Source organism: Mus musculus, chromosome 5, assembly GCF_000001635.26.
Source record: "Mus musculus strain C57BL/6J chromosome 5, GRCm38.p6 C57BL/6J".
NCBI classification, from domain to species: Eukaryota; Metazoa; Chordata; class Mammalia; order Rodentia; family Muridae; genus Mus; species Mus musculus.
The window spans coordinates 73,468,091-73,606,146 of NC_000071.6; the positions used below are offsets into that span (position 1 = coordinate 73,468,091).

A 138,056-nucleotide genomic window follows, 5' to 3' on the forward strand; every position below is an offset into this window, starting at 1 on the left:
GAAAAGACCAGGACAGACATACAGAAGAGCTGGGGCGAAGTGAACTGGGCTCTCTGTTGGAGATGCCACAGAACCCCAGGAACTCAGTGTGTTTATTATATACAGTGGAGCAGAAACGAGGAGTTACCGTATACAGCTGAACAGGGACTCGGTCTTATTACGTACCAATAAACAAGAGGCAGAGTCACAGAGTACAGCTACATCAAGATTTAGGAGTTGTCTCTAGAGGGGATCGATCGTCAGGTCATAAGCAGGGAGAAAGTTATGGTGGACGTTTTCTCTATATAGTATCAACATCTGCACTTGGGCCCACAGAAGGCTTTGCCATGCCTCTGAGCCTCCCGCACAGGGCAAAGGCTTTGGTGTCTTTTCTTGGGTCTGGAGCTAGAGTTCTTGATATGCCCACGAGACAGCACACATTCACCCAGGACTTCCTTCCCTCTGGGCTTCCTCCACTCCCTACAGTGAGAGATTACCCTGCTTATGCCTGTCCTGAGAACTAAGTGAGCTGGTGTACACTCCAAGCACGCAGGGAGCCTGAACAGGTGCTCAGCTTTTCTCTTCCCATGTAGCTGCAGACGCCATAGCAGGAGTAGTTTATAGTCCCCAGCTGTCCCCAAGCTCATTGGAATATTCCATGTGTGGAAACCAAAACCTGATATATTTATTATTTGTTCAGAAGCCTTGACAACCAAAGGTGGATGGGGAGAGCCGTGAGCAAGGTTGTTCAACACGTATTTGAAAGTCACACGTAATTTCCCTCTGAGATTGCAAGCTGCACGAAACGTCAGTCAATCCAGCTGCTGCCGTTCAACATCACGTTGTTTCGAGGAACAGCCAATGAAGCTGCAGGGATGTTTACCCTATAGGACAAATTCCAACTCCTGCCAGGAATGCTTGGTCTCCACAGCTGGACACAGCTGGGCCAGCTCCTGGATGGCAATGACAAGTTTGACCAAAGTTTTTCCACTAAAGACCCCCGGCCACACAAGAGAATTGTCTGGGAGGAGGGTTGTGGTGGGGGTGGGGGGAGGTGGCTTCTGCTTCAGCCCCAGAGGTTTTGATTCTCTGGGTAGAAAGTGGGCCTCCAGCTCCTCATTGTTATCTACCTTTCCAAGTAAGTTGCACACACTGCAAGTGGTCTCGCACAGAAAGAGTTTATCTGCCCTGATCTGTGGCCATTTTAGAACTGATAAACTGTTTAGAGCTCATCCCATGTAGGATATCTTTACATTTTTCCCTCTCTTAAGAGTCAAGATGATTGTCATTAAGATAATCGCGTGACACTTTCTCACGAAACATGCTCAGGTTTGACAAAACTGCCAGAGTCAGACAGCACTGTAAATAAGCGTCCCTAGGAGCAGTGGTTCTCCACAGACTGGAGCATAGATGTCTTTAACTTAATACCATCTCTCTTGAAAACTTAACCAGAATGCAAGGACGAGAGAGAAAATGAGGGTGAACCTGGACGGCCTTGAATTTATGTCTGTTTCTAAAATAGTTTGTTAGTATGCTTGAAGACTTTATCAGTGACAGATTTCCAGAGGATAATTGTTCTATGGTTCTTTTGTTCCTCTTTGTCTTGTGTAAGAACCTTATGGTTTTAACTGGAAATAGGGTCTGATGGCTCTTCTTGGTTGCCAACTTGACTACATCTAGAATGAACAAAACCCCCAAAATGGAGGGCACACTTATGGGGGACTTTTGCTTAACGTGAGGTAGGAAGATCCACGTCTAATCCAGATGTTTGAGACAGGAAGATACATCTGAGCTGGAGATATTTAATCTTGACCACACCTTCTGCTGGAAACCTATCTAAGGACATGGAAAATGGAAGCCTTTGCTCTTTGTCTGTTTGTCCTCGCCTTGCTAGCGAGTCTATTTCTTCACTGGCATTAGAGCCTACTTCTTCAGATTCCAGTAGATACTGGAAGCCAGCTGAAACATCCAGCCTCGTGGACTGAGCAACTATTGAATTCTTGACCTTTCTGTTCATAAGACAGCATTATTGGATTAGCTAGATCATAGCTTGTAAGTCATTCTAACAATTCCCCTTTCTATATGTGGAGAGGTTTATTCTATAAGTTCTGTTACTCTAGAGAACCCCGACTAATACCCATGGACACACATAGAAAAGACTACAACAGACTACATTTCCCATCATCTCTTACATCTGGGCATGGCCATGAGCTGAGTTCTTGCTAACAAGATATAAAAAGCAACAATGTGCGACTTCCAGACAATGTCCTCTCAGAAAGCTCGGAAGGATTATTTTGGTAAAGTACTTGTTGGGCAATAATGAAGACTGAGTTCAGATCTCCAGTAACTATGAAAAATCCAGGGCTAGTAGCATGCCTAAAATTCCCAACACTGTGTAGGTGGAGACATGGAGATCCCTGGAGCTCATTGTCCAACCAGCCTGTATTCAGTGAGAGAATCTGTCTCAAAAGATAAGCTTGGGGGTCAAATGAAGAAGACACCCAAGTCAATCTCTGGCTTCTCCAAGCATGCATATACATGCACCTACATACATATGTACATGTTCACACACATACAGAGAGGGATTCTTGGTTTTCAATAATCCTGTCATCCTTTGTTTGCACCTCTCTCCATCCCTCAAACATTGAGGTGCATTACCCTCAGAAGAAGAAAATAATATCTGTGCCACAGGAGGAGACAGGGAAAGAGATCCCACAGGAGTGAGAGGGGCACAAGAGATGGCACCTGCATCATTGGGAGCCCACTATGGGGACAACCATGGCAGACAGGGCTCCTTGAAGAGATGATCTCTTTGGTCTCTGGGTTGCAGAAGATGTATAATAAAAGAGATCTCCCAAACACTGGACCATCAAACAGACAGCATACACAAGCTGAAATGAGGCCCCTAACACATATACAGTAGCGGACTTCCAGGTCTGTATTCATTCAGAGATGATGCACCTAACCCTCCAGAGACTGGAGGCCCCAGGGAATTTAAGGTCAGGTGGGGTTGGGGGTGTGGAAATCCACGTGGAGACAGGGTTGGGTAGGGAGGAGGTATGGGATGTGGAACAGTAGGAGGGCGGATTGGGGTGGGGGAATAAAATATAGAGTGTAAAAAAAAATCTTAGAGGGCACTGGAAAGATGGCTCAGTAGTTAAGAAGATTCACTGCTCTTGCAGAAAACCTGGGTTCAGATCCTAGCATGAACAAAATGGCTCATGACCATTCATCAACTCTAGTTCCAAGGGATCCAATGTCCAATTCTGGCCTCTGGGGATACCAGGCAGGTGCTCATATGGTACACTTCCATATATGTAGGGGAAAAGCCATGCACAGAAAGTAAAAAAAAAAAAATCTTTTAAAAAAGAATCACAGGAGTATGGTAGGTCTTGCTATACACATGACAAGAATGGAATGGGCAAAGAATTCAAGATGATAGCTGTGAGGAGGATGAGGAAGGCAGAAGCAGAGGATTTGCCTATCTATGTGATTTCCAGTTTTGTTGCTTTTCATGCCAAGTTACACAGTCACTGGTCTGGAGAACCACCTCCAAGTGTGAGGCTGAAGAAAGGGGTAGGTAGGTCCAGTCCTGGTGAACATGGCAATGGCCTGCAGTACTACACATTTGAGAATGACTCCAGAGGAATACAGTAATGCCTTAGGGTTCTATTGCGGTGGAGAGATATCACGACCATGGCAACTCATATAAAGAACAACACTTAATTGGGGCTGGCTTACAGTTTCAGAAGCTGAGTCTGTTGTCATCATTGTGGGATGCATGGTATCACACAGGCAGACACGGCGCTGGAGAACCTGAGAGCTCTACACCTTGATCTACAAGCAGGAGCAGAATTGTGTCACTGGGCATAGCTTGAACATATATGACACTCCACAGTCTGTCTCCACAGTGACACACTTTCTCCAACAAGTCCACATTTCCTAATAGTGCTACTTCCTATGGGCCAACCATTCAAACTCACAAGTCTAGGAGGGCTATACCTATTCAAACTACCACAGTGTCTTTAACTCCCATGCTACAGCAGGGAACTTCAGGCTGGGTGGCTTAAAGAACAGACATATATTTCTATAGCACTGCAGAAAGACCTTCAAGATATCGGCCTATTTCTGGCTCCTTTTAAGTAAGCATCCTGCTTTCTGGCTTGCAACTGGCTGGCTTCTCGTTATATCCCTGTTTGAGAGAGCCATGTAGTCTCTCTTCTTATAGGGATATAATTCCCATTCAAAGGCCCTATCACTAAACACCATTACATTGGGGGTGAGGTATTGTGTTAGTTTGCTTGGACTGCCACAGCAAAGCACCATAGACTGGTGGGCTACAAGCAACTAAAATTGATTTCTTACTGTTCTAGAGGCCAGAAGTCCAAGTCCATCAGTATACTTAGAATCTGGTGAGGGCTGACTTCCTGGTTCATGGGTGTTGCCCACTGGCTGTGCCTTCATGTGGTAGAATGAGCAAGGCGCTCTTGAGAGATCACTTTTTACAAAGTCATTCATTTCACTCATAATCTGCTTCTTGAGACCATCATATTCAACATGGGAACTGGGGAAGCATCATGACAGGGTGGGAAGTGTTATTAAACATCTAGTATAAGCCATCATGGTAGACCCTGACTTAGGAAACCCGAGAAGACAGTATACTCATTAAACAAAGTAGAAATGTTTCAAAAATGTGTTGTTCTGGATATTGCTCGTAGCTGACGATTTCATTGATGTGTTTGAAGAGCAAACCAAGATGCTTCCTAGACGTTAGTAACAGTGAAACAAAACCAGTGCAGGAAAAAAGCTCAGATTAACAGTGGACGGCTGAGAAGTTTTCCCCTTTGGGTAGAAGCAAATAATGAGATCAAAGAGGAACCGAGAGCAGAGAAAATGAGCCTGGAGAGGTGGCTCCGTGTAAAAGCTCTGGTTGTCCCTCCAGAAGATCCCATCTGGGTTCCAAGTAGCCACATCTGCCAACTCACAAGTGTCTGTAGCTCCAGTCTCCAGGGATCTGATACCCTTTTCTGGCCTCCCTGGGCACCTGTACACATGTACCATATACTCACCCTGACACACATATATTAACAATAATAACAGGGGAAAGATACTTTCTGATCCTGGACAGGATTGAAGGAGACAACATCTCCACTGAGGGACGGATGCCCTGGAGACTTCCCACAAGTCCTAGCTTTTCCTGTCACAGGATGCACACAGACATCAGGTGGCTTAGGATTATAGGTTGGTGAGCTATTGCTTCGGCACCTTTAATGCCTGAAATAGCTATTTCTGTACTCAAGTAGCCCATGATTGCATCCTGACTGATGTGTCTCAAGAGGAAAATATTCACAAAAATAACACATTTAGATTCTCGGCATAGCATCAGGCATAACAGAATACAAAATAGTAGCAAGTTGGGTAAATAATAACTCCTGGAGGAAATAACTGTTTTATGTTGGTGCCCCACAGAAAGGAGACCAGGGAAGCCTGCCGTTTGTGTGAACTGACTTGATAAAAATCTTCCTAAAGAGATCTCTGACCTTGACAGAATAGCTTCCCTGTAATAACTCCACCAGGGAGGAAGCTGGGGAAGGGACACTTGTGGGTTTTGGACTTTTAGAGAATGAGGCTAGTTTGAGGGCAAAGACTGACTAAATTTGTGTGTGTGTGTGTGTGTGTGTGTGTGTATGTATGTATGTATGTGTGTGTGTGTGTGTGTATATATATATATATATATGTATATATATATATATATATATATATATATATATATATATATATCTCCCAAATATAGACTTAATGTTAGGAACATTTTTTGTTTCTTTGTTTTGATTTTGTATACAGTCTCTATCTGGACTGGACTGGAACTTCTCCATGTAGCTTCCCCATGACTTTATATTTCTGTCCTTCAAAGTGTGTGCCACCATGTCTGGTTTATGGGGCCCTGGGAATCAAACTCAGGGCCTCATGCGTTCTAGGCAAACACTCTTGGTCACGCTACCAAATGAGCTACATTCCCCAGTTCAAGAAGATTTTATTTTTAGGATAGATGGGCTCAAATGAGCTGCTATTAAAATTATTTAAGTTTAAGCAGTCTATGCTGTACACGGAAGCCTGGTGGGAATTTGTCTGTTTTGCAAACCTCATTTACAAATTACAGTTTCTACTATGTTCTCATCGAAGCATGTAGCACGGTGTTTGTACTCGACAGACATGTGACTGAATTAGTAAGTTAGTTACTAAAGAGAAAAAGAACAAAGTTAATGCTCTCAGGAGCCTATACAGGCAAGCATAGGGCAGTGGGTTCCTAGGCCATCCCTATAGAGTTTGACTTAGTAGGTGTTGCAGACAGGCGGGCTAGAGACTTTGCTGTTAAGGAATGCCAGCATAGTTGTATGGCGGCTCACAACCATCTGTAATGGAATCCGATGCCCTCTTCTGGTGTGTCTGAAGACAGCAAGACCAGCTGATAGAGGAGAAAGCAGAATGAATTGCATATCTCAGTGTGCATGACCCCTTGGCCATCCATGTACCTGCACGTGGAGCACACACGTGAGCGGGTGAGGGAAAAGGTGAGAGTTGAGGCAAAGAGAAACTGAAGCAATGTGGTTATGTGAAGGCACTTTGGATTGCAGCGTCTGGTCACAGCGAATGTTGTCAGTGCGTTATTTTTATCCATAATAGCATGCCTAAATTGGACTGCTTTATTAAGTATCTTTATTGAGGTGAAATTCACGTAACACTAAACTGCCTTAGAAACAAGCATTAGGTTTTCCCTGAGATTACACAATTACCACCAACTTCTAGCTCAAAAATATTTCAACATCGTGATTAAAAATCCTTCCCGCTGAGTAGCTCCTCCCTAGTATTTACTCTCTGGAGTTCCTGCCAGTCAGCACGGACTCTCTCTCTCTCTCTCTCTCTCTCTCTCTCCTTTCAATTTTGAGCTTACTAAGTTATCAAGGCTGGCCATGAACCTGTGTTCGTTCTGCCTCGGCCTCCCCAATAGCCTGATTACAGGCCCTGGTGCACCAGGAATGGTATGTGAGTGAGTCTCCTGTTCTGAATGTCTTTTGAATGTCCTGTGTGTGTGACCTGCCTGGCTTCTTTCACTTATCAGACTGTTTCAGAGGTCACCGCCTCCGTCCCAGCACGGACCTACACACGGTTCATTCCCCTTTATGGATAGTGACATCCTGCTATGGATAATTTATTATATTCACCCATATGAAAACCTTTGCGACTTTTTGGCTCCTTTGAACTGTACATTGTTTAGAATCACTAGGTCATTCTATTCACAGGTGATTCTATGTATACAAATTTTTAAAGGAACTGCCAAATTATTTTTCAGACTGGCAGAAACATTTTATGCTGAATCAGAAATAGATAGAGGTTTAAATTTGCCCACGCCATCATTGACAACTGCTATTTATTAGCTTTTAGTTACAGTCATACTCAAGGGAGTGTGGAGCTCCCTGTGGTCTGGTCTTGCTTTTACCTAACAGTGAGTGGCCAGTGTTTCCCTTGCTCGTTGATGATGTGTGTTTATTGTCTGGGGAAATGTTTATTTGAAGCTCCTGTCCATTTAAAAATTTGTGGGTGTTTTTGTAGTTGCTGTTATGTTGTAAAAGCTCTCTGTCTCTCTCTGTGTCTCTCTCTTTCTGTGTCTCTCTCTGTCTGTGTCTCTCTCTGTCTCTCTCTGTGTGTCTCTGTCTCTCTCCTTTTAATATTGAGCTTACTTGGTTGTCAAAGCTGGCCTTGGACTTGTGTTCCACCCCAGGAACCTGATTACAGGCCTGGTATGAGAATTCTTTACATACTCTAGATGTTAGGCCTTTGTCCAACTACGGACACTATGGTTTAAAAATATTTTATAGCTATACTTACTTCATTCTTATTAGTGGTCAGTACCTTTTCTCTCTTTCCTCATAAGAATAAAGTAATTGTTCTACCTGTCTAGAGTGCCTATTCTGAACGATTCATCAAAACTGGAATTGTGCAAGGTGTAGCCTCTTTGAGTTAGCATAGGCTTTTCAAGGTTCATGTTTCAATATACATGAATACTTCCTTCTTATCACTAAATAATGCTGAATTGGGCTGGCAAGATGACTCAGTGGTTAAAAGCGCCGATTGTTCTTCCGAAGTTCCTGAGTTCAAATCCCAGCACCCACATGGTGGCTCACAACCACCCGTAATGAAATCTGATGCCCTCTTCTGGAGTGTCTGAAGACAGCTACAGTGTAATTACATATAATAAATAAATCTAAAAAAATAAAATAATGCTCCATTGTGTTTGTGTGTTACATTTTATTCATCCATTAATTAGTTTTTTTTTATCAGACTTAATTCATTTATTTTTCTTGTATAAAAACCCTTATGTGGTAGCCACAGCTGGAGCCTGGGTCCTCTGAACAGAGACTCTGGTGTGGGTTTTCACAAGATGATCAGTGAATTCCTGATAAAGAGACTTGGTAGACACAGTGTCTTTCCAGAGGTCAGGGGTCAGGTAGCTGTAGGTCTTGGAGATGGCCTAGGCAAAATTGTAGGTCTTGGAGGTAGCCTTGGCAAAATTGCCTAGGGTGGCAGTGTAGCCTCTGTCTGAAATGTAGCAGTCATCTATACTGGCTATCATCAGTAGCTTCTTGGGCACAGAAGCAGAGACAATGCCAGTGCCTCTGGGGACAGGGATGAGACCCACTAGCACAGAGTCATAGCGGCCTGTCACCTTGCATGGAACAGTGTGGGGCTTGCCAATCTTGTTCCCCAAGTAGCCTCTCCACACAGGGATGATGGAAAGCTTGGCCAAAATGAACGGCCCCTCGGATGGCAGTGGTAACCTCCTTGGAGCACTTAAGGCCTAGACCAATGTGACCATTGTAGTCCCCAATAGTGACGAATGCCTTGAACCTGGTCCGCTGGCCAGCGCGAGTCTGCTTCTGCACTGGTGTGATTTTCAGAAACTCATCCTTTAGGGATGCACCCAGGAAAACGTCAATGATCTCAGACTCCTTAATGGGCATGGAGAACAGGTAGATCTCCTCCAGGGACTTGATCTTCATGTCCTTAACCAGGCGGCCCAGCTTGGTGACAGGGATCTACTCCTTGTCTTCAGCTTTACCTCCACGAGCCCCGCAGCCTCGACCACGGCCACCACCTTGACCACGACCACAGCCCCTAAGACTGCTGCTGGATCCTCTGTGGAAGCGGTAGAAGCCATTGTGGCCTCCTAATCCTGGGTCCCCGGGTCCTCCGGGCCCTCCTGCTGCACCGGTGTCATCCGCCATTTAGTGTTTTCTGGAAGAAGAAGCCATCCATTAATTAGTTAATAGATAAACAATGTTGCCAGGAACATTTCTATGTTCTTAAGTGAACCTGTGTTTTTGTCATTCTTGGTTATGTACCAAGGATAATAGGTGGGTTATATGGGGAGTCTCCATGATCAACCCTTTGAGAAATTACAAACTGTTCTGCAAGTCTGCAATAGTCCTTACATTTCCACCAGTCAGACATGAAGGTTCTAGTTTTCCAAACATTTGCCATCCTCCTGCCTTTAGACGACAAGATATTCAATATTGGCAAGCATAGCAGGCATGAAATAGCATCTCATTATGGTTTGCAATCACACTTTCCTAAAAAATGGGATGTTGAATACCTTTTCCTTGTATGAGCATGGAGGTGTGCATATGTATTCAGATATGTGTATGTGTGTATACTGTTATGTGCATAGAGTCCAGGAGTGGAGTTCTAGTATCATTCTTTAGGAGCTTTCCATCTTGTTATTTTTTTAAACAGGGTCTCTCAAACTTGTGCAGCAAACTCTTTACCAATCCCTGTTCCCTTGGGAACATTTTCATGTACCGATAGATATCTATCTTATTTATTGATGAGGATGTGGGGTGCCAGACATCAAGTGTGTGTTATCTATTTCTGTCTTCAAGGTGAGGTGAGTGTCCTTATTTAAACAGATATGGATTCAAGGTATCTGTCCTGACCAAGGTCACACATGGAAGCCCTCTCCTTTATGACAATACTGAGAGGTAGGGCCTTAAAGGGACAGCCACATCATGAGCGGTAGAGTCCATATGTGTAAATTATGACTTGTGAAAGGCTTGCAGGAACTTGCCATGTTTTCTTTGTCCTTCCGCTTTCCATCAGAGGACGTGGTGTTTGTTCTTTTTTGTGCTTTTCATCCTTTTCTGCCATTGGAAGCCATGGCAAGAAGGCCTTTAATCCCAGCAGATAGAGGCAAGCCAATCTCTGAGTTCAAGGCCAGCCTGAGACAGAGCAAATTCCAAGAAAAGAATAGTTTTGTTCCAGACCTTTAATCTGGGCCATACCTTCTGCTGGAGGCCTTCAGGGGGACAATGGAAGAAGGAAGGCTCGCTCTTCTTTGCCTGCTTGCACTTACTTGCCAGCACATCTGTTGGAACCTGCTTCTTCAGGATTCTAGCTGATACAGAAGACCAGGTAAAACACCTAGCCTCATGGGACTGAGCAACTGTTAGATTCTTGGACTTACTATTCACAGCTGCTCATTGTTGGGTTAATTTGACTATAGAATGTAAGTCCTTCCAATAATTTCCCTTAATATATAGAGACATTCCATAAGTTCTGTGTCTCTAGAGAACTCTGACTAATACTCTCATCTTAAGATTCTTTTCTGTTTCCAAGTCAGGAAACCAGCCTTACTCGAATTCCTAACAATTATGGGCTCGTGCTTTAGGTTCCTGCAGGTGAAGAGAGTGTAGCTGTGCCTCTGTCCTTGGTACCAAGACAAAAAATGCCCACAAGTGAATCCTTCTTATGGTTCAGAAAATGTTGGTTGAGTTTCTGCTCTCTGCTAGAAATGGTGTTAAGTCATCAAAGATCCAGGTTTTGCGCTAAGGTTCAGGTGGCCACATGGAGGAGATGTTTCCATGGAAACCTCTTGAGAAGGTAAGCCTGGCAAAGAGCATGAGGGCGGGCTGGATCAGAGGGCCAGGCCAGACAAGCTTTGCCTCTTGAGATCCTGGTTGTGACAGAGACCTAATTTGAACCAACGAGAAGCATTTCGGAAGGTCAGGGGCCAGGATAAGGGTGAATGGGTCCAGAGACTAGAGAACTCTCCAGGCAAAGCTGCTGTGTAGTTTGTTCTCTGTGCTTGGAATGCTCTTCTTTCTAATTAGCCTCATCTATTGGTCCTGATGCATGTGACTCCAGTCATCTCCTTGAGGGGAGGGGGGTATTATTTGCTTTCTTGCTGCTGTGACAAACATACCTTGAAAGGGGGCTGGAGAGATGGCTCAGTGGTTAAGAGCACTGATTGCTCTTCCAGAGGTCCTGAGTTCAATTCCTAGCAACCACATGGTGGCTCACAACCATCGATATTGGGATCCAATGTCCTCTTCTGGTTTATCTGAAGAAAGTGACAGTGTACTCATATATATAAAATAAATAAACCTTTTAAAAAAGAAACTATTAAAAAATACCTTGAAGAGAACATCCTAAGAAAAGAAGGGTTTATTATTCAGATTTGAGGGTACTTCATGGTAGAGAGTCAGGATGGCAGGAGACTGAGGTAGCTGGTCACAGTGTGCCCACAGTCAGGGAGAACAGAACTACTGAAGTGTGTGCTTAGCTAAGGGTCTCCTTTAAAAAAAATTTTTTTTAAACTTATTTTTATTGTATGAATGTGTTGTCTCTGTATATGTATGTGTACCACGATCATGCCAGGTGCCCGAGGATGCAGAGGAAGGTGCTGTGTCCCTTTCTTTGTATAGTCTTGGCTGTTCTGTAACTCACTCTGTCCTCGAACTCAGAGAGAGGCTTTGCCTCTGCCTCCTGAGTGCTGGTGCCACCACCACCTTAACCACTGGGCCATTTCTGCAGGCCCTTTATTCTTTTCAAGTAGTCTAGGATCTGAGAGTCCAGGGAATGGTACCACCCACAGTGGGTGGGTCTTCCCCCTTCAATTCCGGTCATCAACATAATCCTCCAAAGGTATGTCCAGAGGCGTAGCTTCCGGATGATTCTCAAGGTGTTGACTCCTGAGTTAGCCATCATGGGATATCCCCTCCTAACACTCTTCTTCCTGACTGGATAACATCTGGAACCTCAGCTGGCCTACTCATGACTTTAGACCAAATTAGAAAAGGGTGATGTGTTTGCCACGATAGAACCAACGTTTGAAAAAGCGGCTGATCTTCCCTAGAGATGAACGTGGCTTCAGAGCGGGGCTCATGGCTTGGTGAGCACAGTCAACGTGGGTTTCGCTTTGCACAGTGCCCAAACTGTACAACTGTTCACAGGAGCTGAACCGCAATTTTGGCTGCACACGCTCTGAAAAACTGCCCCTTCCAGTGCCTAAGACGGCGGCTTTATTTTGCTAGTTAAGGGATGTCTAGTTAAGGATGGTCTCCTCATAAACTCAGAAGCCTCGTAAAAGGAGCCGCTGGGCTGTTCGTCGTTTCTAGAGCGGAGTGCGCTGACACATCAGAAACCCTTGATAAACCATGCTTGTTTCGAGAATGAATGACTGAAGGAGTAAAGAATGTTTCTGTCACCTGCTTTCCCACGACTGCCTTTTCCCTGAGGTGGGAGCTGTAGTCTCTGGCTGCTGTGAACCCAAAGGCAGGGCCTCTATTTTGCCTTTACTATTTTAAAAACTCCAGGGAAGGGAGTTAGTTGATTGGCCCAGCTGAGGTCACATGCTCCTTGGAGTTGGGAGTGGGGCTTCCTGACTGACAAGCTTCATCAAGAGTTTGGTAAATATTGGGGTGCAAAAAGAGGGTGTCCTTCCGAGAAAAAGATGAGATATGCTAAACAGGGACTGTCGTTGTCCCCTGTTTATGCCTCTGCAGGCATTGCTGTAAGCTCCTGGGGTTGCCGTGGGGGTAGTTTTCTGAGCTCACCTCTAACGTGCCACAGCTCCATCGTTCCATCCCCTTTGTCTTGGTTCTGAGGCAAAATTCGGTTTCAGTGTCAGAGAAGACCTGTGGATAAAGCCATGACGCTGGGCAGCCTTGGTCAAGCAAGACCTCATGGAGGTGAGTGAGCGAGGAGGAGACGGACAAAAGGCGTGGGCTGGGGGCTGAAGGAAGTAGGTTGGCTTGTTCCTCCGTCAATTTCTTACCTGATCTCTCTTTTTCCCCCAACTCAGTTTACCCAAGAGCAGCAAGCCTGTCGTCCACAACGGTCTGAGGAAATGAGACATTGGAAAGGCAAGTTTTGACAGGAGCAAATGTATCACAACACCCATCCTTAGTGCGCAGTCTGATTGGTCCGGTCTTTGCTGGGGGGGGGGGGGGGGGCGGAGTCTGATTGGCCCTAAAGTAGATGGATCCCAAGGTCTATGTGGGGAAACCTTCAGATCTAAAGCAAACTACCAGAGATAATGAAGAGTAAAGGTTTACTCGGCCCCTGGCCCCACGGTTCAGATCGGTGACTGGGTAATTTGTTTTGGACCTGTGTTAAGGCTGCACATCATGGCAGGAGCCCACGGCTGTCAGGGAAAGACGCACACTGGAGGGAACTCAAGAGGCAAAGGAGAGGTCGGAGTACCACAGCCCTTGGTACTCTAGGCCATGCCAAGTGGGTCATTGTTCTCCCTCCCCCTTTCTCTGTGACCTAAGCTTTGTGCCTAACTGAGGGCGGCTTATCTTTTAAATCATGGGTTCTGGGGGTAGGGAGCCATTCCAGATCCAAAGGATGGCAGGGAGACTAGGGCAGCAGAAAGAAGTGTCTCCATCTTGTGCTGTTAAGTTACAAGATGCTCTCTTCTGGTGCAGTCCGCCCCAACAGCTTCCTAGGATCATGAAGATCCTATAGCCTTGGATCTTGTTGGCTCCTGCTTCGAGTCTCTAGGCTCCTCCTCTGTGGCTTTCTTTTTGGCTTTTGTTCAAGTCCAGTGTAACTAACTCTCTTCAACCTATAACACAGGTAAGGAACACTGAGGCTTGCCTTCATGAACTAAGGATAGGTCAGCAGTACGGATCATTTTGGGCAAGCCGTTCAACCAGGTCCCTTGGGTATCTGGAAAGGAAGCCAGGAAAGGCAGACGTCTCCCAAGGGGGAAAAGAGGGAGAAGGGAGCACAGCTCTGCCCATGCGCTTCCCCAGACGACAGTGCTGCTTTGGGTCCTGTTCTTCTATTCCCCAAAATGAGATCCTGCTTTAGATTTGTTCCTCTGCTTAACAAGGACAGGAGGAAAGGGATGAAATATCCACACATTGATCTTCCTTCTTCTTGATTTTCTTGTGTTTTGCAAATTGTATCTTGGGTATTCTAAGTTTCTGGGCTAATATCCACTAATCAGTGAGTGCATATCAAGTGACTTCTTTTGTGATTGGGTTACCTCACTCAGGATGATAGCCTCCAGATCCATCCATTTACCCAAGAATTTCATAAATTCATTGTTTTTAATAGCTGAGACCAACTTTCTCCTAATATGCAATGTAGGCTGCCATACCTGACTGTAATGAAGATTCTAAGTATACTTTGCTAAGCTTGCCCTGAGATTTCTAACTCTATGTAGTAGAAGTAATGCCAGATTTCTTTCACAATCTCTCTTACAACACTAGAGGCAATTCTGAATGTCACTGAATAGGAAACATTCTTACTGAATTCCAAGCCCAGGGTTGGCTCAAGGACTACCTAGGGCATTGGTGAAGGCCAGGAAGCAAAGTTCGATTTTGCTTAGGTATTTGGCAAGTCATTGCTTGGAGGCACCTATAATAAAACAATACTGAAAGGAAGCACACAGATCCGCTCACCAACTAAAGCAAGGACATTGGAGCATTCGTTATACAGGATGCCCTGGTTCCAGGAGACTAAGTTTCCATGAACTTTTTGCCTTGCGACTGCGTCCAGGTTTCTAGGCCTGTCACATGAGTCACTACTGGAGTGGATGTAGCATCTGGGCAAGTTACCTTATATCTGTGTGCTTTGGTCTCCTCATTTGTAAAACGGGTTATGCAAAAGAACCTACTAGGATGCTTTAGAGGAGTGCATTAACATGGGGGGTTCAGGACAGTACCTGGCCCAAAGGGAGCGGCAAGTTCAGTAAGATTTCGGTGCTGAAATCTGTTACGTGCAGTATCTCGGGAAGTTTTGCAAAGCTGAAGTTATGGAATGTAAATGGAGGTTCTGGTGTTAGAGCTTCAGAACCAGAAAAGGTGGTAGAGATGGAAGGATAGAAAATACACGGGCCAGTGTGGAGTTCATTACTCAGGGTAAATGACCAGAACTGCAGGCTGGGAGACAGGCAAGCTGGGAGCCCTTGTGGTCCCTTTGGGGGAGGAGCAAGAAGTTGACTTGGGGTCCTGGAGCCAGGGGAGTGAGGAGAGGACATCATCCGATGACCGCGAAGGCATACAGAAGGACCGTGGACAGGGCGCAGAGCCTGGGAGGACAGGGTGGCCTCAGAAGAAGCAGCGCTGGCTTGAGTCCAAGTTGGAGTTGGAAGACAAATCTAGAACTCGATAAAGTCTATTCTTGGCATTTCTGCCCCCCCCCCCCCAAGAAGACGACTGCTCTTGCCCAGTGACCAGGATCATCAGTGAAGGCGCCAGCAGGTGCCCATCAGCCTGAAGCTGCTGTGCTCACTTACCTACCATCTCCTCAGCAAAACTCATATTTGAGCACAGGTGCAGTTTGCAGCCAAGCTTAGAGGAAAACTAAGAGAAAGAAATTAATCCCACCCTGTCAGAATTACAGGTCACCACTAGCTGTGGCCTGAAGCCGTGGGACTTCAAGAAGGCAAAACCTGTCGGCCGGAATGAACGTCTGAACCAGGCATTCTTAGTGGAGGAGGGTGATGGGGATGCCTATGGCTGCGTTTCAGACCTTTGATAGAAAATTATCAATGACTCCCCAGAATGCTAAGGACTGCCCTAAGGAAAATAAAGTAACAAGGAAATATCTGGGTTAGTTGAAGGAAATAAATACGAACTCTGTTGTTCATGATCAGGGCAGCATTTGAGTGTTTGAATGTTCTATACCAGGCTTAGAACCATTGAACTTTCTTGAGTGTGTAAGATACCTTGCTTTTGTCCCATCAGTGTGACACTTGTGGTAGGTTGTGGGTAGCATCCATTAGGGGAGAGTATGTGGTTGGAGGTGTGAAGAGGCTAGGGTAGCTTCAACTCTGTAGGTGAGGCTGGAATCTGCTGAGTCATGGAATTTGGATATTCAGCATGCTAGTCCTTTATAGAGCAGGAAGTTCTTACCCCATAGTGTAGTATCACCAATCAACTGAACATATAGTTCCTGTAGCTCCTGCTCTCCTCTCTCCCCTCCCCCACTTCTCTACTGCAGTCTGCCTTCTCCATCCACTCTCCCAGAATGCTTCACTCTTCCATAATGAGATGCTTGGCTGCCTTGCAGCCACTGAGCACTGGAGATGGATGGGGTCTCCTGTACCGCCCTGAGAGGGATGTTAAAAGACATTGTATTCATGAAAGCAGGAGAAAGGAGGCAGAAGAAACGGAGAGCACGACAACACACAGAAGCCATTGTGCAAGAAGAATGGTTATTCTTTCTGTCCATCTCCGGCTAGCTGCGGTAATTGAAGAAATGCTATGTTCATGAGCGTCAGCACCAAGGTCAGGCATTGTTGAGAATTGGGAAGTTATTCCTTCTGAGATTGAATCACATGCAGCATCATTAGGACTTGATTAGCTCGATGTGGGGCAAAGAGAGAAAATCCAATTCAGAGACGACGTGGTAAGGAATGAATACGTTTTTATTCAAACTCTGTTAATTCCCTAGGCAGGTGTAATTTCCACAAAGTGAAAGGAAGGAAAGGAAAGAAAGGAACAACCCAGCTGAAGCATCTACCAGATCTGCTCTAGAAAAAAATGATTAGTTTTTTCTACCTGATAAGAATTCTTGGAAGTTAGGAATATTAAAAAAAATTCCTTTATTGCTGCTATAGGCAAAGCAAATAAATTCATTGCTAAATGAGACCAAAATGGAAACATGTTGTTAAATCTAATTGGAAAATTCTAAGCTCTGTTTTAAGGGATCCTCCAGATGACTGCTTCATCAAGAAAGAGTCATTTTTGGTTGAAATTATCCCTGAGTTGGGAAGAAGCCAACTCTAAGACAGCAAGCATTAGGCTCATCAGGAAATAGGAAGAGAACCTGGGCAGAGGGAGGTCACATGCTCCTCCTTGCTGCATTCTCCTAGTCCTAGAAGAGGTTCTGTATACTTGACCCTGTTATCCCGAATTATACCCTGGCAAAATTAGTCCTGTTTTTGTAGATAAAGAAACTGAAGCTCAGACAAGTTGGCGCTTTTTTTTTTTCTTTTGTCTGTCTTTTAGACAAACTCTTGCTATGTAGCCTTGACCTTGTCATCCTCCTGCATCAGTCTCCCCGGTACCATTGTACTTGGCTCTCAGATAAGCTTAATGTCTTCATTTGATGATTAGAAATGGTAGGGTCTTTCTTAATCCAGCTTACTTCATACGTGGTACTCAAAATCATTCACTTTCACGTTCAGTCTACCAGATTCAAAGTGTCCTAAGCAGAGCCGGGAAGGTGCCTTGGTGGAAAAGTGTTTGCTGTGGATGCATGAGGCCAGTGAAAAGCTAGGGGCCTTAGTTTAGGCATGAAATCTTAGCACTGGGAAGGTAGAGTCAGGCAGATCCCTGTGGCTTGCTAGTTAGCCGTTCTAGGTGAGCAACAGGTTTAATGGGAGATCCTGTCTCGGACAAAATATTGTGGGGGAACAATTGAGGAAGGCACTTGATAGCACTGTGATCATTGCATATGTGCACCCAAGTATATCTCCCCCATCCCCACATACAGAGTGTTTGACATCAGCAACTGTGACTCTCAGAGAAGAATAATTGTTTCAAAAAAGAGAAACTGTTCATTATGGGGATACAGTATGAGCCTCCATTCATAGAAAATCTAGGATATACTTCAGTTGGCTTAATTTTTTTTTTTTTTTGGATATTAGCTTTCTGTACTCACAGAACTTCTCTGTGTGAATTCCAAATATGAACATGACTTTTTCTTTTGTTATACAAATGTTTGCATGTTCTGTCGGAGTAGGCTGCACTGGTGACTTGTCCTGGCGAGTTTGTTCTTGCATCTCTGTCTCTGCCTTCACTGTTCATTTTAGAAACTAGAAGAGAATGACTCCAAGTGTCCGGGTTAACTTGCTGTTGCTCTTGGAAAGCACTGACCAAAAGCAGCTTGGGGGAGAAAAAGGGTGTCTTTGGTTTCCAGGTTTCAGGCCATTGCCTAGAAAAGCTAAGGTAAGAGTCCAAGGCAGGAACCTTGAGTAGGGATCTGAAGCAGATGACTTAGAGCTCTTGCTGTCCTTTACAACCCAAGAACAGAACATGTGTCAAGGGATAGCTCCGCCCACGGTGGGCTGGGCTCAGCCTCAGCGATCTCGTGGACTGTGCACACAGGCCGATCTGATGGAGGCAAGAACTTAATTACATTGCCCCCTTTCCCAAGTCACTCTAGTATGCATCAAGTTGAGCAAAACCCAACTAGCACAGCGAGTAATTATCAGTGAGGAACTAGTATAGGTAAAAGAAAGAGGTGGTGTGAGAATTAGCATGCAGTGGAATGTGATTGTATTGACAGGGTGGTTGCCATAGCAACAGTCTCACCATTGCTTAGGGGATGGTCACTGAACCTGTGTTCCAGGACTTAGTTAGTCTAAAGGGCTAACCATCATTACGAGATTGAACTACACTGTGCCAAGTATTATAAGCAATTATAGAACCTATTGTTTTCATTATTTTGAAAAAAAAAAAAAAGATGACAGAAGTGTTCCTTAAGCCAAAATGTCCAGTGAGGATTCAACTCAAGAAGGGTCTTAAAATTCTACGTGTTATTAAAAAAAAAATCTTTGGAGGACATGATATAAAGATTTATCATTTACTTTTATTGTGTGTTTGTGTGTGCCTATGTGTATGTGGATGCAGGTGCCCGGGAGGGGCTGAGAATCCCCCGAGCTGAGATAAAAGGCTGGTGTATGCTGTTTGACATGGATGCTAGGAACTGAACGTCAGTTCTCTGCCAAAGGAATGCTCTCTCTTAACCACTGAGACTCTTCTTCAGATTCCCGTTTTGAGGTTATATTACAGATACAGGGGTGGCTAATAAGAAAACAGAAGCACCATTAAAGTGCCCACCCCTCACGACAGCGTTTGGGTTTGTGGGTGCATTAAATGCATTTTAGACTCACAGTCTACTAACATCAACTCCACAAAGTTTGAGGAAATTAACTATTCTTCCTCTATGAATACATTTAAATTTCTATTCATTTTTCATTTCCATATCCCGAATACCTCTTTAACCCGTCTTTTGATAAATTGAGGAGTTTCACATGCTCTCTCTGGAATCAAAGGTTACATGAATTCCAACACGCTATGTTTTCCTTTCTTACTTCAAGCCTTACCAGGGACATATTTATCTACTAATCTAAGCAGGTTCAAGCCTATGTAAGTCTCCAGGGCTATGCTGTTTTCAATTCTGTATCCCAAGCCTAGTGTACATGGGACAAGCAGACATACTGTGATTTGTGATATTGGGAGGAAATGTTTAAACCCCCAAACCTGTGCTATTGTCTCTCTCTCACTAGACTTCCATCAAATTCTCAACTAACAAAATAGGTAAGTCAGGCTCCACTGAACACTCCAAGTGATGGCTGGTCCTGATTGTCAGCTTGCCTATATCTGGAATGAACTATATCCAGAAATGGAGGGCACGCCTGTGATCCAGATCTTGAGGCAGGAAGACACAGGCTTTTGGTCTGGATCTTGAGACATAGTGGCCGAGAAAAGCTTAGGCCCAGACAAGGGAGTACATGCTTTTAATCCCAGGAGACAGATGCAAACAGATCTGTGAGTTCAAGATCAGCCCGAGACAGAGCAAGTTCCAACTAAAGAAAACCTTAGGTTCAGGCATGGTGGTAGAGACCTTTAATCTGGAGGCCTACATAAAGACAATGGAAGAAGGAAGCCTTTTTTATTCTCTCTGCCTGCGTGCACTTACTTGCTAGCACATCAGTTGGAACCAACTTCTTCAGGATTCCAGCTTATACAGAAGACCAGCTGAAACACCTAGCCTTGTGGGACTGAACAACTATTAGATTCTTGGACTTTCCATTAAGAGCTGCCCATTGTTAGCTTAGTTGGGCTGCAGACTGCAAGTCATACCAATAATTCTCACTAAAATATAGACATTCCTGTTCTGTGACTCTAGAGAACCCCAATACACTTTGTGACTTGTTCGTATTGTTAATGTTTTAACCATAACCAAGTGCAATGCTATCCCTTCAAATCTGCCCACCCCTGAGTCTCAAGACATTCACTACCCGCTGCCCCCAGATTTAAATATAAAAGATGGTATTTCAGTAAACATCTCTACAGGGGGACCTTGCTATTTGGGAAAGTTATCGAATGAGAAAAAAAATGGAAATAACATTATTTATTGAATGATTCCTTGAAAAGGCCATATTCCAAATATGAAGAATAGAATTTGTATTAGTGTGGTAGAACTTTTAAGGAGTTGGAGAGAGCACTGTCTCAGGAATCTTGGATTTTCTCATTAGACCAGCGTGGTGATGGAGAGTTGTAGACAAGGAGCCAGAAACTCGAGTTTTTAAATACTGCTTTGTCCTTGGGTAGTTCGATAACTTGGATTAGATGCTTAATTCCTTTGAACTCCCGGTCTCATATTCTTATAATGAGGAAGTTGGATTTGGAATCTCTGAGGTTCCTTTCAGATATAAAATTCCCCAATAGTCGTCACCCACTTCACTCTTAGGAACAGTGAATCAGTGTCCACTGTTGGAAGCCACTGCACTGCACTAAGTGCCGGGGGACTGAAAACAGTCATAACAAGTTCCCTGACCATGAAGATTTATACTCTTATGGATGGTTGAAATGTCTGGATGATATTCACAGAGCATCGTTTAGTTGTTTTATTATTCATGAGACTTGTGCAGTAGTGAGGCTCAGCCGACTAAGAAAGAGTACTTCCTCTCAGTTCTCTAGCTCTAGCGGACTGTGATTGGCCCTGACACCTTGCCTCTGACTGTCCTTGGTGGAGGCCACTATTTGGAACCTACACACTATCCCCCTACCCCGATCTGGGTAAATCTGTATTTTACTTGAAACTGGTCAGACTGAACCTAGTGGAAACAGCTGAGAACCAGCATAGGTTAGAATTCTGTTTATTTATTTATTTATTTTTCCTGGATACTATGTGTCAAGGAAGTGCTGAGAGCAGGGAGAAAGCGAACTGGCAGCAGGTCCTTTAGGTTTAATAGTCTCACAACCATAAAGTTTGCTGCAGATAAATCAATATAGCAGATTAATAACTAATATAAATCACGGGCTTATTTTAATTTACAAGTACCAAGAAGTAAACCTCTTTTCTGTGCAAAATAATATGGGAAACAAAACTCAAACACAACAAATATTATACATAAGAAAGTCTCAGAAACACGAATAAACTGTAGTTCTTACTATATTAGGCTGAAATCAGGAACAGAATAATGAACACAAAAAGACTTTGCCCAGAATAAGCACTTAAAAAAATATAGAAGCTCCCAACCCAGGAGCCTACAAGTACCTTCCTTTGTTTATGAGACTTGGCTAAGACTCTGTCCTGTTAAGGAGACCCAAAAGAATGCTCTATGAAGAGTTCTTGTCTTCAGATGCAATTCTGATATTTTGCAATTTGATGAAGTGAATCATATGCATTTGAATGACAAATATGAAAGATTGCGTTATTGGGATTCAATTTAATTACAGAGAAATAGAGGGCGATGAGATGGAACATATCACAGTAACAAACACAGTGATGTAGATAACAAGGACTGTAAGCTGTTTTGCGCTTGTAACATTTGTCCGGATTTCAGAACTCTACAACTCAAGAGCCTGGGCTGTAGAATTCAGAATCCTAACGCAGGACCCCTTTGTTATCTTTGGTCATATCATCCAGTGCGTGTGGCGGAATCTACAGGCTGTCCAGGCTGTGGTTGGGGCAAGCGAGGTTTGGACATGGAGTGTGTGTTTGCGGTGGGGGCGGGGCGCCCACCCTCGCACATCTCAGCGTTATTGCATTACCTGTGATTGTGGAGAACTGGTTTTCAAGTACTGAAAAACTCCAAGAAACAACAAAAGCAGTATTTAGGACACTTAACAATCACAACCCCATTAACGCTTCCCTCTGCTAAACAGCGGTTTGGCCAGGTTCGACTTATGTTTCTTAGACTTTTATAGTCAGGGGACCTGGCTTATCTTGGTGTCAGGCTGACCCCAGAGCCTAATGTGGCACTAGGTTTTTCTCTCGCTGTCTGGGGACCGCAGAGGTGTCTGACGTTCAATGCCTGAAGCATTCGAAACCTTTGGCGCAAGTAACGCATGACTCTGAATAATTGACTCTGAAAAAGAGGCGCATTTCCAAAGTTGAGGACAGAAAGGTTGTGGCATAAAGGGGAGGAAAGCGGAGATATTTTTCTTCTTCTAATTTTCCGCAATGGGAAACGATTGAGGAGAACCGGCGGGACCCGGGCGCGGGCAGTAGCGGGATCTGGCCGATGGCCTCCCAGGGAACACCAGTCCCTGTGGGCTGGAGCTTGGCTCTAGGTCCCTCAGGCTGCTTTGTTTCGGATGCTTAACCCAGGTTCTCGGCTGGGCTCTCGGTTGGTCTCCCGCTCCAGGATCCGCCCGCCACAGGGCGGGGCTTCAGGGTCAAGGTGGACCAATTCCCCAGTCTCGCCCCTCCACGCGCTTTCGGACCCCTGAATGACTGACAGCCGTTGGGTCCAACCTGCGGCTCCGAACAGTGGCCTCCACCAGGGGCGGTCGGAGGCGAGACGCCGGGGCCAATCACGTTGCAGTCTAGGGGGCGGGGCCTCCTTGCCAGCTGCAGGCGGCGCAACCAGCACTTCTTCGGTCAAATGAGAGCCGAAGAGGGGCGGTCCCCCGGCTGGGGTCTAGCCAATGAGAAGGGCGGGATGGGCGGGCCGGAGAAGAAGCCGGCGGTCCTCTGTTGCGAGCTAAGGTTTGGGGAGTCGGTAGGGGGACCGCGAGTGGAGCGCGGGAGCCCGGGCGGCAGGCGGGTGTGAGCTGCCCGAAAATGCACTCGGATGCTGCAGCTGTCAGTGAGTAGCACAGAGCCAGCGGGCCCGCACACCGCGTCCGCTCCTGCGCTCCCTTCTCCACTTCTCCGGTTCCGATCGCGCTGGAGTCCCTGGCCCGGGAGCGGGTTGAACCCCTCCTGGAGTCCGAGGGCCGTGACGCTGCGGGCGGCTGGGGCGGGGGCAGGGGCGGCGGGGAGGGGGTGGGGACTGGCTGGCTTTCCGCGGTTGGGGGAGGGGGGACATTCTGGAAGGCCGGGGGCCGAGAGTCGGTGGTGCACGGAGGTGGAGACGGCGGCGGGCGCTGGCAGCTGGGGTCGGGGGTGGTACGAGCGGGCAGGGAGAGGGCCTGCGGTCCGAGTACAGGGTGAGGCTTGCGGGGCCCGAGCCGTACGGTCTACCGGGGAAGGCGGGGGAGTGCGAGGGGAGAGGGGGCGGGGACAATGGGAAGGAGGGCTGGGGGCGGGGGCGGGAACAATGGGTGGGGAGCTGGGGCAGCGGCCGGGCCGGTGAGGGGATGGGGGGTGATGTAACGGGGGCCATGGAGTGGGAGACGCCGCGGTGGGATGGGAGAGTTGTGGAGTCCGGTGTGCGGGACGGCGGTCGGGAGTGGGGAGAGGGCTTGGGGGGCAGGTGTTGGGACAGGCGGTCCCCGGAGGAGTGGATGGCGGATAGGACTGCTGTGCAGTTTGGGGGCTGGGACAGGGGTCGGGGAGGGTGTGCGGAGTGAGTTAGGAGGAAGAGTAGGTGGGGAGAAGCGGGGACTGGGAGGGCTGTCATCTTCGGGTACGGTGCTCTTGGGGCGGGGTGGGGAGCGTTGGACTGTCCATTGGGGGAGGCGCCTCCTCCCTGGAGAGGCCCGGTTCCAGCCTAGGAGGGGACCACCATTGAGCCTCGGGGTGCACTGAGGAGAGGGGGCGGGGCCGGGTACCCGGGAGGTGTCCCGAGGCTGGCAGTAGCCTCCGCGTTCGGCGAGCAACGGGGAGCGAGGTCAGCGCGGGCTGGGGTTACAGGACCGGGAGGCCGCTGTCTGCGAGCTGACTCGACCCGCAGGGGTCCTGGAAGCGGGGTGGAGGAATTGGCGTAAGAGGTTGTCGGGGTCCCCGGCGGTCCGTAGGTTTGGCAGTGTGTGACGCAGTTCTCTAATTTCTGGCCATCAGGTGTAGAGGCTGATGCGTCAAGACCTGTTACCTTGTACGGAGGGCCGCTTTGGAGGCATAGCAACGCGCGTGCGAGAAGCTACCTCCGCCCGAAGCACCGGGAGGGTGCTTTAGGGGTTTCCTTTAGGGTCTGGCTCCCCGAGCCGGTGTAAAGGGAAAGGCAGTCTCGTGGAATTCTGGGTCTTGTAGTCCCAGCCGCCCTGGGCCGCGGTTGGATTGGGTGCACGTGGGTAACTGTGGAAACGAGTCCCAGAATTCAGCGCGCCCCTTGGACCCTCCTTGCTTGACTAACTCGTGCTTTATGCCGCGGAGACTCAATGCATTCTCTCCCGGGAGATGCCTGGGTTCCTTGGGACAGTGTCCACCGCAGAGGGAAAGCCCAGGCCAAGCCCTGGCCTTTCTCCAAGATAATTTACCCCTGCATCTGCCTTGGGGAGCGAAAGCTTAGTCTCAAATCATCCTGCACACGTTCGTTTTAAAGCAACGTTTACCATGGAACATTTAGAGCGTGTTCATTGTATGGACGTCTAGAGTGAAGTATATAGCCTTACATAAGTATGGAAACTAAGTAGAGATTCGTAATATCCCTTGTGAAGAAAATACAGATAACTGCACTGGGTATTTCTTGGGCTACTTGGTTTGTCCAAGAGTTAGGGGATTTTTCTTTTGGAAGCGAATCAAGAATGGCAGCTTAGTGGAATTTGGGGTTGAAGTAGTCTCATGCCAGAACCTGCAATGAAATCCTAAAGGTGAGCAAAGGGGAACTGTGATGTCTTAACTTTTATGTAAGTGAAGCGAATGAGGCTGTAAAGTCCTTCCCTTTGGACTATTACAGGTCTTCCTAGTTTGTGGGCATCCTTTGCCAGTTCTCCTTGGTGATCACCCTAAATCAAATGTAGGGACTATAAGATTATTTTTGTGTGGTGTAATGGATACTATGAAACATCCATAATCGCAATGGTTATTGGAGGGGTGTTTTAATAACCCAGCGGTAAACATATTGAGGGCGAGTTTTAATATTTGGAAACGACTTGACACAGTTAAGACAGTACTAAACTTGTCTATGTGTTTGATAATGTTTTTTTAAATTTATTTTTACTATTTTAAGTATATATATATATATATATATATATGTGTGTGTGTGTGTGTGTGTGTGTGTGTATGTGTACATGCATATAGATGCAATGGAGAGCAGATGTGTGTGTGTGTGTGTGTGTATGTGTACATGCATATAGATGCAATGGAGAGCAGATGAAGGGTCCCCTAGAACTGGTGCTTGTGAGCTACTCAACTGAGAGCTAGGAATGGAACTCAGATCCTCTGCAAGAGCAATAAGCACTCCTAATTCTCCAGACCTTACAGGATGGCTTTTGAAATAAGGTCTGAGAAACTTGTGAGAATATGTTTTAGGGAAACAATTTATATCTATCCTGTTTTGACTTACACCTGCAGTAAAATCTCTAAGAACTGTCTTGTATAGAGTATGGACATTTTCCAACAAAGTATTTAATCCAGGATTTGCTGTTGCCGAGTGATTGTGGTGGGGTGGGGTGGGGGGGAGCATGTGCTCTTTAGATCTTCAAGATCTAAAGAAAACATCAGTCTGCATTTCTTCTCCTTTCATTTGTTCTCATCACATCCCGAAGAACAAGTGCCCTTCCTCACACAGTCCTCCAGCTAGTCCATAAGCCCCAAAGCCCTAGGCACTGTCAGCCTGTACTACTCGTCTTTCGACCTTTGCATTTTGGCCCTTGGCTAGGTCTTATATTTTCTTGTGGATTTAGCTATGCATTTAAATAGTTCAGAAAGTTTTATTGAAGATTTTTGACTCTGTATTGGAAGGATTTGGTAGGGGTAGTTGTATAAAGGTCCTCTCAGTATCAACTTATAGAATGAATCTGTCTCTATATGTATGTATATATGTATAGATACATATAAATCTTACATATGTATGTGTATATATGTGTATACACACATACATACATACATACATGGGACTTATACATACACACATATATACATAAGCTGTAGTCTAGCTAATACAACAATGGCTGTCTTATGTATGGAAGGTCCAAGAATCCAGTAATTGTTCAGGCTAGATGCTTCAGCTGGTATGTACTGGAATCCTGAAGAAGTAGGCTCTAATGCCAGTGAAGGAATGGACTTGGTATTGAGGCAAGAGCAAGCAGGCAAAGAACAAAAGCTTCCTTCTTCCATGTCCTTATATTAGGATTCCAGCAGAAGGCTTGGCCTAAATTAGAGGTGTGTCTTCCCACCTCAAAGGTCCAGAATAGAAGTGGATCTTCCCACTTAAAATTAAGCAAAAATCACTCCCCAGTGTGCCACTCAGTTTGGGGGTTTTAGTTAATTCCAGATGTAGTCAAGTTGACAACCGTATAGTCATCACAGTCTTGTCTGTAACTGCCAAAGACGAAAGCTCTCTCCTCTTCTTATTGGGGATTTGTATACAGTGACTTTTTTTTATTCTCCACATTGGCTTAGAGAAGGCCCCTACTTAATGCTTGATGGTATCCCTCCTCCCCGTAACTTCCTTCCTTCTTCCTGTTTTGATGTTTGCATTGCTCTCATCTTAATTATCATCATGGTCATCCTTATAAGTGTAGCTATTAATTAATAGCTAGTAATTCTGCTGACATAGGAGCAAAGTGCAGTCTGTCGGTTGAGGACCTGGTACTTAATAGCCTGGTGACTTTGGTAAGTGTTTATTCCCAGGGACATTTAGACTTGAGGTTGTACCAGGGTACTTCCATGTGTTGGAAATAGGCTGTGTATATGGCCCTAGCTTTGTAGTTAGTCAAGGCAATAGAAAACCCAAGCTAGTTAGTTGATTTAGTTCCTTTGGTTAATGAAGCTGCAGTAATTTTAATCACCTTGGTTGGAACCTTACATACTTCCCATCTTTTTCTGTTTGGAAGTGGAAGGGAGAGTCTGTGTATGCAATACTTATCTTGTTGCTGTGATCAAGTAGCTGACCACAGCAACTTAAAGAAGAAAGGGTTTATTCTGGCTTACAGTTCGAGGATACACTCTGGCAGAGCAGAGAGGATACGCTTTGAGAGTGAGGTGCAGGATTGGGAGGCAGCTGGTTTCACTGTGTCAGTAGGAAGGAAAGAAGCTACTGGCGGCTGGTTACATTGTATCAGTAGGAAGGAAAGAAGCTACTGGAGGCTGGTTACATTGTATCAGTAGGAAGGAGAAATGCTACTGGAGGCTGGTTACATTGTATCAGTAGGAAGGAGAAATGCTACTGGTGGCTGGTTACATTGTGTCAGTAGGAAGGAGAAATGCTACTGGAGGCTGGTTACATTGTGTCAGTAGGAAGGAGAAATGCTACTGGAGGCTGGTTACATTGTGTCAGTAGGAAGGAGAAATGCTACTGGTGGCTGGTTACATTGTGTCAGTAGGAAGGAGAGAGGCTACTGACCCTCTCCCACTTTCTATTTTATAGTTCAGCCAGTGGGAAGGTGCTGCCCACACTTATGGCAGGTGTCCCGTGTGGTCGTCGTCCCCCCCCCCCCCCCCCCGCTGTTAAATCCCCCTGAAAAGTGCTCTCACAGACCCACAGTGTGTCTTTTTCAAGATTGCAAATTCAGGCAAATTGACAAGATAAATGACCACAGGCTGCATCTCTTCCTGTCCCTACAGCTGCCCCCTCTTCCCAACTCATCATTACTATCTTGGGTCTGAGGCAGTGTTTTGTGATAACCAGTGATCCTGTGTGAGGCCTAGCTTGTGCTCCACTGGTCTCTCAGTAGTTGAATCATCTTTGCTTTCAGTATTCCTTCCCTATTTAAAAACCTTGAGGGCTTCCAGGCCTCCTGGTGATATAGGACAGCTTCTGTCATTGAGGCCTGGCTTCTGTCCTTGGAAGGCTCCCTTCTCCCTACCTGTCCTCAGAGCATAAGACAATATCATACTCCCCAAGACCTATCACCAGTGACCTCCAGAGGTTCCATAGTTTTTGCAACCTCCAAGTAACAGTACTAGCTGGGCAGCAAGCATTCAAGATGTCAACCTTTTGGGAACATTTCCTATTCCAGCCATAACATAGCATTATGTAAACATTATGTTTGATATGTTTGATATGGAGAGATTAAATACTACAAGGTATGAGCAAGGTACGCACAAGGGACTAGGAAAAGTCTGTTTGGGACAGAAAGTTAGAGATGGTTGATACTATTTTAATTTTTCTCTTTCTGACTATGGCCATATCCTGGTCCTAAGGTTTTATTTCTTCAGTTAACAATACAGTGAGATAGGAGCTGGTGAGAGGGCCTGGTGGTTAAGAGCACTAGCTGCTCTGGCAGAGAACCTGGGTTTGGTTCCCAGCACCCACACAATGGCGAACCACAGTCTGTAATTCCAGTTTCAGGAGTCTGATACCCTCTCTGGCCTCTGAGGGCATCAATCACACACATGCGCAGACATCCATGCAGGTAAAAATACCAAATGCACATAAACCCAGACAACAGGCCAGTGAGAATGTTGGTACGTTTTCACTTACTATGTTAAACAATGTGTAAGTTAAATCTAACACGGACAGAGGAAAATATGCTGGTTGGGAGCCTGAATTGGTGTTGATTGCTTCCTACAGCTTATTCTTACTGTGAAATTCAGGTCAAAAGTACCTCTTGAGAATTATTATTTTAAGACCATACTTTAGAGAGTGTATCTTAGGAAGAAAAAACACTGAAATGCATTTTAAATAGAATTTCATGCTTTAGTGTCACATGACAGTTTTAGAGCCAGAAACACTCCCTCCCTCCCTTTTTTTTTTCCCTTCTGGAGTTTCAGTGGTCCTGGAGGAAGTGCCTGCTTGTTGAAGTTTGAGTTGCCTTTCTTTTAATTAGAAAATGTTAAACAAGTTATTGTCACCTAGGAAGGCAGGCTGTTGTTTTTGAAACTCCTGAATGTATGGAATAAAATCACCAAATGATAGGAAAAAGACCCCTTCCTCCAGGTAGCATCATCCCTCTGTGTGGGATGGGTTTTGTTCTGTTTTCTGTTTTTGGTAGTCCTTCAGAAATTTCCTTTCCTGATGAGAGTTTAGCAAACCTTTGTCTACTGCTGCCTGTATCAGTAGGGCTTGCCGAGTGTCATCCCAACTGTGCTATCTGGCCTAGGGGATCTCTTCCTTAGCTCAGAAGCACTCCTCCCACCTCCCATCTCTCCTGAAGGTGGAAGCCAGCTAAGGGAAGAAGGCTGTAGCCTGAGGAGAATCACTGTGGTGGGGGCAGCAGCTCTGTTGGTTTTGGAGTTGGAGTTGGTCCAGTCCTGGTTCTGTCTGTGGGGAATCTCGCCATGTGCCTATGGGGAATTTTTTTCTGTTGTGTGGTCGACAGGCCTGGCTTTCTCATCTTCCTAGTGAGTCTAGTGCTATATTTAAAAGAAAAATCAAAACAAAACCAACATGCCACAGTTGGTTTCCAGTGCTGGCAACTAAGAACTCAGACCTAGCCCCTCACTGTCCGTTTACCTGGCAGAGGCTGTTGTGGAGAAGAGCTGCCTTTTTCCTTTTCAGTGTAGCTGTCTGTAGGCTCCACTCAGAGGTGACCAAAAGCCTGACTGAAGGATTCCTGTAATGTCCCTTGTAGGTGGCAGGAGCCAGCCAGCATTGCAGGTACTCCATGCTGGCATCCCTTCTAGGCTCCTCCTAACAGTTACCTGGCAACAGCCAGGTAGGCCTGGCTTGCTATAAAAGAGGCTGTTTGGCCTCGATCTCTCTGCCTCTTCTCTCTTCTCTCTCTGACTCTCTTCCCTCCCTGACTGACCCTTTCTTGCCCCCCTCCCCCACCTCCAAGGGTTCCTGGCCAACCTCTCTCTCCTCTCCCTACCTCTCTGTCTCTGTCTATGCCTCTACTCCCTTCTCAACTCCCCTTCCCATGCCCTTAATAAACTCTATTCTGCACTATACCCATCCTATAGCTGGTTCTTAAGGGGGAAGGGATGTCTCAGTATGGGCCCACAGAGGCCCCCCTCCCACCTCATCATACTGTGCTCTACAAAACATACGGTGGTCTTTTTGTAAAGCACACCACTCAGTCACAGGTAGGCCAGTCAGCTAGCTCTCTGCTGGAGTTGTGTACTCACGTCTCCACAGATAGATAGCCTCTTTTGTCTCTTAAGAAATGCAGTCCAGAGGTGGGATGCTCAGAAGCTAGCCCCTAGCCCCTTGTAGGTTTTTCTTGGGTAGAGCATTTTGTTTAGCCAGAAATAATGTCTGATAGTTCTAAAGCCTTCCAGGCCAACTTTACTGAGGTTATAATTTACATGTTAAAAAATTATAGCCACTTAAATGAATAGACTGGTAAACAAATACCCTGGCAGAGCAACTGCTAAACCAAGATACAACGCATACCCATCATTCTTTAGAGCCTCTCTGTGCCCCGCCCACGAGGCAGCGCTTCCTGAGGATCCCCTCCCCCACATACTTGGCTCTTAAGATGTGTTTATGGCCTTCTTCATGTTAATGGTTAGCTGCTTTTCTTTTCATGAAGATACTACAGCATCACACACTGACCTAAAGGAAACTGTCGATGCTGTGTGGACCCCGTATCTCTTGACTGGTGCTTTTGCCACAGAGAATGATGACGCTAAACGTTTTCTGGTGCAGTGTTTCTGTGGCCCAAAGACATGCCCACCCCAGCGTCTGCTCCATGGATGTGATGGGATGGTGTCTCCCCATGGCTCTGTGACAGTTTGAGAAGTAGGAATGTGCTTGGTCGGGAAAGACCCTTGAGTCAGAATGACTGGATTCACAACCACCCTATGCCATTTATTAGTTGTGAGATTTTCGATGAGTTCCTCAACTATCTTGTGCTCAGAGATTTCATGTTTAAAAGCTACCCTCTCAGGGGCACGGGGCTGCCAGTCACCAGGTGTGAATGGTGAGTACCTAGCATATGCAAGGCCGAGTTCTTCACTGGTCTGGAAATCTTCATTCTGCTGTAGGTGAGAGGCAGATGATAGATAGATAAGTTCCATAGTGATCAGTTCTGTAGAGACAAACAAAGCAGAGGAAGTGTGTGTGTGTGTGTGTGTGTGTGTGTGTGTGCATGCATGTGTGTGTGTGTGTATGTATGTGTGTGTGTGCATGCATGTGTGTGTGTGTGTGGAGGGCAGTTGGATGCTGGTGTGGTCAGGGAAGGCCTGATGGGAGAGACACCAGTGCACAGTCTCTGTGTGCAGGGCAGGCCTGATCTGAGGAACAGCAAGGAGATGGGGATGCAGGGAAGAGAGTTGAGGGGAGACACGGTCCCATGGAACCCGTGGTTGCTGTTGATTTGTAATAGTGGCTCCTTGGTAGGTGTGGCAGCATAGGAGCCATGGAGGGGACGGGCCATTCTGTTATTTGGGCACTCTCACTCACTCAGCTGTTGCCAGACACTGCTATAACAAGCAGGATCGTGGAGGAAAGAGGGGAGGGGCAGGTGAAGGATGAATGATGGCTGCTGCATTCATGAATGTTGGGGTGCTTGGAACCAGGGGAAGGCACACAGCTAGACTTCCTAGAAGAGTTGGTAGTTAACGTTGTTGGCCTAGCCTTTGGTGTTTCACTGGGAAAAGAAAGAACTGAGTTCAGGAGCAGGTTTGAGAGGCCAGGACATACCGACCAGGCAGACCTGTGACAGTTAGATGTGTGTGTGTGTGTGGTGGGAAGCGGAGGGCAGGAGGAGGTAAGGTACAGAGAGTAGCGACTTGTGGGATGTATGGGTAGAGAGGAAGCAGGAGGGGAGGGGGGATGGGTAGAAAGGGACGAGGGGAGGGGGAAAAGTCCCTTTATTACTATGGTCTTCACCCCTCCCCAAGGCAAGGAAGCTGGGATATAGGAAGGGGGACCTCAAGGCCACTGGGATTGGGGCTCTTTACACAGCGCCCTGGTGGTCCAGCTCCAGAGTCGAGTGCTTTCCACTGCAAGTGAATGGGCCTCAGTTGTACTCTGCTTTTCCCTTGCGTTGTCCTGGCCTGTGAGTGGCTAGGTCAGAGCCCACTGGGACCCCTCCTTTGCTTTGGTCTCTTCCTCTTGGGACAGAGTACCTGGTAAGGGTCTTGCAGCTTGCTCCTCTGCATACCTCCTAGCGAGGAGATTTGAGGTGACAACAGGAATTTAACCCTGCTGGAGAATTGCGGCCCAGAAAAGTACTCTGTACTTTCTTATTTGCTGCCGAAGCAGTTTAAGTTATCGAACATATGGAAATACTCTTACAAGTTTGAAAATACAGGTGATAACTAACACCATTGCAGAAAAGCCAGAGAAAGGGACTTGGCTTAGAGCCACTCAGTAGTGAAGTTAATCCCACCCCTAGTTTTACATCTTAGAGCATGGTTAAGTATTTATTTTAACGTCTCTTTTTACAGATGCCATTCCCCAGACTATCCCAAAGATTCCTAGTTCTGATCAATTAAATAGGCGATGTTATGAGTGAGTCCAGGGTATATATTGTAGTAATGGCCTTAAAGATACATCTCTTTGCTATCCCTTCTTCCGTGTCTTTCTGTGTAGCTGTTCCAGGTCCAGGCCAAGTAGAGCTGGTGTGGGGTGTGGGGTATGTATGGGGTGTGGGTGTGGGGTGTGGGCAGCACTCTGTCAGTGTGCTCTGTGCACCTGATCACTGCTGCCCCAGGAGCTTGTGGAGAGGGTTCTGTCATCCTGGCTCTAGACGGGGCACTGAGGCACCATGAGTTAGATTGCTGACATATGAGGTGACTCAGCTGGGGCACAGCAGAGTTAGGACTCTGGACTAGAGCGTACTAGGCCTGACAGTCTCTGCTCTAAACCTGGGCCCTGCAACATTATCTAGATTGAATGGAATTTTGTCTCTGAGTGACCCCGTGAAGCTCCTTTCTCAGTGGTAGGCAAGGTGCGAAGAAGGAATCTGGAGTCCTTTGTACCTTGTCACATTGGGAACAGAGCCAGCCCCTGCGTCCTGGAGTGACCAGATCCTTTGAGATGGCAATGGCAGGCACAGAACAGGGCTCTGGATGGCATGCCTCTTCTTGGGTTTCTTCTACCAGCTTCTTCCCTGGGTTCTGTGAGAGCGAGGGGCAGCTGCCCGCACCCAGGTGCTTCTCTACATGTAATGTTGCATCTTGTGCTCCATGCAAATGCATTACACAGTGACCTGTTTATCAGTGTCCCTTCTGTAGCTTCCCTCTGCTCTTTGTCCCAGTAGCAAATACTCATTGGCCAGGCAGAAGAAGTTAACACTTTCCTCCCTGCTGCCTGCCTCCCCTTTGCTTGGTATGCCTGCCCTGCCTTGACCCTGGTTCTCACACTGCAGTGTACTGGATTAGTCTTGTTGGCGCCCAGGGTGTTGGAGTGGCCGGTGATGGCTGAGATGAGGTGCTGTGTGTTAGAATCCATACTCCCATTTTCATAAACTGATTGGGTCATACCCTGGCTTCTGTGGGTATATAAGCCTCTTTTGTGTTGCTTAAGCAGGTAGCAAGCTGGGATTGGTTTGGCTGTGTTGGGAGAAGGCTTAAAAGATGCCACCCTCTGACCTAGGTGTTACCTCTCATGCCCTAGGCTGATCTCAGCATTTCATTCTTGCAGCATCCTTGGGAGGTAGGTACCATTAGCCATTTAGTAGAGATGCCTACTTCTGGCAGAGAAGGCCATGCTGTATGGAACTGACTGTAGATGGGATCTCCTACCTAGACTTAGAGTGTAAAAAGACATCACAGTGTTCTGACAATTTTGCCTTAAAAGTAAAAATGTTCGCTTACACAGATGAAAGACCTGTGCCATTTCATACAGCCAGTGACTATTTTGTCAAATTGTAAGTTGGGATTAGAGATTCCTTAAAACATTTTTGTTTTTAGTTTTCACAAAGTGTAGCTTTAATTTTATGGAAGATTGTGTCCCAAGTCATTTTTAAGTGAATTTATTTTACTGTAGTTAAAAAAAAATTACATACTGTACTTTTCAAATCTCGCATACTGAGAATCTCTGAGCTCAAATTCCAGTCTGTAATGACTTGTGATCTGTGATCTGACCCACCTTTTGTTCAGTCTACTAGCAGTGTTTTGTTTTTTGTTTTTTGTTTTGTTTTTTTGTTTTTTTTGGTGCGGGGCTTGGGATCCTCCTGCCTCAGCCTCCTGAGGTCTGGAAAGTAGCAGCATTTTAAACATGTTCAAGTCTCACCCTCAGCCACGTACACTGCTCTGTGAGTACGTGGTGCATGCACGTGCGCATGCACACACACACACACACCACTACCTGCCCTCCCCTCACGACTTCTTGAACACTTTGCTCCTCCCCTTACCCCCCCACCCCCCAGCCCAGCCTACCTTGAGCTCTGGCTTCCGCACGCACTGTCTTCCTGAAGGTCTAGTGAGCGACCTCCACGTGGCTGAGGCTGTTGGCTGTTTTTGGAGCTTGCAACTCTCTTGCATATCCACACCTGCCATGTCCCAGGTTTGTGCCCTTGGAAGTTTGGGGTTGGGTGAGAAGTCCCTGCCCTGAAGCTCGGACTCTGGGGGTGGGGGTGGGGTGGGGACAGAGATGGGAGTGTGGATAATACACACAGTACTCTGCTTATGAAAGTGCTGTCCTGGGCCTTTCTGTGTTCTCAAATGTTCAGAAGAAGCAGATCTGTAGAGACAGGAGGAAGAGTCACGGTGGCCTCTAGGTGAAGGGGGAGGGGACAAGTGAGGACTGGCAGCGAATGTGATAAAAATGGCCCGGAATTTGATTGTGGTGATGGCTAGATAGCTCCCTGAACACACTGAAGCCACTGCATTGTATACTTCAAGCGGTGAATGATGTGGAATGTGAAACGTGTATCAGCAAAGCTGTTGAGAATACCAGCAGGGGGAAGGCCTGGGAGGTACTGAGTCTCTGGAGGGTGGGGAAGCCAGACTGATGAGGGCCTGTGCCAATAGATACTTGGTGAAGACTGCTGTTGAACCTTGTGCACTCCAGGCATCAAGGCAGAGGGCAGAGTAAATTCCAAGGCTCCCGACATCGCTTGAGCACTCAAGGAATGGAATGAGCCCCGAGGACATGGGACAGTCGGATGGGGCCTTGCATGGGCTTGTGTTTCTAGAGGGAAGGAAGCCAGGCAGTCTTAACAGTGGCTATCACTCTAGCACACTCCTGCCCTCACCATGGGTTTTCTCTTTCCATAACACTTAGGAAAATGGAGGTCCCAGAGTCACAGCCCTGCACTGTTTGGTCCCTGCGATAAAGTGCTTTTTGATAACCTTTCATTTTGTCTTGGATTTCTGGCAGTAGCATGACTATTATCTTGCCCTTACCATTGAGCGCCTCCCTACTGCCCCTGCAGGTTATTTCATGCTTTTTATCGTCACAGAGAAGGCATTTATTGTGAGCACAGTGGCACCTCGACTAGGTAGTTTGAAATCTGCAGGCAGTTGTTGTCAAGTGTGCTGAGCCTTCTGTCCTGTGCAACAGGAGAACTGATCCCTTTACACCAGACTCAGCCGCCCCCCTTCACTCCTCCTGCAGACCCTTGCTAGGCACTGCTGACTAATATTCTGTTCCTTTTAGGACAGGATCTTCCTCTATAGTGCAGGCTGGCTGGAGCTCACACTGTAGGGTAGGCTGGCTTTGGATTCCCACCATTCCTCCTACCCCTGCCTCCTAAGTGCCTGACCTGTACTTTGAGAAGAACTTGCTAGCTTTTACATTGATTATGCATATTCTCATGGAAATGACATACGTCTAAGGTAACTGACATGCCAGTCATCCTGATTTGTTCACCACACATTATATCTGTGTTTTGTGGTGTCACAGTGTACCTCCAAAACATGTACAGTTACCACGTTTCAACTAAAACCAAGTGAAAATATGCAGTGTTTGTCTTCTCTGCCTTATTTCTCTTTCATTGGCCTCCATTTCCCTCTGTCGCTGCAGGCGACAGATTCTATCCTGTAACTGCTGTCTAGTGTTCCACTGTGTGCATGTACTGTGGCTTTTGCATTTGTCTGTTGGTGTGTGCTGAGGCTGACTGCATGCCTTAGTGAGCTGTGTCCCAGTAGATATGCCGAGCCTCCCGTGCCCTTCTCAAGTCCCTCTCTGTGCACACCCAGCAGGGAGGTGTCACATTGTGAGGGCTCCTTCTAGTTTTTGAGAGTCCCACACTGTTTGTTAATGGCTAATTATTGGTGGCTGATTAATTAAAGTATTAATATAACTAAGTCCTAATTTGTGTCCACCAGCCACATCGCCTGCAAGAGTTCTCACACCAGTGCATCAGGTTCTAGCTGTCTTGTTGCTAATTCTAGTATAACCTGCGTGAGGCGATGCCTCGTTATTCATTCATGTGTCACTCATTTATCTAATCTTTTAAGAACTCTCTTAAGCCAATGTCCACACAGGTCACTTGTTCATTTCTAAATGGAACTTTTTTCTTGCTTGTTTCTTTTTTGCTGTTGACATGTTTAAGACCGTTCATGACTTAATAAACTCCCAACCAGTAAAGAGACTCTCAGGTATTCTCTTCTGTTTTGTGGGCTGTGTCTGTCTGTCTGTCTGTCTGCCTGTCTCTCTCTCCCTTGTTTCCTTTGCTGTACAGAATACCATTTGTCAAATTTTGCTTTTGCAGCTTATTTTTTGGGGAGTCCTATCCAAAACATAATCTTTCTCCAGACCTGTGCCCTGAAGCACTTCCTGTGTTTTCACAGTGGTTGTGTAGTTTTGGGTTTGTGTTTAAGTCTTTGACCTATTTTGAATCGATTTTTAATTCATTCTATTTCTATCTATATCTATATCTATCTATCTATCTATCTATCTATCTATCTATCTATCTATCAACAGTCTGTCTGTCTGTCTGTATGTCTATTTTGTGTTTGTTTTTGAGGCATGGTCTCACTCTATAGCCCTAGAATCCTGGGACTCAGGTTGGACTCCAACTCACAGAGATTCACCTGCCCAGTCTCCTGAGTGCTGGGATTGGATCCGTAGGCGTTGACTTTTCTTTTAAGTGTGTGTGTGTGTGGGGGGGGGGTGGTGGTGGTGAAGGAAGAGAGAGAGGGAGGAGAGATTGATTTTTCTTGTTTTGTCTGATGTTCCGAAATTCATTTAGTGATGAGACTTTATGTAATGTATGTTCTTGTTGCACTTATTGACAGTCTGGTTGTAGATAGACTGATTCTTAGATTCCTTAGTCTGTGTCATTGCTCTGTGTGTCTTGTTTTTAATTCCAGTATCATGCTGGATTTGTTTGGTTTTTTTGAATTTTGATTTTTTTTTTGTAGTATTATTACTGTTGCTTTGTAGTGGTTTTTGTTTGTTTGTTTGTTTGTTTGTTTGTTTTTTAAGACAGGGTTTCTCTGTGTAGCCCTGGCTGCCTTGAAACCTACTCTTTAGACCAGGCTGGCCTTGAACTCAGAGATCTACCTGCCTCTGCCTCCAAGTGCTGATGATATTAAAGGCCCATGCCACCATCTCCAGGCTTTGTAGTATGTTTTTAAAGCCAGGTATTAGAGCCTCAAGATTCTTTTCTTTTTACTCAGGAGATTTTTTTCATTGTTAGCATGCGGCAGCTGCAGCAGCTGGCCTGCCCTCTTATTACAGTTGATGTGTAGGGGTCTGGCAGAGTGCTGAGGGCAATACCAGAGTGTATGAAACCAGTGAGATACAGGGCTCTGGGCCCAGTGACAAGTGCATGGCTGTCTCTTGCCTTGAGTACTCTCCCCTTCTACTGTGGCTGAGGTGGGAGCCAATTTCAGTGGGTTTCCCTGATTGTGCTTTCTTCTCTTTCTGAGAAGTAGAAATGCTTTCTTAGTTAGTGGGACATAGTGGTACACTTCTTCAGTCACAGCACTTGAGAGGCAGAGGCAGGAGGATCTCTGTGAGTTCAAGGCAGAAGTCTGATTTACATAGTCAGCACCAGGCCAGCCAGGATTATTTAGAAACCCTGTCTAAAACAAATAGGCCCTTTTATCGTGTTAGTTATATGCATCAGTTTAGACACAGGCACCTAGGCTTTTCCTTTCCCTTCGGTTTACCTGTAGTCCTGCACAGTCCACTGTTGTAGTACAGTTTACCTGTAGTCCTGCACAGTCCACTGTTGTAGTACAGTTTACCTGTAGTCCTGCACAGTCCACTGTTGTAGTACAGTTTACCTGTAGTCCTGCACAGTCCACTGTTGCAGCTGTTGCACATTCCCACCAGGTGTTGGCTGACAGTGACCCAGGGGCCAAAAACTACCCGCCACCTAGTTTTTACAAATGAATTTTTTTTTCTTTTTTTGGCAAACACCCTCACTCCTTGTTTATGTGTTAGCTCTTTGCATTCGGGCTGTAGTGGCCAAGCACTTGTGGACACAGAGTCTGCCCCCTAGAGTTTCTCTGCCTCTGCACCATGCTTCATGTTGATAACTGAGGAGGAAGTGCTTGACAGGGCCAGCATCTTCCTTCTCAGATTGGTTCCAAGCCTTCCCTTCCTCTCTCCTCCTATGTTTTCCCCAGGGGTAGGAAATGGCTGTGGGGGATGGGTGGGCATAAAAGGGTGGGGTGTGTGAAAACTGCAGGGCAGTCAGAATAGGAATTTGATTGCCTTTAATTTGTAGTTTTCTGAAGACAGAAGCCATTGCTTCATAATGTTGGCACTTTCCCCTTCCAGAAATAACCATCTCTACGATGACATCTGTCACCAGACTTGATTGTTTCTGCATTCCTGTCTCACATTTTGAAGTTTATTCCTGTATGTCTTATTGCTTTTTGATGCTATTATAATTGAGATCTCTCGATTATATTTTATAATTGGCATTATGGTAGGAAGGAAGGGTTTTGCTTAGTGTGCATTTAAATTGCTTCTGACTCTTTTTTTTTTTTTTTAAAGATTTATTTATTTATTTATTATATGTAAGTACTGTAGCTGACTTCAGACACCAGAAGAGGGCATCAGATCGCATTACGGGTGGTTGTGAGCCACCATGTGGTTGCTGGGATTTGAACTTTGGACCTTCGGAAGAGCAGTCGGGTGCTCTTACCCACTGAGCCATCTCACCAGCCCCTGCTTCTGACTCTTACGGGTATATAAACTATTAGAACTTAAATTGTTGTTATTTGACGTTCGTGTCTGAATTTACTACCCCAGAGCGTCTGATTCCTAGTTCTCCTGTGTCACGTTGTAGAGTAGAGTTCTATATCTATGGTGGTTAGTAGAGTGGTCTGTGTCCTCCCTTCCCTTTCATCTTGCACAGATCACGGCAAATAGTAATTAAACCAAAAAACATTTTCATACCCAGTCAGCATTTATTGGTGGTTTTGAAAACACCCAGAAGATAATGTTGGTGAGCTCTTTATTAGACAGACTGTGTTTTGCAGAGCTGATGGTTGCCTTAATGCAGACTGTAGAGGGGTGCCTGTCACCTGCAGAGTCGGACCCCCTCTGCTCGCTGTGGAAAGCTGCGGATCATGGAGGACGCTTGACTTAGCCTCGTGTTTATCCTTTGGAATTGAAAGATGAGCAGGTTTTTATGAATCAGTTAGTGCTTTCCTGACTGTGTTCTCTGTAAAGCGTTTGATCTTTACCCTGACATCTCTGCCTTAAGGATGTGAAATCTATTTTAGATTTCAAGGTCTATTCCTTGCTCTGAGCACAGAACAGGTGAACCATAAATCCAATCTCTGTTAACCTTTGTGAAGTTATCTTTTATTGCTATTTTCTCCCTTTTTTTCCTTCTAAATTCATGTCTTCTTACACTGGGACGAAAGGGCCATTCATGTTAGTGGTTTCATCTGCTTTTCCCTTTTCAGTCGCTGCCTTTTGAGTGCAGTGACAGCCTGTGGCTGTGGTAGGAATGGGTATGGAAGTGGATAATTGACATAGTATGTTGACTTGTGAAATGAACCCTCTTATTGCCTTTAGTGAAGTGCAGCTCCATATAGAGAGCTCAACTGTAAGCACTCTTGTCTGTTCCAGTGCATGGAGATTCGCTGGCGCCATCGTTGTGTATATACACACACTTTGGGTAGAGCAGCGCTCTCCTAGGTTGTAGAGACATCTCAGGCCGCTCACCTCAGTCACAGTGGAGCTCTGACTTTCGGGTCTTTGATACAGGGCTGGTGTTAGATGGATGCTTTCTCTGATTACTTGGTGGGGAGTTGATAGTTTTTATTGAGTCCTTACTGTATTCTAGGTGTTATGGTTGGGGCCCGACATATGTAGGCATTGTGGTCGGCAGCCAGTTACACAGTTTCATCTTTACCACACTATACAGGAAGGACACCATTTCATTTTATAGATGAAATTGAAAGCTGGGTTGAATTAACTAAACCAGAGGGTTGGAGTTGAACCAACTTCTAGGCCCACAGGCCAGAATGCAAAACCCAGTGGTACTTTTGGTATGTGCCCTGTGGACTAAGCTGTAGTGGGAAGACAGGTGTGGAGGGGATGGGGAGGGGTTTGTGGGCTGGTGTGAAAGACGCTCAGAGGCCAGGGCAGGCTGCAGTAGCTCATGAAAGTCTGCGAATTCAGTGTAAGGAGAGTTGCTTTCTTATCTTGTGTGTCTTCCATCTTTACTATGGAAGAGGAAGGTTTAACAACCTCAGTTTGTTTTGACACTTACCCAAGGTCTGTCATGGCCTGAACCACAGGCTTGAGAAGTGACATATGGTGGCCGCAGGGATGCATGTTAGATGTTCCTAAACCTTTGACACATCCTTTCTGGCTTCTCTTCTGTTGTCCTCTGTGGCAAGACAGGCCATCGTCTCAGCTTTAGTTTAGGGTGGATCTGTGGAGCAAAGTGATAGTGGAATGTGTTCACCCATTTTCCTGTTCCTAAACAAATAAATACTAAGATGGTTTTTGTGTTCCTTAGCAGCTGCAGAAGGGTATGGACGCTGTGTATTTCAGTTCCTCACAGCCTCTGCTGGTCTGTGTAAGCACCATTGTTTCTGGCTTGGAGAACCCCGTCCACTTTTCTCAAGTATAAACATGAGGCGTTATGGACACTGCACACGCAGGCACATATGCACCTGGGTGCTTGTGCTAAGTGGGTCATTTGGATAGATCCTGTGCTGTGTACCTTAAGCCTGGCTGGATTATTCAGATGCAAACAATTATCAGGGGGCTTAGCTTTTGTTTCTGTTTTTCTTTGTGTGTGTGTGTGTGTGTGTGTGTGTGTGTGTGTGTGTGTGTGTGTGAGTGTCTTTCTAAGACTGGGTCTTGAGCATACCCTTACCTGCTCCGTGCTGCAGCATACCTGGACGGGAGTCCATCTTTAGGGCCCATGTAGAGGTGAGGCCCTGCTCTGGCTGTCACTCAGCCCACACTGGTTCTGGAAGACAGTGAGAGTGACTTGAGAGCAGTGCATGTGCACACAGGTGTCATCTGTTCCTGTGCCCCCTTGTGAATGTCAGGATATCTCGTTGCTTGGCTCCCATCCTGGCAGGGCTGCTCAGGGATGGATTCCTAGTGCAAGTGAGCCTTTTTGCCAGAGAATCCAGCCCAGCAGATAGCTCACCGGGTGGCACTGACCGCTGGCTGTGTTCTCCATGTCTGGTGCACGTCCCAAGTGATAACTCAGTGAAGTGACTTACTTCTTTCTCCCTAGAATGGTGTGATTCTAGAATAGAGAGTCTCTTTTCTAGGCCACTTTCAGTCTAACATTTGTGATAGGAAAGCAACAGAATTAATGCAAATCCTGGTATTTATAAAAATACTTAATGCTTTTCCAGATATGAAATTATCAATAACCATTTAGCGCCTCTGTATAGCCTGCATATATGTATGTGGACATACTTTGTAAAAACGTGTCTGCATGTGTGTGGTGCTAGGGATTGACCTCGGGCCTCACTCACTCTGAGTTAGGACTCTACCACTGAGCTGCATTCTCAGCTGTGGAAACCTTTGTGGCGGGAGATTGCAAAGCCTGGCCTTGTACTGTAGTCGTGCTATGCAAGATTCTAGGACTGAGCAGCCGGTAGGGTCTCTCGTGCCCGACTTAGCACGCAGTCCTGAGGTGCTTAGAGGTGGGGGATATGGGGATGGGTGCTCCTCTGTGCCGGGCTGCTTCTTTATCTGCTTGCTTCAGGAGAGGTGGAGGGTGGTAGATTCCTGTGATAGAACCATATAACCTGAAGAAATACATTGTTAGCTTATAAAGTGCTGGACACTGGGACACCATTCTGTCATTTTTCTGCCCTGGAGCGTGCTTATTATACCAAGATTCTGGGAAAGGATGGGAAAGCAAGCCTGTTTCCTCTGAGATCTGAGCCATCTTCTATTTGCGTGATCGTTTGAGTTCCTAACATTATTTATATCCTCCTAAGGAATGCAGGTTGGCTGCTGGCAGGGTTTCCCGGCCACTGCGGTGTTTTCTTTTTACTGTAGAGCTGACATGAACTCGCATGGCTTTTAGCATTTGGTTGGAGACTTGACTGTACTGTTGGAGCGTATTCCTGGGGCTGGTTCAGTAGTTACGTGTCGCTGTTTCCTTGTAAGTGTCCTGCTAGTCGAGCTACTAGGACAACTATACGTGTTTACTTTTGAGCTTTTGTAGTTTCCTGCTGAATGAGAACTAGCTAACCCTGATTTCTTTTCTCCCTTCTCTTTTACAGACTTTCAGCTGAACTCTCATCTCTCAACACTGGCAAGCATTCATAAGATCTACCATACCCTTAACAAGCTGGTAAGTCAGTCTTTAAAGATACAGTCTCCAGCCGGGAAGCAGTCCTTCTGTGCAGGCCTGTTTGATAAAAGACTTACACTGTGGTTATCACGCGCTTATGACAATACTGAGTTTTCGTGCTTACCGTAGGATGTGCGATTTCTTGGTGTTAACGATCATATTTCTTACAGAATCTGACAGAAGACGTTGGCCAAGACGATCACCAAACAGGTAAATGCAAATAACACTACTGACATTTAAGTGACCGTGCTGAGATGTGATTGTGCAAGGGACGCGGTGGCCGCGGCCGCGGATGCTCTACCAGCCCCTCCCGCTCCCCCAGTGCCCTCAGTTAACAAGTTGCCACTCTTGAGGACTGGGGTAAGAAGGCTCCTCCTTCCCAGCAGGGGCTCTATTCCTGAGGTGCAGGATTATGATAGCTAGCTGTCTGATTTCTTCAAAGGGCCTGCAGATTTTTCCAGTAGCTTTCAAGGAGCAGTCCTTTTCCTTAAGTAAGCATCTCGGCTCTGGCTGAAAGGCCCTGGAAAGGTGTGTGTCACTTACAGGCCAGAGTGGTTTGAAACTTGGGAAGGTGTTTGTGTTTTTGTCCTGAGCAGTCCTGAGTGAATTGAAAGACGTAAGTGGAGTACCTGACTGCTCCTAGGTGTGGTAGTGAAGGTTTGTTGTAGCTATGAGGAAGAGCATACCCAGAAGCATCCAGAAGGGTCCAGACTGAACATGACCTGCTAACTGAACTGGGCCATGAGAGGAGAGGGGTTGGGGGAGAGAGCTCAAGAGGGGGGAACCAGAAGCACTGGCAAAGAGGGCAAGAGGCCAAAAGACAGATAGCAGCCAGAATGGCTGGGTTATATAGGGAAGCGCAGCAGAGGGAGGGGCAGCCTAGCCTAGTCCCTGGGTAAGGAAGTTTAGGGTAGGGTTGGGGTATACCAGTCAGGAGGACCCTGTAACCTGCTGGGAGAATCTGGTAGACTGTGTCAGCTTTTATAAGGCATCTCAGTTAGCCCTTTGTCCTAGGTTTGAGACCTAATGGGGTGGGAAAGTGGAGATCTTAAAGCTGTGCTTTGGCCCTGAGGTCCTCAGGGTTTAAGCAGCGCAGTGATTGCCTTAGTTCAGCCCCCAGCTGTAAATTCAGGGTGTGGTCTCGGTGTTTGCCCATCTGACCAGCACCTAGGTCATGATGCAGCCAACTAGGGGACCAGACTTGGAGAACCACTTCTCTAAGCCAGTTAGGTTACAAAACTTGTGTCAAAAATCTTTTAAATGTACTGTAAAATAGAAAATCACTACAGCTCCATGCTAGCTGATTCAGGCTGCTGTTACAACACCCTAGAGCAAGTATCTTATAAATAGTCCTGTCTGACTCTCAGTTCTGGAGGCTGGAGAGGCAGGTGACAGATTGCTGTCTGGTGAGGGGCCCTGGAGGAGTGGGGGCTCCCTGCAGGGTTCTTTTATAAAGGTTCATTCTCAGTCCTTGGGGTTTCAGCCCATTACCCAGTCAGCCCCACAGATTTCAGTTCTCCATTCCAACACTTTGGGGATTTGATGTCAGGGATGAGTTTTGAAGTGACACATTCAGGCCACAGCTTGGTGAAGACATTTGAGCAGTGCCAAAGTGAAGGGAGTGAAACTTGGTGGTCTTCGCTCTCCCAGTCTATCACTCTGCTCAGCACTACTCTCTATATTCTTTTTTTCTCCCAGATTAACTTTCACACATGTTGTGTCTTCTGACGCATCCATGGTTTTTACATTTTTATTTAATGGTAGATTGTTATTGCGTGGTCTCATCCTCATCTTCTCCCCAGACTGACTCAGAGTTAGTTGAACTTCAACCATGAGGTGGAGGTTGAAGAAGTAGTCGGCTGGAAAGTACTGGCTCTCAGTCAGCTCTCACAGGGTCCAGGCTGGTACACCTGCTGTGTGCTTTCTACTGGCCCTGTAATGGAGAACAACTTCCCGCTCCGCTGGAATGGCTGCATCTCAGAGCAGCTTGGCTCTCTGCTCAGCATCCTTTCTCTGGCTCTCAGACCAGACAGGACGTCTGTTCGTGGGAATATGAGACAGGGGCACAGACTGAGGCGGGCGTGCTGAGGAGGTCCAGGGCAAGCAGTCCGTTTTGAGTAGCACATTAAATAAGAAAGGCTCTGTTCTCTTTTTTAAATCGCTGCTTAGTTGTCCAGTTCACGCACATGTCACACATTCTAGCCCAGCCTCCTGATGTACATTTGCTTGAGTCTAACTCTCAGCTATTTCAGTAATTCTGGAATAAAATGTCTAGGGTCAAGTTAATAATTAAGGAGAAAGCCACAGTTCTCTGCTTGAAGCTGCCAGTGGTTGTGAAGATTTTCTTTTTAAACTTAAGAGTTGGGGTAGTTTTAGTTTTTAAAATAGAATTTTGTATTAGTAAAACTCTTAAGATTATCTTAGCTATGGTAACAACACCTCTGGCTTGTAAATATTATATAGTTAATTTTGGAGTTTAGATTTAAATCAGTAATTGTTACTAAGTAATTTCATATCTAAGTGTTAAACTTGAAAATGGCAATATTAGCTGGGCAGTGGTGGTGCACACCTTTAATCCCAGCACTTGGGAGGCAGAGGCAGGCAGATTTCTGAGTTCGAGGCCAGCCTGGTCTACAGAGTGAGTTCCAGGACAGCCAGGGCTATACAGAGAAACCCTGTCTTGAAAAACAAAAACAACAAACAAACAATCAAAGAAAATGGCAACATGATAACTAAGTTTCAGTTAAGAACAGTAATGGAGGAAAGGGTGTTTGGCCCTTGTTCTGTTTGCCTTTTGGTCCACAGCTGTGTCTGAAGTGTGGTCACTGCCATACCACAGTGCCTGGACTGTGTTGATTAGTGCTCATGATGTGTGTGTGCTCATGGCTTATGTGTGCTCACCTGTATGTGTGCTCATGGTGTGTGTGTATATGTGTGTGTGTATATACATATATATGTGTGTGTGTATGTGTGTGAGTATATATATATATATATGTATATATATATATATATATATATAATATGTTTGTATATGGTATATATATATATATATGTGTGTGTGTGTGTGTGTGTGTGTGTATTGTATACATATACCATATATATTTTGGTGAGTCTGTTGTCTTGTGCATGTGTATTGTATGTGTGTGTGTGAGTGTATATATATATGTATATGCATGCATGTATGGTATATATGTATATATATATATATATATATATAGAGAGAGAGAGAGAGAGAGAGAGAGTATGTGTGTATGGTGTGTGTATGTATGTATATATGTGTGTATGTATATATGTGTGTGTGTGTGTGTACTGATGTATAAATGTGTGTGTAAGTACACTGGGTGATCGTGTAGGGGCCAGAGGTTGACATTAAGATGTCTTCACTTGCTTCTCCACCCTATTTTTTAAAACAGTCTCAATGAACCTTGAGCTCACTGGTTTTGGCTAGACTCCCTTGGCCAGCAAGCACTCAGATCTGCCTGTCTTTGTCTATTCCTCTGGGGCACATGCAACCATGCTTACCTTTGTATGTGGATTGGGGATCTAAACTCATGCCCTTATGTTTGTAGGACCCCCTGAGCAGGGCTTGTTTACCAGTCCGTCACCACAGTTCCACACCTGGCTAAGGCACCTGCTGTGTTTCCTGCTCTCCAGTGTACACTGTAGACGTTAGGCAGAGAGCCGGAGGCTTGGAGATATGAGCAGGTGTTTCCTTGGACTGTCTTGGTCCAGCACTTGGGAATCTGAGCGCTAAGCATTATGTGCAGTAGAGCCAAGGCCATTTCAGAGGCGGAACATCTCATGTGCTGCCTTGTGCTCCTGATCTTCCATGGGACAGATAGGGAGATGAGTCTGAGCAAAAGTAGCTCGAAAATAGAGAAATGGTGAACAAGAGAAAAGCACAGAGGAAAGAAGAAAACGTCAGGAAAAATAACAGTACGTGCCGGAGTCCCTCTTACTTAGAGATAAAGGGCATTTCTTTTGTCTTAAATAAAGTAGGAACATTTGGTTCATTTAAAGGTTACTAGTTTTGGGCTGGAGAGATGGCTCAGTGGTTAAGAGTGCTGACTGCTCTTGCAAAGGTCTTGAGTTCAAATCCCAGCAACCACATGGTGGCTCACAACCATCTGTAATGAGATCTGACACCCTCTTCTGGAGTGTCTGAAGACAGCTACAGTGTACTTACATATAATAAATCTTAAAAAAAAGTTACTAGTTTTATATGAATGGGTAATTCACTGATGTGTTCAAGATAATGCAATAAAATCCTATGTACTGGTGAGATGTCTAAGACTGCTATGTATTTATCAGGCAAAACTGTGAAATCTCTGACATTGAGTGAGTTCACTCAGTGGAGTGAAGACTCTTGACAGGGCAGAATGAGCCGCACTCAGTGTCATGAACTGAGACAGCAGGCTAACCAAAATGAGGCTAATCAGAAATAGCCTTGTCCTCTTGCTTGGGAATGAATAGAGACTGGGCATACAAGTTGCCAAGTCTTATGGGAAATCCTCTCTACTGGGATTCTTGCTGAAGCTTATAATGTCCGGTGGTTACAGGGAGCCAGAAGACCCGACTCAGGTACCCACTGGTGAATTCATGTCCCAAGGTAAACTGCCAGTAGGATGGGTAAACTAAATCAAAGGCCTTTGGCTTATCCAGGTGACCTCAAGTTGTCTTTAAAACTTGATTTTCTGAGACAATACTAAAATACTAAAATAGACCTACTAAAAAATGCCAGCAGTATTTTAAACTGTTGAACGTGGGAAGAAAGGCTACAGTAATTGGCTTAATTAAAAAGATAGAAGTTTTCTCTTGAAATACTAAATAAAACGAATTCGAACTTTCAGGCAAAAAACAATTGGGTTTTAAAATTGTGCTTGTGTGAGTGTATGTGTGTGTCCTCAGAGAACTATCTGGAATAGGTTCTTTCTTTCCATCTTCATGTGAATTCCTTGAAATCAAGGTCAGGTTGCCAAGGTTTTGTGACAAATTTGTTTATTGCATGTGCTGTCTTGCTGGCCCTAAATTTTATTGTTATTGTCTCTTTAGTGATTATTTAAATGCCACACTATTTAGAAGAAACCTGTGTCTGCAGTCCCAGCATTCTAGAGGCTGAGGCTGACGGGATGAGGGTTCAAGGGCAGCCTGACCCAGCCTGAGACGTAGCAAGACATTGTCTCAGAAAGCTCAAGGGCTGGGATGCTGGTCAGCAATAGAGCATTTGCCTGTCCTTACTGAGGTCCTAACCCCATGCTGTAAGAAGAAGTGCTGTGTTTGTACCCTCAGGCTGTGGCTTTGTACCCCCTCCACCTAGAATGTCATGTGGGTAGTAGCCTGTTTTCTGAAGTAAGTAAATTCATAGGAATTCTTGCTTGTATTATCTACTTTCGGATTTTATTTTCTGTTAAGGTATAATTAAATGGGGGTAAAGTACGTATCTAAGCTTGGAGGGCTAAATTTATTGATAGAAATACATAAGAATTTGTAGAACATTCATTTAGATGTAAACATTTTTAAATTGTAAACAGAGTTCTCTCAGTCGTTTTAAGGAGCATGTTCTCTTCCTGCCAGTGAACATGAAGTCAGTCTTGCTGATGACTGGTGAGGTAGACTGGGAGCTTTGGCGCAGTAACTACTCAGGTGTTTCAGTATCTGGAAATGCTCTGACTTTAAGCACCTCAATTTATGCGCGTTGTATGAACACATTTGTTCAGTGAATCCTTGTGTATGGAATTGAGTAAAGTGTATTTCACTATTATAAATTATTACATCTGCTGTATATATTATGAGCGAACCAACAGGAAACCACAAACAAGGATGTGCTTTTTCTTTCCCTTTCCTGTATTGTTGTTGTTGTTGTGTTGAGACTCTGTCTTAATCTTTAACTTCCTTCGGTAGCCCATGTTGAACTTGTCTCCTTTCTGCCTCAGCCTCCTGAGTGAGTGAGCACAGGCTAACAATAGGCCTTGAGTACTCCTGTCCACGATGCACTTTAGGAAGTCCTAGTGGTTGGATTTGCCAGCAAAGGGAAGAGCGGAGGAGGCAGCAGGTGGATGTTCGGCAGAACTTCTGTATGCGGCTGACCCCAAGCCGCAGGTCTTGTTGGTAAATTGTAAACATGCAGAACAGCTTTCTCCATAGCCTGAGAAATTCTCTGTGAGTCTGTATCTTCCCCATCTGTCTTGTGAGGCAGCTGTGCAGGGGCAGGGCAGAGTACTTGAATAGTGGTCATCAGAGAGTAGTCATGGCATATTTGTGGAAAATGGCCAGTAACAGTTATTCACTTATGAAAATACTTAGAGCAGAAAGATCTAAAACAAAGTCATGTCTCCTAGCTAGGAAATAAAAGTTTTGAATAAAGTAAGGTGCCAAACTTGAGGATATGAGCAAGGTCTACACAGATATGAGAAAAGAAATGGTTTGTAAAACTTAGAGATGAAAGCTTCGGTGTAATGGATTGACTAGGTATGACTCCGTAGACTCACGTGTTTAAATGCTTGGCCCAGAGGGAATGGCGCTGTTAGGAGGTGTGGCCTTGGAGGAGGTGTGTCATTGTGGGGATGGACTTTGAGGTCAAGCTATGCTCAGTGTGGTACACATTCTCCTCCTGCTGCTGCCTATGGTTCAAGGCGTAGAACTCTCAGCTCCTTTTCCAGCACCATATCTGCCTGTTTGCTGCTCTGTTGCCCACCATGATGATAATGGACTAAAACTCTGAAACTGTAAGACAGCCCCAGTTATATGTTTTCTTTTGTAAGGGTTGCCGTGGTCATGGTGTCTCTTCACAGCAATGAAACACAAACTAAGACACTCAGTAAGAAAACCATGTAAGGAGATTGGTTGATGTTTGTGTGCTTTCAAAGATGTGCTACTGTGGTGAGTAGGGTCGGTGAAAGCAGACATGGTGTTGCTGTGTCTGAGAAGCAGGTGCTAAAGGAGCAAATGAATTATGGTTTATTGGAGGGAGGAGACATTATTTTCAAGTGCTCCTTCCTCATGGACTGAGGAGACAAGTGTGTTTTCCTGTGTTCTGTAAATACCATGTGAGGGAAAGGCTGCTGATAGACCAGATTCTCTGGGAAGGAACTGCCTTTCCCTCATGTATGTGTCTCTCCAGGCCAGTGGAAGCCCACTGCAACAGTAGGCATACCCCCAGTTCTGGACTCTGCCTCAGGCTATACAGTTAGGGCGCCAAGCATCGGTAAGCAAGGTTAGCCTCATCTTCGAGGCTCATAGTCCTTGGAAGCTTAGGTCAATGCAGTGGTTGAACCTTGGCACACGGTGGGATGTGGTTTGAGAACTGGAGACTTCTCTGTAAGGAAGGTGAATTGAGTGTGTCGGGTGGTAGGCAGCACCCTCTCTGGCTCTTTTCCTGTTCTCAGCTGCTGTTGTGAGAGGTAGGGCAAGCTTTGTATCTCTGAGGAACTTTTCACTCTAGGACAGATGTAGTTAGGCTCCAGGTAAGGTAGCTGGGATCTGCCTAAACCTGCTGGAAATCAGGTCTGGGCTAAGGGAGCAGCCAGGCTCTGTCCAGGGACTGTCCAGGATGGGCTGAGGACTTGAGTCCATATGGGAGACCCTGAAATGTAGTAGAGCGGTATAAGCCTGAGAGTGAGCCAGGTTTGGCTCCAGCTCATCATTGCTCTCAGTAGGTCGTGGCTCTGACTGCTGACCACTCTTGCCTGGCTTGTCACACCTCCCAGCTGACTGTGATCTGGCCCCCATCCTAGCTCTTGACTACTAAATGTAGCTTGAGCCATCTCACACAGCGGCCAGCCTTCATGTGGCCATAGAGCCACTGCTCCCACCCTAGGCTCTCCTATGACTTCTGAGACATCATAGAAGTTGGTAACTTCCTTTTCCTGTGTTCTTCCAGGTTGTTAACCTTCCTTTTTGGCCTCTGGAATAGCTGTACTTTCTAGGGTTAGGGGTTACAGAGCTTATAGCTGATGGTGGGCGAGAGCTGGCTTTGCACTGACCACTCGAGTTCCCTTACCATTAGGCTGCACACACCTACACACAGTGTGTCTTCAAATGTTTGCCGAATGGTTGCTTGTCTTCATGATAATTGTGAGAGAATCAACAAGAGAGATACCTTTACCATTCTTCAAATGGTGACAGAATAAGATGCCTAAAGTAGGCGAGCAGTTGCCCATGCTACAGTGTTAGCTGGAAAGCTGACTTTGACCGTGGGTTGCTGTAGCCTTGGATGCTTGCAGCATGGGCTATCCACAGCCTTTTAACCATTTTAGAGATCTTAGAAAGTTGCCAGATGCCTGAGCTGTGGCTTCTCCAAGCTGTTATGTAGAGAATTACCATTGCCTATCGTGTGTGGGGCTCTTGTGAGAATTGAGCACTGTGTCCAGTGGTACTCGTACAGGGTATCTAATATCTTCTAATCACGGTCTCAGTGTCTTCAGTGAGACGGCCACTCTCCTGGGTCCGGCCTTCTCTTCTCAGTTGTGCCTCTTTCTTCACAGTCCTTTACATTAGGAGCGTGACTGAGTGTGTCCATGCAAGGGTTGAAAACAGAGTCTGGAACCCTATGGATATGTCGGTGATACTATCGCCAGATTTTCATACCCTTTCTAAGTTACAGTTACACTTCCTCACATGAGCCCTAGTTGAAGGAGGCAGTCATTTGCAAGTGGCAGAAACAGGGAACAGTTGACATGAGACTTCTGTTTTAAAGTCAGATTTCTGCCCACCTCCCAGCCCCCCCGCCCTCCCCACCCAATATCCCTTGAAACCTGTGTTCAGACAAGTGTGCTTGTGTGTGTTCTAGGTAGGGTTGCTGTTTAGTCTGCTTTGCCTCATGAAGTGCGTGTCTGTGACGGGAAGACTGTCTTGAAGGACATTGCCGTGTAAGAAGTGATTTTCCTGAGTGCCACCTTGACAGTGAAGCTCACCTCTGCTTCTGCTGGGGGAGGGTGGTGGGGATTATTTATTTGTGTAATGGAAGGTTTATTTCTTGACTAGACTATTTTCCTAAAGGAGAAACTAAAACTTGCTTCTCTGTGTAATGGTACTGACTGATGATGTCTAACCACTTCACGGGGCAGGTAGGCCTTGGGGTTAGTTATTTAGTGGTGACTCTGTTTGGAAGTATTGCGTGTGCCATGTCTCAATTTTGTGTGCTCCAAATTTGTTCCGTAGGAAGCCTGCGCTCTTGCAGTTCTTCGGACTGCTTTAGCAAAGTGATGCCACCCAGGAAAAAGAGAAGACCTGCCTCTGGAGACGACTTATCTGCAAAAAAAAGCAGGCATGACAGGTAGGGTGCAAAGGCCACTGACCCAGAGCGTGCAGGTGGGCCGGAATCCTCTGATTCTATAGGTGATTCTTCAAAGTATAATTATTTTATGATGCTTATTTTATGTCTCGGTTTGTATTTAAGAAAGAAAATAGGCAATCTGAGTCATTAGAAATTAGTTTCATCTAATCGATTGATTTTCTGGAACTTGGGTGGAACATCAGTTTATTTCTACTGAAGCCTGGCTGGCATAGCCTGTCATATAGAGTACTGGGTGTCTGTCCTTCAGAGAGGGTCTCACTAGCTGTAGCCACATCGCCAGAGCGAGGCAGCTTCTTTGAGTGTCCTCCCAGATTGTCAGCCAGTCAAAGTTTCTTCTCATAGGGCCGAGAATTTAATGAAAACTGAAAAACAAGGCTATTTACTACTCAGACAGGTTACATGTTAACCATGGTGATGCCAAGAACGCCATGCTTTTCATGTTTTTCTTAGGTATCTTTATTGTTTTTGCCTTTGACCTTAACTTTTTCTTTTTTCACATGTCAAATTTTATGTCGTGCCTTTTCTTCATGTTTCTTTCTTTCTCCATTTCTGTTTGCTGTGTGGGTCGTTTCATCCTTGGACTGCAGTGTTCCTCTTTAAGTGGAGGGAGTTAGATGAGTTTGGTTTCTTTCTTGCTGTCATGCTTCATTTGTTTCAACCCAGTTGGAGGAGCAGAGATGGCAGCAAAATTGAATATAATCTCAGCAGCAAATGTTATCCAGGAGACGAGAGTGGCTTCTGAGATAATCACCAGCTGTCTTCTGGCCAGTGGTTTTCAATTTTACAAAGCTAAGTACGTTGCATCGGGGAACTGATAAATTCTCACATTCATGTAGGTATCTGTGTTGTATTTTTTTTTCTTCAGCATAATTTGGTATGATACTGTGCTATGGAAAAGCCAGTTTAAGCATTGGCAGTTAGGTGAAGTTTTTGAGTCTGATTCTTGGCCTTTTAATGACTTTATTTAGATCCATCAAGTCGATACATTCTAAGTGTCTAATTCAGTGTGCTTTTAAGTTACTGAGTTGTACAGACTGTCCTTACAAGCCAGTGTTGGAACATTTCCACCATCCCAGCCAGTTGCTCTTGTACTTTGGGGCAGCCTAGGCTCGCTGTCACAGTGTTTTGTCTAAGCGGTCTTCTGTGTTTCCTGTCTTTTTAGTTAGTGAGATGTTTTTTGAGGCTCATCTGTATGATAATGTGCACCAATATTTTGTTTCTTTTAGCTGCTGCATTATTGTTCCATTGTATGGTTTTGGGCAAATTTTATTTATAGAGAATTCTTAATTTAATGCTGCCATACCAGAGAACTTCAAGTTTATTGATGAGTAACAGGCTCTGAGCTAAGAGAGGAGTGCTTTTATCCCTTTCTCTTTGAGCCCTTAGCTTGTGTAGGAGAACGAGAACTTGGGGTTTGTAGTTTTGATAACTTGATATTTTCCACCAGCAGCATCTAGAGGTAGTAGATGTCAGCATTTCTGTCAGAGGTCTGCGCAGGTCACTCTCAAGTAAATGTTCAGGTAAATTCCTAAGAGAATTATTTAAGATCTTACGTTGTTATACAAATGAAAATTATACCTGTAGATATTAATATACCTGGGTATATGTGATAGGTTAAACTGTGTACATGTTTTGTACCTAACTCACAGTTGGAAACCCCTGCCCCTGTCTCCCTATGTGGGAAGCTCTCCTCGGGCATCACAGGATGGGGGACTCCAGCGTTGCAGTACTGCTCTGTCACTCAGTGTCCCCAACCCTGCTGCCTAGCAGGCTTACAGTGGAGAACTAGGAGCCAGGGATCTGCTCTCTCTCCTGAGGCGAAAGGGTTGTGGTAATACAGGAGTCACCAGAGAGATGGTTTTTTTTTCAGCCTTGCACCTGGATTAATTTTGTTCTAGAATATTGGGCATGAGTCGATGTTTCTCTTCATTTGTGTAAGGTTTTCTGGCATCATTACTGGCAAATTCCTCCTTAGCCTGTGCCTGTGCTTAACTCATGACACAGAAATCAGAACTTGATAGAGAGATAGGAATAATTAATGTTTTTAAAGGATCATTTTTAATGCCTAATTTCTTGCCATATTTTACTTAAAATCTTTCTATACTGAATTCTAGGTTGTGAGGCAGAGGAAAGTTTATTAAATAACTAATCTATTTAATTCTAATTGATTATTGATAAGATAGTTGTATTAGGTACTTACTGTTTAATTCTTTATTAAAGTATTGGGTGTATTTCAGTACTAGTTATGAAACTGCTAATGCTTAAAAATGCAGGAAGTAGAATGTTTAAAGTATACTTATGCCTTGGTGGAATGGACAGCTGATTTAGGCCAAAGTGAAAATTACCTGCTACTTGAACCCAGTGTCTTTAAATAACATAAAGATGCTTTTTCAATTTGTAGCATGTATAGGAAATACGAGTCAACTAGAATAAAGACTGAAGAAGAGGCTTTCTCCAGTAAGCGGTGCCTGGAGTGGTTTTATGAATATGCAGGTAGGTAATGACCTGTGTCATATAAAACCGATCCTTAGGGAAATAAGGGTCTTATTAATCTCATCTTAGAAGAGATTACAGAATTTTAAAGCATGTACTTTTAGATTTTGTGTGTGTGTGTGTGCACACGTGAGCTGGATAGGGTCAGAGCTGGTGACAGAGTTAGAACAAAAGAAGGATGTAGTTGGAGCCCATCACTAATACCCTATTTATAGCCAGCAGCTAAACCCAAGAATTGAGAACTCTAGACTGGAACTGAAAAGATGAAATGCCCTTGGGAGCAACCTCTCACTGGCTACAAAACCTAGTTAGAGTACTGATAATGGGTAATTACTTGGTTAAGCCTCTAAGTTAAAATAAGCATTGCTGTTTTGAACCTCATCATGGTGCAGTGGGGTTTCCTTGTACCCAGAGTCTCTATTTTGGAAGATCATCTGGCAGAAATGGTTACTTTGTCCTTTAAAATGTCTTAAGGTGGAGTTACGTTTTTGCAGTTTTCTGTGACTGGTGATGGTGCGTTGCAGCCTGGGCCTTGTGGTCTGTGCCTGGTGCTAAGAGACTGAGAGAGAATCTCGTCTAGCCGGAGGTTTTCTGACCTTCCGTCTTCCTCACCATATCTTAGGCCTTTTCAACCTGACCGTTGAACTTTATCTTGACTGTTTGAACAGCCTTCACACCCACGTTTGTATCACCAGTCTTAGTTCTAGACCGAGTCCCACATGTCTCTGGTTGTCTTACTTAGAAATGAATGGAGCAGCTCATTCATGCTCTTCTCTCTGACATCCCTTGCCTGCTGCTTGATAATCTCTGCTGTCCCCTGCGTTCTTCACTTCCCTTCTGTTTACTCCCTATCGACTGTTGCTGACCAGTGAGATCCAGGCTGGGGCTCCTGAATGACAGCAGCTTTTTGGCCTTCTCTGCACTTCTGCAGGAAGTTGTCATAACTTGTCCCACTTCGAGTATAAAGGTTGATTTTCTGTTTCCCTTGCTCTCACTGGACTCTTTATTCTGTTGAGAGACTGACCACGGGGACCAGGTGCTGGGCTTTGTAGACATATGCTGGGAGAATTTTTTGTGTGCATATGGGGGTGGGGGCCAGTGTTGTTGAAAGGACACAGCCCCAACTTCCTTAGTTTTCACTTAGCGTTTCATGTTTGTGAAGAGCTTCTGTACACCTGGTAAAGTCCCAGCTGGATTTTGTGTGCAGGGCATGAGCATGGAGAGGCTTCCTGGTATTGGAGTGTATCTCTTTTCATGCTTCATTAGAACATGTATCTTTGAAGGCATTCCTAGTTGGATGTACAAGTGATTGACAGTTTCCACGGGTGTAGAAAAGGCTGAGTGAATGAAGAGCTGTTCCACATTCTTACTGAGTTAGGAGGATATTTGGTGGCCTATATTGGGTCACATTTATCTCCATGAAAATACGTTATAAAATGGAAAATTTAAACAAAGCCTGGTATAGTAATTTTTTGAGTGTATGTTTTTCTTTAAATGCAGATGAAAAAAAGGTTTTTTTTGTTTGTTTTTTTTTAAGAGGGCAGGATGGAATTGCCATCTTGCTTGCTTTTCTTTGACTTCAGAAGCTGACATTTTGGAATTAAAAGTACAGCCACATTCTTTAGCTTCCTTGGGGTCCCTGCTGGGCAACTATAGACACTCATCCCTGCAGAGTGTGTGTGGGTGAGTTTGTCTGTGTGTTCTTAGTCCCTTACACCCTCCCCCACTTTATCCTTTTCTTCTTTTGTGCCTTATCAGTAGGAAAAGTGCCTTCAGATTGGGTTGACTAAAAGCCTTCTTTGGCACCACATTCCCTCTCTCTAGGAAACATGTCCTAGAAGAGCAGTTGGTCATAGGCTGTGAGAGGCACCACGGTGGACTTGGGTGTGCACTGTCATGAGTCTGTAGGTGAAGGCTGTGAGGCCCTGGAGCAAGTGTGCTGGTTTGGGCTGAGGGTAAAAGCACTCTCCCTGCCTTTTAACCTGAAGTGAGGGTGGGCAGAGTAGGGCCTTGGGTAGAAGGGTTCCTATGAGTGATCTCTAGTCCAGAGACTCCAGTTCTATTGTTGCTCCGTGGAGCCCGTAGCCCAAGGCCAGCATGGTTTAACACGTGCTAAGTTGGAGTTTCTCAGCTTTCCAGACCAGTGTAAACTCAGTCACTGATTCCAGACATTCAGTAAATAAACCCTTTCCTCTGGGACTCCCTCCTCCTAGTGTCTGTGGTTGGACATTTATTCCTTATTCTAATTTGGACATAGGATTGGCTCAGGGAAAAGGCAGAGTTTAGTTTCAAGTCCTTCTGAAAAATGGAAATACTCAATTTTATATTAACAGTTTATCAGATACCTTCTAATTTCTGAAGTCAACTTAACAATAAGAAGTCAGGGTAGTTTTTTACAGGTTTTAAAATTTTTTTATTTATTGTTTAAACAGTGCTCCAATATAGCTCACATGCGTAGGCCATGTTATTTATGTAAACTGTGACTATAAGTTCTTAGGCTATTTTGAGTTAAGTTCTGTATTTGTCTTTTGGTCCATGAAAGGAAAAAAAGGAAAAAACAAAACAAAACAAAACAAAACAAAACAAAATGGGATTAGAGACCAGGAGGAAACAGTATAAAATGTATTTTAAAATTTTTTATAGACTATATAAAATATTTTATATTTATGAAAATTTGTAAAATACTAAAGTGGGCATTCATAAAAATATGAAAGCGTCTTTTGGGAAGATATGTTAAAAACCACGAAAGAGACCCAAGGAAAGCCTCTTACTGCAGTGAGATGTCCTGGTACTATTATGAGAACTTCAGCTTGAGGGCCTTGGGCTGTCAGGAAAAGTTAGATGTGTTTAGTTAGACCCCTGTTTAAGGGGCAGGGAAGTGGGGGCCACCACTTAGCTTCTTGACTTTTCTCAGAATCTGCATTTCCCAGTTTCCCTCCAATGCCGAGTAAGCCAGGGCATCGCACAACTCATTATTTAAATACAGATGCTTTTGTCGCCATACGTCTTCCTCCCGCTCTACCTTCAGACCACCCTGCTTGATCAATGGTGTGTTTGTGTGAGGCACATCCTTGCTTGAAAAAAGCTATTCTCTTAATTCTAGAGAGGAACTGACGGGTTTACTCTAAAATATATCCATAATCCCTCTCTGTTTATTTGCATCATACACTCCGTGACTGAAAGCAACTTGTGGAGAAACTTAGGACTTTCAGGTTCAATCCATCGCGGAGGGAAGGCAGGGCAGGAATTTATTCAGAGGCTTTGGAGCAGAGCACCCGGGACCACCTTACAGAGGCAGTACCACCCACAGTGAACTAGGTCTTCCCGTAAGGAAACATGGGGGAGACAGCTAAAAATTAAGGACTATTTGAGGGATAATATGGAGTCCTAACACAGTGGAAGCTTCCTAAAGCATATTCACATATGAAAGTGATCTAGATAAAGTTGCCAATGATGGAGGAAATAGAACCCTAACTGGCTATCTCTTGTCACCAAATGAAGCTCTAGGCCAGGGATTGAATTACATGTAACTGATGTTGGCTGAAGGGTCCATGGGAATCCTCAGACAACCCAGGCCATTGCTAAGACTGTAATTTGCTCTCCTCAGTCTGATAGTAAGGTCCCAGTGCTGAAGACAACAAACGCACAACTCATTGAACATGCAGACGCTGAGCTGGTGCCCACATAGAACCTTCACCCCTACATTCTGGTGTCTTTGCTACAGAAAGGTACTCAGCATGCTACCAAAAGAGAAAGCTAACCACCTAGCCACACACCCTCTGACTGTGGTGTGCTACTTCCAAGATATTTCAGTGCAAGAGCGGCACAGAGCTTATGGGAGTAATCAACCAATATCTGATGTGACCTAAGGCTCACTCCACAAGATGGAACCCATACCTGTCACTGCTTGGTGTCAACAAGAACTTAAAACTAAATAGCCCAGAGACCAAAGTTAAAACCACATAGTCCTGTTCTAAAGCGAAATCATAGCAGTAAAATGACTCCTATTGACAATCTGCTGTACTCACACGTCAGTTGCCTGGCTCAGCCACCATCAGCAAAGCTTCTTCCTGCAGCAGACGGGGACAAATGCAGAGACCACAGCCAGACAAAATGCAGAGAGTGCGAGACATGGGAACCCTCATCTGTAAAGAGAGAATAGGGTGAATTCATCAGATCTTCCCTCAGGCCTCAGGGAACCTTGCAGAAGAAGAGGCAGAAAAAATGTAAGAGCCAGGGGATTGGAGACCATAAAGAAAGCAAGGCTCTTTAAACCAACACAGTCAGAGTTCCTGTGAATTCAGATACAGGGGCAGCATGTCCAGGGTCTGCCTGGGCCTGCACCACATCCTCTGTGTGTCTCCTAGGACTTCCGTTTAGTGTTTTTATGGGATTCCTGAGCAGGCAGATGAGTGGTCTCTCATTCCTGTGCCTTCTCTAGAGCTCTTTTCCTTTTGTTTTATGCGATTCTGATGTCAGTTTCTTCTGATCGTCCAATTCTGATATTAGCTTTTGTTTTATCTTACTGTACTCTATTCTTATATATTTTATTATTATATATATTTTATTAAGACAATTTTAATTTATTTTGATCATATTCTTCCCCTCTCCTAAGTCTTTCCAGATCCTCTCCCCTCCATACCCATCCAACTTAGTTTTTTGTTTTCCCTCCCCCTCCCCCTTCCATGAGAATGCCCTATAGACTTGCCTATAGGCCAGTCCTCTGGGGACAGTTTCTTGGTTAAGAGTCTTTATTCTCAGCTGCATATGTATCAAAAGATGGCCTAGGCGGCCATCACTGGAAAGAGAGGCCCATTGGACACGCAAACTTTATATGCCCCAGTACAGGGGAACGCCAGGGCCAAAAAAGGGGAGTGGGTGGGTAGGGGAGTGGGGGTGGGTGGCTATGGGGGACTTTTGGTATAGCATTGGAAATGTAAATGAGCTAAATACCTAATAAAAAATGGAAAAAAAAAGTCTTTATTCTCAGATGACCCTAGCTTGTGTCAGGTTGACACATACAGTAGCCAGCACAATCCCAGTGAGCAGTCTGCTGACAACGAGATTGAAAGCAGTGTTAAATGACTGGGTGGTGAGCAAATTTTAAATGATATTTATTAACAAGCTATATTTTGCTATTTTTAGAATATACTTTTGACAGTAAAGTATTATAAACTATATAGTGAAGTCATGTCCTTTTATAATAGAGACAATTCTCTCTGTTAGCTCTGGATGTCCTAGGACTGACTATCTAGACCAGGCTGGCCTTGAACTCACAGAGATCTACTTGCCTTTGTGTCTTGTGACCCAGTATGTGCTGCCACAGCAGATGCTAACTCTTGCTGGAGGCTTTCTGTACGGCATTTCTAGTTTCTAGTGTGGCTTTCAAGCTTGTGCCTTCTCATTGCTCTTATTTGCCATTGCTTGGAGGTCACTAGCCAGTGCTGTTTCATAAGAAAAAGAGGTGGATATAAATAGTGGAAAGGATAGGCGAGTGGTTATTCACCTAGGGTGAAGTGCTGCGAAGTTATGGATGGCCAAAGAGAATTTCCCGAATACATCAGTATGTATATATTCTATACATTGACATTTTTGTGAAGGATTTTTTTTTTTTTGGCAAGGATACTTAGAGAGTAAATCTGCTTTTTAATATTTTTATCTTCACTGTTAAATGATATTTGTATTATATATTAATATAGGGTCATATTGCCTCCCTTAAGTTAAACTTGATTTCTCTAATGGTCAAGTTAAAATTAAGGAATATAGAAAAATAACAGATAAGAAGGGAAGTTTCGATAGAGATGGCAGTTGACAGTGGAAGACAGAGCAAATAAAGGGAAGATGGCAGCACAGAGAAAAAATTTTCTTTCCTTTGTTGAGACTGTGAGGAAGGGGCCTGATTCAGGGCAGGAAGTGATGCAGGCCTTTGTCGCAGGTGCTCCTGGAGAGAGAGCACTGTGTGCTTTCACTGTATTGAAACTGCTCTGATGTTCTGCTCCCTTAATGGGGTGGGAGACTGAGGTCCCACTGGCCCCTGCTGTATCCCAAGCAGTGCCACAGTGCAGTCTGTGACTTCTCCAATAAACGTTATTGATGAAACAGCAACATAGGACTCAGTAGCTCACTGGATCTGGATACAAAAAGATTCTGGGGAATTCCCTTATTATGGCGTCACTCGTTGAATAAACTCTAAGTAAAGCCAGGCTAATGCTGCTGTTGTAGGAGAGTAAATAGGTCTCTCTCCCGAGCTTTCAGGGAAGGGAAGATGGCTGGTACTCTTGAATGCAGTGTGCTGAATGGGGACACTGTCCTCAGCATTGAATGGAGTCACAATGAGCATGGTTAGTGTGGCTTGAGGTAGGAGTTGGGGGAGATTGCTTGGCTTCCTTCTCAGTGGTTGAATGAGTTATCCAGGGAAGAAGGGGAAGGAGAGGACAGGCCGAGGCACAAAGCACATTATGGCGTCTGGCATATGTCCTATATCATGAAACCACATGTAGGTCAGTAGGTGTTTCTGGAGCCTCATTCCATCCATCCATCCATCCATCCATCCATCCATCCATCCATCCATCCATTTTGTTTTTTGAGAAAAGGTCTCCGAGAACCCATGCTGGCCTCATCTTGCTTGTATAGCTGACCTTGAGCGCCTGATCATCTTGACTCCACTTCCTGAGTGCTTGGACCATTATTGTTGGCCTAATATATGGGACCGCTGTGTGCCTGCGTGTGTGTGTGTGTGTGTGTGTGTGTGTGTGTGTGTGTGTGTGTGTGTGTGTTTGTGTGTTGCTGAATCATAGAGAACCTTAGCTGATGTGCTAAAAACTTGGGCTTAGACTTTAAGTAGTGAAGAGCCATTGGGGGATTTAAGCCAGCATGGGATTTTCCTTGGGGAGGACCTCATAGTGGCCACGTGCAGCATGAGTCAGTGGTCTCAGAGAATGGAGCCTGAGCCAGGGCTGGACAGGAGGGGCACCAGTAAGTAACACAGAGGGGTGGGGCATTTGCTATCAGTTGGCTAGTGAGGGAGAAAGGAGAGTGACTCCCAGGCTTGTTTCTAGGTATGCAGGCTTGACACAGGGAGGACAGGTGTCACCTTGAGGTGCTGCTGGAGAGTGAAGTGAGGTAGCAGTGGGCTTGGAGAGAAGGTTGATGTAGTTTCAGATGTGGAATCAGAGTGGTCAAGTGGATGCTGTCGATTGGTCAGGATGAGATTGGAGCAGTTAAACTGCCAGTGGTTGGGAATTTTGGATGGGAGTCTACAGCAGTGGTTCTTGCCCTTCCTAACGCTGCGACCCTTTAATACACTTCCTCATGTTGTGGTGATGATCCCTAACCATAAAACTATCTTGGTCACTGCTTTATAACTAATTTTGCTACTGTTATGAATATAATGTAAAATGTCTTGGCGATAGAAGCTGGTCTAAAGACTAGCAGTTAATGTTGACCTCTACACATCCATTTTAATGAGCAAAAGAACCTACAAAGAATCCAAAAGAGGAGGGAAACCAGATGAGAAGACATTTCTGGAGGCTGTGGGAGTTTCTTGAATAAAGAGCTACATCAAACCTCCAGAGATCAAATACAATACAGATGGAAGTTGTCCATTGGATTGGAGAGTTATGGAGTTATTGGTGACTTTGGCAAGAATTTCAGGGGAAAGATAGGTGCAGGAAAGAAAAATTTCATGAAAGAACAAGCATGAGCTGAAGTGGAGATATAGTCAGTCTCTGGGATGGAACACGTAGGACCGGGGTGGCGGGGAGACGGTGTAGATCAGTGGTAAAATCTGGCTGGACAAAGCTTCCTGGGGACTGAGCTTGGCTCCTGGCACTCATTCATGCCACTCATAACATCTACAACACCAGCTCAAGTGGATCCTACACCCTCTTTGAGCCTCAGAAAGCAGGTAGGCAGACATAGATAGACATATACACACAGAGCGCGCGCGCGCACACACACACACACACACACACACACACACAGAGAGAGAGAGAGAGAGAGAGAGAGAGAGAGAGAGAGAGAGAGAGAGAGAGAGAGAGAGAATAAAAAGGGAACAAAATGATAGATATTCCATGATACATTCTGGGCGTTGGTTCTAGGACTGGGAGGACCAAACTCCACAGTACTCAGGTCTCTAGTGTCAATGAGCTAGCATTTGGATCATATGACCTATAAAGATCTGCCTACTCTAAATCACTTCTAGACTTTATTTCTAATACTAAATATATAGTATAATTTATATACCATGCCAGTATATATTATGTTCTACTTAGGAAATAATGGCAAGGAAAAAAGTCAGTATGGATTTAGTATAGAAATAATTTTTTTCAAAAACTTTAATTTTTTGAATTTAGAGATGTGGGATTGGATTGGATTTTTTTTCTACATAAAAACATGTTATATTTCCTATTTTATACAGACTAGTATGGGGCTCTTTGTGATGATCCTATGTGTCTCTTATAGGTATCATTACCAAATCAGATGTAGAGTTTTTAGGTACTTTAAAAAGCAGTGGTCTGAAATAGCCTTGTCCTTCAAAGTGCCTGCCTTCTTTCTCCAAAGGTCGAAGGGCACACTGATGAGTCCAGAGAGAGTCCAAAGTAGACTCCTTAAAGGTTTAATCCTGAAGGGCTCAATCCAATATTTTCTAATTTGTACTTGATTTTTCCCCTGAGTATTTAGTTGGGGCCTTTCCTTCTTCTTAGGTGTATTTGATAGTGTGCCAAATTTAATTCACGGGACACTGCATTTCATTCCAGGAACTGAGGATGCCGTAGGTCCCGAAGGCATGGAGAAGTTCTGTGAAGACATTGGTGTTGAACCAGAAAACGTAAGTCTGCCTTTAGGACAGTGTGCAGCGGCCTTTCTTTCTTGCCTCTGTTTGTCTTTTGCCAAACAAAGCCATAAAACAAGATGTAATTGTGTGTTGGCTTGTGTGAGGCCATCTGAGAAATATGTCCTAATTCTAGTTTGATTTATAAGTAGAATGTTTTCTCTCCCTCTCCCCCCCTCCTCCCCTTCTTTGTTAGAGACAGGATTTGTCTATGTAGCCCTGGCTGTCCTGAAACTTGCTGTGTAGACCAAGCTGGCTTTAAACTTAGAGATCCACTTGCCTCTGCTTCCCGAGTGCTGGGATTGAAGGCGTGCGCCACCACTGCCTGGCCTGGTCATTTACTGGGTTGGTTTCTTGTACATTAAGTGATTAATTCTGATGTATAAGAAGGGTGTGGGCATGCGTACCCACAGTGCCAGATGAATAGTGGGTACTAGTCACCCTGTGCTGTACCTTTATCCCCCTCAGTAGCTGTTCCCGCTTAATAAAGAGCTCCAGATTTTAAATACTTATTCATAAAGGGCTGAGTAGGTGGTAATTACCATAAATTTCCCACAGGTCTTTCACTTCTAATTGAACTTAACTCAAAAACTGACTGATTTTTAGTGTAAATGCACTAAATATTTCCCTCAGAATTTAGAATTATTTTATATATGCTTAATTATTTTTGCCTAGTTCTCTGCATCACAACTGTTAAATAGTCTATCTTGTTCTCATATAATAAATATGTTACACTAAAATGAAAAATGACACATGTGCCCTGGTTCATAAATGATGCAAGTTGGTTTTCCTCTAGCTGCCAGTACAGCAAACCTGGCAGGTCCTAAGGGAGGTGACAGTCTGGAGGAGGTCTCAAGGGACTGTCCCTTTTAAAGGCATCTGGTGCCCATGGTGTACACTGTGCTTCTAACGAAAACTGGGAGTGGGTTTATACCTTTTGGTCTTCATTTCCCCTTTGCCTTTCCTGCCTTGGGGCTGCTCCCTCCCCACAGTGTCTCCAAGAGAAGAGTTACATTTTCTAAAGGACCTTTAGAATGTTTTCATCATATGGATTTTTGTTTTGAAATTTTTAAAAATTATTTTAAGGTGTTCTAGTTCCAGTATTTTGGTAAATTATTCACCTTGGTCTAAACGCTGCAGGGAGCAGGTCATCGGTGTTTCACACGGTGGCTCTGCTGTGCAGGAAAGATGACTGGTGCTCAAGGCTGGGAGGGAGTTGGCCTGGCAGGGGTTAGAGAAAGGAAGGGGACAAAGAGGAGATGGGAGGGGGCAGGCGGCCGCAGTTGAGAGAGAGTGGAGTTCAGGGTTAGGGTGCCGGACCTGAGGGATGAGCTGAACGGTTCACTGAGGCAAAAAGCCTGCCTCCATGTGAGATGATCCGGCTTTGATTCTGACTGGAAAAGGAAAGTGCTCGAAGCTCCTCACCAATAACAGCTCTCGAGAAAAGGCAGCTATTCCTGGCATCTTTGCTGGCAGTTAGGAACCCTTAGACTCTGTTTCTGTAGGAAGAGACAGTCTTGATATGTAAAATTATGTGGGGGACTAAAAGACTAAATTCAGATTTGGGTTGTTTCCAAGTATGTGCTGCATGCTTCAGTTCTGTCGACACAGAGGGAGCGGTGGTATTTCATAGCCTGAGGTGACAAGTGCTGTTTAATAAACCCCAACGTACTGTGTCCTCAGGCTGCGGCCTGCAAAGCAAGCAGAGCAACAGTCAGGGCAGTGGTTGGTTGTAAAGCCTTTTTCACCTCTGCTAATAGCACTTTAAAGATATTTTCACTCCCTGCTTCCTGATTGTATCAGGCCCATAAAAGTCAATATCCTTTCATTTACTAAGGGGTGGGAGTCCTTAAAAACACATAGCTTTCTCACTGATTTAACCCCAGGATGATGAGTGTCCACTGTAGCTGTTTAACTGTGTGTGTGTGTGCGTGTGTGTGCGTGCACGAGCATTCATGTGTGTAAATTCATGTTCCTTCACTTTTAGCTGCTTATTAACCATGTTTTTATGCAAAACTTTAAAAACACTAGTACATCTGTTACAAACTAGATACAAATTAGTAGAAAAACTAAAACAGGATTCCCTTCCCTTTTCTTCCTCAAAACCCATCCTCTTTGCTTTGTAAAATTCATGACCTTTTTTCATTAATTGGTGTGTATGTGTCTGTGTGTTTGTGTGTGTATGTGTGTTTGTGTGTGTCTGTGTATTTGTGTGGTTTTGTGTGTATATGTGTTTGTGTGTGTGTGTATATGTGTTTGTGTATATGTGTGTTTGTGTGTTTTTGTGTGTGTGTGTGTTTGTGTGAATGTGTGTTTGTGTGTGTATGTGTGTTTGTGTGTTTTTGTATGTGTGTATGTGTGTGTGTGTGTTTGTGTGTGTGTGTGCACGTGCATGCGCATACACTTTTGCCCAGAGAAGACTATTTCTCCTGCTCTTGGCAGTCCTGACTGGCAGTCCTTACTGGCCTGCAGTTGTTAGTGTAGGCCTGAGGCGCCTGGGCTCTCCCTATCCGGGCTACCATCCGTGTGGATCTCACATTTACTTTTGGCCTTTGTGACAGAACTGAATAGAGACCAAGCTTGATAATACGCAGAGTCAGTTAAGAATGTGGTTGGTTTACCTGGGTAAATTGATTTTAACACATCAGAGTTGCAGTACACCTCTGAGCTAGGAGAAAATGTACTATGCATAATGTGAAGACCGTATAGTGTGCCCTTTGGGAGAGAAACTTCTTAGTAGCCCACTAATTTATAAATCACATTTCTTTTACCTTTATTTATCAATCATATTTTGACCTCTTTAAATCTAAAAAAAAAAAACCACTGATTTTTAAATTTAATGTTTTAAAATAAAAATAATTTTATCACTAGTTTTATTCTATTATCTTTGTCAAACCCAGACTCACTCAGTTTTGAAGCCACCCTTCACACTGCGGTGACTGGGCCACGTGGGCTGAAGCTCATGCAGGACGTGGGAGTAGCTAATTGCCCAGGTCTGATGTGTTGCTGTATCTCTGTCTTTTAACAGGTAGTTATGCTTGTCCTAGCTTGGAAATTGGATGCACAAAACATGGGCTATTTTACTCTACAGGAGTGGCTGAAAGGAATGACTTCCCTACAGTAAGTCCGGGGCTGTGAGGGTCTCGGGTGGTTAGTAGAGGGCTGTGGAAGATGGGTACAGTAAAGGAGGGACCTCTCCAATCTCCTCTGGTAGCACCTGGCTCCTGGGAACTTAGGACATGGTGTGTGAGAGAAGAGAAGCCTGGTAGTGTAGCAAGCCTCCCTTGGTCAGACACGGGAAGACCACACCCCATCCTGAGGATAATGACGGTCTAGCTTAGTGAATGAAGTGTTTATAAGTTGAACATGTGGCAAAGAAAGCGATGGTAAAGAAAGTGATGGTATTTCTCAGGAGTGGCTCTGGGAGGAAATGATTCTCCCTTTTCCCATGCATGTGAGCCACGTATGTAAAGCAAAATTTTATAACAGCGGCATTAAAAATATAAAGTTTTAGTACATTTTATTTAGCCACAGATATCCCAAACATTATTACTGTAGTATATAATTGTGCTTTAAGAATTTAGCTATTTTATATTTTCTTTCTTTTAAAAATTTGTTGTGTATTTTACATTTTGTCTATCCAGTCAGTTTTATTAACTGTGTTGACCCCCTTAGTCTAGACTAAGAAGAACAATTAGTAGCTTTATGTATTTACTTGGTGTGTGTGTCTGTGTGCGCGAGTGTGCATGCATACACGAGTGCTTTCTTACTTTAGAGTTTCGTTCAAAAAAAAAATTCTTTTGCTCTGTGGGAAGGAGCTGTGGGAAGGAGCTGTGGGAAGGAGCACCTTGGGAGAGGGCATGATTCAGAAGGTGTCCAAGAGGAAGCGCTAGTTAGCTTCAGTCTGAGAGCCAGGAGTACTCTATCATTTTCTTTGCCGCATAACTAAGAATAACAGACTTACAATTTATTGGATTAAAGTTGTAACTGAAATAGTTTCATAATTTTATTGAAACCATGATGGATTCATTGGTGTCCCTGTGCCTCTGTGGGTACAGCCTGCACTGTGCGCATTGTGTCTTCTCTTTGCTGTTTTCCTGTTTGAACCTCACAGTGTGAAAACAGACAGCTCGGCTTAATTTTGAACATTGGTCAGATGGGGAAACTGAGGGCTTAGGGAGAGTGATATGTGACTCATGAGAGTAAGGCTGGGAAGAAAGTCTAAGACATGGTTTTTAACTCAGTTTCCTCAACAGCATCGTCTGTGGCAGAGGACTGATAGGCAGACGTCACCATCCTTTTAGAGACACATTTCTTGTCTGTGTGCACTACAGTTGTGGGGTGGTGGCCTGTGAAATGCCGGTGTAATGGCGTCTGTCACGTTGGAACCTGCTGACCCATCCTTGCCTCATTGCTTTCCCTGCTGCTGTCAGAAAGGGAATTTCGTAGCTGCTCAGAGTGTCCTTGGGACAGATGTGGATACGTGGCGTGTGGGGATTTCCTTCAGCTCTCCAGAGGCAGCGCCATCTCTCAGGCCTGTGCTCAAAGGCCCACGCTCATCTGTTCTTGAAGGGATGGTACTCATTTTCTTATAGGCTTGGGTTCTGCCAGACATTTATCTTCACAAGATTTCTTATTCACACCAGGTCTTGTGTTTGAGTGCTACATGTCCTGAAAGAAGCCAGTGTCTCCATTGTAGGGGACATAGGACTCCTTGAAGCTCTTGGTTGTGGGCTCTGTTCTGTGATGTAGTGTAGTCACTGCTGGTGGCTGTGACCTAAATCTAGAAGTCCAGGGCTTGGCGATGTACGACCCACTGGAAGGGCAGAAGGACCTGCTGTGTGTTAAAGTCTGGAGACTAGTTTTCTTATTCAACCTGGAGGTGATCATTCAGGGTACAACTGTTGTTCTTTGTGGTTCAAGTGTTATACAATGTCAAGTTTTTAAGGGCCCTCCTGCAGCCTCCCTAGATTAGCCAACTGTTTAGGAAATATTTGAATGGCTCTGATATGCCGGTTCCCACATCCTGGGAAAGAAAACTCATGAACAAGATTCATCTGGGTGGTTCTCAACCTGTGGGTCATGACCCCTTGGGGGGGTGTGTCAACCCTTTCACAGGGGTTGCCTAAGACCATTGGAAATCTCAGCTATTTATATCCAATTCATAACAGTAGCAAACTTACAGTTATAAAGTAACAATAAAATAATTTTATGGCTGGGGGGGGGTCACTACACTATGAGGACTTGCATTAAAGGATCCTGACAAGAAGTGTGTGGTGATTTGAATGAGAATGTGCTCCACAGTGTGAGCAATTGGTCCCCAGGTTGCTGGCACTGTTTGGGGACATGAGGAGGTGTGTCCTGGCTTGAGAAAATACATCCCTGGGTTGGGATTTGAGATCAAATAGCTTCACCTTGTACTTCTCTCTCTGCTTCTTGCTTGTGGTTGAGATGCGATCTCTTAGCTTGCCAGCTGCCCGTTGCCTGCTACTGTGCCTTCGGCAGGATGGACTCTTAGCCCTCTGGAATCGTAAGCCAGAATAAACCTGTTCTTCCCTTCACTTACCTTGATCAAAGCCTTTTATCAAAATGACAGAAAACTAACTAATGCAAGAAGCAGTTCAGAGAGAGGAGAGGTTTATGTTGGCACACGCCATGAGTAGATGTCTGACATGGGAAGGCCTAGCAGCAGAGGCATGCAGGTCTGCTTCCTCCAGCCTGCCCTCACTTCCCGAGAGCTCCACAGCCCCTCAGAACCATGCCGCTAGCTCGAGAGGAAGCTCTCAAACATGAGCTTGGGTGGACACTTTGCTTGGGCTTATGGCCACCTCAGAATGCCAAATGCATTTAGACCAACTTAAAAGTCTTCATAGTCTCAGGGTTCCAACACTTTTTAGATGTCCAAAATTCTCTTTTGAGAGTCAAGGCAGTCGGTTAGTTGTGAGCCCTGTGAAATTAAGAAAGTTAAGAAACATACTTCCAGTGTACTATGATATAGAATAAACACTTTGATTCCCAAAACAGGGAACTGGGAGGATAGCAGGAAAGATCAGCCTAAGTGAGACCAGAAACCCTAAATGGACACAAAACCTTGAAGCTCCGTGCCCAGGATCTGAGGGCTCGAAATGGCTTTCTCTGCGCTCCACTGGGCTGGAGTAGCCATGCTACCCCCCGCCCCCTTCTGCTTGTCACCTGTGGAACAAATGGTGTCTCTCTCGGGCCAGCTCTCCTTGTACTTGCAAAGGTTCCTCAGTAAACATGCCCACCTTCCTGGCTGCCATCTGTGGGATTTCGGAATCTATATCATAACACGGGCTTTAGTTCCACTGCGTGACGCACTGCCCACTCGGAGTTCTGGGCAGAATCTCCTTTCTACTACATGTTGCCTGATGTCAGCATCCTTAGGGAACCTTGGCAGTTCTCTCTCCATGACTCCGTAGTTCTTTTTTTTTGTCGTTGTTGTTTTTTGGAGACAGGGTTTCTCTGTATAGCCCTGGCTGACCTGGAACTCAATCTGTAAACCAGGCTGGCCTTGAACTCAGAAATCCGTCTGCCTCTGCCTCCTGAGTGCTGGGATTAAAGGCGTGCACCACCACCGCCTGGCTGACTCCGTAATTCTTGTACTGTGCATGCCTAAAAAATAGCACCTGTGCCAAGTTGTGCTGCCAGCTCTAAACACAACCTGACCAGAGCTGCAGCAGCCCCTGAACCTGGGGAAGGACCTTCCTAAGGATTCCTAGGTGGCCTCCTTCCTGGTGCCACTTGAATCAGTCGCTCTCCAAATAAGAGTTTTCGAGTGAGTCTGCATTGCTGCATTTTGAAGTGTGTTTAGTGTGACCCAGGCTGAGGGTTCTGCTGAGCAGTGTCTCTGTACAGCTCCAGCTGGTCAGCAGTGCTCAGTTGTGGTCTTGATCCCAGTATTAAAATGGTTTGAACCCTCGCCAAAGTGGCTACTCTTCACCTCTAGCCGTGTTCACGCTCCTTCCTTCCTGTTCTCTTGACTGTAAATAAACGTAGGTGAACACACGTGAGCCACGCCACAGCTTGAACATTTTACACTGTCTTGAAATAGACAAAATAGACCACTACTTTTGAACTCAGCCTTCAGGTTTTTAGGACATGAACAGGCGTGTGACAGTTCCTTGGCAAATATGATTGATCTCCAGTCCAGTTCCCAAAGCTCCATCCCCCACCCACGTGCCCTCCTGAGAGCCGGTGAGTTCCTATGTGCCTCCTTGGCACTCTAGTCTTCCACACTTTGACCAGGCTTGCCGGGTAAGCTCTGCTTATGAACTTTGCTAGCCTTGAAGGCTTTGCAGCTTTAAACTCTTCCACATTCCTCCTATAAATTCGTTCCAGATGCATATGAACCACACTGTCATCTTTATCCTTCCTTCTGGTCCCATTCAGGACCCCAGCCCCGGGGGTGCTGCTGCCCACACTCAGCGTGGTGGGTGCCCACCCCTGAGTCATCTCTCTGGAAACACCTTCAGCAGGCACTGAGAGTTACGCTTCCTGGGTGATTCTAAGTGCAGCCAGGTTGACCATGAAGGTGACTTGTCACCAAGTCAAAGTCCATTAGGGGCAGGACTTAGAAATAATACTTTAAAAGTTCAGAAATATTAGTCATTCTGCTAGTTGAATCACTAAGTCCTGTGCTTGTAAGATGTGTTTACCTAGTCCACAGAAAACCTCAAAGGGAAGTGGCTGTGTGGACTGAAATGGAAGTGGTCTGTCTTTTTAGTTTGTCTTCTGTTTGAGATCTCTCCCCTGGGTTTTGGTCATTTTTGTTTTATTAAATATGTCCTGTTAAATACTTTAGATTCAAGTTGGAACCCATGTGCCTATGATAAAAACCTGCATTTCTATGCAGTGACACACATTTTACTTTATTTAAATTGATATAGCAGAAGTTTGTTGCTTACAGTTCTGGGTGAAGCTATAGGCCGAGGCTCCAGCAGCTTTGGAATCTAGGGACCGCTTGGAACTGGCTTGTCAAAGAGTGCCTTATGGCTGTGTGCTCACCCACTGGTTAGGACAAATGAGTTTCTTTAGGCTGCTTTTTAAGGACATTAGTTCCATTCACAGAGGCTTTGCCTTCGTGACTCAGTCCAAAATTCACCTCCAAAAATTTAAAAATATTTTTAACTTGCTTGTTTAAAATCTTATGAAGCATGTATATCTTTTGCTCCTAACAGTTGACTACTCTTCCCATCTTCTCCTGGTGACCCTCACCCATCTCCCTCCTAACTACTTCGCATCCTCCCTTGCCCTTGTTTACTGTGGTTTTGTTATTAATGACCCTTGAATGTAATGCATTCTTCCCTGTGTGCCTGGGGTAAAGCCATCCTCGGCATAATGCCCACAGTCACCTTGAGGAATTAAGATTTCAGCACACAAATTGGTGGCGTGCATGAGTGAGAGAGAGGGGCAGACACAGGTACAGACTAGCAGTCCAACCTTTGGTGGTGAAAAGACAGCTTCTCAGGGCGGTTATTACCCCACAGTGGGGATCTGTCAGAACTAGAAGGGCCTTGAGTTTGGGGAGGGCTTAGAACGGTAGCCAGTGTTTGTGTAAAGCTCTGGTGGCCAAGTGAAGGGATGGTGGTGTGGAGGGCCGTGGGGAAAGCTTTTGGAAGTGGGCTTCACTCACTGAGCTTTGAGACTTACCTGTATAATACACTTGTGATTACCCAGTGTGAGGTGGGAATACAGCCACTTTCCAGAAAGCCCTCTGTTTGTCTATTGTCCCTTCCCTCTGACAGGGTCTTTGCTGGGTGGCCACTAGGTGGCAACCTGTTGTTCCAGGCAGTGCGACTGAGCCCTGTCTTCTTATTGGCATGAGCTCTGGCTTTACAAAGAGCCCTGTGATAGATGGAACAGTACCACTGGATACACAAAGTGGAATTTTGGGTAGACATTTGATCACATTTAGTATAGGAGACTTGCTCACTTCTCACAGTTGGCCATGAGTTGCAGGTGTCTCTCTCTAGGAGAAAGGTCACCCAGGCCTGCACAGGTCTTGTTTTGCTTTCACACACTGTTGTGTCCCAGCACCCCCACACACTCTGTTCTCTCCCAGCAGGTCTCTCTGTTCAGGTTCCTGCACCTGAATCTGTTGCTTGGGACTGAACAGCCCATCTAGATGTGTCCCTTAGATTTCCTTTCTTGTGCCGACTAGGAGCCTTACATGGCTTTGGATGGACAAGCTGCCCCCTCTCCAAGCCCTCCCTCAGTACGAGTAACATTATTACTTTTTCTTTAATTACTGGGGTCTTGGTTCTGCAATAGTACAACCAACGCCAAATAAGCCTAAGCCAGCTGCCACTCCTGTGTCCCAGGATACCTACCCCCATGCTGTCGAGAGTGTTTTACTCGTCTCTGCCATCCTCATTTGGGTTCTGACACTAGGTCTATAGTTAGACTCGCAGCTTCTCAACTCTTTTCCTTCCCTACCCCAATTTTGAGAGCTCCGAAGAGCTGTCGAGGGTGCAAGCCTGGTCTCTCCCATGGTAGGAGGTTGCCTCTGTTGTTTGTAGGATTCCATATAAAGTTTTCACAGTGGCTGTGGGAGGCGTGTATAGCTCTTCTTTTGGCCTTGAACGAGTGAGTTCAGTAAGTATATCATAGCAAATGAAAGTAAAAGAATAACTATAGTCAGTAACAAACATCAAACTGAAGGCTCAAACTATCCAGCAGAATTGATTGTGGAAGCCCTTTTAAAGCAGCCAGTGGCATGCCTGATAGAGTTCCTGACAGAGCTGAGCCCCCTCGCTGAACTTCCAAGGAAAAGAACAAAACCACCGGGAAAGTAAGTCATTATGTCAGGAGCTCACACATCCCCCAGGCACTGACTGGGAAGCCCTACTAAGGCATTGCTTCCTGACTGGGCAGTCCAGGAATAGCAGCTGGAAACCCACTGGAGAGGCCGAGGCAGTCCAGTGGGGCTCCCTACCTCCACCCCGAGCTTCCAGCCTTTCCCACACCCCTCCGTCCCCTCCCGTTAGACACTTTCCTAGTACTGGGTAAACAAACCACAGTAACTTCTGTGAGGAAAAAGCTTTGCCTTCAAGCGCTCTTTAAGGGCACCTTGCCTGCTGTTCAGTGTTCTCCATAATCCCTGCCTCACTTGGGAAGGCAGCCCATTCCCCTGACAAAGATGACACTTAAGTGGGTTTGATCAGGGGCTGCGCAGGATGGGACTGGGACCAGAGGACAGTCCACCCCTCTTCCTAGAGCCAACTTCTCAGCAACTTCAGTGCACCATTCATTACAAGGTCAGAGGAGGACTTGGTACTGTTAAGTAAGCTCCTGGCATAGAACTCAGGTCACCAATTTGTGTAACAAGCACTGTGACCCCCCCCCCCCAATCTTGTTAGCCTGGTTCTCATTTTTTAAGGCTTACATGTTGCAAACAAAGTTAATTTGTGGGGCTGGTGAGATGGCTCAGCGGTTAAGAGCACTGACTGCTCTTCTGAAGGTCCTGAGTTCAAATCCCAGCAACCACATGGTGGCTCACAACCACCCGTAATGAGATCTGATGCCCTTTTCTGGTGCACCTGAAGACAGCTACAGTGTATAATAATAAACAAATCTTTGGGCCAGAGCAAGAGGGGTTGACTGAAGGAAGCATAAGTCTAAAAAGAATTCAATTCCCAACAACCACACGAAGACTTACAACCATCTGTACAGCTACAGTGTACTCATATACATAAAATAAATAAATCTTTTTAAAAAACCCAAAGTTATTTTATAAAAATACCTAATTAGTGTGCTTCCTCATCAAAGGTAAACACTGTTACTTACTGGCAAAAACAGGTTGTCATCAGCAGGGCTCCCTAGAGAAACAGCTGGTTTCAAGTTTGAAGCAGAGAAAGAACAAAATGGGGGCTAGGAAATTCTGTGCCAGGGAAGGAGGAAGTGTGCAGAGATTGGTGGACACACATGAGAAGGATGCAGCCAGATTCAAGGGCCACTGCCCAAACTGGACAGTCCCCATTGCAGAGACTCAAATCCACAATGGATGAGCACACCAAATTAAAAGAAATGGCAACTCTTAAGTCCCAGAGTGAGAACAGTGTTGTCCGGGGCTCCTCACAGGAGGATGGAGGATCAGGAATCCGTGTGCTGCGTCTTCAAATGTGAGCCTAGCAGCGAGGTAAAGCTGCTTTGGGTAGGGGAGGTGTTCAGTGGCCATCCAGCCCTGCTGCACTTGCTGCTAGGGGAGGCATGGGGGATCTGGGGCGGAGGTGCTTGCAGTGGCTAGGACCCCGGAACAGGTGTCTTATTAGGGGCCGTGGAAGAGCACTAGCAGAAGACATGAAGGGCTTTCACTGATATACCTGAACGTCCCCAAGTCACAGGCAGGATCAGTGTCTCTGCACTAGAATGTCTAATCTGTAAGCTTATGTACAGACGACTTAAGGATAAATTGAGGCATCAGGAAAACAGCAAGTTGAAAAAAAAGTTGAACTGGGCAGTCACAGTCTTAAGGTGGCAGCCAGGGGCTGCTTAGTGTTCCATAGCTAGGAGAGCACACTGGGGCTGGGCAGGAGGCTCAGCTGGCAAAGTATTTGCTGTACAGGGCTAGGGTCTGAGTTTGATTCCCAGACCCCATGTTAAAAGCCAAGGACTGGTATATACACACAAATCCCCGCACAGGGGACAGAGACAGCCAAGAATAGTGGTGTGTACATGTAAATCCCCGCACAGGGGACAGAGACAGGCAGGGCACTGGGGCTCACCGGCCAGCCATTCCAGCTCACTCGGTAGATCTCTGGCCAATAAGAGACCTTGACTCAAAACACAGGGTGTAGAGCACCTGAGGAGTGGTACTTGAAACTGATCTTCGGCCCCCACATGTACACACACATGTAAATAATACACAGAAGTAAATAATAAATGGAGAATTTGGAGCATATCCCTCCTTGCATTAATACAAGTTAATTTCAGCCTGATGTGACAAGGTTCCTCATGGTATGTCCAGAAAGGACATAAGGACACACAGTGCCATGTTCCCATCAGCTATGTGTGTGATCATGGGGAACCTGCTTGACAGAGTGACACGCTGCAGAGACAACTGTAGTGGTCTCTAAAAGCAACTACGAAGGCGCTCTGTAGAGCAGCTAGAGGCGGCGCTGGCTGTTTGCAAGCTGAGGAAGTAGACACTCGCGGAACTCTGAACTGGTGTCAGGGTTGATGGGAAATGTCACTGAGGCTTTCAGGTGGCACAGTACACGTGTACACACGTGAGAAGAGCTTCAGTGTGAAGGGGAGTGTGTAACGCTGTGCTGGGTTGCTGTGTAGGCACTCTTCTATGCCTTCAACATTTATTAAAAAGTACAGAGAGCAACTGGTCATTATAGACACAGTCCCGTCTCCAGCTTTTTATTCTTTTGGTTTTTATGTTAATTACTTCAATTAAAAAAAAAACACTCAGGTTGTAATTTACCTTTATTCTGTTTCCTAGATGTGATACAACAGAAAAACTCAGAACTACTTTGGATTACTTAAGATCATTATTAAACGATACAACAAACTTTAAGCTCATTTACAGATACGCGTTTGACTTTGCACGGGTGAGTTCTCTGGAGCCTGTCCAGATGTTCCCCTCTCCCTCCCCTCTTTTATTACCTTTGGAGATTTGCTTTTTACACCGCAGCAAAGACCTTGAAAAGTTACTCCCAGGCCATGAGCTAGTGTTTCTAAATGCTTTGAAAAACTGATTCTGGACCAATATGTGTGTCAGCTGGAAGTTCCAGTGGCTGCCACTGAACACCTCCTGCGACGGGCTTAGGAGCAGGTTGTGTGCGAGCCCTGTGTCTGGTGCTTAGAACCATCAGATGGTTTTCACATAACAGAGCTTCTCCCCTAGAAAGACTAGAACACTGACCGTAGCTAATCCAGTTTCACTTTGAAGGATGATCACAGGAAAGAGTATGAACCTAAGCCAAGGCTGATTTCCTGTTTGTTGATTTATCTATTCAAGGCCATGTTTGTGACACGGGTGAATAAAAACCTAGTCACTTCAGGGAGTGAATTCCAAATGACTCGGTGGTGTGTTCATAGAGACCTGCCCTCAGCCCTTATAGCTATACTTTACTCCAGATTAGTATCTTCTCTGGGTGTTTGTTGGGTTTAGATGACTAGACTTTGGTTGGCTGCATTTTTTATATTTCTTCCCTCCCTCCTTTCTTATTTATTTATTTATTCCCAGCAGAGTGAGGAATGATTCTTCTCTTTTCTGTGCTGACCTTTTTTTATTCTTCACTCTTTGGCTTTACCAGTTTTAGCACCAAAAATGTATTCCATGACGAATTATAGTCTGCAGCAGAACGTCCGTCAGTGGTGCTATGTGGAGTCGTAATTCATGTCATTCTGGAACTGCGGCCTTACGGAGTCACGGTGTGAATGGAGTTAACTGAAGCTAGGGATGGAGGGCCCGAGAGTCCCACGTGGTGCTTGATGGAGTGGTGTTTATGTATTATACATAGGACGCAGGGTACTAGTTTCTAGGTTTAGTACATAATCATCCACCCACCCCCACCCCCACGCGCACCCCTTTAAACATGTAGAGGTCCCTTCAGGAATATCCTAACTTTCTGCACCCAGATCAGCTCCTTTTGCCTTGTTTAGGTGTCAGCATTCTCTCAGCCACCCTCTGTGCTTTAGATTCACGTCTCCTTTGCTCCTTCCTGACTTCCTCCCATTCTGAGTCAGTCACTGTGGCCCACCTTACAGGAGCTCTTTCTCGGTGCCTCCACTCCACTGCAAGCTTGCCAGTTGGGGTTCTTGTTACTTGCAACCTGCCTCTTTTGCTAGGCGTCTTTGCACACGCAGCTAGCGTCTGCATCACTAAGGAGTCATCAGTCGTCCTCCTTCCCTACCTGGCTTCCTGACTCCTTCGGCACCTCTAACTACATTTATGCCGACATGGCATCCTGATGGGGCTGATGCAGCTGCCCCCCACCCCCAACCCCCGCAGCCGGGAGGTTGTATCCGTTCATACAGGAGAAGAGGGAGCCAGGGGAGTAGAGAAATGACCTCTGTCACATTATTAACAGACAGTGGATCTCCCACTGAAGCACTTGAATCTGTGGTTTCCTCCAGCCTCACATAATCATGTTCCAAGCTCCTGACTTGGTGACATCTGCAGGGAACTGGATTCTGTGTAACCTGCCGAGCCTGACGCCTGACCTTTCGGCTTTTCTGCTCTCTGCTTCTGGTCATGCTGAGCTGTTGCCTGGAGCCCTGCTTACACTCCCACACCCGTCTTCAGGCTTCTGGGCCCCGTCACGTGCAGCCTGCTGGGTCAGCCTGTGTTGGAGGGCTTGTGCCATAGTCACTTACAGAGCCCCAATAACTCCTTGGTGTGACATTGGAGTTTGGGTACACATTCATGTTCCTGGTAGATTGAGGACTGTGGGGTTCCCATGGGTTCAGTCTCTAGGTTTTGAGGGGTATTTTCAACAGGTAGTGGTGAATTATTCCTTCTTACACAATGACGAATAGGAACTACTCATTTTTATCATTTAATTACCAAAGCCATTCATTTCAGCTTAAATACATACTGAGGTGAATCTGTTACTCGTGTTTCTTCTGCTTAGCTGTAGCTTACAAGTTTGGGAAGTTGTGTTTCCATCTGCGTTCAGTTAGCACATCTGTAGGTTCTGTTTTGATCGACTTGCTGCAGAGCACAGTGGCTCCCAATCCTCCGCTCAGCTTCTCTCCCTTGCCAGTTCTCTTCAATACATTGTTTAGAAATACGTTGATTGTTTTGCAGGTATTTGGGGTTCCTGGGTAATCTTTGTATTATGGATAGCTAGTTTAATTCTGTCAGAGAAGTACAATTTCAGTCTGTTTAATATATGGTCCAAAATATGGCCTGTTCTTGATTGTTGCAGATCTCTGTTGTCTGGTGACTCTAAGTTGGGTCAGTTCGGTTGAAGGTGCTCAAGTCTTTACTGACGGCTGTCTGTTAGTTCTGTCAACTGAGGAGTAGTGAATTCCCCAGTTCTAACTTACTCTGTTGACCCGTATCCGACCTACTCCGATATATTGTGAAGCTGTGATGTTAGGTTTAGACATGCTGTTATGTCCTGAATGAACTGATCCACTTTGCTTTATGAAGTGTGTCTCTTCTTTATTCCAAAGTTACTGTGTGAGAAACGTAGGGCATCGGGCACTCATTGGCTAAAATCTGCCTGGCCTGTCAGTTCTCTCCCTTCCCTTAACCCACGGGTGTCTGTGTATTTAGCACAGATTTCAGATAGATGGCGTGCATGCAGATGTGTCAGTGCGTGTCTTACAGATGCCAATGCTGCATCTGATGTGGATGTTTCTGACCCCGTCCTCCTGTTTTGCTCCTCTCCCTGTTTATGCAGCCTGCTCTTCCAAGGGAACACAGCGTCCTTGCCATGCCTTGTCTTCTTTGGGACTGAGATGGGGTTTTCTGTCCTGTGAGTCTGTCATTTATTCTCCTATGCTTTATTCCCCATATTCTCTATTGTATTATTTCTGCTGCTCACCCCAGGCCTTACCGTGGTGTGTTAAAGGTTTACAGTTTTCATTTGCATGTGTAACGGTGGAAGAGCCTCGGCAAAGGTGACTCTGTTTTGCCTGTCATAGTTTGAGCATTTTACTCACGCTGTGAGGCTTACGCTGTAGTTTTGTTTAAACGGGCAGATGTGTCAGTTGCAGGGACCCAGGTTGATGCTGCTTCCAAGTCCTCCTTCCATCTTACACAGACCAGTCTCTGTACCATTTTCCTTCTGCGGGACAAAACTTCTTAACAGTCCTTGCAGGCCAGAACTGCTGCTGCTGCCGCTCCTCACTATGGTTTGGCTTTGCCTTCACCTTTCTAGATGCTTCTCTGGGTAAAGGCTTGGAAGCTGGCATTTTGCCCTCTCAGGGATGACTCTCTGTTGTCTCTAACAGTGTGGCGTCCAGTGCTGTTCCCGTCTTTATCCTCTGAGCATAGTGCCTGGTGACTGAGATAGTCTTTCTCTTTGCTCTGCTGCCCAGCCAGTCGACCACATGCTTCCAACACAGTTCTCCGGGTTTTTACTCTGATTGGGATTCGTTGGGCTTTTTGAATCTGTGGGTTCACTGGAAAATCTTTTAGGTGTTAGGTGTCTCTTCAACTATAAAATGTTGCTATATTTCTTGGTACTGTCCCATGGGCCACCGATAGCACATTTCCCTCATTTTAGAATTTTATTGTTGTGTCCTACGTTATTAATCATTAACATTTTCTAACCCCCGATAACATCTCTCATTGCAGATACTATTTCATCTCAGAAGCCCCATTTCTTTTTTTAATGCCTTCTGTTTTTCTCCTCAGGACAGTGTCCTTGTACCTACTTAACCATCTAGGCTATGTTTATTAGAGATGCCTACCAACCATGTCTTTCATTGTATGCTGTGTTGAGCAAGTTCCTCCTGATTCTGACTCTTGCTGCGGGGTTTAGTTACTGCCCTAGTCCTTGGAGAGGGATGTGAGTTCTGGGTTGTGAGTTGCTGGGCTGCCTCTCCGACTTGTAATCAGTTGTGTGCTCTGAAAGGGTGATACCGACCGGTCTTTATTGTGGCCGTGCCCAGTATGTAAGTAAGGCAGAGCTGTCTCGGTGCCTAGTGTGAGCTCTTTATACGCCAGCCGTGGAAACACAAACCATCTTTAGTCCTCTGTCAACTCAGTTTCTGCTTAGCCACTCCAGTAGATCCTTCTGGAGACTCTGATGTGCATGGCCAACGACTAGAGGCAACTCTGTAGACTTTGTTTTGTGACTTTTGGCTCCTTGTTCCTCTTTGGCCTACAGTGTTTTCTGTAACTAAGGAAAACCTTCAGGCTGTGCTTGCGTTTCCCCTTTGGTTTGCCAGAGCCTAGAAACCACTTGTGGAGATGACAGTCTGTTGTCAGGGTGGGAGAGCAGGCGCTTCCTATCTGCTTCCGCTTTTAGAAAACAACTAGCGTTGTTTCCAAGTGAAAGCAGAATCCTAGTCTCTTTCCTCTGTCGCCTGTGGGTCGAGACCCCCTTGAAGGGGTTGAACAGTCCTTTTCTAGGGATCATCTAAGACCTTGGATACTACATTGTGGTTCCTAACAGTAGCAAAATGACAGTTATGAAGTAGAAGTGAAGTAAATTTATAGTTGGGGGTCATAACCATAACATGAAGAACTGTATTAAAAGGTTGTAGTATTAGGAAGGTTGAGAACCACTGCCATAATATAATATTAGAGAATAGTAAAATGGCCCTTTTGACAGCTCTTCACTGAAATTGTAGTCCAGGAGAATTATCATTTTTCTCATCTTTAAAACTGGTAGCATTTGGTACTAACGAAATGATGGCTCAGTGGTTAGAAGCACTTGTTCTTACTCAGGGCCTGAGTTTGGTACCCAGCACCCACATGGTGGCTCACAGCTGCCCATGACTCCAATTCTAAGACTTCTGAGGCCCACAGGGTTTTGTATTAGTCACATGTGGTGTACATACCTATGTGCAGGGACACACTGAGCTTTTGTATTGGTTTCCTTTGGTTCTCACTGGTCTGTAGTGTTTTTTTTTTTTTTGATGTCATACAGTTGTGACCCTTCAGAGGTCACCTGGTACAGCCTCATCAGTCCTTGGTGTTGATATGGTGTGGGACAGGAGGGCAGTTGAAGGCCATTGCTCTGCCATGCCTTTCCATAGAGCCTTCCCTGTCTCAATTTTGCCTGTGTCTTCTGGGGTCTTATAAGGGGGACTAGGGAATAAAAGACAAAGTGTGCAAGAATTCTCTTACATACTTCAAATTCTCTCTTAGTGTTTTTTGCATGTGTTTCTTATATAACTGGTACCATGAAGAGTCCTCCAGTGTTTCCCCTCAGTTCCCTTGAGTCTTTATAGAGATAGCATCTGGCTGCACTTGCAGGCTGATCCCAGACTCCATGTTACCCCAGGAACCTGGGGAGCCTGACCAAGTACAGGTTTTTTTAAAAAAGTAACAGTTTGCTTATTATTAATAATATTTACTCTTCTTGACTCTTTGCTATTCTGAGCCCAGAAGCTGATGGCTTGAGGTGAATTAACACCTGTTGCTTAACCTGGAAAGGGGTGGGAGTTACTTAAAAGGTTTATTAATAGTGCTCTCTTTTCTTTAGCCTCTAGTAGCCTCTCACTGACTAGGCTGGTTAACTCTTTGTGGACCAGAGAGGAAGGAAAAGAAAAGAATTAAAATCCTTTACACAGACATCTATGCACAGACACATATACATTCATATATACACAGTCTGGCCTGGCCCTGCCACCTGTTTGAATTTATTCCACAAGTGTTCATGCATGCTTCCATAGATTCACATATTCCTACACATGAACGTATAAGCAAACAGACATATGCATTTGAATGGATGGATGGAGTAGAGCTCCCCACACCAACCCCATTCTTTTTATTTCTTTTCTCTGGCCCTTTTATAGACAAAAGTTCTTAGAAAATTACCTCATAGATAAAATGTTCCACAAGATAGGAGTTACAGAAGGATGTTGATAGTAAGTTTAAAGCAGTGTTTCGTTCCATAAGCTCATTGTAAGTTCAAAGCAATAGTTTCATATGGCCTTGCTTTATCATAGTGCACACCTGTGGCTTCATCCTTGGCACTAACCTAGACTGAATGTTTTCCCTTGATCATAAATTTGTCCCAAGCCTATTTCTCCTTTTAGTGTAGTTATGAAAACTCATTGCATTCTTTATTATAGCCTTTTCTTACAATTTGAGGAGTGGGTACATTCTATTCTTGATTCTAACTTTCTTACATCTTTCTAGTAAAACAACTAAAACTAGCTCTTAAAACTTTCTTCCTAAGATTATTTGAATCAAATCAGAAGCTATATAAAATCATTAATTCATCTAAACAGCATTAATTCATGAACGTTCATCTTTATGTTGATCTGCAGGAAATTTGACCAACTAGGGTGGGTAATGCCCAGGGATTATTGTATTAACATAATAATGACAGGAAAGGCTTATCAGCTGCAAGAAGCAATCCTGAGATGAAGTCTCTTGGGACCTTGCCTCTCGCAGCTCACCCATCTTAGGTCATGCAAAGAGGTGGGCGACCTCCAAGTAGGCCACCTGCTAGCCTCAGCCTTTCCTAGATGGCTCCTGACAAAGTTGAACTGGTCTTCCTGTCTCAGTCTCCTGAAGAGCAGTACTGCACACGCCACCACATCTGGCGTTGGTTCCTTATGTGAAAAGGACCTAGCGAAAACAACTTGGTGTTGAGTAGAGAACATGAGGTGAAGAGCTAAGTAGAGGGTTTCTCCCTTTAATGTGAGCAGAGTTGGTTTGAGTGTATCTGACTCTTACATCCTCCCTAGTCGGGTGGCTCCTGTAATGAGAGTTGGAGAGCTTGGCCTTTTGAGAAGGTGGCAGCTGCATGTAGTGGGCCTTCTGTAGTGGGTGGCAGGGGTAAAGGCCAGGGGAGACCAGAGGTTGAGTTTAAACTGTGGACACTGTCCCTGGTCTACCATGGCCGGCCTTCCTCCTCGGTGTTCTCCTGCCCTGATGCAAAACAGCCTCAAGTGAGAAGCGTGTGGGGTTGGGCCCAGGAGTCAGAAGGAGCTTCTGGGGCAGAGAGATGAACTGTGGTGGCACTTGGGAGGAGTGGGGTGAGGCGGAGCTGGAATATGTGAAGAGAGAAGAGGCCTTCATGAGGGCGGGAGGCTGAGAGAGAGAACTAGAAGAATGAATGATGTGAGTGTGGCGGCTTGAGTTTTTTGTTTTTTTTTTCTCTTCTTGAAATGGCATTTGAATGGAGGATGTTTATGGAAGCAGAAGACACAGACAATTGAGAAAAGATCCTGTGACAAGTTAGCTGGTTATCAGATCCAATTTAGCCAGGGCCATGATGGTCTGCTCACTGCTCACCAGTAGCGAGGAGGATTTTGCTCTCTAGTCTCCACCAAATTCTCACTAACCAATGGATTTGTCTACTTTCATTTTCTGCATAACCCCTAAGACACAGACTCTTAACGGCTGCCCCCCACTCCCTTAAACACACATACACTCTTTCTTTCTCTCGCACACACATTACACACACATAGTCTCATTCTCTCTCTCTCTCTCTCTCTCTCTCTCTCTCTCTCTCTCTCTCTCTCTCTCTCTCTCTCTCTCACTCTCTCACACACACACCAGTTTTTCCTCAGAGCCTCATTGTCCAGTGCAGTGGGAACAGTACTTTGCAAGCACTGTGAACTATATGCTAATGCTCTTCGTTCTGTTCTAAGAGCATAGTTCTTTTAGTTTATTTCTTTTCCAGTGAGGGGATATTTCTCAGGTTTTGTGTCTTTTTTTTTTTTTTTTGGTCACCCCATTTTTGAGTTTCCTAAGCTGACCCAGAGAACTGAAGCTTTTAGTTCTTCTCAGCCCTTAGTTTTCAGTTTCTGCTTCTTGGCTGCACTAAGAAGGGCTGCCCTCCCCCGTGCCAGGACACACGGGCTTGATCTTCAGTCAGTATTGGATTTCATATGCCAGTGGGTAAGCTGGCTCCCACCGCTCACCTTAGGCGTCATGCTGCCTCTGGACTTCAAATGAAAATAGAAAATCTCCGATGAGAAAAGTAAGTTAGTATACATGTCAAGCCATTAGAGAGTGAACACTTGTGTTGAGCTTCTAGGGCTCTGATAAAGCAGTGCAGACGCATAAAGCTGTAAAGACCGTTTTATAGAGCTGGAGTTACATTTCCATATTTAAGTTACGTTTTATAGCGCTGGAGTTACATTTACATATTTAAGTTAAGTTTTATAGCGCTGGAGTTACATTTCCATATTTAAGTTAAGTTTTATAGCACTGGAGTTACATTTACATATTTAAGTTACGTTTTATAGTGCTGGAGTTACATTTACATATTTAAGTTAAGTTTTATAGCCCTGGAGTTACATTTACATATTTAAGTTACGTTTTATAGTGCTGGAGTTACATTTACATATTTAAGATTCTTTACTTTAGTCTTTGGCAAGTCCTTAGTCGCCCTTGAGAAAAAAATATTTCTCACTCCTCACAAGGGTCTACAATAGGATGTTCTGACACAATCAAAGGCTCTTAAAAATTCTGGCTTTAATACACCCTGGATATATCTCTACATTAGCCGTGAGTATTAGGCCTCTGGGGTGTACTCCTGGGCAGTGTTCCACCTTGGAGTGTCTCACCAAGGTCCTGAGGTTGAGGGCTGCGCTGGCAAGCCTGATGCTATACAACTGCTGCTCTTACTCTCCAAGGAAGACAGAATCTGTCAGAATGTAGGGGAGCATCCAGACCTGCTAGGGTTCTGTTACTTGAAAAATGACACAGAGGGACTCTATTGTTTTAGCAAGCTAAAGTTTACAAAGTGCTTGGGTCCAAGGTGGGTAGGGAGACAGAGGAGTTGTGTTTCCTTGTCCTTCAGCCCTTGTTAGGCCTCTTGGCGGCCATCTCAGCAAACTTGAGCTTCTATGCCTACCTGCCCGTCTGCCCGTGCTTCCCTGTGTCCAACAGCTCCAGACCGGTGGTTACCGGACTACTTTAGTATCTTGCAAAGAGCTCTCTGATGTCTGTGCGGGGTCCCTCGAATTTGAAAGGTGATTTTAAATAACGAAGTGAATAAAGCCCGTTATGCCTTTGGCTGCCTGATGGCATTCTGGCAGTCAGTTGAATCAGGAGCTCCCTCACAGAAGTCATCATTGTCGCGGGACCCAGGAGTGTTTGAGGGCATGAGAAAGGCGCTTGCCGTGGGCCTCTCCACCATGGCATCCCCAGGACTCTTTGATGTTTAGCACTCTGGTCATGGCATTGGGCCACAAGGCCACCATGTACACTGCTGGCTGTCACTGATGCTCCTTCCTGTTCAGGTGGCACGTGCGTCCATAATGCCTCTCTCTTATTCGCTAGGCAGAAGATGGTGGTAGTGATTGGGAGCGGCTGGCTGCACCCTGCAGGGCAGGAGTGAGCGCGTGCTGTTCAGCTGTCCTCGTGTGAGTCTCACGCCTTTCTTCCCTCCGTGTTCTGGCATGGCTGCCACACACGTGCAGCAGAGCCTTGCCTGACTGACATCCGTTTGTCAGACGGTTGCTGTGTTGCAGAGTCTGTCCAGGTCTTTTGTTCCCTTTTTATTTTCGTCACTGTAGTACATGTCAAGAGTGACACAGATCCTATGATGGCAGGAGATGAGAGGTGTGGGGGCTAACAAGTGCTTATAAACTCAGTAAAAGGAAGCTCTTTAGGGTGCTGTGTGGTCAGTCGGTGCCGAACACACTTGTGTTAAGTGGACTTTGGCAAGATCTTGTGGTCCCACGTGCGTTTCTCAGCAGCTTACTATTTTTCTCGTGGCTTGCTTCCTGACATGGTGCGCTGTTGCTGTCTGCCATCCCCACACTCCAACCTACGTGATGCTTTCTATTCATTTCACCAGTGCATCACCAAAGCGGAAAGACAATACACCAACCAGGTCTCTTCTGGCCTCTTCCCTAGCAGAGTTAATGCTGCCAAGACACGATGGGATCATCTGCTTGGCCCAAGGCCAGCACAGAAATGGCCTCCCTCCCCAGCCTTGAGTGGTGTAACCTCTAACGGGGAAGGCTGTTACTGCGCCATGTGACCCGGCCTGTTATGAACAGCTATTTCACTTAGCGACTATGACCAGAAGCCGTCTTCTATGTCTTTCTTAAATGGAAAGTTGCTGTGCCTTCTTTTCCATTGCTAGTGTGTTGAGCGAGCCTTGTTGCTGTACCACTCTAAGTCCTCTGAGGATCAATGGCATGAGTAGAACCTCCCTGTGGACTGACCGGCCTTTGTCAGGAGGTGTGGGTGGCCAGCGGTGGCTGTAGCCTGGCTCCTTTTGTGGTGGACACTTGACCTTCTACTCCAGGAGGATAGCCAAGTACCTCACCCCTTTGTAGAAAAGTCCTTTTGCAGATTTCCTTCTAGCTGATGGACCACACGAAGGAGAGCTGTAGATGTGTGAGCTTGCCTCCTGGGTGTGAGAATAGTTTCCCCCTGTAGGATCTGCCTGCTTAAGTTTTAAAATGGAAATGAGTGTGAAATGAGAAGTAGAATCTTTAGTTACAGTTAAAAGTGAGTGGACTAAGCTTACTCTGCATGTCACCTGCATTCTGTTTTCCAGTTTCCTGTGGTCAGTAGGCACTGTTGTAGGAGTCAGGTGTAGGACACGCCAGGGAAGGCAGCATAAAGAGACACAGCCCCTGCTTCCTTCCCTAAGGCGGCGGCTGGTGAACGCGTCTTCTGACTAGGAGATGCTCCCGGGCTCCAGACCTTCCTAGGAGCTGAATTTAGTTCCAGTGTATTTAGGTAGAAGAAAAATATTTACCACACAAAATAAAGCTGTTGGGAAAATGAGTCTCTGGGGAAACCAATTCAAAGTACTCAAAAGCAGACTACTTGAATCCACTGAGTTCACTGCGGGGTTCCGGTCAGCAGTTGTAACTCTGGTAATTATCATAATGTAAAACAAGCAGGCCATGGTTTTTATTTGCCCAGAAATGATTGTACATAGTACTGCATGATCGATAGGCATTAGGATAAAGTTATTCCCTTGGCATCAGTCTTTCTCAAAATAAATGTATATGTGACACTCAACTGTTAGGTCTCCCATTGTGTCTTGGCTGCCATCTTAGTCCCTTCAGGGTTCAATGACGCATAATAACTGAGCTGTGTGTTTACCAACCTCTTGCTGAAGTGAACTACATGTTTGGTTTATTAGAGTGTGTGACTTAGAAGCATCTGGCTTACTTTTGTTTTTGTTTGTTAAACAGGAAAAGGACCAGCGCAGCCTAGACATAAACACTGCCAAGTGCATGTTGGGACTGTTATTAGGAAAAATCTGGCCCCTTTTTCCAGTTTTTCACCAATTCTTAGAGGTACCAAGTTACTACTTTATGAAATGTTATGTTTGCTTGCTTAGAACTAACACATACTTCATCTAACCATGTTATGTAATTTTTTATTTGCCGTAGCTTTTTACTCATTGGAATTGTGATTCCCTGATTGCTGTCTGTCAGTGACTGCATGTTTTGGAGTGTGTCTGTGTGTTCCTGTCAAATTGTGTGTCTGAACAGCCACAGCACTCCCTCTGTCCTCCCGACCCCATGGAGATCCCACTGGCTCTGGACTCCCAGTTCTTTGTAGCAACAGAACTCGGGGTTACTTTGAGATGAATGTCCAGTCTTATGCCAACATTAAACACGAGCCATCTGCCTCTCACCAGAACTAGTTTCTAATCTATTTGTAGTCCCAGTGCCTGGCGGAGTGCTTGGATAGATAGCCCTGAGCACTGGATTAGGCACACTGGCAGTGTTCTCTTCAGTTTAAATGTGCTTAGCCTAGAGTCAGAAACAACTAGCTTTCACTACATTGTTGCTGTTTGCTTTCATGGTGGTCAAAATTTGGAGCCACCAATTATTAGCAGTGGTTTTGTTGAAACATCCTTTTGCAGAGCCTGAATGAAGCAGAGACTAAGTTGCTTTGACTGCCTGAGTGTGGCATCTGCTTTGCCCACCTCCTACTGAAACATGGCCTTGCTTTTCAAGGATTGGTGTAGGATTTTGCGAGAATCCTGTGCCTTGTCCAACTCAATTCCCACTTGAAATAAACTTTCTTACTACTTGCTTTATGTAGTGGTCCAAAAGACAACTGATGTTATTCTTGTTACTAGAAACTACTTGTAAGGTTAACTGGAACTCTGTAAAAAGCTAATACAAGCTGCTTATTAATACAAGTACTTGTTGGCAGGATGGTCTGCTCTACCTATGATCCGTTCTAGCTTCTAACAGTCCCATGACATAAGCCGTCACTATTGGACAGGATTGGAAACAGGTTCTTGTACACAGGGAGTGTAGTAGGATTTGAACCGCCAGGTGAAGGGTCCTTTGACTAAAAGATGGGGCTGTGAGTAAATTTGACAGTCCCTATTCCCAGGGACTTAACTGGCTGTTTTGAAACTTCTAAAGCTTTTATGCTTCAGAAGTTGAAGTCTGTGCTTTGCTCTCATGTCAGTTTGTAGTTTTTCTTTGAGAAGGAGGGTAGCAACCCTTCCATTCCAGCCTGTCTTGTGCCTGCATCCTCAAAACCATTGGCTTGACTCTTTGCATATATTTAAACTGGTTTTGATATTTATTTATTTATTTATTTATTTATTTATTTAATTGCCATAAGGACTTTTAAAATGTCAGCTCTGGATTTTGCTTTTAAATTTCTAGGCTATTGTATTCATCTACCTGTAGCAGATTTCTTGTCTAAGGGTGATAGACAACCACTTCATGTTTTTTCCAGTTTTTCCTGAGAGTCATAGCAAGAGTTCTCAGCTCTGGGCCACTGGCAGCATTTCCATAGTCCCCAGCAAGTGGCTGCCTGGTTAGCATTTACTGTGTGCCCAGTACTGGATGAAGCACTGTCTGTAAACCGGGTAGTCCTGTGGTTTAACCCTTGCAGCACTGCTGCCCAGCGGGTGCTGCCACTGGCTTAGAGGCGACCTTACAGTGATAATGAATTGAAAACATTGCCATTTTAAATTGCTTGCCCGTCGATCTTCCTAGATTGGTGCTTCAGTTGAGCTAACCCTGCATGCGCTTTCTTAAGTTGACTCATACAGAAACTGAAACCGTCCCCCTTGTTTGTGTCATTAACCGTATCACTTCCCTCCCCCCACCAGCAATCAAAATACAAAGTGATAAACAAAGACCAGTGGTGCAATGTTCTGGAGTTCAGCAGAACGATTAGTCTCGACCTCAGCAACTACGATGAAGACGGAGCATGTGAGTACTGGGTGCTGAGTGAGTACTGGGTGCTGAGTGATCTCTCCTTCCTCCCCCACTCATTCACTGTACACTTCTCTCCCGGAACAGCCTCTGAGCCCATGGCTTTTCTTCTGCCCCTCACCTCTCCCTCCACCTTCCTCTTCTTCTCCCTCTCCTTTCCTCTTTTTCCTTCTCTTCCTTCCAGTTGACCCTCGGTCCCCATGGGTGTTGGCCACATGCTGAGCCTCTGAAGCCTCTCCAGGCCTCATGTTGTTTGTTCTTTGTCTCTCCAGGGCCAGTTTTGTTGGACGAATTTGTGGAATGGTATAAAGACAAGCAGATGTCCTAGGACCTTATGCCTGGCAGCGAGAGTCACTGTTCCCACGGTTATGTCACCCATTAGCCATAAACTGCTGTCTGTATGGAAGCGCATGCTGCTTTTCTTGCACCGCCAGCCTCTTGCAGGCAGGCGTGTCTCGGTGTTTGCTATTGAATGGGCCGCCCTGCTTGATGTAGCATTGTTCTCTTGGAGGCTGCTCTGCAGTTCGTTTTCACACTACAGATTGGTGAATTTGCCAACGTCCTCACTGTGATTATGTGTATATTGCTGTTTAAATTTTGTATATGTGTATAAAATGAAAAGCTTCACCTAGAGATTATTTCTGCAAAAATGTATTGTAAAAATAATTTTGTGGCATATTTTTGGTCCCCCCCTTTTTTTTTCAAATGAACCAGTTATACTTTATTTGGTCTCAAATTTCAGAAAACATAACTGTCCCCGTAAGCAAGTATTGCCAGAATTAACCTCATTGCTTAAGAGGCCAACTTCTGGAAGAAGTAGGAGCCATGACTTACTGTGGCATAAGCCAAATATGACTTGGTTTCCTTGACAACTTTGGTATTTTAAAGTGACAAAAGTTATTTATTTGAGTGCACAAACAGCTGACACGCTACAAAGCATTTCTAACACAAAACGTACAGGTTTATGGTGTTTTTTCCCTTCCTCTTCCTCCTCTCCTCCTTAAATTGCTCCTTATTTTAAATCGAAGCTTACGTTTCCATAAACCTTCCTCTGTTTCCCTGCTTTGTGTTCCTCTAGCAGTGCTTGGTCTGCTGAAGCTCTCTGTGCCACTGTGCAAACCGTCCTTTGCCACCCACCCTCATGAGCCTCCTGGTTTGCTGGCGGCATGACTGCAAAGCACTTTGAACTATGCTTGAGATTTTAGTTACTCTTTCATGGTGTCTGTAATACCCTAGGGCTTTGGAGTTGTTTGTTTGTTTTTGTTTTTAAACCACAAGTGAGAGCTGTTTGTTTCCTGTCTTTGTTTCACCCGTGCTGGGCTTCTCCTGGCCACGCGTCCATTGCAGGCAGTGGACTGAAACCACCAGCATCGAGCTAACCCTGTTCACACTGGGACCTTTCTCGGAGGGGCCGCTTGCCATTCCCTGAGTCACAGGTACAGAAGGGTGGTAGTAGCCATTATGTGGATGAGAAACCAGAGCCAACACAGCAGTAGTTGTGAGTTTGTACCTTATGTCTTACGTTTAAGGTTTGCATCTGCTTGCTTGCTTGCCTTGCCCCTCGTGCAGAAGTACACAGTTAACAGGTTTCCCCAACCATGTGGTGCTATGACTCACTCGGTCCCTGAAGTCTGTGAAAACACATCTAAGATTTAACCCAGGAAAGAGCTAATGGCTGGTTTGCTGGGTAAATGGTATAGAGGGATCCGTGCCTGCCCAGGCAGGTGATGGCTACAAGATGGTGGGGTTATTGGCCAAAAAAGAAAAGAGTCTTCTCCATTCAGTGTGAACCTTTAAATGGCATTAAATGAGCAGAGCACAGAGACAGTGCTACCCTGACCGCTGTTTCACAGTTCCTTTTCAAAGTGTTGCTATTTTCATATATTTCTTTCCCTGATTGAACCACCAAAGACAGAAATGTTATATGTATATATCGTGTGCGTGCATATGCAAAATCATGATGTGGTGGAATGCAAATACTTGCCTTTTTCTACCAAATAATGAGGTTTGGTTTGCTGTGAAATAAATCAGAAGTTTAAAAAGACCAACAACCCGATATTGCTTTAGCATAACCATCCTTTGTCTGTAGTCTCACTTATGAATTAGTATATGAACACAATGTAAACTTCTTGGAAAAAACCACAGCTTTTGAGACTGCTCTATGAAAGGCATTCCAGTGCATACAGGTGTGTGGCGCTGGGGACTGCTAAGACAGGCACAGCTCTGCAGAGGAGGATCCCTTTTCAGGTGGTCCCACGGTTAAAGAATCATTCTCTCAGGGTGACTGTTGTTGAGGTAGGTCAGCTGTCGATTGTCTCGATGCAAAGAAGGATCATAGATGGGATTGTTTTAAATGCTGTGTGAGAATCTAGAGAGTGTTTGAAACACTAAGCACAGTGAACCTGCGAGTAAAGGTGGTTACCAACATGAGAAATTCCATTTTATCTTCCGTGAACATTTTGATAATAGAGACTCAAGTAAAAACCACCGTGATGACTAGGATGGAAGTCGGCATTCCAGAGGGGATGACCAATATTTACAACTCCAGATAATCTCTGAACTGCCTCAAGAAACAAACCACCGTGACTGTGGCTTGCCTTTGGATTTCTCGATTTTACAGAGCTATTATTAAGGGGACCCCTTTTCTTGAAGAATCGCCAAGTTACGCAAGTTGAACGATCATCAAGAGCACTTATGGCTACCATTGGAAGAAGCCCGGGCGCCTTCGGTTCTCCAGTACCTGAGCCCCAGCCACCCTTCCTCCCTTCACTTGTGTTTCAGGGTGCGGCAACATCCTCTTGTTGGGGAATGCAGCTTGCAGCCGTTTACACTGCACTGGGTAGAAGTTATCTAGCAAGATGTGCTGGATAGCCATGGTAGCCTTTGGCGTGCCCCTTTTGAAGCATGAACTCTTGTGTTCAGTCTTTCTAACTGATTAGACAAACCTCTAGATTCTGGTTTAACAGATTTCTGCTGCCTCTGTCTCCATCCTAACCATACTTTTGAAGTTTATACAGAAAGCTTTAAGAGTTTAGTTTGTGCCCTTGGTTTTTATTTTTACAACTGCTAAAATACCTCTGTAAGCCTTATCCTTTATCCTTTCATAGTTGTATAAAATTGTATAGAATTCATTCACCAACTGAAATGTTGGATATCTGTAAATGAGACCAAAATGTGGGTTGCTTTTTTTCATAAAATAATTTCTATTGGGCGTTGCTGTGACATGAACAGCAGCCAGCCTATTAACTGTGAATGCCTTGTGTCGTCAGTATTTGCATTACATTCATAAAAGTGTGCAAGTCCTGTGACTCCCAGCTTAACTAAATACTGTTATGCCACTTAACGAGCACAGCAAACTGGTTTAAGTTTCAATGAAATTGATGTAAAATGATAGCCCATAAATAAACAGATATTTGTGTTTGGTTTCAGAACTGATTTGTGGGGTCTTTGTACTCTGGGTTTCTCTGCCAAAACCATTTTTAAAGTACTTTTTTAAAAAATTTAAATGTTTTATCCTTTGCCTTTCAGCCTGTTCTATTAAAAAAAAATCTTACAGGTTCAGGGGGGAAATGCAAGAGTAATCCAATGAATATGTATATTCCTGTAACATAGACACACCTTAGGGCATTTCCTGGGTGGGGGCAGGGGAGGAAGACAGACAGATACTACTTCATTTTCTGAATCGTTTGACACTGAATTACATTATGACACAGCATACTGACCTTTTAGAATGAGATAGAATCTATTCATGGTGACACTATGCAGTGGTCACACTCAAGAATTTCAGCAATGGTAATGTTACTTGATACACAAAATTAAAATCTGCCTAATTGTATCAATAATAGGTATTTTATTTCCCAACCAAGGATAAGAATTTTATAAGAATGTTTCCGTGTAGAGCATCTTAAAAGTCTTGGCAAGGACAGTTTAGGCACTCATCGAGTTGTGGTGACAGAATGATTTGTTACCATCGACTCTATTGTGCTTTTCTAAACATTGAATGCTAATGCTAAGTGATCATAAGCCAAGAGCTAGGCAACCATTTTACTACCCATAAGGGTACTGTGCAGGAAGCTGTGTGTACCGGCCTGCTTTCTGCTCTGTGTCCCATATTAGAATGTGAGCTGAGGAGAGGGCCTTTGACCCATCCTGGAAGACTAGAACGTGTATGGGGAAGGAAGTCATAGTTACTAGTCTGGCAAAGCACTGTCAACATGTAAGTTAATCTGGGAAGATATGGATGTAAAAATGAGAAAGGCCAGTGTCTTATGGTTTACATTGCCATGTAGAGACACCATGACCATGGCAACTCTCTATATAAAGGACAACAATTAACTGGGCTTGGTTTACAGGTTCAGAGGTTTGGTCCATTATCATTAAGGCAGGAGCATGCAACGTCCAGGTAGGTATGGCACAGGAGGAGCTAAGAGTTCTACATCTTGTTCCAAAGGCAAGCAGGAGATTTGCCTTCTGGGCTGCTAAGAGGCCCACACCCACAGTGACACACGTTCTCCAGCAAGGCCACACCTGCTCATGATGCCAATCCCTGGGCCAAGGATATTCCAACCACCACACCAGGAAGTGATAGTTTCTGGAGTCTCGTAAGCTTTGGGGAGAGAGAAAATGGCAAGATGACTAAGAAGTCCAAATACATACTCTCCAAATTGGTGACTGGCATTTGGCCCAAAAGCTAAGGGCCAAACCAAGAAAGTATTTTTCCAGATAACCAGGAAAGAAGATGGCAAGTAAACATACTTGTACTTAAATATTGTAATTATTTAACTGCAAGTTAATGGGAAGGATCAGGGGTGGTCCTGGCTTCCTATAGAGTATGAGCCCAGGGTGTGTCCTGCAGCCTCCATATGGAGGAGTAGAGTCTTGAACAGTGTTCATCCACATGAAGAGTCATTGATACGCATACATTTTCCAGCAGTGTAATTGGACCAAGATAAATGGGAAATAAGTCACCAAGGCCTAGTCAGACCACCTGAGGTGCATTGCAGACATATAGAGAAGTAAGTTACAAGACAGCGACTCTCAGGAAACTTTTATACCCTTTGAAATAATGAGATAACAAAGGGATCTTGGAGTGAGACATGGGGAAAAATTGGGACTGAAGACAGAGCTTAGTGGTAGGGAACTTGCCTAACATGCACAAGGCCTTGGTTACAGCACCACACATGAGCTTCATTTTAGAGCAGTGGTTCTCAACCTGTGGGTCGTGAACCCTTTAGTAAACCTCTACCTCCCAAACTATTTACAGTATGATTCATAACTAAAATTACAGTTATGAAATAGCAAAAATATTATTTTATGGTTGGGGGGATCACCACAACATAAGGAACTGTATTAAAAGGTCAAAGCCTTGGGAAAGTTGAGAACCACTGCTCTGGAGTTTTCAAAACTGAGCATGGTGGTATGTGTGCGTCTCAGCACCTGAGAGGCTGAGGCAGGTTTGCCATGAGTTTTAGACCACTCTGGGCTACAGTTTGAGAACCTGACCATGAATGTTAAAAAACAAATACAGAAACAAACAAACAAAAAACCAAAAAGCAGTTCTAGGAGGTTTGATGTGTTCTAGCCTCCTCAGGCCCCAGGCCAAGCATGCATGTCATGCACAAACACTGACAGAAAATAGTATGTTAATAAAATACTTTTGAAAAAAGATGACTATTGGGTCAAACCCAGGGCTACTGAAATGAGGAAACTTGGCACTGTGCATGATCTGTTTGTGCCTAACAATGGCAAGGTGCACTTTTTTAGAGATGGGGTAGTGTGTGTGTGTGTATGTGTGTGTGTGTGTGTTTGTGTGTGTGTGTATGTGTGTGTGTGTGTGTGTGTGTGTATTCATACTGAACTACTCTTAACTGGAGTTACAGGTGGGTGTGTGCTGGGAATTCCAGTGTGAAATCTGAGGCCTCTGCAAGAGCAACCAGTGCTCTCAACCACTGAGCCACCTCTCCAGCCGTTTTTTGTTTTTTGGTTTGTTTCTTTCTGTGTTTGTTTTGAGCTTTTTCTGTCAGGTTCTCAAACTGTAGCCCAGAGTGGCCTAAAACTCATGGCAAACCTGCCTCAGCCTCTCGAGGGCTGAGAAGCACACATACCACCATGCTCAGTCTTGAAAACTCCAAATTGTTATGTGAAGAGTAACTTCTACATAGACGATCCCAGAAAAGTGTTTCTGGTTCCACCAGAGGTCACTTGTCTTTGTAGTTCTCTCAGCTGGCAAAACCACAGATGACTCCTGTGACTCCTCGGGCTTTCTGGCCCCATCCTAAGCTTGTGAGGCAGAGGACCACCCAACATAGGCCCACATATTACTTTTGGCAGAAGAGTTTAATTTTTCCCTGGTTTGAATCCATCTCTGGCATGTCATCAATTACTTGAAGAGAAAAGAAGTGCATTTGTAGAAGTCATGCTCTGCGGGTCTCAGAGAGAGTAAGAAGCTAAGAAACAGGGACAAAATAATAGGAACATTGTAAAGAGTGAGTAAAAGTGACGTCCCATCTCCCAAAGAAACGTTCACACTCAAAAGACATTCCTTTGAAGGCACTGTAGGGTGAGTCTGGGCTGTATGAAAGTCAGCTCAACAGGCCCTGGGTGTTTCTCCCTTAACAGTGACATTTTGGGATTGTCCTAGTTTGAAGTTCTAAAGTTACAAACTTGTGTTCTCCAGAAATGAGAACAAATAGGAGGAGAAAGCTGTAGTTGTCCCCATTACCAGTGTGAACTGCATCCCAGAAGAGTGGGCCTGGCTTCCCAGGCCACACTGCAGTCTTCTTTCTCTCAGCTTAGTGATTCATTTGTGTTCCTTGGCCTGTGGTGGTTCTTTTGTGTCACATCCTGAGAGAGAAGGTTGGGTGAGGCTGTAATCTTTTGACAGTCTGAAAGCCTGGCATCACGCCTCTTGGCAGCTCATTCTTGTGTCTCAGTGCGCATGAACCCTTCTACATCGCCTCTTCCACCTCAACGCTGATTTTCAGATTCTCAGTGTCGCCATCAGACTTCGATCATGCTTTAGGCAGATGCTCCATGTGAAATTAGTAAGAGGGTGTAGAAGGGACCAGAAAGTCAAAAGTCAACGGATTGAAGAATGAGGGGGCCGAGAATAGATCAAGGACAAAAGAGTTATTTGGGCTTATAGTTCCAGAGGATTAAGAGTCTATCGTGCTGGAGAGTTGTCGCTAGAGGCAGGCATGGTGACCAAAGCAAGAAGCTGAAAGGCCATACCCCTAATTACAAAGATAAAATGGAGAACTAGGTAAGAGTAAGTAATCTCAAAGCTCACCCCACAGTGATGTACTTCCTCAAGCAACATTGCACCATCTAAAATCTCCCCAAGCAGCACCGTCAACTGCGAATCAAGTGTTCAAATATCTGAGACTACAGGGGACATTTCTTACTCAAACCACCGCAGTGGACATGAGCCCCAGGCCCACAGTAGACTGGAAAGATACTGGCTTGGCTCAGCTGAAACATCCTGCAGTGTAGGTAGAGGGCTAGATGGAGAAGGCGTAGGGTCTCTTCAGAGGTCATATGTGTACTCGTGGATCTAGCTTTGCTAGCTAACCAGTGTGAAACCTGGGTCTCTACAAACTGGGAGTTCACAGGTGTCATTGAGTCTAGTCCATGGCTTACTGACGTGACAGTTATAGAAGAGAATGCATTCAGCCAGACAAGGCTCTTCATACTTGTCTCATTGATACCCTGGGACATTTTAGGCACCATATAGAGAAAGTGAAGTGAAGAGGGTGATATATTTAGTAAATAGGTTGGAATTTCAACTTTCAGTATGAGGGACATTAGAAGGTATCTGGGTCATGAAAGGATTAGTAAATTTATTTAAAAATAAAAGTGCTCAAATAGTATCATTTCTGCCATTGAATAAATCAAGGAAAGTTAGCAGTGTGCAGTCTGGAGAAGGTTGGCTCTGATTGTGCCAATACTCTGGCCTTGGACTTGCTGTCTACAGAGCTCTGAGAAGTGCATTTCTATTGCTTATAAGACTCCTGGTCTATGGTACTTTGTTATGGATGCCATAATTGATGAGATTGGCACATAGACTCTCAGTGTGGCAGTGGGAGGACATACTGGGACAATGACAGCCCTCGTGTCTGTGACTGGCCGCGTGGAAGCCTGACATTTGTAACCGCCTTTTACTGTTACCCACGCTGCATTTCCTTTGCCCTCCACAAGCGTGTCAGCTGGTCACAGTTATTTACCAGGACGAGGGGGCCAGGAGTCTTTCCTAGATGGAGCCATCAAAGTTTCCTTTGTTCTTCCTCCTTTTTAAAATGTTTTCTTTTATTTTTACTTTGTTTTAAGATAGGGTCGCATGTACGCTACATTGGCCTCAAACTCACTATGAGGCAGAAGTTGACTTTGAACTTGTGATCCTTCTGCCTCCAAGCACTGGGATTATAAGTGGGCTCTGTCATGGCCAATTTATATTGTTCTGGGGACTGAACTCAGGGCTTTGTGCATACTAGGCATGTACTCTTCCAGGTGAGTTACAGCCTCGGATCCTTTCTCATGAGACATAATGCCTACAGGATCTCCTGTCTTCTGGGCGTATTTTCCTTATATGTGGAGTTTGTCTTTGTGTACTTACAGAATGCCTCCCTCGCCAACAATGCCATGTGCACAGCATTGCTTGCCATCAAGAAACCCACCTCAGAGAAAAATAAATAAATGCAGCCATGAGCCATGCCCATTGGGTTGGCTGAATGTGTTCCCACCATTGAGAAATGAGCACGGTTTCTCCTTAGGATTGGTGTCCCTAAACCACCTAGAATCCCCTTTTGTCAATTCACAGGTATGGCAGTTCCGAAATGGCCAGCAGCAATCTTAACTTCCAGCTCAATGCAGCTATTGTTCTACCCTCTGGTGGAAACATTTTCCTTTTGGCACCAAGATGTCTTGGCCGGCAGAGCAAAGGCCGTGTGGACTGAGGAAGCAAATTTTGTAAGTGAGTCAACAACAGGTGTTAATGAATGGAGCCACTCCCGTTCCCACCCCTTGACTGCTGGACCCAAGAATCCTGGCACAACCAATTCAGGGCATGTACAGCCTTGTGGAGAACCTTGTCCCAGCTCCACAAAGTATTGCTACCTCGTGAGCTTTCAAAGGGCCACTCTACAGTTCTATTAGGCCAGCTACTTTAGGATGGTGGGAACATAGACTGTAAATCCCATGAGCATGGCGCATGGCTGTACTTGGTTTGCTGTGGAGTGAGTTTCTTGATTGTAAGCAGTGCTGGGTGGTATGCCACTGCTGGGGAGGCTTTCGATAAGTTCACCAATAGGAGTTTGGCAGAATCTGCTGCATGTAAGGAAGGCAACTCCATATCCAGAGTCAGATGTCTAATCTGATAGAACAAAACGCTGGCTGTCCTTCCCACGATGGAAGCTGTCCAGTGCAGTCCAGCTGCTGTGAGATCGCTCACTCATCATCCCAGAAGAATGGTTCTTACTCTGCTTCGGCGTTAGTCTTTGAGGCTGGCACACTGACTGCCCCGCTCACCCCCAGCAATGATCTTAACCAGACCAACCTTGGTTGCTAAGCCTGTGTATAATTGCCACTTCGGCTACCTCAGTCATTTGTTTATGAACCAACTGGACAATGACAGGACTGTCTAGCAATAAAGGCTGGCTGGTATCCACAGGGAAGGTCAGCTATCGCCTGATTAGTTAAGACTTCCTCTGTTGGGAACACCTTTGGTGAGTATTCATACAGGATGCACAGGGGCTGGGGCTGGGTTTGTTTGCTCATCCTTTTCTTAGTCTCCAATTTTACAGTCTTGTTTGTCCCAAGTCTCTGATCATCGAGCCAAGGTATTAGTCACAGTTCATGTAATGATACGTCTGGCAGTCCTCTGTTTTGAAGAGCTGGGAGGATGTCCCTTTACCACAGTTCTTCAGAGATGTCCCAGGAAGGGCCATGAGGCTGAAGTTACCTTCACTGAGGTGGTCCCTACATATCACAAGGAGCCATTTATAACGAATACCTAAATCTCTGTTCCATTGTCAGTAGGTAGTGAGGGAATTAATCCCTGCCCCAGGTCCCAGGGACAGCTGAGAGAAAGAAGCATAGCAGGATAGAGACCCAGGGACGTATGGACCATTTTTTATATAATTTACGGATACCTTCCAGGCCTGCTCAGGCCTGGTCTTAGACACTCCACTTCTGCTTGGTGATGACATACTGAGGCGCTTGCTTAACTTTACGGTCTGGAGGATCAGCCCACACCCAGCTCACGGTGGGCAGTTCAGGTCTCATAGTGATGTAGTGCCCGTAGTTAAGTACTCAGTGTTTACTCAGGCCCAATAACTGCTCAAGACAAAAGGTGGGTCCTCCCACCTCAAAAGATCCAGAAGAAGTGGGTCATCCTCCTTCAGATAACTCAATCAAGAAAGATCCTTCACAGGGCTACCCAGCTGCCTGAGTTTTTGGTTAATTCTGGGTGTAGTTAAGTTGGCAGCTGAGAATAGCCATCACACTGGATCCTGAACAGTGCCAGACACAGAATAGCTTACACAGTGTCCTGGACATGACAAACACTACAGACAACATCTTCTTGTATTCTGGACCCTGCCCACTCAAAATTAATAGTCACCTGGCAAGCCAACAAGAGTAATAGAGCCAAGGAAGAGCATATTCCTTCAGCAATCCAAGGTGAGTCACGAAGAGACCCATGCAGGAGGGACCAGATGGAGCGACTTATCTTCAGCCTCAGAGGGACATCTCAACAAGGCCCATACCCTAGATCCCTTGAATTTTTCTGTGTGGGAGAAAGCTCCCTCCAAGTTGGTTGGGGTTTTTGTCTACCTCTGACATGCAAGTGTATTACCAACAGTATTGTTACAACTCTCTCTCTGTCTGTCTCTGTCTGTCTCCATCTGTCTCTCTCTGTCTGTCTTTGTCTCTTTCTCTGTCTCTCTGTTTCTCTGCCTGTCTCTCTGTCTATGTGTGTGTGTGTGTGTGCATGTGTGTGTATGTGAGTGGTATATCCACATATGGGTTTGCAAGTGCCATCCTTTGTTGCTTCACACCTTATGTGTTTTCTCTTTGACCCTGAAGCTCATCACTTTGGCTAAAATCGCTGGCCAGAAAGTTCCCAGGATCCACATGTCTCTGCCTTCCCCAATCACTAGGTTTACAGGCACATGCAGCCCTGCCCAGCTTTTTACGTGGATGCTAAGGATTTGAACTCAGGTCATGCTTTTACAGAAAACACTGTTGTCCACAGAACCATTTCTCCAGCTTCTCATTAAAATATCTGTCTTTCTGTCTTCCTGCATGATGCCATCCATGTAGTAGATCAATGTGATCTTATGGGAAAGAAAGGTAGTCGAGTTCCCATTAGCTATTTTATGACACGGGGCTGGGGTTGGGTAGTAAAGTGTTGCTGGCCTTCCCAGGTCAAGTACACAGCTTTCTTGTGTATCTATTTGTCAGGGATGGAGAAGGACATCCATTGGGTCAGTAGATTCATGTCACACTCCAAGAGTGGGCTGAGCTGCTCAGACAATGAAACCATGTCTGATATAGCAGTTGCAACTGGAGCTGTTGTCTGGTTAAGCTTATGATAATATTCTGTCATTCTTCAAGACCCATGGACCACTTAACCTCTCTCATTGATGAACCACAGTGATGCACTGTTTCTCCAGAACCCTGTCAGCTCAGAGTCAATGTCCTTCATTGCTTTCATTGTTTCCCTTTCCCCAAAGCACAGTTATTCTTGTAAAGATTGTAGAACCGCTTTGGGGAAGCTAGAAGAAAGACTCACATTATAAATTTGGGGTAATCTGGGGTCCTTATAAAAGAACCTAGAATCCCCTTCCTTTGAGAGATTTGCTGTCTTTAAATGGCTCAAGTCTGGAAGCTGATCAGTGGCTATGATGATGCCCTTTACAATTTATCTTAGACCTCCTTCCACTTCCCCATCCCTAGCTGCACACCTCCTCCCACAAGGCCACGCCCCTCCCACAAGGTCACACCTCCTCCCACAAGGCCACATCCCTCCGACAAGGCCACGCCCCTCCCACAAGGCCACACCTCCTAATCCTTCCAAACAGGTCATCAACTGGGGACTAGGCACGCAAATATGGGCGCCTATGGGTTCCATTCTCATTCAAACCACTATGCTTAAGAAAAAGATCAGGAGATGTCCTGCTGTGGTCCCTTTGATCATGTAAGGTCCACAAGGTGATGGTGAATAAGTTTCACTCAGGAATTCTGAAGCCTCCCCAATCTTCCTCATGCTCAACTCTCCTTATTGCCCATATCTCAGGCAGAGTGGAGGAAATGATGGGCTTCATTAAAGATAGAAGCCATCCCTGGGATAGAGAAAGACGTCTGCTTTACAGTGAACAGCCCCAGTTGCTCAGGCTGAACATGTGTGCTTTCTTGTGAAAGAACGGATTATATACAGCACTGGATCTATGCTTCCAGAAAATTCTTGAGGAAAGTCATCACAGGTGTGACAGTCATCACAACAGCCAACAGTAAGTCCCTTTTGTTATGAAAGGGACAAAGGGCCCCAGAAATAAGACTAATTCTTATTCTAAAATGGCATTTGCTCTACTTCCAAAAGCAGGCTTCTGCTTCCAAAAGTGGCTAAGTTGCCTGAGACAGCTACCTATTGAGAATAACTATAAAATTTAAGCATAATTGTAATGATAATAATAATAATAACAATAGTAATAAAATATTTGAAGGAATTGTCAAGCTATTAAGAAAGAAAATGTCCAGGCAGCAAACATCTGGAAGAAGAACGAATCTAAGAGAGGTGTGTCAAGTATGCGAGGTCGCCTTTTCTCCTGTAGGAGCTTGTCAGTTTCAAAACTGAACACAGAGGCTGGGGTTCTCAGGAGACCTCTGGACAGTATTACTGGGAGGCAGTAGAGAAAGATCAAGATCACACTGGCCAGACAGAGAGGTTTGAAAAACCTTCAAATGTGTGAAGAGGGATCTGAAAAACCAACAGCGCCAAGTAAGGACATGCCAAAAAGAGACCTACTACCAGAAATAGACCTACTACCGGAAATAGACCTACTACCGGAAATAGGCCTACTACCGGAAATAGGCCTACTTACTGGAAATAGGCCTACTACTGGAAATAGGCCTACTACCGGAAATAGGCCTACTACCGGAAATAGGCCTACTACCGGAAATAGACCTACTACGGGAAATAGGCCTACTACCGGAAATAGGCCTACTTACTGGAAATAGGCCTACTTACTGGAAATAGGCCTACTACTGGAAATAGGCCTACTACCGGAAATAGGCCTACTACCGGAGGATCAAAACTCAATCCTAAACCAGTACCCTCCCTGCTGGAACTGCCCTGTGGGCACTCCAACCTAACTGCCAGCCACAGCCAGAAATGACGACTTTCTGGGAAACTCTGTTATCCATCAGTGATACAAACGTGAAGAGCCCCAGTGGTAGGTTAAAAAAAAAACAAAAGCAAAACCAGGAAGTCTAGTGACAGGGACAAAGTACGTTTCAGCTAACCTGAGATATGGGTTCCTCCGTGTCTGCTGAGGTTTCATCGAAGCATTAGCATTTGTCTCTTTCAAATATTCCCTCTCATCTTCCTGCCATGGATGACTGGTCCAGGGCACATGGCTGTCTCAGGGGAACCCTAATACACCGTCCCAAACTCAGCGATGATTTAACTTGTCATTGTATTGTTTTCCAATTTACAATAGTATAAAAGCAATACACATTTAGTGGAAAACACACTTTTTTTGGTTTTGAATTTTTATATCTCTCAGGGGGGCTTACAATATATAGAACGATACTCTTGAGATGGTGGGCAAAGAACTACAACTTGCAGGAGCAAAACGGAGACCACAGTGAAACAGACCAAAGGGAAGCCTCAAACACTGAATATAAATGCTGTCCAATCCCTCAACTACACCTGTGCAGGAGTGATATGTAAGCAGCCCTGGTAAAACTACGAAAGTAAAACTGCAGGTGTCAGTACGCAGAGGTTACTGTTCGGTGGACCTGGGTGGTGGAACCAAAGTCAGATCAGTCTGTCTGTCCAATCTGAAGACCATGATGTCGGGGGAAGGACAGAAGGACAAGCATAAACACAGCAGGAGTGAGGATTGCGGGAGGCCCCTGAATAAATGAGGAAGAGGGACAAGTAGCAATAAAAGCCTTTCCTCTGTGTACCTCCCCATGTAGTTTCTCCTGGTCTGGGTGTGTTTAGCTTCTGTTGGCCTGTATGTTTGTATATGTGACATAAATGAGCCTCTGTCTTTTACTCTGGGTTCTCTTCTGGGCTGCTGGGTCAGTGCGGGAATGTGGCAACTAGTGACTTAGATTTGAACACTATCTTAGTTAGGGTTTTACTGCTGTGAACAGACACCATTCCTCTTATAAAGGACAACAATTACTGGTTTACTGGTTCTGAGATTCAGTCCATTATCATCGTGGCAAGAAGTATGTCGGAGTCTAGGCAGGCGTGGAGATGGAGGAGCTGAGAGTTCTACATCTTGATCTGAAGGCAAACAGGAGAAGACTGACTTGTCAGACAGCTAGGAGGATAGTCTCTCAAAGCCCACCTTCACAGTGACACACCTCCTCCAACAAGGCCACACCTCCTCCAACAAGGCCACACCTCCTCCAACAAGGCCACACCTCCTCCAACAAGGCCACACCTCCTAATGGTACATATTCAAGCTACCACAGACACTTTCCCTCAAATCTAAAACATCAAGAATATTCTCTACCTCCTCTTACAGCAGGTGAAAGCTAGGGACTTCTTCAAATGTTCATCTAAGAAACTAAATGGAAGGTACACAGGGAGTTTGGTGGCCAGTGGAATGTCACCGGGTCATTTGGACTCACTTCCGCATGTGACTCTGAGTTACTGGAAATATTTGCTTAGAGAAAGTTCTACATGAGAGGAATCACCCATAAGCAAGACCTGGCTCAGACTCCGGGTGCAGGCTGGCTGAGATCTCTGCTTCCAATCCTGGTAACAGTTGGGCATCAGCAGATAGCTGAAGCTTCATTTGCTGGAATGACACTCAGGAAGCCACACATACTCCTGTAAACACTGCCCAAGAGCTATCCCAGTACTTATGGCTTCTGGTATGTATGGCTCATCTCGTGCAGTTTAATGATATAACAACTAATTTTAAGGATACCCTAATGTGTTGAGTTGATGTAACAACCAAGGCCATTTTCTTTTCCAATCGTCAGATTGATAAAGCAGAGGTTTAGAAATGCCAAGTGTATAAGAGCCAGTACTTGCGTGGCTTGTAACATTGGTTTCTTGGACAGGAGGTGACACAGATTCTCTCAGTGATTTGGGCTCTGTTCTGCTAAAGCTGGAACCAAAGGTGGGTTCCCATCTCTGTGAGAGCAAAGCTGATGTGAGTACATCAGAGGAGATAAAAATGAGCAGAGAAAGATTTGTTACCAGGGTTTCCCTCCAACAAAGGCAGCTGGCTTCTTCACTGACCCAGGCAGAAGCCATGGACCATCCTGCGTAACTGAGATCCTTTGCATACTATGAATGACTTGGTGCTAAATGCAACTTTCTGTCCCTTCCACAGTTTCACAACCATTTTATCAAAGTAACGTGAATGTGGTTCTATGAATTGCATCATTCACTAAGGCTTGCAATGAAAGCCTGAAGCCCTCTACACCACAAATCTCAGCTTGGCCCAGTGCCTACTTTAATACCCAAGAGCTTTCTCTTGCCAATTGCTCATCTGCTCTCTAATGTATGTTTCCTACTGCTTAATTTTACTCAGTCTGTTTATTGTGGGCAATATTCTTGAACATTGGGGGACTTTATGGTAAGCAGAGAGCTATCAGAAATATCCTTAAATTCAGTTATTTTTGAGTCTGTCAGAAGGCCCAGGCTGCAAGGCCAACAGCTGACTCAAAACCCAAGGAAGCAGGTGTCTTAGTTAGGGCTTAACTGCTGTGAACAGATACCATGACCAAGGCAAGTCTTATAAAGGACAACATTCAACTGGGGCTTACATGTTCAGAGGTTCAGTCCATTATCTTCAAGGTGGGAGCATGGCAGCATCCAGGCAGGCATGGTGCGGGAGGAGGTGAGTGTTCTACATCTTCATCTGAAGGTTGCTAGCAGACTACTGACTTCCAGGCAGCTAGGATGAGAGTCTTAAGCCCATTTCCACAGTGACATACCTACTCCAACAAGGACACACCTCATAGTGCCACTCCCTGGCCCAACCACATACAAACCATCACCTCGGAGTGTTTCTGAGGAGGAGCAAGCCATGAACAGAGCAGCTGCTTCAAACCTGTACGAACACCACTAAGGTAGCCAATACAATACGGGAGAGTGAGTGTGAACTAGTAGAAATTCAGAGGTCCCTGGGATAGCTGACCGGCTAGGGCTCTCATTGGACTCTACCAAATGCTCACCAGATAGTATGCAGGAGTGGAGGAACGGTCTGTGTCACCGCCAATGAACTCAGAGAGGGAGCTAGCCTCGTCTATAGCTAGCTACTGGGAAAGATATCACTTCATCCCTCAGGCAGTTGCTTGGTAACAGGACCCTGAAGAGGTTGCCTGGGACAGAAATGAGGGCATCATGTTCTTAACACTCAGAGCACATGGCGCTTGCCTCTTGCAACACAGCCCAGACACAGTCTCCAGGGACTTGCCTCAGAGCTCGTTAGGGCCCAGAGCTGACTAGTAAACATCCGGGTGGCAGTTGTGTCAAGTGTCATTTGGAGTAGGCTGTGGGTCTCTGGCAGGAGAGACTGGACCTTTACTTGGGGCAAGTTTTCTGAATGAGGTTTGAGACGAGTGAGTAAGAGAGGGTCAGGGACCTTGCTGCCCTTCAGTCTTGGGCTATTCCTCCTTCACAGACCCGCATGAGGGGCTAACGCCACTACACGTTTGGCGTGTGGCCTATATGGAATGGATTCCTGAGTGGTCGTAGTTAACTAGTGTGAATTTTATCAATCATTCTGTACCTTCTGGTTTGTGTGGGGGAGATGATGTCTGATCACTCACACAAACAACTTGCGGAACATTCACCCTGACAATGGAGCACGCAGTTGTCTTACAAGATGGAGTCGCTCGGGACAAGGCACTGCTGCGTAACATAGAGTAGCTCAGATGGGAGCACCGTTTAATCTTCACAATGGGCAATGGGTAGAGGCAGTAATAAGCTCCCTGGGAACGTTTCTTGTTATTGGTATTTTATTTGCAACTTAGTTCCGCTTCACTGGCTTCTGCAGGGAGGGTATCATTTAGAAAATGAAAACCCTTAAGTGTCTTGGAATCATAGCTTTTTAGAGCAAGGGGGGAAAATGGCAACGATTCAGTCCACTTTTGTGTAATAAAACCAAGCGCAGAGTCCTGGAGCCACAGTCACTGGGCCACTGGTCAAGAACTCAACTGGAACGCAATCCAAGGCTTTTTCTTGTGAGCCACATGGGACTTCATGGATATTAAATCAAGCACTGGATAGCCAGGTGTCCATGGCCCCGGACAAGCCAAGGATTCCTCTGAGTGACCAAGGCTGGCAGCAGAAGGCTTACCAGAAGCATGTGGGGGAACTGGAAACTGTAGCAACACCATCACTGACCTTGGCTTGGGAAGGCTTACAGAAAATGAGTTCTTTATCCTCCTGTCACAGAGATGCTCTCTGTGCAGTGCCCTCCGTGGTATAGGGATTACATGCAGTTTCCACATTATCCTGGAAGGACTCTGTCAGGCTCCAGCCAATTCCCCTCAGAAGCCAATCATCAGGAGGAGCCTGTCTCCTCTGAAGAGTTCAGATTGGTCTTTTGGCAGCAGGATGGGAAGTGGTTGTTGATCTTGACCTCTGATGCTTCAGATTTCCTGAATGAATGAAAGAAAGAAAGAAAGAAAGAAAGAAAGAAAGAAAGAAAGAAAGAAAGGAACTTATTTTTCTCAGTGGCTTATGTAAGAAAGAAACCAAGCCCAGCCTCATCCTTCTCTTACATCCATAAACATCATAATGGGTCCTGCCCCCGCTCCAGATACTCTGCCTTCCTTCGACGTCCCCTCACCTTCCTTTTGCCTAGTATAATTTTCTCAAACCCAACAATACTGCAGTTGCCTTGGAAACCATGAGTCTTGTGAATGAATCAAGGGAAGGACTATTCATGAGAGGAAGGGGATAGCAAGTCAGCATTGCCCGACTGCCTTGCCACGGCAGGAGACTGGACTCTACTGTTGACTCATCCACTAATTCTCTGCTGTTCTGGCAATGTGATGATTTCTACACGCCTCTGTTTAACTGCTAGCAAAGATGAGCTATGCATTAGCTGTGGGGAGCTTTGAACCCTGAAGCCCAAGGCTTCTCCTTGGAAGGTATTCTGCCTGTCACTCAATCCTTGTAGCAGGATCTCTCTCCCTCCCCCTCCCCTCCTCTCCCCTTCCCTACCTCTCCCTTCCTTTCTCTTCCTTCCTTCCTTCCTTCCTTCCTTCCTTCCTTCCTTCCTTCCTTCCTTCCTTCCTTCCCTCCTCCCTTTCTTTCTTTCTCTCTTTCCTCTTTCCTCTTTTTGTGTGCTAGGGCCTTGAGCAAGCTAGGCAAGTGCTCTAGCAACTGAGTTCTTCCCACAGATGGTACTTCCCTCCCCCCTCGCTGTACTCACCTCTGTCTGGAAGAAGGGGACACAGGTCAAATCCCATGGTACCAGGACATTGCTGAGCTGAGTGTGTATGAACGTTAACCTTGCCCTGAAGAAACCAGATGTTTTATTGGCTTGCTGGCTTCCAAAACATGCTCTGCAATTCTGTATAAGCCCTACTGGAGTGGTGGGAAAAAAACAAAAACCAAAAAATGGTGACTGTCCTTAGTTTAAAAGTTTGCAAGGTTAATTATTTATGCCAAGCTTGTGTGAGTGCCCTTGGGGAGAGGGTAGGGGAAACATGTTTTCCACTTTCTCAGTCTGGCTCCTCCTCCCTGCCCATATCCTTACTATAACATAACTCTCAACCAGGCTAGCTGCTGGCTTGCTCTCTTTTCCTCTGCCTCCCCTCATATGTATCCAGGCCACTTTGCTCCCTCTCAGCAACCAGCTAGAACAGACTATGCTCTTTGTCCACAGCAGCGGGTTGGGGCATTTTCAAAAGTGCCACAATTAAGAAGCTCAAAGAGAGGGCTGGTGTTGAGCTGGTATTCACCATTATGGCTCCGGTGGTCCTAGCAATGTGAAACACTTTGGCATCCACGCACAGCCTCCTCCTCCCTGGAAAGACTCTCATCAGCGGTGATGATCATCAATCTGGTACATCAGCTAGATCCCTGTGCTAATAGGTGGCAAACACCTATTTGAGCCTAGCTTTTAGAAGAGTAGAATTTCATCTGTCACCTCTCTATTAAATCATGCGTTCCCATTTTCAGAATCCTTACTTGGAGCCAAGGATGCTTAGAGACAGATAGCAATGCTTCCCCTGCCTGGGGCACCTTCCAAGGCTCCTCCCACAGAGCCGGCTGGATGAAACATGTGCTCCTTTCTGGTTGGGTCCAGGCTGCTTTGCTCTGTCCCTCTGCAAGCCTGTGCCATGAACATGAAGCTCATTGGTCGGAAGGTTCCCAAGCAGGCCCTGAGGTCGCGCCCATTGTCAGGATGGTTTTGTCAGCCTGCTGAGATGCGTGTGACATACTTATGTAAGGCTTTATTTTTTAAAAGGAGGCTGGTGGCTCTATTTATCTTACTCATTTTTTTACTTGTCAACCACACACTGATGTGTTAGAATAGCGCTCTTGTCTAAACATAGCACACCCGGCCAAAACAGTTCCATGTGTAAGAGGTTTATTGGGAGAGAGAGGGACAAGGAGGTGGCAGAAAGAGAAGGGGGAAGAGAGAGAGAGAGAGAGAGAGAGAGAGAGAGAGAGAGAGAGAGAGATATCGGGGGTTCTTTCTTTATATATGGGTAATTACAGGTAAAAGTGGGAGGTGAGCCAAGTGGATTCTGGGAATATGGTGGCTGTTGCCTTGGCAACAGGCATTTAGGTCTCACCTATGGTGATGTCACAGGTTTTGGAGGTCCTGATACCAACATACACAACATAGAATTTTCCATCTTTACCATTGGAAGTGGCCAGTAGTATTGCTGTATTCACATTGTTAGGCTGTCTTAGGGGTTTTGAGAGTCCTTTTCAAGTGACTGGAGTAGGGAAGTTAAAGCTAACCAGGACAACTAATGTTCCACTGCATACACATACTACCCTTTGCTTACCTGCTCTTTCAGACACTCAACAGGATTGCCTCCACCTTTGGGCCCTTGTGGGAGTCTTACAATGATTGTGCATGTGTCTGTCTGAGTCTCCATTCTCAGTTCTTTGGGATTCCATACCCAGAAGCGGAATGTCTGAATAATTACATTTCCTGTGTAAGTGCACCCTTTTCCACCGTGGCGATGCCATTTAATATCCTTACTGACTGTGCACACAAGTCTTCCAGTATCCCCACATCCTCTCAAACACTTGCTATATTTTACCTTTTTTTTTTTTAACAGAAGCTGTCGCGATAGATATGATTATAAAGGGTGTGTTTTGAAAAGATGTATTTGGTTGTGAGCCTAGCCTTTAATGGCTGAGCCATCTCTCCAGCCTGAAAAGATGTATTTATCTCATTGTCCTGATGACCCTCCTTTCCAGGCATCTGTTGTTTTACAGGTGCTGTCCTACTGTGGGCCTCAAGCTTTCAAGCTCTTTGTGGACAATTCTTAGCCTCAGAATAAAAGATGATGGATCTCAAAGGGTAGAATCTATACGGGGTAATATTCCAGCATGACCCAGAGCTGCCAGCCCAGGTCAAAGGGATGATATTTACATTTGTGGCTTCTTTGTACTGATGACAATGTGAGCAGATGGATTGATGTGTGTCTTGAAACAGAGTGGCCTTGAAGGCTCAGAGCAAAGCTCAATGGATTTGGGACACTTTCCCCTGAATGGCTCCCTAGGCAGTGTAACACTGCATAATCAGAAAGGATGCGAAGTCTGAAAATAGCTAGAAGTGGTTCAGAGCCACAGCTGCTGAGGAAGACAGGTACCACGCAGGGAAATGCCAGTGCCATCAGAAAATGAGATACATCTACAAAACAGTCTAGGTGCTTTGTAAACCTTTTGAACGTGGTTCAAACATAAGACATCTGAGAATATTTTAGCAATGGAAGTTCTATCTGGCAAAAGTTTCCAGGTATCCCCACGTGGCTACTCTAAAGGAAACTGTGAATTTAAACTGTGCTGTGAATTTTTAGAGACTCTCTCTCTCTTTCTCTCTCTCTCTCTCTCTCTCTCACTCTCTCTCTCTCTCTCTCTCTCTCTCTCTCTCTTTCTCTCTCTCCACACAAAGAAAGCACTGCTTTCCAACGATACCTCATAAGAAACTCTGTGAGAATGCCAAACACAAGCTCGAAACCCAGAGACAATATTTGGCCATTACTTTGGCTTCCCTGTTTATGGAGTATTTTTTAAATTAGTGTTTTCAAATCTGCCAAGGTATGCACTCAATGACTCAGGTTTATTGTGCTATGCTAGTCATTGTTGTGGTTCCTACATGTCTGTGCTGGCTAGTTTTATGTCATCCTGACATAAGTGAGAGTCATCGGAGAGGAGGGAACCTCAACTCAGAAAAGGCATCCATAAGATCAGGTTGTAGGAAGCCTGTAGGGCATTTTCTTAATTAGTGATTCAAGTGGAGGGCCCAGTCCACTTGTGGGTAGGGACACCCTTGGGCTGATGGTCCTGGGTTCTATGAGAAAGCAGGTTTAGCAAGCCATAAGGAGCAAGTTAGTAAATAGCACCCCTCCATCGTCTCTTTGTTTGATTATGTTTCCAGGTCCCGGCTTTGTCTGAGTTTCTGACCTGACAATGATGATATGTGTGGTGATTTGAATATGCTTTGTGATAGGGATTGCTACTGATAGGAGGTGTGGCCTTATAGAGGGAAGTGTGTCACTGTGGGGAGTGGGCTTTGGAGGTCTCCTCCTACACTCACACACTACCTATTGCAAAAGAGAGCTCCCTTCTAGCAGCCTAAGGATGCCAGTCTTCTGGCTGTCTTTCCAATCAAGAAGCAAAGCTCTCAGCTCCTTCTTCAGCACCTTGTCTGCCTGGATGTGCCAGGATGCTGCCATGCTTTCTGCCATGATGATAATGGACTGAACCTTTGAAACTGTAACCTAGCCCCAATTATATACTGTCCTTTATAAGAGTTGCCTTGGTCATGGTGTCTCTTCACAGCAATGGAAACCCTGACTAAGACAATATGGAAGCATAAGCCAAAGCAACCCTTTACTCCCCAAGTTGCTTTTGGTCATCATGTTTCATCACAGCATCGGTAACCCTAAGACGGTGTTATGGCTGGGTAAGACTGTTGGTGCCTCCCTCCTTTGGAAGCTTCCATGATAAACTTCTGGTACTAGGAAAGGCAGTCCATAGGAAGGAGGCATTTAGGTCACTTCCAGCTCAGAGGCCTCTGGGCGCTGGATTCTAAAGTGCACAGTGTGATCAGCTATAGGTTCCTACTACCACCTCTGGGGCAACCCAAGAGGGTTCTTTAATTTTTTAAAAACTATTGATTTTAATTAAAACACACAAACACACACACACACGCACACGCACACACACACCTGAGTAGTGTGTTATGATAGTCAAGTGTTCCCCAGTGCCCAACTGCCTGAGTCTGAATCCCAGCTCTGTTACTTTCTATGTGTGGGACCATGGTCAAGTTTAAATTCCTGGGTGGAATATTATAACTTAGTCTTTGCTTCATCTTGAAATAGTGCCAGGAACAGCATCTCCCTTGTAGGGAATACTGTGAGCTGCAAATGAGATCACCTACTTGGTAATACAAGGTAAACACAAGCCAGTGTGGAATCATCGCCTTCCCATCCGCCAGAGCCAGGCTGTCACCATCCTATGTACACAAGGTAAGCCCCCTACCCCCATACCCTACTGGGCTCCTATCTGGACAGCTTCACCAACATATATCACTTGATCGGTCCCGATAGGCATTTGGAGTTTGCAGCCCCTGACTTACAATCATGGACCTCTGATCAGTCATGGGAAGTAAAGAGCTAGCCCCATCACCAAGTAGCAGCTGAGCACACCCAATTTCTGTCTGTCCAGGACCATTTCCGAACACCCGGTCTTTGTAACCTTGGCCTACAGCAAAGGATCTCTTTGTCACTTCAGTGGGTTATAACAGAGTCACACAAAATCATACCCAAGGCACTCAGACAGGCAGAGCAAAGGCTATCTCTTTACTTCATGGCTATTTCCTTCCTGGCTCCCATCACATGGGGTAGCAGGGGTGACTTAGGCTGGCAATACTCATTCCATATAAATTGTCTGCTTTTTATTAAAACATTGATCTATTAAAAATAACTGACTTTCTATCAGCAGTGCTGGGATAATCTCACTGCGTTGACTTTTGTTTCTCTGACCTTCACCCACTCTCCATGTCCCTCTCAGGTCTGAGGAGAAGGCCATGCTCTATTGAGATTTGTGGTGAAGGACCTTCAGATCTGGTTTTACAGGGGTTCAGCTCACAAGGCACTTGCCCTACAAACGTTAGGACCCAAGTTCAATCCTAGGATCTGCATCCAGATGTAGTACGTGGACTTGTAAACCCAGCACATCAGAAGCAGAGTCAGGAAAATCACTAGAGCTCACTGGCCAACCTCACCTAATTGGAGAGCCCCAGATCCCAGGGAGAGACTCTGTCTCAACAAAACAAAGTAGCCAGAACCTGAGGAATGGCATTTGAGAATGGCATCAGGCCTCCACATGCACACACACACAAACCCACACATGAACATCCCCCGCTCCCCACGAACACCCACACACACACACACACACACCAAGGAAGCCACGGTAGGCAGCACAGATGATAGGCTCTATGTTGAGAAGATGGTGAAGCAAATGCCATGCGCCAGGAGCAGTAAGAAGCCAGTGCACCTTAAGTGGTGTACCATGGAGAACAGCAAATGATGCCAGGCTAGAGATGGCCAGGGCAACTAGCAAAGAGCATTGTGGGCCAAGAGAGAAGCTGAGTTATAAGGTTTTCTATCGGGCAGCAGCTTGCTCAGGCTGCCTAGCGGAAATGTCTCTGCTGTTTTGATGGAGAACAAGGCTGTACTGACTAGTTTTGTGTCTATTTGACACAGAGGGAGTTATCACAAAAAAAGGAGCTTCAGTTGAGGAATTGCCTCCATGAGATCCAGCTGTAAGGCATTTTCTCAATTAGTGATCAAGGGGGAAAGGCCCCTTGTGGGTGGGACCATCTCTGGGCTGGTAGTCTTGGGTTCTATAAGAAAGCAGGCTGAGCAAGCCAGGGGAAGCAAGCCAGTAAGGAACATCCCTCTGTGGCCTCTGCATCAGCTCCTGTTTCCTGACCTGCTTGAGTTCCAGTCCTGACTTCCTTGGTGATGAACAGCAGTATGGAAGTGTAAGCCAAATAAACCCTTTCCTCCCCAACTTGCTTCTTGGTCATGATGTTTGTGCAGGAATAGAAACCCTGACTAAGACAAAGGCCATCTGTGCATTTGCCTGGGGTCAGGATTCACAGTGTTCTTAGAGGAATTATGTTATTCCTTGCCTAATGGTAATCTTATTCATATACAAATGAATGCACATTTTCATTTCTTCCAGTATGTTGAATCTTGCCCATATATTGAGTTCTGCAATATTACATACTCAAAAAACAGAATCTCTGCATGCTTCCATTTGTAGATTTAGATTGTCCTAAGTTGTTGGGTCTTCCTAACTAAATGTAAATAGGATTTTGTTCATGAATTTGCAAATTGATTTTCTCTTTAGTGACCCATGTGGGCCTGTAGCCCATTTTCTTCTGCATGCAATTTTACTGCTATTATTTAGATGTTTAGTCTAAGCAATACAGTGACATTCCTTCTGCATAAATTCATGAATTATATTAAGATATGGGCAGCAGTCTACCACACAGGCTTCCACCTCCCTTGCCTTTCATTCCTGCCCCCCTTCACTCATCCTTTCCTCCCCAAACCTGAAGCTGATCTCCCTCAACAGTACATGCCTGGATTTCTGGGTAATCTCTCCCAGCAATACTGAGATTCTAGGTTCTCTGAGGGCTGTCCTATCTAGTCTCTACATCTTGCCTCCTTCACATCCCACCTGCATCCTGGGTTTGTGGGAGCATCATGGACATGGGGCACTATGCACCTTAGCAGTGTTCAGCTTGACTGAATGATAAATGCCAGAGTGTTCCTGTAAGACTCAGGGAGCCTTAGCTTACCAGGGACCTCCTGAGTGAACCATGTGGAGCTGAGTGAAGACACACCCCTCAGGATGGACTCTTGCCCACCTCCAGACTAGGGAAGTCCTTGTCACCTCATTCCCTTAAAGACCAGTCAGTTTAAAGGGTGGACTGTTCCGCCAATCATTGTGCCTAGTTGCTGAAGCTCTAATCTGTTCCTGGAAACCAGATGAAAACTCGAAGAATGGGTGCCGGAGGTCGCCGCTTCTCCTTTGGGTCTGGGACTACACTGGAACAATAAATTCCTCTTGCTTTTTGCATCGATCCAGGCTCCATGTGGTTCACTCAGGGGGTCTCCAGTAGGCTAAGGCTCCCTGGAGTCTTACATTCCCTACTATGTGCACATACAGTTTAGCCAGCCAGAGAGATGCTTATGGTATTGTAGGATTTTTCTTCCCTTTTTCTCTTTGAGACGGGCTCACATATAGCCGAGGGTAACCTTGAACTTCAGATCCTCCATCCCCTGAGTGCTGGGATGGCAGCAAGCATGCTAAATGCTATAAGTAAGTGCTGGGGTTCCAGGCATGGAGCACCACTTCCAGTTAATGTGATGCTGAGAATTAAACCAGGGCTTCCTGCATGCTGGTGTGTGCTCTATTAAGCTGAGCTACATCCCAGCCAGGCAGTATAGTTTTACATATGCTGCATAGCGCATGGGATGGAGGAAGGTAAATTCTTCCAGCTTTTTGAGTTGGCCATAGTCAAAGCTGATGCCTCCTGAAGCCATGAGGTCCACAGGGAGCCAAAGAATGGGCTCTGATGCCTTGAGCTAGAACTCAATAGATCAGAAGGCTCTTAGGGAAGCTCTCTGCAATTAATCCCCTCCCATGTCTTTCTGAATAACTGTTTCTTGGCAAGAGATCGATCATGTTTACAAGTATTTTGATTGGTCACATTTTTAGTTTTTCCTTGGCATTGAGAGGAAGTCTTGGTATTCTGAGATCCCACCCAGGTTTGGGTGTGAGCGGATTTCTGCTCTCACTACTGTGTAAGTCATTGTTCAAACTCTGACAAAGGCATTTTTGTAGCCAGGGTGCCTGATGGTGAAAGAAAGATGAAATTTCAAGACCTGTAAGTCATATAAAGTACTCAGGAATTGCTGGTTGTTTGTGAGCCTAGAGGCTGCCTGGGGCTGAGAAAAAAGAAAAACAAACCCGGGTATGCCCCGTAGTTAAAACATTCCTGGGAACAGCTTGACCATAAAGATAAGGAGGAATGTGAGGACATAACAGGGCTATCTGAACTGAGTCAACAACTCACAGAACTCTAACACTCTGCACGCACATATAATTTTTCTGTGGATAAGAATATTGAATAAGCCAATAGTGTGTCGCTATGCTGAATTCCACACCCCTAAGCCCCTTACCCCATAAAACCCCTAGCTTTCGAGCCTCGTGGCTGACATCTGTTATCTTCTGTGTGGGATGCATGTTGGCCCGGAGCTCCATCATTAAACCACCTCGTGTAATTACATCAAGGCCTTTTCGTGATTCTTTGGGTGCCTGCCAAATCGGGAATTGAGTGGGGGTTTCCCCACTAGGTTCTATCAATGGCACATGCAGATTGTCTTAGTCAGGGTTTCTAGTCCTGCACAAAAAATCATGGCCAAGAAGCAAGTTGGGGAGGAAAGGGTTTAATCAGCTTACATTTCCACATTGCTGTTCATCACCAAAGGAAGTCAGGACTGGAACTCAAGCAGGTCAGGAAGCAGGATCTGATGCAGAGGCCATGGAGGAATGCTGCTTACTGCATTGCTTCCCCTGGCTTGCTCAGCTTGCTTTCTTATAGAACCCAGGGCTACCAGCCCAGGGATGGCACCACCCACAATGGACCCTCTCACCCTTGATCACCAATTGAGAAAATGCCTTACAGTTGGATCTCATGGAGGCATTTCCTCAAGGGAGGCTCCTTTCTCTGCAATAGCTCCAGCCTGTGTCAAGTTGACACACAGATGGACAGCTGCATCTTTGCTACATGGAGGGAAGCTCATGGCTCTTGCTTTTCCTCTACCTCCTGCAATTGTGAAAATGTTCCTCACATCACATGGAAGGGTTTTGTTGTCCTTTTTCCAGTTTGTTTGTTTGAATATTAAAATAGGGTTGCCAGATGAAATACAGACCACAAAGCTGTTTGAATTTCAAATAAGCAACATATGATATAACGTTTGTGGCACATGCTTAAATATTAAAAAAGCATTGTTTATTTGAAATGCAAACTTAACTGGGAAGCCTGTATCTTTATTTCCTGAATCTGGTGGCATGAATTTAAAAAAAAAAAAGAAAGAAAAGAAAAGAAGAGAAAAGAAAAGAAAGAAGAGGAATTATAGCTATAGCCAGAACTGTTAGCTAAATGTCTCCCTCAGGAAACAGGAAGAAATTAATGGAACATTTTTCTGTCTCAGCATCTTCTGATCTGTTTAGACTTTCCTTGGGAAGGGAGCAAGGCCTGCTGGGCCAGCAGAAATGTGGATGAAGAGGCAGACAGACTGGTGTTAGAGAAAAAAGGGCTGCTACTAGCTGCCTTGCAATTGCTAAAGACACTAACAATTTCAGAACAAATACACTTTGAGCTGCTAAAATTAAAAGATGGGGGAGGGCCAATTGATGCTCCCTTCATGGCGGCGGCTGCCTGGTAGAGTTTGTGTCCAGGAAAACCTAGGGGAAAACTAGTGGGGGCTCCTTGCAGGAAGCAGGAGGGAGTGAGCCACAGGGCTCCCTGGATCTGGAGGGGAGTGATGGGGAGGGAGCGGGAGGAGCAGGCAGAAGCCTTGGCATTTGAAGTGGGTAAGCTCTGCAAGGTCAGCTCAGAAGGCAGGAACATGATGGTTTAGGCTGGGAACTGTAGATGAAATCCACCTGCAAGACTTAGCTGTCTGTCACAGTGAGGGAGCAATCAGGACCATCTGCCACCACAGATAGCTGCTTATTCCAGGAAGGAGTGTCTGCAGCATGCTGTGACATCCTGTAAAGGGTCTTTTTAAAATCGTCCTGTGCTGGGGTTCTCTATCAAGCAGAAAGCCAGCAGGCAGGCAAACAATAAGGGCAATGGTTGTGAGGATAAAGGGTGGATTCGTTTGACACCAGGTATTCCAAGGGAATTCTGGTTGGAAACAAGAGCTAACTAGGTGACCCGGGCACAAAATGTGACAGTCTGTGATCCAGCTTCCTCCTCTTGAGAACAGGTTCTTGTTAATGGCGGGTTAATTCAGACTGATCTCACTGTTCCACTGGGAGTTGCTTCAAGCCAGAATTATGCCTCCCTGGTGTCAGTTCAGGTCCTCCATCAGCTGAGAGAAAGAACAGATGGGAGAGTCAGAAAACAGAGAGGCAGAGGCAATGTGTTCTTATTCTGCATAATTCTCACATCTCCTTCCACTGACTAGTATCAGAACTTGACTTCTTAATTGCTGAAGGAGGGCACCCAGGCAATGTGATAAACAGACTTGAGTTGATATTGAGGGAATTATCATACTGATAAGGTGTCCAAAGAATCTGGAAACATCTAGAAATAATATTGTTTTGGATGGAAAACATTTGACAGTTTATGTCTTCACCTAGTTTTCTCAGTGTTATGAACATCTTCTGTCAGTATCCAATGAGTGTATATGACATTTATCATATGCAAATTTATGAACCAGGAGTGGCTGTTTATGCTTTTAACCCCAGAACTCAGAACGCTGAGGCAGAAGGATTGCCATCAATTCAAGGCAAGCTTGTGCTACATAGTGAGATCAAAGCCATCCTGGTTATGTAGCAAGACCCTGTCTTAGGCACAGATGACAAAATAGAGAAAATATAAATACTTTTTTTTTCAGAGGCAGAAAAATATATTTAAAGAGAAGAAAATAAGTTCTGGGGGAAAAATGTTAATAAAAAGATATAAAATCTGTCTCCATTCCAGAGCATGTCACTCAGAGTGCCTAGCTAGCTTTCCAGTGCCGGAGACCTGACTTTCTTTCATCACCAGCTACACACTGGTTATATCTTAAAAAAAAAATTACGTGGTCAGTTGTGGTCACTTTGAACACATTTATAATAAATGGAGTCACCAATAATGCATTAGTGTCACATTAAGGAAATAAATCAAAGTGCTTCCGCTTAGTGTCAAGGGGAGCCGAGATTTGAATATTCGTTTTGCTCTCCCTGTGTCTGCTCTCATCCCTGGCTGTTGGTTATTAGTCTGAATCTGTGTCTGCCTAAAGGCTGTTGAGAGGCTTTGTCCCTGTGTGTCTGTCACTAACAAAGGCCTTTGTTCTTTATTTTATTGGAGAGTACAGAAAGCTGTGCATAAGGAAAGGATGCAGAATAATTTCCAGAAATATTTAAAAGATTTAAAAACAAAACAAAAAAAACAAAAGGGATTCAGTTACTGACTCCAATTGACGTAGTAAGCAACAAACAATACACAGACATAACTGCTTATCAGGAAATGCCCGAATGTTGCACTCAGCATTTACGGTGGGTATTTATTTTACAAGATTGTTTTCAACCTATATTTGCTGTTTTTAGCAAATGGTGATCATAACACTGATTCAAACACACATGCATTACTTTTGGTTCAGAGGCAAAGAATCACACATGATATAAGATTGCAGCTAGGCATTAGCTTAGGTTGTAAAAGTCGATAACATGGGGAATTCAGGGCAAGAAATACTGATTGTTCCTTCGTTCTCTTCAAGGAAGATCAAACAAACAGGCCGATTACACAGTAGAAGAGCAATCTTAAGTGACTTCAAGGTGTATTATTAACTCTGGCAGTGCAGTCCAGCAAGAGTTTCAGATCTCAGAATATAAGTAGTATTTTATCACAATGCATTCACAGTTAGTGAAGGTGTAACTCTAGGTTTTCTTAATAGGTGCACATAGGTAGAAAATTCATTACTGAGATATAAAAAATGACAGCAATATTTACACTTGGGTTTATTTATTTATTTATTTTTTAAATTTTTATTTTTTTTATTAGGTATTTTCCTCATTTACATTTTCAATGCTATCCCAAAGGTCCCCCATACCCACCCCCCCAATCCCCTACCCACCCACTCCCCCTTTTTGGCCCTGGCGTTCCCCTGTACTGGGGCATATAAAGTTTGCAAGTCCAATGGGCCTCTCTTTGCAGTGATGGCCGACTAGGCCATCTTTTGATACATATGCAGCTAAAGACAAGAGCTCCCGGGTACTGGTTAGTTCATATTGTTGTTCCACCTATAGGGTTGCAGTTCCCTATAGCTCCTTGGGTAATTTCTCTAGCTCCTCCATTAGGGGCCGTGTGACCCATCCAATAGCTGACTGTGATCATCCACTTCTGTGTTTGCTAGGCCCCGGCATAGTCTCACAATAGAGAGCTATAACTGGGTCCTTTCAGCGAAATCTTGCTAGTGTATGCAATGGTGTTAGCATTTGGAAGCTGATTATGGGATGGATCCCTGCATATGGCAGTCACTAGATGGTCCATCCTTTCGTCACAGCTCCAAATTTTGTCTCTGTAACTCCTTCTATGGGTGTTTTGTTCCCATTTCTAAGAAAGGGTAAAGTGTCCACACTTTGGTCTTCGTTCTTCTTGAATTTCATGCGTTTGGCAAGTTGTATCTTATATCTTGGGTATCCTAAGTTTCTGGGCTATTATCCACTTATCAGTGAGTACATATTGTTCGAGTTCCTTTGTGATTGGGTTACTTCACTCAGGATGATACCCTCCAGGTCCATCCATTTGCCTAGGAATTTCATAAATTCATTTTTTTAAATAGCTGAGTAGTATTCCATTGTGTAAATGTACCACATTTTCTGTATCCATTCCTCTGTTGAGGGGCATCTGGGTTCTTTCCAGCTTCTGGCTATTATAAACAAGGCTGCTATGAACATAGTGGAGCATGTGTTCTTCTTACCGGTTGGGACATCTTCTGGATATATGCCCAGGAGAGGTATTGAGGGATCCTCCGGTAGTACTATGTCCAATTTTCTGAGGAACCGCCAGACTGATTTCCAGAGTGGTTGTACAAGCTTGCAATCCCACCAACAATGGAGGAGTGTTCCCCTTTCTACACATCCTCTCCAACATCTGCTGTCACCTGAGTTTTTGATCTTAGCCATTCTGACTGGAGTGAAGTGGAATCTCAGTGTTGTTTTGATTTGCATTTCCCTGATGATTAAGGATGTTGAACATTTTTTCAGGTGCTTCTCTGCCATTCGGTATTCCTCAGGTGAAAATTCTTTGTTCAGCTCTGAGCCCCATTTTTAATAGGGTTATTTGATTTTCTGGAGTCCACCTTCTTGAGTTCTTTATATATATTGGATATTAGTCCCCTATCCGATTTGGGATAGGTAAAGATCCTTTCCCAATCTGTTGGTGGCCTTTTTGTCTTATTGACGGTGTCTTGCTTTGCAGAAGCTTTGCAATTTTATGAGGTCCCATTTATCGATTCTTGATCTTACAGCATAAGCCATTGCTGTTCTATTCAGGAATTTTTCCCCTGTACCCATATCTTCAAGGCTTTTCCCTACTTTCTCCTCTATAAGTTTCAGTGTCTCTGGTTTTATGTGGAGTTCCTTAATCCACTTAGATTTGACCTTAGTACAAGGAGATAGAAATGGATCAATTCGCATTCTTCTACATGATAACCGCCAGTTGTGCCAGCACCATTTGTTGAAAATGCTGTCTTTTTTCCACTGGATGGTTTTAGCTCCCTTGTCAAAGATCAAGTGACCATAGGTGTGTGGGTTCATCTCTGGGTCTTCAATTCTGTTCCATTGGTCTACTTGTCTGTCACTATACCAGTAACATGCAGTTTTGATCACAATTGCTCTGTAGTACAGTTTTAGGTCCGGCATGGTGATTCCACCAGAGGTTCTTTTATCCTTGAGAAGAGTTTTTGCTATCCTCGGTTTTTTGTTATTCCAGATGAATCTGCCGATTGCCCTTTCTAATTTGTTGAAGAATTGAGTTGGAATTTTGATGGGGATTGTATTGAATCTGTAGATTGCTTTTGGCAAGATAGCCATTTTTACAATGTTGATCCTGCCAATCCATGAGCATGGGAGATCTTTCCATCTTCTGAGATCTTCTTTAATTTCTTTCTTTAGAGATTTGAAGTTCTTATCATACAGATCTTTCACTTCTTTAGTTAGAGTCACGCCAAGGTATTTTATATTATTTGTAACTATTGAGAAGGGTGTTGTTTCCCTAATTTCTTTCTCAGCCTGTTTATCCTTTGTATACAGAAAGGCTATTGACTTGTGTGAGTTAATTTTATATCCAGCTACTTCATTGAAGCTGTTTATCAGGCTTAGGAGTTCTCTGGTGGAATTTTTAGGGTCACTTATATATACTATCATATCATCTGCAAAAAGTGATATTTTGACTTCTTCCTTTCCAATTTGTATCCCCTTGATCTCCTTTTGTTGTCTAATTGCTCTGGCTAGGACTTCAAGTACAATGTTGAATAGGTAGGGCGAGAGTGGACAGCCTTGTCTAGTCCCTGATTTTAGTGGGATTGCTTCCAGCTTCTCACCATTTACTTTGATGTTGGCTATTGGTTTGCTGTAGATTGCTTTTATCATGTTTAGGTATGGGCCTTGAATTCCTGTTCTTTCCAAGACTTTTATCATGAATGGGTGTTGGATTTTGTCAAATGCTTTCTCAGCATCTAACGAGATGATCATGTGGTTTTTGTCTTTGAATTTGTTTATATACTGGATTACATTGATGGATTTCCGTATATTAAACCATCCCTGCATCCCTGGGATGAAACCTACTTGGTCAGGATGGATGATTGTTTTGATGTGTTCTTGGATTCGGTTAGCAAGAACTTTATTGAGGATTTTTGCATCGATATTCATAAGGGAAATTGGTCTGAAGTTCTCTATCTTTGTTGGGTCTTTTTGTGGTTTAGGTATCAGAGTAATTGTGGCTTCATAGTTGGGTAGAGTACCTTCCGTTTCTATTTTGTGGAATAGTTTGTGAAGAACTGGAATTAGGTCTTCTTTGAAGGTCTGATAGAACTCTGCACTAAACCCATCTGGTCCTGGGCTTTTTTTGGCTGGGAGACTATTAATAACTGCTTCTATTTCTTTAGGGATATGGGACTGTTTAGATGGTCAACTTGATCCTGATTCAACTTTGGTACCTGGTATCTGTCCAGAAATTTGTCCATTTCGTCCAGGTTTTCCAGTTTTGTTGAGTATAGCCTTTTGTAGAAGGATCTGATGGTGTTTTGGATTTCTTCAGGATCAGTTGTTATGTCTCCCTTTTCATTTCTGATTTTGTTAATTAGGATTTTGTCCCTGTGCCCTCTAGTGAGTCTAGCTAAGGGTTTATCTATCTTGTTGATTTTCTCAAAGAACCAACTCCTCGTTTGGTTAATTCTTTGAATAGTTCTTCTTGTTTCCACTTGGTTGATTTCACCCCTGAATTTGATTATTTCCTGCCTTCTACTCCTCTTGGGTGAATTTGCTTCCTTTTCTTCTAGACGTTTTAGGTGTGTTGTCAAGCTGCTAATGTGTGCTCTCTCTAGTTTCTTTTTGGAGGCACTCAGAGCTATGAGTTTTCCTCTTAGGAATGCTTTCATTGTGTCCCATAAGTTTGGGTATGTTGTGGCTTCATTTTCATTAAACTCCAAAAAGTCCTTAATTTCTTTCTTTATTCCTTCCTTGACCAAGGTATCATTGAGAAGAGTGTTGTTCAGTTTCCATGTGAATGTTGGCTTTCTATTATTTATTTTGTTATTGAAGATCAGCCTTAGTCCATGGTGATCTGATAGGATGCATGGGACAATTTCAATATTTTTGTATATGTTGAGGCTTGTTTTGTGACCAATTACGTGGTCAATTTTAGAGAAGGTACGATGAGGTGCTGAGAAGAAGGTATATCCTTTTGTTTTAGGATAAAATGTTCTGTAGATATCTGTTAAGTCCATTTGTTTCATCACTTCTGTTAGTTTCACTGTGTCCCTGTTTAGTTTCTGTTTCCATGATCTGTCCATTGGTGAAAGTGGTGTGTTGAAGTCTCCCACTATTATTGTGTGAGGTGCAATGTGTGCTTTGAGCTTTACTAAAGTTTCTTTAATGAATGTGGCTGCCCTTGTATTTGGAGCATAGATATTCAGAATTGAGAGTTCCTCTTGGAGGACTTTACCTTTGATGAGTATGAAGTGCCCCTCCTTGTCTTTTTTGATGACTTTGGGTTGGAAGTCAATCTTATCAGATATTAGGATGGCTACTCCAGCTTGTTTCTTCATACCATTTGCTTGGAAAATTGTTTTCCAGCCTTTCATTCTGAGGTAGTGTCTATCTTTTTCTCTGAGATAAGTTTCCTGTAAGCAGCAAAATGTTGGGTCTTGTTTGTGTAGCCAGTTTGTTAGTCTATGTCTTTTTATTAGGGAGTTGAGACCATTGATATTAAGAGATATTAAGGATAAGTAATTGTTGCTTCCTGTTATTTTTGTTGTTAAAGTTGGCATTCTGTTCTTGTGGCTGTCTTCGTTTAGTTTTGTTGAGGGATTATCTTCTTGTTTTTTCTAGGGCGTGGTTCCCGTCCTTGTATTGGTTTTTTTCTGTTATTATCCTTTGAAGGGCTGGATTCATGGAGAGATAATGGGTGAATTTAGTTTTGTCGTGGAATAATTTGGTTTCTCCATCTATGGTAATTGAGAGTTTGGCTGGGTATAGTAGCCTGGGCTGGAATTTGTGTTCTCTTAGTGTCTGTATAACATCTGTCCAGGCTCTTCTGGCTTTCATAGTCTCTGGTGAAAAATCTGGTATAATTCTGATAGGCTTGCCTTTATATGTTACTTGACCTTTTTCCCTTACTGCTTTTAGTATTCTATCTTTATTTAGTGCATTTGATGTTCTGATTATTATGTGTCGGGAGGAATTTCTTTTCTGGTCCAGTCTATTTGGAGTTCTGTAGGCTTCTTGTATGTTCATGGGCATCTCTTTCTTTAGATTTGGGAAGTTTTCTTCAATAATTTTGTTGAAGATGTTTGCTGGTCCTTTGAGTTGAAAATCTTCATTCTCATCCACTCCTATTATGCGTAGGTTTGGTCTTCTCATTGTGTCCTGGATTTCCTGGATGTTTTGAGTTAGGATCTTTTTGCATTTTCCATTTTCTTTGATTGTTGTGCCGATGTTCTCTATGGAATCTTTTGCACCTGAGATTCTCTCTTCCATCTCTTGTATTCTGTTGCTGATGCTGGCATCTATGGTTCCAGATTTCTTTCCTAGGGTTTCTATCTCCAGCGTTGCCTCACTTTGGGTTTTCTTTATTGTGTCTACTTCCCTTTTCAGGTCTAGTATGGTTTTGTTCATTTCCATCACCTGTTTGGATGTGTTTTCCTGTTTTTCTATAAGGACTTCTACCTGTTTGGTTGTGTTTTCCTGTTTTTCTTTAAGGACTTGTAACTCTTTAGCAGTGTTCTCCTGTATTTCTTTAAGTGAGTTATTAAATTCCTTCTTTATGTCCTCTATCATCATCATGAGATATGCTTTTAAATCCAGGTCTACCTTTTCAGGTGTGTTAGGGTGCCCTGGACTGGGCGAAGTGGGCGTTCTGGGTTCTGATGATGGTGAGTGGTCCTGGTTTCTGTTAGTAGGATTCTTACGTTTACCTTTCGCCATCTGGCAATCTCTGGAGTTAGTTGTTATAGTTGTCTTTGTTTAGAGATTGTTCCTCTGTTGATTTTGTTACCCTCTATCAGCAGACGTGGGAGACTAGCTCTCTCCTCTGAGTTTCAATGGTCAGAGCAGTCTCTGCAGGCAAGCTCTCCTCTTTCAGGGAAGGTGCACAGTTATCTGGTGTTTGGACCTCCTCCTGGCTGAAGAGGAAGGCCCAAAACAGGATCTTTCCCAGAAGCTGTGTTGCTTTGGCCAGGAAGGTGGCCGGTTGTCTGGAGCCGAAGATGGTGCCGCCTCAGAAGCTCTGTGTCTCTCGCCTGTCCCAGAAACGGCTGGCCTCTGTATTCCACACCCTCACCCGTGCAGCCTGCCCTCCTGTGCTCTCACCAGGAAGGTGGTCGGTTGTCTGGATCCGAAGATGGCGCCGCCTCAGAAGCTCTTACACTTGGGTTTATTAAGGGAGTCTCTTGTAGAGGGAGAGTTAATTTCACATGAAAATGAAGAACTTCTAGGAAATGTCAAGTACTCATAAGTGGCCATCATTCCCAATGTATATATTTTTTAGAACTTTCCATCTGACTTTGGAAGCATTTCTAACCTCGATGCCAAGATGTAGTTTGATAATTTCGGGAACTCCTGGGCCCATTCTTCCCCACCCACTCTTTACTGAGAGTATGTTATGATAAGGGGAGTAATGAGCAGTGTTGGAGGACATTCTGCAAGCATCCTTGTCTACTTAAAGCAACAGTGTAACAAGGGAGGAAGTTCGGCTTGTCTACTTAAAGCAACAGTGTAGCCACTTTTCTGTAAATCTGAGTGATCAACTCTTCAGTTGAAAGGAATGAGTCACAGGCAAGATTCCATGAAATTCTGCTTCCTTGAGTTTGGTTTCAGATGTGGCATTAGAGTTCAGTGGGCAAGAGAAAGGTATTCCACTTGGTCCTGACCCCATTCTTAGTCACAGTTTCTAAAGCTGTGACAAACCACTATCTGGAGTCACCTTGGGGAGGAAAGAAAGAGCTGATTTACTTGTCTTAAATTCTTAGGTCACTTCCCATCACTGGGGATTGGGTGGGCATCAGAGAAGAAACTAGGAAGTCAATGCAGGAACCTGGAAGCAAGAATTGAAACAGAGGCCACAGAGGAGCTCTGCTTTCTCCTCATGGCTTGCTCAGCCTGCTTTCCTATACAAGGACCACCTGCCTAGGGGCAGCCCCCCCACCTGCCTACAGTGGGATGGCTTCTCAAACCTCAAACATTACTCAAGAAAATGTCCCTACAGACTTACTTACCTACAAGCTAATCTTATGGAAGCATTTTTTCAATTAAGCGTTTTCTCTTCCCCAATACATCGAGGTTTGTGGCAAGTTGATAACAAAAAACCAGCCAGGACATCCTGTATATTCCAGATGTATAGATGCTGCAGGACACAGATTGCAGTGGTCTAAGTGTCACCTTAGTAGTTCCAGGATGACCTTGAACTCACTATATAGAGAATATTCATACAGTTCTGTAAGACACAGGGGAGGGGGAGCGGAGGATTCTGGGAAATAGTAAGAGGTGGGAGATTCACCAGACAGATACTGAGGAAGAAGCCAGTGGGTACTGAAGGAGAAGTAACTGATTAGCAGGTAGAAACATTCAGGTTAAAATAAAGGGGAGATTCATACCCAAGAACTCTGAGAAGATGGATAGAAGAAGCCAAGGAGAGGAAACCATACACACAGCTGAACCCAGGTTAGAATAAAAGGGATAATAAATTAAGAGTAAGTCAGAGAATAAGCCGAAGCCTATGGCCTAGGCATTTATTAATAAATAATTAGTCTCAAGAGTTGTCATTCTGGGATCAGGGGCTGGGAGGAAAATTTTTTGTTTATTTATTTATTTTTTACAAGGAGAGAGGGGAGACCAGGAAAGAAGGATTGAACAAAAGTGAGATCCAAGCCCAGTAGCATAGACATTAAATCCTGCAGCTCCATCCCCATTGTCGGGAGCACATGGTCTCGCTCCCAGTTGACTCTACTCATTGCTCATGGCTTTCCTCCTTAGACATCCCACGTTATTGGCATCTTCAACACTCTGAGGTCTCTGTTGCAGCTTGGGCTTCAGCCTCACAGCTTCATGCATCCCAGATGCAGGGACCTTAACCTTGTCCTATGTTGCCTGCATCTTTCATGATCTCTATATACCTAGAAAGCCAGCATCACATGGCTAATGGTAAGGTCAGCTGCTCAATTGAACAGTATCTGGGGCCCTTTGGACCACAGCCTCAGTGTTTTCTAAGAACCTGGGTAGCTGATCCTGGGAAAACAGTGGCCTGTGTAGCCTATCTTAGGTAGAGGTTCTATTGTTGTGATGGATCAGTACTACCAAAAGCAACTGGGGAAGAAAGGTTAATTTTTATTACACTTCCACAACACAGCCCATCAATCATCGAAGGAAGTCAGGGAAGGAACTCAAGCAGGGCAGGAACCTGGAGGCAGGACCTGATATAGAGGCCATGGAAGGGTTCTTCTTACTGTCATGGTCCCCATGGCTTTTATTTTTTTATAGACCCCAGGATCACCAGCCCAGGGATAGAATCTTCCCCCCAACAATGAGCTGGACCCTTTCCCACCAATCATCAATTAAGAAAACACCTGATAGGTTGCCTACAGCCAGATATTATGGAGGGATTTTCTCAATTGAGGTTTCTTCCTTTCACATGACTCTAAGTTGTGTCAAGTTGTCATTTACTAGACAGCACAGCTCTCTATCCATAGGAAGCCACCTGCTATCGGCATCAGATTCATCTGACAGCATTCTTAGTCTGTTGGTTGATTGGAAATTAGGGGTCTGTTTATGTGTTCCAAAGGCTTTACCTAATGCTCACACAGATGGGATGCCATGTACAGAAGAGGGAACTCACAGACTATTCAAAGGTCTAAAGATGCTCCAGGGTCAAGTGGCTCTGGAAGTGCAACATTGTAACCTCTCTACTGTGAAGTTCTAATCAGCTCAGCACCCTTCCTTACAGAAGGTTTGATGGGAGGCACAGCACTTTTCAAGAGCCTTCATTTACCTTGCCTCAGCAAATTGTATAAGAGAGGGATTTAAAATCAGGGTCTGGGATGGGAACTGCAATTTGTATTAGGTATATCACAGAACAAACCCGACACTAAATTACTACTAATATGCACTCAGGCATGCTAAGGAGATCATCTCTAGCTGTTCCCCTGTTGTAGCCCTGTCCCCAACTCAGCATTCAGAGCTATTTGTGCTCTCATACCTGATTTTAATAATTAGCACTGTGTATTTACACTGGTTACTTTTCCTCATGTCTTCAATAAAACATTGAAGTAAACAACCAAGAAGAATGGAGGATTTGTTTTGAAAGCTCATGGTCTCAGAAAGTTCAATCCATCGTGGTGGTAAGAGTAGAACATCCCACATCATAACGGGAAGTACAGAGAAAGAAACGATCAGTACAAGAGATGATCAGGGCAAGATCTGAACTCAAGGATGGACCCCCAATGGCCTGCTGACTCCATCAAGATTCCACTCTCATCTTTCTCTTTCTCTCAATAATGCCAAGACAACTTAATCCATCATGGAGAAGGCCCAGGCACGAGATTAGAGCCCTGAGGATTGGTGACTGACGCATCCCTGGAGACGTCTTCACAGACACATCACAGATTTGAGATGTGCCTCACTAAGCTCCACGAGAGCTCTCAGTCTAGTCAAGCTGACAAGATCAACCAGAACAATATTGACCTATTTTCTGGTTAACTGGGTGTAAACAAACTGAGCAGCTTCAGTGACCTGCTGTTATTTCTCAGAGTTTGGAGGCCGATGATGCAAACTTCTTCTGTTTAGAAGTTCCAGGAAGGGAAAATATAAAAAGAAAGCCATGCTTCCTTTGAAGACTCCTCAAAGCTGATCGACTCAAGAGAACTTCACGACTGTGGGAAGACCAACACTGCATATCCAGAATCTTGTGGGCTATCTTTAGTAGCCATTCCCCACCTCCCTCTATATCTAACATCTTTCTAACTATTAGATAAAGGAATGCATTAACTTAGCAGACCACCAGCTGCAAAGCTAAGCAGGTTATCAGCCAACATCCGAAACCTATACAGGGATTTCTCTTCTTTGTTGTAAGATCACAGATGTACCGTAGTCTGGAGTGCTTGGCGTATGCCTCGATCTATGACTTTATTTTGTTCTGTGACTCTAAAAGTTTGTGCAACACTTCCACATGCTGTCTGGAAAGACATGAATCTGGGATCATGGGACATAGTCACTTACATTTGGCTTAGAATAAACTACCTCCTATTCCCTTTGAGGTGAGAACTGTGTTTTACATTGACAATGAGCTACTTTATTTTTAATATAAACCTTATCATATTATTTAATTATGGACATGGCAGAAACCATTGTCATAATTACATGTTGGGTACCCTGTTGTGGTGAGTTTTGGCTACACCACTTTGGCTCCTGGCAAGCTCACCTGCTCAGGAGCTATCTTTGAATCCATGAATAAAACACACACATATTAGCTTATTTTTAAATGCCTTGGCTACCTCAAAGGCTGGGCACTCCTAAACCTTCCCCTTCTATCCCGGGATTCAATCAAGGAAGTTGCCACTTACCCAAAATCTCACATGCCCTGTTGGCTTTATCTCCTGCCACTACTGTGTTCCATCCTTCTGGCCCGAATAATGTCGAACCTCCCTCGTTCCTCTCTGCATTCTTGCCCATACCCAGTCATTAGCCGTTGGCATCTTTATTGATCGATCAAAAACCAACTAGAGAATAGGACCTTTAGTATCTGGGTATGCAGATTCCTGATGGAATCAAAGCATTAGAGGCAATCTTCAACAGTACCCAAGTTAGGCTGTCGGGATCAATTGCCAGCTGGTGAGGCACGCTCTCTTCATGTCTCCCAACCCCAGCAGTGGTCTAATTTGCACTTCCTTATAGCCTGGTTGTCTTAGGGTATCATGATCCCTCACACAGTGGCTGGTTTCATCCAGAACATTCCAAGACACCCAGCCAAGGTTTCGAAGCACCTCCTAATATTTTCAGAGGCCCTGCCGTGTCACTGCATCTGTTGTCCCTTGGTCAAAGCAGGCCAGTTCAGATTCGGGATCAGGAGGAGCAGATATGCTTTACATGCAGAGAGGTGGAAGGCTGATAGTTCATAAGCGTGTTTCAATAATGTTAATTAGTTCAGCCCCAGGGAAGCCCACAGAGACACACAAGACACACACAGAGAGGCATGTATCCATGCCAAGCCACTTCTGGTGCCTAGGGATTTCCTATACTGAGTGTTGTGTTTATAAAAAGATAAAGAGAGTGGGGATATGTTCTATGGAGGTGTGGGGGAAGGGGGTGCCTCGGCAGGCCCATCCCTTCCCCTCAAGAGACCAGACATACTCAGGGCATGGGGAGGGGAATTGAGAGTGTAGTAGAAGCAGAGAGGGAGAGAGAGAGAGAGAGAGAGAGAGAGAGAGAGAGAGAGAGAGAGAGAGAGAGAGAGAGGAAAGAGAAGAGAAGAGAAGAGAAGAGAAGAGAAGAGAAGAGAAGAGAGGAGGAGTAGAGGAGGCTGGCCATGAACACATGGAGAGAGGGGGGGAAAGGGAATGAGGAGAGGGGGGAAGGGAAACAGAAAGATCAAGAAAAAACAAGAGAGCAAGGAAGTGGCAAGCAGACCCTTTTATAGTGGGTCAGGCTTACCTGGCTGTTGCCAGGTAACTGTGTGGTGAAGCTTAGACTAAATGCTAGACACGGAGTCCTTCAGGATGCTAGCCCTTCTGTCCTTTCTGCCCAGTACGTTGTCCAGGCATCCCACAGCTCTGCTCCAACTGCCTCAATATTCCATTCCATGGCTTATGTGAATGTAGCGAGTGTGTGTGTGTGTGTGTGTGTGTGTGTGTGTGTGTGTGTGTGTGTGCATGTGCACAGGTTTGCCCAGAGGTTGACATCTAGCATCTCCCTCGATTGTTTTCCATCCTTTTTGAGATGGTTTCTCTTTGAACCTGGAACTCATCTATTCTGGCTGACCAGCAAGCCCCAGGGATCCTTCTGTCCTTCCTGCCCAGCACTGGGACTGCAGGCCTGTGCATGTGTGCAGAGAGCATTTTACTGACTGAGCCCCCTCCCCCACAGCAGCTGATGGGTGCATCCTTGCCTGCTGGGGTAGTCTCCTATGATTTCCAAGGGACCAGTGACTTCTGCTCAGCACTCTGTTCCTGAGGCCACGCCCCTGTCAGTAGTTACCTCTGATTGGTCTGCTCTTGGCTTGTAGTGTGTGATTCACAGAATGTGAGCCTTTTCAGTGATGCAAATTTCACAGCAGAAAAACCCAAGTCATTATTCTCCACTAAAAGAAAGCAGAGCTCCCTGGAGAGAGAGAGCAATTTCCATTCTTGAGGAACATTCTGGACTGCACTGAAATATTTATTACCAAAAACCAATAATATTTCGGGAATAACAGAGAAAGACACAGAAAATAGCTTAAGGTGGCAGGGGGGTGGGGTGGGGGGATGGGTACCCTATGGGTCCATTTGTGAACATTTGGACATCTAAAAATAAAACGAAAATAATGGTGAATTAAAATTATGTTGAGCTGTAAAAAGCTAGTCAGTAGTGATAGCCAAAGGAAAATATTAAGAATATTCTTTTTAAATAACAGGACTTACATCCAGGTTGTATTTACTGAAATAAACAAGAACGCTATTCACATTTAGTCCTATGAATACACACACACACACACACACACACACACACACACACACACACACACACACACACACACATACATTCACACACACATACACACTCACATGCACACACACACTCTCACACACAGAAGTGGATGAAATAATCAAAGGCTGAGCCAGTTTCTTATCTGTGCTTGGGATGTCCTTGGCTGTGGTGACCAAAGAACAGCTGCCATTTGCTAGGCTGTTGTGACAGTCTGCAAAGCCTTGGGATATAGCCATTCCGTTGCTGCCCACTTTGCCTAGAAATTTGAGCTGGTAGAGAAACATTAGAGTGGGCATCTGGACAAGGGTGGTGCAAAAATGGGATTTAGCGAGAAATAGGTCTTTTTCTGATCTCCTGGAATATGAAATATGAGATTCCCAGAAAATGAACTGATGGGCTCTTTCTCCCTTTCCTGCTAGCAGATAGGCTTCTGAGACCAGGGCACATAAGCCTGACACTTGTCTCTATTTGGCAGCAGAGTCTCCTATAGGCACCGCTGACCTTCATCAAACCTTTTTATTCACAATACGTGGGAATTTCTACCCCACCCACTTTGTCTCCTTTGATCTGAAAGTGCTTCAAGGATAGCCTTTAGCCCAGGGAAGAGTGGGGCTTGTATTTTAAATAGACCAGAAATGTGTGAGTGTCTTGCTGGTTTGAATTTATTTACTGTTTTGTATTTCCTATAGCCACTTCTGGTCATCCTGGTTACTCCAGTGACTTTGCCCTGCCCCTATATGGTCACTCAAAACAACCATGGACATGGAGTCCCAGACCTCACACCTGCTACCTTCCTAGAGGATGCAGAGGAAATGCTGTCAATCAGATACCCAAGGGACTTCACTGGGAGGTGACAGTAAAGGACAAGTGATTTGTGACACCTGCTGATCTTCAAAGAGAGTGAGACTGCTGTGGTTCATGTGTGGGGTATCAGCCTGTGCCAAGACATAGTTATTTAATGGTTTTGGAAATGGAGGAGGGTAAGTCATACCAGGGATTGTGCTCTAAAGCTTTTCTGGGGTTACCACATGCTAGTATGGGGCTGTAAGACTGAGGAAAATTTGTTATAACAAAATTATATTTGTTATATATATGTATGTATATATATATATATACACACATATATATATATAACTATATATATAACTATATATCTAACTATATATCTGTTATAATTTCCTATAATAAAATTCTCCTATAGAAATGCAAAAGAGCAACCTGAATCAAATCAAGATGTTTAACGTCTGGGGGATAACAGAACTGGAGACATAAACTCAGAGGGGGGAAAATACAGAAGAAGCCGAGGGAGAGGGCTCCACAGAACTCAGGCTGAGACTTGAGAGTGTCAAAATCTGGAATTTTGGCTTCCAGTCCCAGCCACGCTGACAGCAGGCACACTGAGAGGCGGTTAAATGTGCTCTCACAGAAGCCTAGGGGCTTGCTGAGGAATCCGGCTGCTGAGCTGTGGTGCCCGTGCCATCTCTGCTACACCACGAGAGCTTTTATTGGAAGTTGAAAAGAAAACAAGAGAACAAATCAATAGAGACAAAGCCCCACGTACAATTTTCTATGAGCTTCGCGAATGGATCCTCTTTGATTCCACACTGAAGCTGAATCCTACCCAACTGGTGTGAGGCAGGGGAGTACCATGGTGAGTGAGGTCAACATTAGCATATTAAAGGAATGGTTGGCACAGAGACTGGAGGCTCTTTGCCACCAAGGCCCACATGTAACAAATAGAGCATGAACAGAAAAGGCCCAGGCTGTGTGGATGACCCCAAAGCCTGCGATATGAAAGTTCACAGCAGTTTGTACAGTGTTTGTCACCGAGCCTCTAAACTTCCTCCCAGCTCTGGCCCCTTTCTGCTCCCAGACGCACATGGCTTCTCCATAAACTCCACCTGCTTCTGCTACGTCCCATGTGTCTCTGTCTATGTTTTGGTTCTGGGACACCAAAAGTTTGAAACTCCAGTGGACATTCACTATCCATCAAGAGTTGGAGACTGGCTAATGGAAGAGTCTAGTGGGTTCCAACCAAGCCATATGAAGTCTTGTCGTTTCCACAAGACGAATGGTGCTATGGTGGCCCGGGTGGGGGTGGGGGTGGGGGTGGGGATGAAGTGGTCATTTCTACCTGGGTGGAATAAGGACAAAAAGAGTTATGGAAGAGATGTGCCTTTAGTGGAGTCTTCAATGAGTAGACAGATAGATGCTGGGCGTTGGAAACACCAGACATACAATGCAAAAAGTAGACTGCAGCACAGCTCAGTCCATGTCAGTACAGAGGCTGGTGTTTGTAAGAGTGAGAATTTGTTTGACTGGCTGACTTGGTTCAGGTTGTCATAAGCAGGCAGGATGTAATAAAGAATAAGCAAGCTGTATGAGAAGCGGGGCCCTCGATCATGGAATTCCCTGGTCTGTACTACAGAGAATGCTTTTTCATTATTTACTCAATAAATGCATATATTAAGAAGCTATTAAATGTGAAGTCTCGGTGAGACAGACATGCGGGGTTTTGTTGTTGTTATTGTTCTCATGAAGCTCCTGGTATAAAAAGGGCAGACAGACATTGAGCTGGTGGTCATGGTATAATCATTTAATTGTACACATGATGCGTGTCTTCTTTGTGAAAATTAACGATGTGTAATGAGAGTCGTAATAAGGGAATCCAACTAATTCTAGGGTCTAACAGTTCCCCAAGGAGATAACAAGAAAGCTGAGCCCTGTGTAGATGCTAGTCAGCTAAAGGAGGCTCCTTTGGAGGGTTCAGAAGGAAGACTTGGGGCTGATGTGACATGGATGTGACATGGTCTGGAAACAGAGTTAGGTGGAGTTTTATAGAAACAGGCAGGAGGGAAATCCACGTGGTCATATCTGCATCTCAGCAGCCATGCTGTCTGCACAGTGAGGGATGCAGGATGGAGAGAATCATGGTCGATTTCTTGTCTTTCAGGCAAAGGGGTAGCCAGGTAGCAGGCAAAGCTTCACTATTGTGTGTGCCTAGTGGCTGTCTCTGGAAAAGATTAGCAATTGACTCAGTAGACCTAGTAAAGAACACCACCACCCTCATGTGGTAGACAGCATCATCCAGTCCACCAAGGGCCTAAGAAGAAGAACAAGGTAGAGGAAGGAGGGAGTAGCCTTCACTTCTTGGGCTGAAACTTCCATCTTTTCACCCTTATGATGGGGAAAAAGAAACTTGACAGATGGTTAGGGTGGGACCTCCAAAATCAACCTGCTCTCGCAGCACCCTTGAGTCCATGGTTATTCTGATCTGGCTGCAAATGCCAGAAATGTTTGGCCAGGTGGCACTGGTTTGGCTCATGTCCTAGGTTATTTATGTACGTATCTATTTAATCTTCTTCTATTGCATAGCAACCTAATGAACACAGCTGTCTGGAAGCTATGCACGAAGAGGCACTTCACTGGTCCTTGAAGACTTGTGCCAGAATCTCAGTCCAGTCACAAGGATGGAGAGGCACATGGGCACTCTGTGGGACCTGTGGTTGGGCCGGCTGGGCTGACCAGCCCATCTCTCCTTATTCCTTGGCCATTTCAAAGACTTGTTTACTTCTTTAGTCAAATGTCTCATTAACTCTTGGACAAAGCCCCTCAGAGACAACTTTCTCCTGAGGCCCCCTTCTACTTGCTATACTTGCTCTCTCTAGATATTGAAGCTTCATAAAGTTATCTTCATTATCTGTGAAATTCACTCTTTGGGTTTGCAACACAAAGAACCTGGAATATCACTGATTTGGTAGAGGTTTTGGTGACCATGATCTTGACCACTGAGTCAAGCCCACTTGAGACTAGAAGGTCTCTATCATAACTAGGGACCACCATTTCACCACTTTACTTGGACGCCAGTGATCCTGGTTGTTAAGACTTTGGATTCAGACTGGGATTCACAGCATCAGATCCACCCATGCTTAACTTACATTGTCTGGACGGGACTGGAGTGGTGGCTCCCATGGCCATCAGCTTGGGAAGAACAGCTCAAGGGACTTCTGAGCCTCTGTCATCATGTGTGTCACTTTTCCCCACAGTAAACCTTTCCTTACATGTCTCGAGGTACCCTGTAGATTCTATTTCTTTGGAGACTCACAGCCAATACAGAATTTGTAGGAGGCAGTTTGTATGCTGTTGTGACAGATGTGGTGGGAGTGACAAAGTGCTGGCTAAAATTATGGCAGAATGGACAGGGAAGATGGAACAGACCTGATAGATATTTCGCATCTGAACTGTTTGTACCTAATGACAAATAAGTTAGATCTGGGGATGATGGAGAGAAATGTCAACAGGATAATTCTTAGATATCTGGATGGAGGGGTTGTCTGAGTGGGACAACGAGGGCGTGAAGGACCAGAGTTGGTGGTGACTGGGGGCGAGACAAAGCTTCAGTGTGGATGCAGTCACCTTGAAATTGGCTAGGCACCTAGATGTGAGCAGAAAACCTTGAACAGACTTCAGAGCTAGAGTTAGAGAAGTAGGAAATGCTAGCAGAGAGGGCGTGATGGCTAAAGCCCAGAGACCTGAGAACTCTCACAAAGGAGTGGGAGCCGAGGGAAAAGACAGGAAAGTCAAGGCCTGAGCCTTTGCAAGAGTTGCTGAGGAGTTAGATCCTGGAGGACTAGCAGTGATGCTGTGAGGTGGACTGGGGACTCTCCGTGCCCCTCCTCCAAACTCCATAACTTTTCATCTTCCATGCAAATGCTAATTCGATGCAAATTGTCTAGCTCGGATCCAGACTGCATGCCAACGGTGCCCTCACACAGACAGCCGAGAACTCTACACAGCACACTTGTGCCTGCCAAAACACAAAACAGTGGTTCTCAACCTGTGGGTTGCTACCCCTTCACAGGTGTTGAATGCCCTTTCACAGGGGTTCAATATAAAAAAAAATCCCACATATCAGATATTTACATTATGACTTATAATGGTGGCAGAATTATAATTTGAAGCAATAACTAATTTTATGGTTGGGTGAAGTGGAAATTTCTTGTTTCATTGGAAACTCAGTTTTGTCACGTTATGCCTTTCTGGAATCTGTCCTGTGAGAGAACATTTGATGTTTTGCTGGAGTAGACACTTGAGAAGGTGGGTGATGTTTAGAAAGAACATAAATATAACTCCGCAGACAGTGAGAGAATGTTCTTGCATTGCTACATGCCAAAGAGCTTCTCGTGGTATTCCAGGTGATTCTTGCTGCTTCTGCTGACTCCTGCTGCTTCTACAGAGCTTTGCAATTTCTGCCAGATCGAGCTGCTGCTGGGGCTGCTGATTCGCGTGTGCACTTGCTATTGGACTGGATTGCTGATATCCTGACAACAAAGATTGGAATTGTCCCAAAGAGCTACTTCTAGACAGGTCCACAATCCCCTTTTCCTATTAGCCTTCTTTCTCCACTACCTCTGGTTGATGGGCCAGAAGGGAGGTTGAAGTATTTACGAACCCTAATTAAAGTAGGTTTTGAAAAAAATCTAAGCTTACAGTTGGGGGTCACCACTGCTACATCCACTCTAGTAGTGACTTGTGTGACAGGCCTAGAAACCTGGACTCAGTCCTGAGGCGAAAAGTTCATGGAAACTTAGCCTCCTGGAACCGTGGCATCCCATAGCACACATGCTCCAATTTTGTTCTTGCGTTAGTCAGAGTATGGATCTGTCTGCTTTCTTTCAGTATTGCTTTATTATAGGAGTCTCCAAGCAATGACTTGTCAAATACCTAAGCAAAATTGAACTTTGCTTCCTGGCCTTCACCAATGCCCTAGGTAGTCCTTGAGCCAACCCTGGGCTTGGAATTCAGTAAGAATGTTGCCTATTCAGTGACATTCAGAATTGCCTCTAGTATTGTAAGAGAGATAGTGAAAGAAATCAGGTATTGCTATCTACTACATAGAGTTAGAAATCTCATGGCAAGCTTAGCAAAGTAAGTTTAGAATTATTATAGTTATGTATGGCAGACTACATTACTTATTAGTAGAAAGTCCCCCCCACACTATCACTTAGAATAAAAGCCAAGTTGCTCCCATATACAGGAATGTACAATGGTTTAGGAAGTAGATAGGGCTGTGGTTTAAGGAGGAACTAAAATATTGCATTATTCATGAGAAGGTTAGCTAGAGCAGAACTCCCTAATTAGAAT

General features: G+C 45.0%; 1 protein-coding gene and 1 pseudogene across 18 annotated transcripts; one reads left to right on the forward strand and one right to left on the reverse strand.

Annotated features, from left to right (window-relative positions):
• Positions 1–8,342: 8,342 nt before the first annotated feature.
• Gm15653 lies at positions 8,343–13,515 on the reverse strand (annotated as a pseudogene).
• Positions 12,920–92,704, forward strand: Dcun1d4 (DCN1, defective in cullin neddylation 1, domain containing 4 (S. cerevisiae)). 18 transcript variants are annotated; one of them, XR_376792.3, is made up of 13 exons: positions 12,920–13,004; positions 13,118–13,178; positions 42,796–42,866; positions 43,037–43,076; positions 52,026–52,140; positions 54,563–54,654; positions 63,414–63,484; positions 66,516–66,607; positions 75,957–76,065; positions 85,389–85,471; positions 87,269–87,373; positions 89,164–89,266; positions 89,542–92,704. XR_376792.3 is itself a non-coding variant. In NM_001190734.1 (12 exons), the coding sequence occupies exons 1-12, from the start codon at positions 12,999–13,001 to the stop codon at positions 89,595–89,597; spliced, it is 921 nt and encodes a 306-aa protein (NP_001177663.1). In that variant the 5' UTR covers positions 12,965–12,998; the 3' UTR covers positions 89,598–92,704. The 18 variants fall into 18 exon arrangements, 15 of the variants coding, with proteins under 15 accessions (XP_006503689.1, NP_001177663.1, XP_006503694.1 ...); NM_001190734.1 differs by lacking the exon at positions 85,389–85,471 and having other exon boundaries at positions 12,965–13,004; XR_003955569.1 differs by lacking the exons at positions 12,920–13,004; positions 13,118–13,178 and adding an exon at positions 22,941–23,101.
• Positions 92,705–138,056: the final 45,352 nt, after the last annotated feature.

Coding starts and splice junctions, on each gene's coding strand:
- Dcun1d4 (NM_001190734.1), top strand. Junction 42,867..43,036: donor ACCATACCCTTAACAAGCTG/GTAAGTCAGTCT, acceptor TATTTCTTACAG/AATCTGACAGAAGACGTTGG. Junction 52,141..54,562: donor AAAAAAAGCAGGCATGACAG/GTAGGGTGCAAA, acceptor TTCAATTTGTAG/CATGTATAGGAAATACGAGT.